The sequence below is a fragment of the Oncorhynchus tshawytscha genome, linkage group LG24, assembly GCF_018296145.1.
Source record: "Oncorhynchus tshawytscha isolate Ot180627B linkage group LG24, Otsh_v2.0, whole genome shotgun sequence".
Lineage (NCBI taxonomy): Eukaryota > Metazoa > Chordata > Actinopteri > Salmoniformes > Salmonidae > Oncorhynchus > Oncorhynchus tshawytscha.
Window position 1 is genome coordinate 3346886 of NC_056452.1, and position 144179 is coordinate 3491064.

The window sequence follows — 144179 nt, forward strand, 5'->3', positions numbered from 1 at the left end:
GGCCTGTCAGTGTCTCCCTCAGGGTAGCGCAGTGACATTTAACTCAATATCCTCGCTCGCTCTCTCTCTCTCTCACTCCCTACCTACCTCCCTCACTCTTGCTGATCTCTGTCTATTGGTGCAGTGTCAGTCAGTACCCTCTGTGCTGCCTGTGATAACTTGGGGTGGTGTAACCCAGGCACCCCGGGACACCCACAACACCCCTTCCTGCCACTCCAACAGCAGCATCAACGTGCCACACCGTCATGCCAGCCTGAAAGATCGCCATGTGCTGCCTTAACCCCCCACCCCCGGATCCTATATGCGTCCCGGTTCTGTGCGAGTGATAACTATCGCAGTGTTGCAGCTGTGTGGGTAGCTAACTTACGAAACATGAACGCAGCCTGTTCCTGCTGACTTGCACAGTTAAACTTCCAGTAACTCAAAATGTCAGAGCTATGGAGGCGCAAGTAACTCAGCTAACATATGGAATTGTTTTAAGATGGTCATACCATGTATCATTTAGCTATTTGATTTTGAATTTTAGAACCCCTTTAGGTATTAAAAAAAGTTGAATTATATAGAATTTGGCATTTACTACTATAGCCCTTAGAAACACATTGAATAACACATTCATAAGTGGCAAAAAAGAGAGTTAAAAAATGAATCATAAGGAATAAGGTTTTGAAGTGTCTGTCCTACATCTAGGAAATATATGAAAGCACAGAAAATTTAGCTTGGGGGGTCACACAACCCCTTATTTTTGTTGGCACAAAACTACCTCCATACTTCCATTAGTTTGTATGGGTTACCTTCAGAAGAGTCCCGTGACACTTGTGGGGGTCTTTGAGCAAAACTGAGAACACCATAGAGTGATCATAATAGTTTGGACGCTGCAGACATTTTCAGGATGTCTCACGGTCTGACAAACACCACTGTAGCTCAGCCACCTTCCACCGCAGATGCGGAAGGCCGACATAGGCGGATGCGGTAGAATGAGACGCAGCCAAAAACTGATATCTCTAGCTTAAACTGACGGGTGCGTCAATAGACTCTTAAGGATTTATAAACTAACACTGCCACCAACCACTAACGTCCGCATTGAAATGGGCATGAAATATTTGAATGCTAATTGGGGAACATTAACTTTGTAATTTGGCTGCACTATCCCTTAAACTTTGAGATAACATGTACATTTGGTCTTTCTTCATAAACTCAATTATTCACTGGGTGTTCATCAAAGGTAGCTGTCTGCTTCATGGATCCTGTTTGTGAGATACCACCCAGTTCCCTTGGCCCAGTCACTGATAAGTTCATACAGTGACATAACTCAATATGTATTGAAAACCAATAGGGACAAAAATCCTGTTTACAACATGTGCACAATTCCAAAATACTATCCACAGAGAAAGGAATGTACATAGCTTTAACTCTGGCCAAGTTCTGTAGTTAATTAGCTGTCGTACGAAGCAAATGCCTTCTGTGCAGGCCTTAAGACCGATTTGTTCTGCAAATTCAGTGTTAGCAATGAAATAACATCGATAAAAACATGAAGGTTGCTGTGTTGAGGTATTGACAGCGCTGCGTTAACTAGTAGTACACGGTCAAGGCTATAGATAAAGTAGCTATAGCGTTGGTATTAGCGGGGTTACTTGTTACAGCATTAGATACAGTAAGAATAGAAGTGGCAGCTGAGTCTCTATGTAGTCAGAATGACTCACTGGATATAAATAGCCCAGGTGACACCATGCAACTGGGCATAGCACCCAGTGTCATTTTATTTCGGGAATGCAGTTCCATAAGGTTTAGTTCCATAAGTCATACTTTTACGCATTAGTGGGGACCTTTAGATGTCGGGGGCCATTTTAGGACTTTTCCCTGCATCATGCTGGGGCCTTTACTTGTCGTAAAGGGCATTCAGCAGTACATGGTTGTTCACACCATTCCTTTCACTTAGGGATATCCCACGCACAAGACTCATGGGAGCCGACAGGAAAACGAGCCCTGTTGGATGGGAGCAAAAGAGGCCTCCTTGTTTCTGACATAGTGTCATTAGTTTTGCTAGCTTGTCAGATTTGAATAGGCATTAGCATTTGACTTTTCCATTCATAGGCAATAAGTGTGGCAGCAATTGAGGTAACTACATGACAAAAAGTATGTGGACAACTGCTTGTCGAACATATCATTCCAAAATCATGGGAAATAATATGGAGTTCGTCCCCCTTTTGCTGCTATAACAGCCTCCACTCTTCTAGGAAGGCTTTCCACTAGATGTTAGAACATTGCTGCCTGAACTTCAGCCACGAGAGCATTAGTGAGGTCAGGCGCTGATGTTGGGCGATTAGGCCTGGCTCGCAGTCTGCTTCCAAATCATCCCAAAGATGTTCGATGGGGTTGAGGTCAGGGCTCTGTGCAGGCCAGTCAAGTTCTTCCACACCGATCTCGACAAACCATTTCTGTATGGACCTCTGCTTTGTGCACGGGGGCATTGTCATGCTGAAACAGGAAAGGGCTTTCACCAAACTGTTCCCACAAAGTTTGAAGCACAGAATAGTCTAATTGGTAAAAGAGCAAGTCCATATTATGGCAAGAACAGCTCAAATAAGCAAAGAGAAACAACAGTCCACCATTACTTTAAGACATGAAGGTCAGTCAATCCAGAACATTTCAAGAACTTTGAAAGTGTCTTCAAGTGCAGTCGCAAAAACCATCAAGCGCTATGATGAAACTGGCTCTCATGAGTACCGCCACAGGAAAGGAAGACCCAGAATCGCCTCTGCTGAAGAGAATAAGTTCATTAGAGTTACCAGCCTCAGAAATTGCAGCCTAAATAAATGCAGACACTTCTCAACATCAAACTGTTTAGAGGAGACTGCGTGATGATGGTCGAATTGCTGCAAAGAAACCACTTATAAGGGACACCAATAAGAAAAAGACTTGCTTGGGCAAAGAAAAACGAGCAATGTAAATTAGATTGGTGGAAATCTGTCCTTTGGTCTGATGAATCAAAATGTGCGATTTTTGGTTCCAAACGCTGTCTTTGTGAGACGCAGAGTAGGTGAACTCTGCATGTGTGGTTCCCACCGTGAAGCATGAAGGAGGAGGTGTGATGGTGCTTTGCTGGTGACAGTCTGTGATTTACTAATTCTGCAGCAATACGCCATCCCATCTGGTTTGCGCTTAGTGGGACTATCATTTGTTTTTCAACAGGCCAATGACCAAACATACCTCCAGGCTGTGTAAGGGCTATTTGACTGAGGAGAGTGATGGAGTGCTGCATCAGATGGAAAAGAATTCCAGGTGAAGCTGGTTGAGAGAATGCTAAGAGTGTGCAAAGCTGTCATCAAGGCAGTGGGGTGGTAACTTTGAAGAATCTAAAATCTATTTAGATTTGTTTAACACTTTTTTGGTTGTGTCATTTCATCATGTTGATGTATTTACTATTATTCTACAATGTAGGAAATAGTAAAAATAAAGAAAAACCCTTGAATGAGTAGGTGTGTCCAAACATTTGACTGGTACTGTATGTGCATTCGTAACCTACTCTCTTGAACTTCTTTCTTCAAATGACTATCTGTAATTGCAAATGGCGCATGCTAGGGAATGACACTGCAGGAATTGATGTGGCCAAGAATAGAAAAGTACAGTACAGGGAAACTATCGGAAAAGGTTCGAGTAGACATCCCGTTTTTCACAGAGCAATGATCATAGACCATGGTCATATGATGCATTTTTAGGTCTAAACTTAACACTGCTATTTCCTTCACCCCTCACCTTATTGGGGTTGTGAAAGGAAGGCATATTGATGGACAGAGCGCCTTGAAGGACGAGTGTTGATGACAGCAAGACGAATGAAAACAGAGACTGGGAGATACAGGAGAGAAATGTGATATTTTTTTTTATATATAGATTGGAGTGCGAGAGTGATCCACATTTTTTTTGCACGAGTCCACCCAGCAACATGGGATCAATATTATTGAATTACTTAAATGACATTTGCACCTAGTCATTTCTTTGTGGCAGAAGCTTCATGCAGGGGTATAGCAAGCGAAAAGTCAAATTCTACAGCATCAAGTAATGCGTTCTGTTGTTCATTAATGAGTTAATAGTATTACTTGAGATTCTGCTGTAAGCCATTCACTGACAATAACCCTTACTGGGGTGCTTAACCAATGAGAAACGTTGACCATATGAAAGTCCAATGACCCCTCACATTCTACCTCAGCCCACTTCAGTGTGGCAACTCAGAGCGCCACCCTATGGACAGCAAATAGACAACACTTAGTTGGTTGATATGTGACTAAACTATTGGAAGGTATTTCATGGCGAAATGTGAACACGCAGCGCCATGCTTCTCTCATGAGGCGCAGAGAATTACAGACCCAAAGCTGACTATCATAAAAAGGTCCCTGAACGAAACATCACCACAATAAAAAAACATGTAGAGGTAGTGTGTGCAGGAGTTCTTTAAAAAATAAATATATATATATATATATATATATATATTAACTAAACTGGATTTCATAACAAAAGCACTAGTCCATGTCAGTTTCAAAATCAATTTAGGTTGGTATAGAATGAGGATTAAGAAATGGGATTTAAATTATGAAGCCCCCAGAAGGGGCTTGAAATATTAGAGCCAGAAAGCCACAGTACAAAAAAAAGAGGGGTATAAGGGTATCATTCCTTTTAATATGACAACAAACTGCAGTGGTTAGCAAAGATAAGACAAGCAATGAATGAAGAACTTCATTCAGATTCTTGCTTTATTGGTCAACTTGATGAGACTACAAAACGAATTCACAAAAAATCTCTTTCAAGTAATCAAATCTGTACAAACCTAAATTGTGTGGTTTTTACAGCTCTGGCTCGTATGAATCTGTGAAAAGGGTCATTGTATGTGTGTGCGAGTGGAGGGCATGCTTGCTTTCCTTTGAGACAATTGACACATTTAACCTCTCCTGCTCGAGGATATTCAAATGTCTTTCTTGAAGCGGGAGTAGTCACACGGCACATACACATCTGTTTGATATTTTACAGTACAGGGGACAGGGAAAAAAACAGACTAATCCCCCTTTGCACAAACACACCATCTGTTTGCACGAGTTTGCTGCTAAATTCATCAGGTCAGCTGTCTCCCGAACCCAGCTTTTTTCAGTCACAATTACTGTACAGAACGACACTGTGGTTCCATCCTTTCAATGGGGCAAAGTGGTAAGAGAAGGGGATAGTACAAATCTCTCAAATTTTCGCACATAATGCACACACACGCACACACTTAATGCTCGCTTGCAGACGGAAACACACGCATTCCATGTCTCGTTCTCTCAAACACCCACTCATAGACAATTCATAGCATTACATGTTTTTCTTACGATAAAAAAAGGAAAAAGCCCTGGGTACTGGTTTGATTTCTGGCTGTTTGGTGAAAGAGAGGAAAGAGAGGTAGAGAGGGCAAACATGGTGGGAGTGCAGGTGGAGGCTGAGGGAGGGGCGAGTCATTTCACTTCTTGGCTTTCCTGGGGGGGGTGACAGGACGTCCGGAGCCCATGCCCCCTCCACCCCCATAGAACAGCTTCTTGTCTGCAGGTTTCAGGATCTGGGAAGGTTTGAGAACAAACAAATAAGAGACTTGCATTCAAAATCAAGAAAACCCTATAATACATGCTAACTATATAATACTATAAGAAACATTAAGTGCAGTTTGAAAATAGTACTATATTGATCCCAAAAAGGGGAAAACTGTTTACACCAGCTAATACAGACAAGTACCATTACAGACAAAACAAATGACACGCAGACAACGTCCTCAACACAATACTAAAACTTAAAGATTAGAAAGTTAGTGATATCCCTTTACCTGGAAGGAGCACATGAGGGTCTCGTCCACACTCATCATGGCTCCGGCGTTGTCAAACTCGCCGCAGTAGTTGGGGGCCGAGAACAGTGTCACTAGCTGCCTCTTCGCAAAGAACTCGTAGCCATCCTCAACCACCTGAGGAACGAAGTAGGGCTGTGTTCAGTAGGCACGAAACGGTATGAAATGGAGTGAAATGAGGAGGTACAATCTGAAATTGACCAATAAATGCAAGTTTTTGTTATCCATTGCAAAACCAACCCCGGTTTGGAATGGGTTAACAGGGATTGTTGTGATTTTAAGGAACCAAGGTAGCTTTGTCCTTCCTCCTTTAGCTATGTAACACTGTGGACAAGTGTGCAAGGCATTCTAGGCTTATTCACTTTCAAACCACATAGAGCCTGTACTAGAGGGAAGTAATTTATTCATATCACAAACAAAACCACTAAACTGGTTTAAGGTCAGGCCGGGTAGTAAACCTACTGTTGTGTTAAAGGTGTAAGATACGATCCACACCTTCACCAAACATACTGGAGGTCGACCGATTAATTGGCATGGCCGATTAATTAGGGCCAATTTCAAGTTTTCACAACAAACGGTAATCGGCATTTTTGGATGCAGCTTATGGCCGATTACATTGCATTCCACGAGGAAACTGCTGACCACCTGTTACGCGAGCGCAGCAAGGATCCAAGGTAAGTTGCTAGCTAGCATTAAACTGATCTTATAAAAAACAATCAATCTTCACATAATCACTACTTAACCTAGTAATATCGTCAACTATGTGTAGTTAACTAGCTTGTCCTGCGTTGCATATAATCAATGAGGTGCCTGATAAATTAGTATCAAATCACAGCCTACTTCGCCAAACGGGTGATGATTTAACAAAGGCACATTCACGAAAAAAAGTACAATCGTTGCACAAATGTACCTAACCATAAACATCTTGACTTTCTTAAAATCAATACACAGAAGTATATATTTTAAACCTGCATATTTAGTTAAGAAATTCATGTTAGCAGGCAATATTAACTAGGGAAATTCTGTCACTTCTCTTGCATTCATTGCAAGCAGAGTCAGTGTATATGCCAGAATTTTACATAATTCTGACATAACATTGAAGGTTGTACAATGTAACAGCAATATTTAGACTTAGGGATGCCACCCGAAATACGGAACAGTTCCTTATTTCACTGAAAGAATAAACGTTTTGTTTTCGAAATGATAGTTTCCGGATTTGACCACAATGACCAAAGGCTCGTATTTTTGTGTTTATTATATTATAATTAAGTCTATGATTTGATATTTGATAGAGCAGTCTGAGCGGTGGTAGGCAGCAGCAGGCTCGTAAGCATTAATTCAAACTTTACTGCGTTTGCCAGCAGCTCTTAGCAATGCTTTATCATAGTGCTGTTATTGACTTCAAGCCTATCAACTCCTGAGATTAGGCTGGCAATACTGAAGTGCCTATTAGAACATAAATAGTCAAATGAAAAATAAAATACAAACGGTATAGAGAAAAATAGTCGACGCGTCATAATTTCTATAAGAACTGCAACCTAATATTTCTTTACTGGGAATATTGAACCACCAGCTTTCACATGTTCTGAGCAAGGAACTTAAACATTAGCTTTTTTTACATGGCACATATTGCACTTTTACTTTCTTCTCCAACACTGTTTTTGCATTATTTAAACCAAATTGAGCATGTTTCACTATTTATTTGAGACTAAATAGATTTTATGTATTATATTAAGTTAAAATAAAAGTGTTCATTGTTCATTCAGTAGTGTTGTAATTGTCATTTAAAAAAATAATAAATATATATATATATATATGTGTATATATATATATGTGTGTATATATATATATATATATACACACACACACACATATATATACATACACATATATATACACACACAAAAATATATATATATATATATATATATACATATAAAAAAAAAAAGTCAGATTAATCTGTATCGGCGTTTAAGGTCCTCCAATAATCGGTATCGGCGTTGAAAAATCATAATCGGTCGACCTCTAAAACATACAACCAAATACTTATCACTAGAGACAAAAGATTAAAAGGTGGAGCAAGTAGGATTTTCATCCACAAATGTACCTACCCACATTTCGTCACAAAACAGGCCAAGTAATCACAACACCACGGGGGTAATCGGGAAATTCTGAGTGGAGCACCCTAGCGCCCTGTTCGCTCTGAATGCTTGTGCCCGTTTTCTAACCGTTATGCAGATATGCTGCGCAAAAAAACTGTCACTGATATTCCCACTTCTACTCAATACAACACATATTGACTTCACACTGTTCACTTTATTAGTGCGTAGAATGTTTGATTTGCTCATATTTGCAAAGCCTACCTGTGATTTGGCTGGAAGAATGGGAGGAAGGAATATACTGTACATGCATAATGATCTTTATGCCTCATAAACAGACACATCACTCTCTCCCACAAACATATACACACACTGCACCCAACTTTAAAAACGTTAGGCACCAAACAGAATCTAAAGGAGAAGCAGAAATAGATTTTGTATACACAGTTAAAGTCGGAAGTTTACATACACTTGGAGTCATTAAAACTCGTTTTTCAACCACTCCACAAATTTCTTGTTGACAAACCATAGTTTTGGCAAGTTGGTTAGGACATCTACTTTGTGCATGACACAAGTCATTTTTCCAGACCTCCACAAGTCTGGTTCAATTTCCAAACGCCTGAAGGTAACACTTTCATCTGTACAAACAATAGTATAAACACCATAGGACCACGTAGCCATCATACCGCTCTGGAAGGATACTAGTTCTGTCTCCTAGAGAGGAACATACTTCAGTGCGAAAAGTGCAAATCAATCCCAGAACAACAGCAAAGGACATTGTGAAGATGCTGGAGGAAACAGGTACCAAAGTATCTATATCCACAGTAGAAACGAGTCCTATATCGGCATAACCTGAAAGGCTGCTCAGCAAGGAGAAAGCCACTGCTCCAAAACCACCATAAAAAAGCCAGACTACAGTTTGCAACTGCACATGGGGACAAAGATGGTACTTTTTGGAGAAATGTCCTCTGGTCTGATCAAACAAAAATTGTTTGGCCATTATGACCATCATTATGTTTGGAGGAAAAGGGGGAAGCTTGCAAGCCAAAGAACACCATCCCAACCATGAAGCACGGGGTGGCAGCATCATGTTGTGGGGGTGCTTTGCTGCAGGAGGGACTGAGGCTATTCACAAAATAGATGACATCATGAGGCAGGAAAATGGGGATATATTGAAGCAACATCTCAAGACATCAGTCAGGACGTTAAAGCTTGGTCACAAATGGGTCTTCCAAATGGACAATGACCCCACGCATACTTCCAAAGTTGTGGCAAAATGGCTTAAGGACAACAAAGTCAAGGTATTGGAGTGGCCATCACAAAGCCCTGACCTCAATCCAATAGAAAATGTGTGGGCAGAACTGAACAAGAGTGTGTGCGAGCAAGGAGGCCTAAAAACCTGACTTGGTTTCACCAGCTCTGTAGAGAGGAATGTGCCAAAATTCACCCAACTTATTGTGGGAAGCTTGTGGAAGGCTACCCGAAACGTTTCACCCAAGTTAAACAATTTAAAGGCAATGCTACCAAATACTAATTGAGTGTATGTAAACTTCTGACCCACCGGGAATGTGATGAAATAAATAAATAATTCTCTCTACTATTATTCTGACATTTCACATTCTTAAAATAAAGTGATGATCCTAACCTACCTAAGACAGGCAATTTTTACTAGGATTAAATGTCAGGAGTGGTGAAAAATTGAGTTTAAAATGTATTTGCGAAGGTGTATGTAAACTTCGGACTTCAACTGTAGTTTAGGCTTACATTAGGCCTATATGAATCCTAGCTTTGAATCTCATGAGTAGCAGACCCTTTCCCTTTCTTCCTGTGCCAATCAAATGTTAGAAGGTTGTTAGCAGGCTAGGTAACATGACTGAACAACATTTGTGAACAAACCTATAATTAGCAACACGAGATTAGTTTCAAACGGCCAGTGACATGGTTTGCGAAATGATATCAAATGCGTGCGAAATCGCGCTGGAAGAAAAAAGGTAACTTTGGTAATATGTATCATATTTTTTTTTTTTACTGTTTGAGCTAGAAACTCCTTAAACTGAAATTATAAATAAAATTGACTTTATAAACATTTTATAACAGGCGCCAGCTGGTTCTTTAGATCAGAGGGAGCAACAAATTTGGTAGTATTTTTTAGAAACAGCACTACGGTATTCTAAAATGTTAGTATCATAAGCATCATGACGTTTTGGTATTGTAATATTACCGTGGTACTGGTATACTGGTAATTATAAGTAAAGAGTTTATGATATGATCAGTGAATGCATAATGTAGTTATTTTGTAAGATATTTCTCCCTATTAGCTGAAATCGTATTTTTTCTAAGCTATTTTAGCTGTCACACTAATTGTTCGGTCCTAATCTAGCATAGAATCATGGGAATTTGTTGCGCTGAGGTTGCCTCCCTTTCAAGGCATGTGTTGCTAGGCAACCCCCCTGGACTTGCCTGGGCAGGCCTGCTCCCCCAGTGGCTAAAGCCAGGGTGAGAAACTAGCGCTATGAAACAAAATAAATACTTCACTCTGAACTACAAAACTTTGACTAGGATTCATGATAGTGTTAGACTTAGCAATGAAAATAAAAATTAAAACGTGATGTTTTATTGGGAATTGCAGCTGTTGGTAAGTAAAGAATACGGCAAGCTTCTAAAATGACTTGCATTCATCTTAATTTAAGGACGCATTTTTTCAAGTCTTTTTTAACTCTTATTTTACCAGGTAAGTTGACTGGGAACACATTCTCATTTACAGCAGCAACCTGGGAAATAGTTAGAGGAGAGGAGATGAATGAGCCAATTGTAAACTAGGGATGATTAGGTGACCGTGATGGTATGAGGGACAGATTTGACATTTTGCCAGGACACCGGGATTAACACCCCTACTCTTACGACAAGTGCCATGGGATCTTTAGTGACCACAGAGTCAGGACACCTGTTTAACGTCCCTTCCGAAAGATGACACCCTACACAGGGCAATGTCCCCAATCACTGCCCTGGGGCATTGGGATATATTGTTTTAGACCAGAGGAAAGGGTGCCTCCTACTGGCTCTCCATCACCACTTCCAGCAGCATCTGGTCTCCCATCCAGAGACCAACCAGGACCAACCCTGCTTAGCTTCAGAAACAAGCCAGCAGTGGGATGCAGGGTGGTATGCTGCTGGCATGCTGCTGGCATTCTAACAAGTCATCAAATAAAAAGCTGTTCTTAATTGACTTAACTGTATAAATAAAGGTTAAATAAAAACAGTATACCTGCCCGGGATCTTTCTGCTCCCTAAACCCCCTCGGTAGTCACTGACCTGGTGGGCCCTGCAGATGAGGTCCATGTCGTGCTTGTGGAGGAACTTGGTGACCACGTCGGCACCAAAGGTAAAGGAGACGCCACGGTCATTCTCGCCCCAGCCCAGCACATCCTTGTCCGGGTCTGCCCACAGCAGGTCGCATAGCAGGCCCTGGTCAGGCACGTCCGTGGGCCGCATCACCCGCCGCACCTGCTCCATAGACTGGAGATCAGGGGACAGGCCTGGGGGATGGGAGGATTGAAAAAATTTTTTATGAGGTATAGACTGTCGCACAAGAGATAGCTTGGGTGTAAAGCTTGTATAATATATATTTTTAATATGGCTTTTCAATTACAACCACCTAAAAGATCATTAAAAAGAATACCCTTTACGATAATGGAACTAATCTCGGTGATGTCCATTTCTCAGTCTGCCTAAAGCTCATCGGTCATGGTCTGAATGACAAAAACTACAGCCTACATCCCAGCCTGGCCCTATCCAAAATATGTAATTTTTTTCTCTCTCAGCTGAGTTTCCTTTCACTCTTTCTACGCAGTTCATATTCTACAGTTACAATGGGAGTTCACATGGCACATTATGACAAGGACACAAGGGTATTTCAAAATCAACCAGAAATGTGTGCAGAGGAGCCATTTGATAAATACTACAACTTCATACCTCCATGACAACAAAATATCTTCTCGTCGACGATGGCCGCCACAGGCAGGCAGTTGAAGCAGTCGGTGAAGGTCTTCCACAGCTTGATATTGTACCGCCTCTTACCTACAAGGGGCAATATCTAAATTAATCTAGGGCGTATTCAGTAAAATGAACAGTTCAGAATGTTGGGAATTGCAACGTAATGAATAGAGATGACGATGCCCAATTCTTCATGACATAAAATAATTTCTGTTATACAAAATGCATTTCTATCTGAATGTTTTGTAATGTGTTCCACCCGTCAAAACTGAACCCTGATCTTCAAAGCTAATTAACCTGGTCTTTGCTTTGTCACGAAAATCACTCACATAATTTATTGCATTCTTATTTTGCGCTTCGCATAATACATGCTCTGTAAGCAACCAATCAATTGGTTGTCGAACTTTTTAAAAAATGTCAAAGTTCCTCACAAAAACTCAAGAGTTCAGCTTGTTAGCGCAACTTTTATTTAATAATGTTTTATTTGACCAGTCATGTTGAATTAAAGTCATTATGGCATTGGGGGCATAAGAGTTCAGAATGTTAATACATTTATTCTATATACTGAAGATATGGGACGACTTGAGATCCGTGCGGCAACATCCGATGCCTAACCATGAAAATTCAAGTTAAGTGTATGGAGAATAGGGTTGGGCAGCATCCAGATTTTCGTATTGTCATACTGTTCTTCTCTCATCCCGGGATTTACGTTATTATCAGCTTAGTACACAAACAAAGATAAGCCCACGAAGTGCAAAGACAGGCCATCCAGCTCACAAAGTTATACACACATTAGGTAGGTGCTACCTAATGTCATTTTTGGTGAGTTTGGAACTTTACAAGCGAATGTGAACGAGAGACATTGTGCAAATGAACACATTTTTGACGCATGCTTGTCTGGAGGAAGAACAGTACAGTACTGGCTCTGGAGCAGCATGTGTACACACTGTGTCTGTGTGGAGTCGCTAGGGCAATGGGCCTGACTGCTCTACTTGGAGAAGATGGGGGAGGAGGCCACGGGCTGAGAAAAAACACAAGGAAAATCAAGAGAGCAGTGGCAGCTGCACAGATAACTCATCCAAAGGGCTTTGACTTCTCAAACACGGCCAAAAGCTAATACAATATGATGCCTTGTCATCTTATTAATTCAGCCACTTAGATAACTAGCAAGTTAAACTTAGGTGCAGCGTTAACACAGAATTCTTTGTTTTCCACATAGGAAAAAATATCAAATAAGAAATATTTTGCAGCTATTTGTAAACGCAGATCTAAAATTCTTCTTATTGTAATTTCTGCTCTGCATCAATTCTGTCCTTCAGTTGACCTTCTCTACTCGGATGAGTATTCACAAACGAGTGTTCTATCAGTAAATAGCGCTCTGACTGATGTGTAGCTACTTTTTTTTGGTGTAGCCAGCCTACTTTTCTCCAGTAAAATGCAAGATTAACTTTAAGCAAAAAATTTGGAAAGGTAGCTGGCTACATTCTTTCTATAATAAAACATTAGAATCCCCCCCCCCACCTTTATTTAACCAGGTAGGCTAGTTGAGAACAAGTTCTCATTTGCAACTGCGACCTGACCAAGATAAAGCAAAGCAGTTCGACACATACAACACAGAGTTACACATGGAATAAACAAACATACAATCAATAATACAGTAGAAAAAAAATCTATATACAGCATGTGCAAAAAAATACCTTGATTTTTCATTGTAAGCTCATTTACATGTGTAAAAAACACTTGACTTTCAATATAAAACGCAACCCCTGTCCATATGCAGTCAGTCAGTCGACCTCTCTCAACCTCTGAATGCTCGGCTATGAAAAGCCTGACCGGTTGCACCCTCTATAACCACTGTTTATATTATTTAACCCTGCTGGTTATTTATGAATGTTTGAACAGCTTGAAAAATGATCTGGCCTTTATGGCCATGTACTTTCATAATCTCCAACCAGTTCGGATTTAAGTATAACTTTTGTATGACTGACACCATTAGTGAGAGGTCTAATGCTTTATTATTTTATAATTCCTTCCCTCCGATTTCATATTCATTATATAAATAGGCCCATGTGCACCTTCATCAGATGATCTGCAACATGTCGGCTAAAGAGATTTAATTAATGAATGCATGTGAAAGTTTTGATCTGTTATCCAACGATGATTATCATCATCATCATCATCATCATCATCATTATTATTAACCCTGCATTATAATTATATAAAAGCGCCTTAGATAGATATTCTGTGTTTTTATTTACAGTAGGGATGGACAGCTGGAGGCATTTTGTTTTTCCACAAGTGTGGTTTTAGAGTAATAAACATCGAAAACATTGCAAGTTCGCCCATTTTGGCCTTTAGGCTACACTTTACAATAGGACAAATCATTGAATTTGATAAAATACCATTTAAAAATGTATATGTTTATTAAGTAGTCTTGCTTGTCTCAGAGCAGCACGAAACGCAGCTGAAATAGTTGACCACATGCTAAGCTATTGTTTCAAATCCTATTATAACAATTGGATGACTTTGGGTGTTCCAGTAAGCAACAATTTGTTGCCTTCACTAGCCTACTTTATTCCAATATTTTTGTCATTCAGTGATATTTATTCCAATAGTAATTTGTGATAGATCCATCCAGACAATGGATGGACAACAATGCATTTGGTGGACTCGGTAAGAGTCAATCGTCTTATCCCATCGCACGGCCTCGGGAGAGGCGAAGGTCGCGAGCCGTGCGTCCACGAAACACAACCCTGCCAAGCAGCACTGCTTCTTGACACAATGCACGCTTAACCCAGAAGCCAGTCACACCAATGTGTCAGAGGAAACACGTGCACCTGGTGAACATATCAGAGTGCACGCGTCTGGCGTGCCACAGGAGTCGCTACAGCGCGATGGGACATGGACATCCCAGCCGGCCAAACCCTCCCCTAACCCGGACAACACAGGGTCAATTGTGTGTCGTCTCATGGGTCTCCCGGTCACAGGCAGCACGGGTATCGAACCAGCATCTGTAGCAACACAGATTGCACTGCGATGCAGTGTCTTAGACTGCTGCGCCACACAGGAGGCCCCATCCACAAAATGTTGTGTTGATCAATTGCCTTGGACAAAGTATCAAAATATTAAAATACTACTTAAACAGGACTATTAAACAATTGAATTTAAAATGTTTATTTTATGGTCACAGAAAAATAAATTATGAAAAGCTAATTATATAAAGCAGCCCATGTAATCATATGCCAGAGAGTAGCCACAATCGGCCCAAGCACCAACTAACACATTTGGGCCAGATAACTCACAACGGAATCGGCCTGAGCTCAATCTCCGCATCCTAGCCGTAAGTAATACTGCCAGACTCGTATCACATGACTTCTGACTCTCAGCTGAGTGCCCGGACTCTCAGCCGGAATTGGCCCAGATCCAGTGTGCTAGCTGGGGATGGACTCACTGATGGTTGAAAATGATGAACGATTGGCAAAAGCATCACTCTAAATCAGTTAGAAGACAGTTGAAGAATCTTGAGTGGACATATGGAAAGGCTCTTTTGTAATAAAAAAAAAAAAGAGTTTTATATTTTTATTTATTTAACATTAACCATGTGTTTGTTCTCTTGTTTTGTACTGTTCTGTAGTTGACCCAATGATTCATTTGACAAAGAACTTTGCGTAGTGCCAGCCAGGGCATGGATCAAAGCTGGCGAGACATTCAATGACATCATTAATAGATATGCTGGACTCTGTCAGAGAGGTTTTTTTGGGACCACATTGTGTCTATTGTCGTGCTAATAGCCCATGTGAAAACATGTTTTCAAAAGGCCTCCATGGCCAACAGAAGTTGCTTACTTTTGCCCTCTTCCACCTGCCTCTTCCATTCATTCTCATAGTAATTTGTTTTGGTTTGCATTGCAAATGAGGGCATAAACTGGTTCAACATGCCAGCAGAGTAAGTAGACATTTATGTAGTAAAATTAAGGTTAAATAAAAAACCAACACTTAACTGCACATTACTCAACACTAGCTAGACTCATGTCATCTACGGTAGGCCTACAGTGAGGAAAAAAGTATTTAGTCAGCCACCAATTGTGCAAGTTCTCCCACTTAAAAAGATGAGAGAGGCCAGTAATTGTCATCATAGGTACACTTCAACTATGACGGACAAAATGAGAAAAAAAATCCAGAAAATCATATTGTAGGATTTTTAATGAATTTATTTGCAAGTTATAGTGGAAAATAAGTATTTGGTGACCTACAAACAAGCAAGATTTCTGGCTCTCACAGACCTGTAACTTCTTCTTTAAGAGGCTTCTCTGTCCTCCACTCGTTACCTGAGTTAATGGCACCTGTTTGAACTTGTTATCAGTATAAAAGACACCTGTCCACAACCTCAAACATTCACACTCCAAACTCCACTATGGCCAAGACCAAAGAGCTGTCAAAGGACACCAGAAACAAAATTGTAGACCTGCACCAGGCTGGGAAGACTGAATCTGCAATAGGTAAGCAGCTTGGTTTGAAGAAATCAACTGTGGGAGCAATTATTAGGAAATGTAAGACATACAAGGCCACTGATAATCTCCCTCGATCTGGGGCTCCACGCAAGATCTCACCCCGTGGGGTCAAAATGATCACAAGAATGGTGAGCAAAAATCCCAGAACCACACGGGGGGACCTAGTGAATGACCTGCAGAGAGCTGGGACCAAAGTAACAAAGCCTACCATCAGTAACACACTACGCCGCCAGGGACTCAAATCCTGCAGTGCCTCAAATCCTGCAGTGCCAGACGTGTCCCCCTGCTTAAGCCAGTACATGTCCAGGCCCGTCTGAAGTTTGCTAGAGAGCATTTGGATGATCCAGAAGAAGATTGGGAGAATGTCATATGGTCAGATGAAATCAAAAATTAACTTTTTGGTAAAAACTCAACTCGTCGTGTTTGGAGGACAAAGAATGCTGAGTTGCATCCAAAGAACACCATACTTACTGTGAAGCCCCCACATGGGGGTGGAAACATCATGCTTTGGGGCTGTTTTTCTGCAAAGGGACCAGGACGACTGATCTGTGTAAAGGAAAGAATGGATGGGGCCATGTAATCGTGAGATTTTGAGTGAAATCCTCCTTCCATCAGCAAGGGCATTGAAGATGAAACGTGGCTGGGTCTTTCAGCATGACAATGATCCCAAACACACCACCCGGGCAACGAAGGAGTGGCTTCGTAAGAAGCATTTCAAGGTCCTGGAGTGACCTAGCCAGTCTCCAGATCTCAACCCCATAGAAAAGCTTTGGAGTGAGTTGAAAGTCCGTGTTCCCCAGCAACAGCCCCAAAACATCACTGCTCTAGAGGAGATCTGCATGGAGGAATGGGCCAAAATACCAGCAACAGTGTGTGAAAACCTTGAAGACTTACAGAAAATGTTTGACCTCTGTCATTGCCAACAAAGGGTATATGACAAAGTATTGATATAAACTTTTGTTATTGACCAAATACTTATTTTCCACCATAATTTGCAAATAAATTCATAAAAAATCCTACAATGTGATTTTCTGGATTTTTCCCCCTCATTTTGTCTGTCATAGGTGAAATGTACCTATGATGAAAATTACAGGCCTCTCATCTTTTTAAGTGGGAGAACTTGCACAATTGGTGGCTGACTAAATACTTTTTTGCCCCACTGTATCTAAAAATGTTTTTTTCATCTCACATTGTAGATCTCCTGATTTAAACCCGATCGAACTTGTTGCAACTAAAATGTAGTTGAAATAAACATCTGCATGTTTGCCTGGCATGGATTGTGCCTCCATCTTGACGCTCTGCCAATGATGCGACTCTCCGCCAAAAGTTGCATTTAGAGGATTCTAAATTAATATACAAAGGGGAATTTTTCATTAGATATTCTCACAGACCAGATTTGCCATTAGGGGCTTTTATATAATTATAATGCAGGGTTAATAAAATTAATAGCTTTGTAAATAAGGATGCATTATGAAAGGAAAACGACATACACAAGAGACGGTGCTATACATTTAAATTTATTACAATTTTCTTTAACCAATTTTGGTCTTTAACCTCTCTAGGGTAGGGGGCAGCATTTGGAATTTTGGATGAAAAGCATGCCCAAATTAAACGGCCTGCTACTCGGGCCAAGAAGATATGATATGCATAGATTTAATTTGGATAGAAAACTAAAGTTTCCAAAAAACTGTTAAAATAGTGTCTGAGTATAACATAACTGAGTTAGCAGGTGAAAATCTGAGAAAAATCCTTCAGGAAGTAGTTTTTTTTGTGGTTTTGTAGTTTTCTATTCAATGCCATTACAGTATCCATTGACTTAGGACTCAATTTGCAGTTCCTATGCCTTCCACTAGATGTCAACAGTCTTTAGAAATCGTTTCAGGCTTGTATTCTTATAAATGAGGGAGTAAGACCAGTCTGAACGAGTGGATCCTAACGTGTCGCAGAGCTTTTTCAGGCGCATGTGCATTTCTTGTTTACCTTTTATATTGACGACGTTATTGTCCGGTCAAAATATTATAGATCATTTAGGCTAAAAAACAACCTGAGGATGGAATATAAACATTGTTTGACATGTTTCTATGAACTTTACAGAATTTCTTGAACATTGGGTGAGACATTCTTACTAATTTGTAAATAAAGCCAGTTTGTTATTTAGAATGATTGATTTCTGTTTTTAAGAGGGAGAGAAACCAAAAGAACACCGTGCCTATTTTCTGGAAAATCACCAGTCCACATATCAAGTGAAATTCCCCCAAGTTCTCTCTTAACTCCAGGACCACCTGATACAGGACTCTAGCGGCAGAGGAGAGACTCAGACTGAAAACGCCTCCATTAATTACCACAGTTTAGACTACCGATAGTTCAGCGTTCTAATTCCCCTTGTGATAGTGTGGTGCAATGACAGAATGCCACCATCTACCACAAACGGTCAAAGCATATACTTGCAACTTTTAAAGAAAGAACCACTGTATTTACAAACACGTGAATGGCTCAACTGTTCATAATGTAAGTTAATGTTACTGGTGAAATGACGAAAGCGATCTGCTTTATCCCCTAACGCATTGCAAAGTTGACTGCAGGTATTTCCTTAAAAAGGTAGCTACAAATATAAATATTTATGGAAAAACTTCAAATAAATAGCTTCAACGGTAAAAATAATAAGAAAAACACGCAGTGGCTATTTCCAAATACGGTATACCACCCAAGCCTGATGGAGAAGTCAGAATACCGCTCATGCTGTAGTGCTTACAATTATCCTTGTGTACTCACATTATTTTTTATATGCATTTACTGTGTGTGTGCCCATGACTGTTATGCTCATTTATGAAGCCTTATGTGGATGCAGGTGCTCTATCGTGTTTTTTTTCATGTCCGTCTGTGTTATGCATCTGTCCAAGCCCCAACAACTCACACTCATCGTAGAAGCCATATATTCTGTTGATGGAGGCACACTCGTGGTTCCCCCGCAGCAGAAAGAAGTTCTCTGGGTATTTGACCTTGTAGGCCAGCAGCAGGCAGATTGTCTCCAATGACTGCTTTCCTCGGTCCACATAGTCCCCCAAGAACAGGTAGTTGCTCTCCGGGGGGAAGCCTCCGTACTCAAATAGTCTCAGCAGGTCGTAGTACTGACCGTGGACGTCACCTGTGAGTGGGCAGAGTTGACCATGGTGTGTAAGGTCACAAGATAGTAACAGGAAAATGTTTGTGCAGGTTGTTACTGTATTGATGATTGTGTTCAAAACAGAGAGGGGACTAAAATAGGCTGTTGGGCACCGTCACCCACAACAAAATACTTCAGTTAAATTAGCTAGTAGGCCTAGTATAATTTTTTTCAGTGTTCATTGTAATGATTCCTTTCTGTCGAGTGTTGGTAAACAGATAGAGAATAGTTTTCCTAATTGCCATAGTCTACATATGGTGCTGGCAGTACTTCACTTTTCTACACTTTCTTCCCTTATTGCTAAGGAGCATGTCTTCTGTTCCTGAGCCATCTCCTGTCTTTACACTTTGTATAGCTGATGTTAATGGTGATGATGAGTAATCGATTTCCCTTCTTGGAACTAACAAAGTTCTACTACTTTGATGAACAACATTTGAGGCACCCGTTTCCCAACCCCAGAAATGACAACTTGGCCTCACCACAAATCTTGAGTGGCGCCTCGAGTTCGAGCAGTATTGGCTGGCTGAGGAAGATCTCCCGGGACTTGAGGCAGAGGCCACGAATCTCGTTCTCCGTCAGCTGCACATTTTTGCCAGGTCGGGAGCCCTTCACTGGACAGGAGACAAGGACAAAGTGAATACTTGTTCATACACAACACTGTGCCTCATGTGGAGCGAGATAACTGTGTAGCTGTTTTCAACTGACTTTTCAGCAGCCGTGAATATCAAAGCAACTCGACAAAATCTTGAGGGAATCCTATGAGTCGGAAAAGGATATTCATATGATAGGTAAGATATACAAAAACTTGCAGAGAGCCTATCCAACTGACAACTTCTTAGGAAAAAAAAGAAACTAGTGAACCCAATACTTAAAAATAACTGATATTGGCACAAGATGGGGGAATTTTGGAACATAACTAATAAAATTACAGTTAACAAAAATGTAGGCTTAATCCAGTTCAAATGTATAGAATTTATTATACAAGACACAAAATTCACAAATTATATAGCAAAACGACAGAGTCATGTCTTAAGTGTAAAACTAACAATGACTCAATAATCCATGCCTTCTGGGAATGCTATGAAGTCCAAAAGGTATGGGTGGACTTAGAAAGTTTGCTGTCAGAAGTATTACAATGTAAATGTACTTTTAATCTGTCTGTCTGCATATTTCAAGACATGTCATGAGGGTGCAGTAAGGTACCTGATGTGTTGGACGATACTCTTCTCGTCAGTTATATTGAAATAAATTATACTTAAACTGGAAATTAACCAATCCTCCATTGCTAAGACAATGGAAAAATCATAGGGTAGCCTAGTGGTTAGAGCGTTGGACTAGTAACCGGAAGGTCGCAAGTTCAAACCCCCCGAGCTGACAAGGTACAAATCTGTCGTTCTGCCCCTGAACAGGCAGTTAACCCACTGTTCCTAGGGCGTCATTGAAAATAAGAATTTGTTCTTAACTAACTTGCCTAGTTAAATAGAGGTAAAATAAAAAAATATGATTCATTATCTAATTATTGAAAGAGCGTGGGCGACGGAGAAGACCAAAATGGTGCAATTTGTGGAGAGTAGTGCAGGTACTGGGGATAGGGGTGAGGTCTGTAGGTTGTCCGTTTTGTGTTGTTTGAATTTTAAAAAATAATATTTAACAAAAAAAATGTACTTAATTTGCTATCCGGCATTCAAAACATATGGCCCTTATCTTTCATCAGTGAGAAGGAATCCTTCAAATAAAAGACACTTACTGTAGCAGTTTTCCCCAGATCCATACAGCTATAGGTGCCTCCATCCGACTGGACTAAACATCCCAAGTTAAGCTTACACAAAGGTATTCGGAGCAAGCTAGATAGCTATTTAGCACAGGTGGTCGTGTCTGTCTTCAGTCTGTTTTCCATAAACAAGCGCTTAACATGAAGATATGGCTGTGTGGGAACAATAACCCTAACCTAGAAAAAGGCATATATCAATTTAACCTTTTGTTTTCTGAAAATTATTGCTGATATGAAATAGAGGTTGACCGATTAATCGGAATGGCCGGTTAATTAGGGCCGATTTCAAGTTTTCATAACAATCGGAAATTGGTATATTTATATTTTACACCTTTATTTAACTAGGCAAGTCAGTTAAGAACACGTTCTTATTTTCAATGATAACCCACCCTTCCTAGGCTAACTGCCTTGTTCAGCGGCAGAATGACAGATTTTTACCTTGTCAGCTCGGGGATTCAATCTTGCAACCTTACAGTTAACTAGTCCAACCCTCTAACCACCTGCCACGCATTGCACTCCACGAGGAGCCTACCTGTTACGTGAATGCAGTAAGAAGCAACGGTAAGTTGCTAGCTAGCATTAAACTTATCTTATAAAAACAATCAATCATATTCACTAGTTAAACTAGTAATATCATCAACCATGTGTAGTTATCTAGCATGTCCTGCATTGCATATAATCGATGCGGTGCGCATTCACGGAAAAAGGACTGTCGTTGCTCCAACGTGTACCTAACCATAAACATCAATGCCTTTCTTAAAATCAATACACAGAAGTATATATTTTGAAACCTGCATATTTAGCTAAAAGAAATCCAAGTTAGCAGGCAATATTAACCAGGTGAAATTGTGTCACTTCTCTTGCGTTCATTGCACACAGAGTCAGGGTATATGCGATAATAATAAACGTTTTGTTTTCGAAATGATAGTTTCCGGATTCGACCATATTAATGGCCAAAGGCTCGTATTTCTGTGTGTTATTATGTTATAATTAAGTCTATGATTTGATATTTGTTGGGGCAGTCTGAGCGATGGTAGACAGCAGCAGGCTCGTATGCATTCATTCAAACAGCACTTTCATGCATTTTGCCAGCAGCTCTTCGTTGTGCTTCAAGCATTGCGCTGTTTATGACTTCAAGCCTATCAACTCCCGAGATTAGGCTGGTGTAATCGATGTGAAATGGCTAGATAGTTAGCGGGGTGCACGCTAATAGCGTTTCAAACATCACTCGCTTCGAGACTTGGAGTAGTTGTTCCACTTGCTCTGCATGGGTAACGCTGCTTCGAGGGTGGCTGTTGTTGATGTGTTCCTGGTTCGAGCCCAGGTAGGAGCGAGGAGAGGGACGGAAGCTATACTGTTACACTGGCAATACTAAAGTGCCTATAAGAACATCCAATAGTCAAAGGTTAATGAAATACAAATGGTATAGAGAGAAATAGTCCTATAAATACTATATTAACTACAACCTATAACCTCTTACCTTGGAATATTGAAGTCTCATGTTAAAAGGAACCACCAGCTTTCATATGTTCTCATGTTCTGAGCATGAAATGAAATGTTAGCTTTTTTTTTTTTTTTTACATGGCACATATTGCACTTGAACTTTCTTCTCCAACACTTTGTTTTTGCATTATTTAAACCAAATTTAACATGTTTCATTATTTATTTGAGGCTAAATTGATTTTTATTGATGTATTATATTAAGTTAAAATAAGTGTTCATTCATGATTGTTGTAATTGTCATTATTGCAAATAAATAAGCCGATTAATCGGCATAAGCTTTTTTTGGTCCTCCAATAAATCGCTATCGGCGTTGAAAAATCATAATCGGTCGACCTCTAATATGAAATATAAGGTCCTTATGCTTCCAAAACCATACCGCAAGAGATGCGTCTTAATGTTCAGAATGAGCGTTGGGACTCATAACAAAACCCCCCTGTAAAGAAGACACCTTCGTCCAATGAATTATACGTAATGTAACGTAACTGAGAGTTACGGGTTTGCTCTTAGCACAACACAATATATTAATTCAATGTTTTGTCAAAGGACAAAAGTACATGTGTTAACGTGTTTTTGAACATTTCAAGAACATTTGAACTTAAATAAAAATTAGACTGAGGAAAATGTTGACATTTAAAAAAAAAAATGTTTCTCACATAATAACATTTGTAAGTATGCATTAAGGTGTCTGGAACAGAATAAATATGGTAAAAACAAAGGTAGACATTAATAAAAGCATTACTATATCTTCCCAAATATTTTTTACAATGGTGGGGCGTGGTAACTTCAAAACAGCGCCCCGTCAGGCTTCTATTGTGTTGTAATGAAACAGGCAGGGAGCAGGCCTCGAACCCTCAACCTTCCTGCCCAAAGTCCAGCGCGCTATCGTCTGTGCCCCAAAAGCATGCTCAAGCGGCAGTCGATATCCGCGCTTATAAACCAAGGGTCGTTACAATATAAATCATTTGCTCGATCAGACGAAAAAGAAAAAAAATCGCTTACACCGAAAATAACAAAAACGTCACAAAATGTCGTCATAATATATGCGCGACCTGTTTCGACTGGGAAGCATACGGTGAGCTTTAGTCGTTGATGCTAGCTAGCCTGTGAAGTTGCTAGTTCACCACAAAAAAAAGTGGGGAAAAAGAGCTGTTCTTACCTTCCAGAAGTCGCTGTATGATGGAGTCGATGTTTAATTTATCGGCTTCTGCCATAATATTCCTGTGATAATTTTTCCGTTTAAAATAATATTTAAAAAAATGTAGCAGGCTTGTTAACTAGGTGTGCTAGTTTAATCAGCTAATGTTAGCCCGCTAACCTTGCGCCAGATTATGCCTCAATAGTTGAAGTTGGGGTGGAAACTTTAATGGATTTCCCCGAAGAATATTTGAACAAAACGCTTTAATTATCGACTTTTCATACCGGTTTAGATTTCACCGAGTTATATTTCAATTTGTTTCACCTTCAACTGGATAGCACCCAGCCCTCAACAAAAGGACCGCTGAGAAGCGAGCAAGAATAACGAAGTACTTCCGGGTTACGATTTTTTTTGGACGCTTCAGAATAGAGGTCCTGTCCTGAACACGTTGTAAATGAATAATTAGAGCGACATTTGTTGAAAATGTGCACAAATAGCGTTCTGTTATATACAAGTTATGATACAAAGAATTAGATCAACAGTGTTTTGTCTGTACACAATTTACTGCACATTGTTGCAGCAATGAGCACTTCTAGTTTCCAAATCCAGAGTTAACACCCCCAGATGCTGCTAATTTTGAAGCAATCAGGGCAATCAGTTTAAATAAATTCAGTTTTTCAAATTGTACAAACATATCGAACCATACACAATTTCCTGTACATTGTGTCGCAGTTAAACAAGCTTGGCACACCTGTATTAGGGGAGTTCATCCCATTCTCTGCAAATCCTCTAAAGCTCTGTCAAGTTGGATGGTGAGTGTTGCTGCACAGCTATTTTCAGGTCTCTCTGGCTGGGCCACTCAAGGACATTCAGAGACTTGTCCCGAAGCCCCTCCTGCATTGTCCTGGCTGTGTGCTTAGGGTACTTGTCCTGTTGGAAGGTGAACCTTCGCCACAGTCTAAGGTCCTGAGCGCTCTGGAGCAGGTTTTCATCAAGGATCTCTGTACTTTGCTCTGTTCATCTTTGCCTCGATCCTCACTAGTCTCACAGTCCTTGCCCCTGAAAAACTTCCCCACAGCATGATGCTGCCACCACCATGCTTCACCGTAGGGATGGTGCCAGGTTTCCTCCAGACGTGACTCTTGGCATTCAGGCCCAAGAGTTCAATCTTAGTTTCATCAGACCAGAGAATCTTGTTTCTCATGGTCTGAGTGTCTTGAGGTACCTTTTGGCAACTCCAAGCGGGCTGTCATGTGCCTTTTACTGAGGAATGGCTTCCGTCTGGCCACTCTACCATAAAGGCCTGATTGGTGGAATGCTGCAGAGATAGATGTCCTTCTGGAAGGTTCTCCCATCTCCACAGAGGAACTCTAGAGCTCTGTCAGAGTGACCATCAGGTTCTTTGTCACCTCCCTGACCAAGGTCCTTTTCCCCCGATTGCTCAAATTGGCCGGGCGGCCAGCTCTAGGAAGAGTCTTGGTAGTTCCAAACATCTTCCATTTAAGAATGATTGAGGCCACTGTGTTGTTGGGGACCTTCAATGCTGCAGAAATGTTTTGGTACCCTTCCCCAGATCTGTGCCTTGACACAATTCTGTCTTGGAGCTCAACAAACAAATCCTTCGACCTCATGGCTTGGTTTTTGCTCTGACGTGCACTGTCAACTGCGGGACCTTAAATAGACAGGTGTGTGCCTTTCCAAATCATGTCCAATCAAATGAATTTACCACGGGTGAACTCCAATCAAGTTGTAGAAACATCTCAATGATGATCAATGGAAACAGGATGCACGTAAGCTCAATTTCAAGTCTCATAGCAAAGGGTCTGAAAACATATATAAATAAGGTATTTCTGTTTTTAATATTTTATACATTAGGAAAAAAAGCTAAAAACCTGTTTTCGCTTTGTCATTGTGAGGTATTGTGTGTAGATTGATGATTAATATATATTTTTAAATATATTTTAGAATAAGGCTGCAACGTAACAAAATGTGGAAAAAGGGAAGGGGTCTTAATACTTTCCGAATGCACTGTATGTTTTCGAAGAAGTCATTATTATTTGGCCCATACCGGTTAATTAGCCAGATATGTTTTTGGTCCAATAGTATATTTAAAATGATCCATTTTCCTTGAGGATCGTTTAGCACAGTTTGCACAATCGTATCAAAATGGTTGTTAATTAATATAATCACCCCTTTTGAGTTTCTTTGCCTATGAAAAATATATATATTTTTCTCTTTTAGCCAGGTAAAAATGTATAGTTTTTTGTGATCTGTTAAGCCATAACAGTTGTAGCTGGCTATATTTATTTTCCCACCACAACCAATGTTTGTAAACTTATTTGACCTTTTCTGCTGCTTTTGAGACACTGTTCGATCCCTCCTTGGGGCACTTACTGTTAAGTAAATAAAACGCTAAACAATCACAAAACAGCAACTATTTGTCACTATGTATTATTATTCTAATATGTATAGAATTGTCAGTTATTGATGATGAACCTTTAAACTCCACTTTTCCTCCCCTCCCTTCCCATCTCTCTATTTTTCAGCTCCAGATGAGTGTGTGTGCATGTTGTATTTTCTTTTTCCTTGTCAGCCACCATCTCTCCTAACCATGACCTCTCCACCAACTGTAAGCACAACTGCACATGTTCGTTGTGGGAAATGGATAACACAATCTGTAGGCCTAAATATCTCCAATCCTAAAATAAAACGGAGCATACATATAAAAACAAGTAGTTCCAATATATTTACATACTCGTGTGTGTGAGAGAGTGTATATATTTTATTTTTTATTGTTAGCCACCCATCTCTGCTTTTCTGCTTCATAAAAAGCTGAGGTCTGGAACTCCTTCCAGGTCATCTCTCTCTCCATTCCTTGGCCTTGGTTGCCTGATGACTCACCCTGAATTTTAATCGCTACATACATTCATTGTGGAGAACAAAAGATGTGAATGGGTAGCCAGGGAATGGCTTTGGTACATAAAAAAAATCTAATAAATCAAACTGTTGCTTTAACTGTGAATGTACTTTATTGCACACAATCCTCAAATAAAATGGAACATACATAAAATAAACAAGTAATTACAATTTATTTACATTGGGGATAATGTGTGTTTTCTCTTAGTGAGGCCTCTTTTTCAACTCAGAAAAATGACACAATAGTCTTATACAATATTAACAGTCACACTTTTATTGGATAGATATTTAGAGTAATTATGTAGATATTGATAATGGATATGTGGTCGTAGATATCTCCAATCCTAATATAAAATGGAACATACATAAAATAAACAAGTAATTACAATTTATTTACATTGGGGATAATGTGTGTGTGACAGAGACGGAGAGTGTGTGTGCATGTTGTGTTTTATTTTTCCTTGTCAACCACCCATCTCTGCTTTGTCAGTCTTGCCAGGCCCAGTGTATGCACTTCTGTGTGAGGCTGTCGGGCAGTGGTGGAGTGCATGGCAGATCTGAAAGAGAGATGCACAAAGTGACAGTAAGTAATCAGCTCAACAACATGTCTGTGTGCACATCTGTTGGTGTGAGTGAGCATATGTAATATAATTCTGATTAACCTGTATCCATCTGGGAATCCTCAAAAGTTTCTCCATCCACGGCCAGTGTAGTGGGAACTGGTACAGCCGGTAAATTAAATACCACAGCAGAGGACTGCTGTCGCTTCTCGGCCTTTTGGCTCAGATCAAGTGTAGTTACTTTGACAGTGCTGCACTTGATCGGAGAAGTGATCGCAGGCCGGAGGGCGCCCGGGGAAAATTGTGCTTTTTATTTTTGTTGAAAATCATTATTATTGTTATTATTATTATTGTTGTTGTATTGTTTCACCATTGTTTTTCTTTGTCCTTGGTTAGGTGGTGGATCTGGTGGTGGACTACAGGTGCACCAGCACCTGTAGGGTGAGTTTAAAGGCCCTCTGATCTTTTTCTTTACTTATTTATTTTAATTTTGTTTTTCCCTTGTTTGTCCTGTTTTGCATCTCTCCCTCTCCCCCCCCTCCTACTGTTTTGAGTTTTGTGTTGTCTGCTAGCTGGAGTGGCTTTCTGGCTTGTTGGCCTGCTAGCTTTAGCTTGGCTTGGCCTGCTAGCCTCCTGGCCATTTAGGCGTGGCAGGCTTGGTTTGTTTGTTTGGTTGACTGTATTTCCTTTGTTCCCCTTGTCCCCATCCACCTTGTACCTTTAGTTTATCCCCCAAATTGCCTTTTGTCTCAGTTCCTTGTTGTTTTGCGTTGTCAACTGGGGGACTTTTGCTGGCCAGCCTGCTAGCTGGTTAGCCTAGCCTGGTCTGCTGGTGAGGCTTGCTAGCTTTCTCGGCCCCCACGTTTGGCAGGTGTTGTTGGTCAGTTTGTCCCCTTTTGTTATCCCCTTATTTCCCTCTTACCTCAATTATTTTGTTTGTTCGTCTTACCCCCTAGTTTGTCCCCCCTTTTTGGTTTGTGTGCTTTGTTTGTTTTTGTTGTGAGGCCTCTTGGCTTGTGGGCCTGCTGGTGTGGCCTGCTAGCTTCCTAGCCTTTGTTTAGTTTGTGTGGTTTCTTTTTTGTCTCTCCCTTTTGTGCCCTTCCCCTTTGTGGTAAAAAATATTTAAAAAATTCCCCTCCTTGTTACCCTTCCCTTTGTTAATAAGATTAGCTTGGTGCTGTGCTAGATAGTTTGTTGTGTGACCCGTGGTGCTGGTAGGCCCTGTTTAGCTAGCCTAGCTGAGCCTGCTAGCTCCCTTTTTTCACTGGTGTTGGGTTTAAAGGGAGGGGGCTTCCATCATGTCAGCAGCACAGGCTGGCATGAGGAGGCACCATGCAGTGCGCCTCCTCTTAAAGGAGAAGGGAGGAAAAAACAATAGAGTTATCCTGATTGGATTTCTCCAGAAAATTCCTCCAAAAAGAACTCGGTTTCCATCCCACGCTGGTAAACTGCATCTTAGCTCTCGCCTATGGGAAAGGCTTCGATGTCAGTTTTGCCAATGCCAGCCTCCTGGAGGAGTTCTGGGGGAAACTCCAGAACGCCCTGAACACCCAGGGGTCCCTCACAGCAATGTTTGAGATGACCAAGCTGACGGATAATAGCATTAAAACCGTTATTATCCGTATGTACAATGAAACCGGACAGCCGGAGGACGTTGCAGTATGGCTGGGCAGGTACTGCAACATGAAGGGACCCCTGGTCCAGGTGAAGGATCCCGATGGGACCTGGACAGGGACCTGGAGGGTCCCTGTCCAGCAAAGGGAGGACCCTGGGGCTATGGTGGGTTGAAAGCCATCCCATCCACCATAGTCCTCGGAGAGAACAGGGGCCATGTTCACTACCAGGACCAGCCCAAGCTGTGCCGTTAGTGTGGTGAACGTGGCCACCTTGCAGACGCCTGTCAAAAGGTTGTCTGCATGAAGTGGCAGGAGGTGGGCCACCGCTACGAGGAGTGCACGAACGGAAGGTCTGTGGCGAGTGGTCCCACCTCATCCTCGGCTTCCCTTCCTCCTGGGTCAATAAGGCCAGGGCTGGAAGGAGGGAGTGGGCGGCTGCGGACCGGGCTTTCGAGCGCCAGGTGGTTGGGACGGCAGTTGCCGAGGAGGTGGTTGTGGAGCCGGTGGTGGAGGAGGTAGTTATGGAGCCGGTGGTGGCTGTAGTGGAGGGTACAGTGGTGGAAGAAGTGGGAGGAGAGGACACCCCCCCAACCCCCCTGCCCCAGACTAATGTGACCTCTGAAGGAGAAAGGGCAGAGAAAGACGGCTCTGGAGAGATTTTTAGCGAGAGCTCCCCAAGTGGGTCAGACATTATAGGGAGACGGTGTCAGGAGATACGGGAGAAGGGGGGGAGATTCTGGAGGAACACCTCCCCCCACGAAAAAGAAATGCTAAGGAGCTCTCTGACCCCGAACAGGGTGATGAGAAAAAAGAAAAAGGTGGAATAGGAGAGCTCCCAGGGGGAGGAAGAACCTAGAACCTTCCCCTCCAACTCCCCCAATTAAGTCTCCTTTTTAAGTCCAGTTTTAACCTCCTCTCCCTTCCAACCCCCTTTACCCCAGAGGGGGAGAGATAAATTACCAGAAAAGTAACCCCCTTTTAACTGTTCAAATGCCTTTTCTTTTAGCACTGTTTTTACTCACCCTTTTTATGGCTTTTAAAATCACCACTATAAACGTGAGGAGCGTAAAATCAGCAATGAGAGCACAGTCAGTTGTATCCTTTTTAGAAAGTTTTAACTCAGATGTGTTGTTAATACAGGAGTGTGGTCTACCCTTTTTATCCTCTTACAGCAAATGGGAGGATAAGTGGCAGCACGGGCCCTCCATTTGGAGTGGTTCCAATTTTAACAAGAATGACGGTGTTGCCATTTTAATCAAGACCTCACAGGTGGTGGTGAGGGGGGGCACGGTGGTGGTAGGCGGGCGTGCTCTTCTAGCCAATTGCACTTTCATGGGGAGGGATTTTAATGTGCTAAATGTGTATGGTTTTAATGACAAACATGACCGGTGCGCACTTTTAGAAGACCTGCAGTCCCACATGCTAGAGAGGGTAAATCACCGGGGGAGGATGGCCTCCTTTTGGAGTTTTATCTGACCTTTTGGGATGTTTTAGCCGATGAACCTCTGACTGTTTTTACTGACTTTGAACATCTTTTCAGACTACCTGACAGTTTTAGAGTGGGGATCGTGACTCTTTTATATAAGAAAAACGACAGGATGGACCTGAAGAACTGGAGACCGATAACCCTTTTAAACCTTGGTAAACTCTTTACCAAGGTTTTAACACGCAGAATGTCTTCTGTTTTAGGGGAGGTGATCCACCCGGACCAAACCTGTGCCGTTCCCGGAAGGAAGATCACGGACAGCCTGATACTGATCCGAGATGCCATCTGTTATGCGAGAGACAGAAACATGCGGCTTGTAGTCCTAAATTTAGATTTTGAAAAAGCCTTTGATTGGGTCTCGCACCGGTACTGCAAAAATGGGTTTCCCAGACAGGTTCTTAGCTTGGGTGGGACTGCTGTACGGAGACATTACCAGCAAAATCCTTGTAAATGAGCATCTGTCAAAAGCAGTGGGAGTACACTGCGGCATCCGTCAGGGCTGTCCGTTATCTCCTCTTCTGTTCGTGGCCTGTATTGAACCACTGGCACAGGTCTTGAGAAGGGACCAACGGATCAGTGGGGTGGGTATCCCAGGGAGTGGGGGGGGATGACTGCCAAGTGCATTTTTTACATGGACGACGTCAACATGTACCAACCTTTTATCCGTCGACAGGACCCTGGACAGGACTGACTGGTACAGACGAGCCTCTGGGGCGAGACTGAACAGAGACAAGACAGAGGCCCAATTTTTCGGACCGTGGGCAGACCCAGACTTGACCAGACTACCACTGACGGTTAAACCGATGGACATAAGGGTATTGGGGGTAAAGTTTGACTGGGAGGGAGGAGGGAGCGGAAATTGGAGTGGGATCCTGGGGACAGTAAGACAGAGACTGGATTTTTGGGGACTACGACAGCTGACTTTTGAGGGCAAGGTTTTAATCATTAAAGCTGTGATTTTACCTGTGCTTTTACTAATCAGTTCTGTTTTTATCCCCCTCGAAGGAGTATTTTAGCCCTGGAGCGGATGCTTTTTTACTTCCTGTGGGGAAGCAAGTGGGAGAGGCTGAGGAGGGAGGTGGTCAAGAGGCCCAGGTCCAAGGGGGGTAAAGGCTTGCCTGACCTCTACTTGTTCCTGGGCAGCCGCTACACAGCGTTACATCTGACTCTTGCCACCTCCCCGGTCAACAACAAGACCCAGGCCCTCGCACGGTTCTGGCTGGGATCTTACCTCAGGACTCTTGAGGCTGATCCCAGTTGACCTGCAAGCCCCAGTCTCTTTCCTGCTCCCCACTCACTATGCCCAGCTCCAGAAATGTTTAAGACATTTTAAACTGGAAAAGGAAGCAGTCACAGTTTTAACTAAACACCGCTCTCTTCTCTCTCTTGTGCAGGATCGGGAACCAGTGTGTCCAGTACGCGCGCTTGCTATAGGCAAGCCCACAACGGTTTGGCGTAACGTGGCCCATACTGCTCTCCTGAATCGGCATCAGGACCTGTCCTGGATGGTCGCCCACGAGATCCTCCCGGTCAGGGCCGTTATGCACTCACGGGGCATGGCGAGGACATCCGCGTGCCCCCGACCAGGCTGCGGCCAAGAAGAGTCGGTGAGGCACCTGCCTTGTGAGTGCAGAGCTGCCAGGGACCTGTGGAAGGAAGCAGGCCCCCTGATCACCCCGTGTCTGCCAGCAGGGGAGGACCTAACACCTCAGCTCGTGCTCTATGGGGTGGGCTGAAGGCCTATTCCATCGAAGGCATTCACCAAGTTCTGGCCCACCCTCACGTGCCTGAAGGAAGCACTGTGGTCCTCCCGTAACCTGCTGGTAGCGAAACAAGTAGACACCACCCCCCAGGCAGTGGCCATGGTAGCCACGGAAGGAAGGGGGCCTCGACCCCAGGTGAAGGGTCCCCCACAACACCCTAGGTCCCGGCGGCCACGGCCTGACAGCGCTGCAGCACCTAGGGCGATGCGCCTAGGGGAGGGATCTCCTCTGGGCCCCGAAGGACGGGACAATGATTGATTCGGGAGAGCAGGAGGAGGCGAGCTTGATAAGGACTCACCCCACTCCTGAACAAAGGATCGAAGACAGCCTTTTAACAAAGTGACTTTTTAACATGTTTCTCATGTCTTAAAAAGGTTTTACCGTTGCTAAATCATTTGTACACATTTTAAATGGCTTTTACAGATTTGAGGTTTTTACAATGAAAAGTACTTTTACTCATGGTTGTTCTTATTGGTTTTAACAACATGTACTTTTTAACTAATTTAAATGTAACCTTCAAATGCAGTGTTTTATGCTTTGCCATTTTTATGTGCATGAAATGATGTAAAAAATGTATGAGCTGTTTTTAAAGGAAATGTGACAATAAAAGCATTAAAATTAAATAAAAAGCTTTCTGAAGTTCGCTTGATAAGTGTAATATCTTGCGTGGAAGTGTACTCTCTGGCTGTTTGCATCCTGGAACAGCTGGCCACATGGCCAGCCCTTCTTGATTGCTCCACTTGCTGTACACGGTTGATCTGTATCTTCGGCCAGTGGATTGTCGTGCTTGTGTACACTACAACTCCGTGTGCATTAATATATTGGTAGCTCTTGCTGCCACAAACTGTAATTTACCTTACACAACTTGCCGACTGGCTTGTTCTATGTCTGTTGTGAATTGCTTAAAAAACATGCTGCTCCCCGGCTGTACGTGCTGTTTCTTTCCCCTACAGAGTGTGAGTATCGTGGAAAACTACGTTGAGACATTAACTTTGGGGTTCCTTAATGGGTGTTACTCCATATGGTGCTGTTTTTATTGCTTGGATATTAAACTTATTGGTAATATTGCAGTTGGTGTAAAAACAAAAAACAAATCCATTACTTGGTTGCTGTTTTTTTTGTCTGCCTGTTTCTCCCACAGGGGTCTTCCCCTGTGTTTGCAGAGGTACTGGGTAAATTATCCCTCACCGGGTTCCTATTCCTCCAAGGGGGTCACGACATAAGCTCTCCCAGGGTGTCGGGACCCTGCTCCGTGGCATGGTTAGCTTGGTTGAGTTTATGGCTTCCCTTTGTGACAGGTGTGATGGTATCATCCGTCACCGCCTGGGAGACCCAGGTGCTTGGGGCGCCAGAGGAGAGGCGGGCCCCAGGCAGGACCCCTTACACACCCTTCCCCGGCCTCGGCGCTTCTCCAGGTCTCAAAGAGCAAAGTAGGAGGAGGGTGTGGAGTCCCCCTGGGTGTTTACAATGCTCGAGGGGTACCGACTTCAATTCCGGTGCCGGCCCCCTTCCTTCAGGGGCCTTCGTGCCACCACGGTGACCAACCCCCCCTGAAGAAAACCCTGCAGCTGGAGATCTCCTGGATCTGCAGGATCGAGACAACAGAACGACTAGCTAGGTTCTACTCCACTTATTTTGTGGTTCCAAAAAGAGAGGGTTTCGACCTGATTCTGGACCTCTGCAACCTCAATGGTTACTTGGAGCTAATGAGGTTCCACATGCTGTCCCCAGCCTCGTGTTGCAGGCATGTGTCCAGGGACCAGTGGTTGTGGCACTGGACCTGAGGGATGCGTGCTTCCATGTTCCTGTTCACCCAGCTCATTGGCAGTACCTCTGATTTACTTAGAAGAAACGGCTTACGAATTCATGGTTTTTCCCTTCGGCCTCGCCTTGGCACCCCGCACTTTCACAAAGTGCATGGATGCTGTCCTGGCACCTTTCACGTTCCGAGGATTGTTGAGCCTCAATTACCTGGACGATTGGCTTATTTGTGCCCCGACCAGGACCCAGGTCCTGTCAGACAGACATGCTCCTGACCCACATCGGCGGGCTGGTCATTACTGTAAATGACAAGAAAGAGTGATCTGACACCCACCCAGAAGGTGGCCTTCATTGGCATGGAACTGGACTCAGTCCTCATGAGAGCACGCCTGCCCACCAGAAGGGTTCAGGTGATCCATGTTGCCTCAACCACTTTCGGCAGAGGCGAGTGGTATCCACCCTGACCTGTCTATGCCTGTTGGGCTTGCTGACGGCGGCCTCGTTGCCTATTCCCCTGGACCTGCTCCATCTCCGGCCTCTTCAACGGTGGTTAAACTCCCACCGGCTGCACCCAAAGCGCCACCGTCATCACCAGCTGCGGGTGACTGCACAGTGCCTCAAGGCATTGTTGAGGTGGCGCTGTCACTCCTTTCTCTCAGGTGGGTTGGAGATGCTGAGGATGTGCCGCCAGGAGCTGGTCAGCACAGACGCCTCCAAGAGCAGGTCAGCGGCTGTTGGCTACCCCCTTGGAGCGGCAGGCACATCAATACACTAGAGCTGTACTGCTGGCCCTGGGGTCTTTCCTTCCACATCTGAAAGGAAGATATGTACTGGTGAGAATGGACAACTCCACAGTGGTGGCTTACATCAACCATCAGGGTGGACTGCGGTCCCACCGCCTCCATCTTATGGCACGGGAGCTCCTTCTCTGGGCTCAGGGCTGTCTAGCGTCTCTATGCACAGCGCACGTACCTGACATCCTGAGTGTGGCAGCGGATATGCTCTCGAGGGAGTGTCCGCCACTTTGGGACTAGAGCCTACATCCCCAGGTGGTGCAGCACCTGTGGGAAGGTTCGGGAGGGCGCAGGTGGACCTGTTTCCTCCCTGGACAATGCACACTGCCCCCTGTGGTACTCCATGTCGGAGTCTCCAGGGCCTCTGGGCTTGGATGCTCTGGCTCAGCATGTGGAACCTCAGTAGGGCTGGAGCTTTATGCATTCTCCCCTTTTCCTCTGATCCAGGCTGTGCTGGACAGGACCAGGATGGCAGAGCATTGTCTGCTTCTGGTGGCCCCTTTCTGACCCAGGCGACCTTGGTTCAGCCTTCTCCTATCCCTGTTGTCTGGGACATCTTGTCAACTTCCCCTGCGACCGAACTTGCTGTCTCAGGCCGGGGGAACTATGTGGTAACCAATACCACACTGTCTCAGTCGGTGGGCTTGGCCACTGAACGGCACCAATGATCCATGTTAGGACTACAGGAGGGTGACATGACCACCATGCAGAGCGCAAGGGCGCTGGCTACAACCGCGGCATACCAGTGCGCTGGCGGTTGTTCTGCTCTTGGTGAACTGGTATTGAGGTTGTGCCCGAGTCATGTGGAGGGCAGTATGTCCTCCAATAACTGCAGTCTCGCTTGGATGAGGGCTTGGCAGCCTCTACACTGAGTGGGTATTTGTCCGCTATATCTGCCTGCCATGTGGGGTGGATGGACAGGCCAGTGGGGCACCATCCCTTGGTCTCCAGGTTTATGAAGGGGATTCGTTGCCTGCGTCCAGCTAGGAGCGGACGTGGTCAGTGAAAACAGACCAGCTCTTTGTCTGCTATGGTGAACAAGTCCTACGGGCTGGGCTATCAAAGCAGAGGCTCTCTCACTGGATCGTGGACACGATTATGACAGCATACCGCCTGGCTGGCATAACAGTGCTGGGATCTGTGGTGCCACATTCAACACGAGGTGTGGTTGCATCCTGGGCTCTACTGAGAGGAGTGCCCCTCGCTGAGATCTGTGCTGCGGCCAGCTGGGCTTCCTCTTGCACCTTTGCTAGGTACTTTTGGGTAAATGTGGCACCTCCCTCTGCGTTTGGTTCAGCGGTCCTGGCCGTCGCCTCCCCTTCCTGGGACTGTGCCAGGACCCCCTTCCACATTGACGGCCCCTGCGTCTCGGTCCCGCGCTGGGACTTCACCGCAGGCTGGCCAGGTCCCTCTAGCACCAACTAATCTGGTACGTGTATACCAATATATTGGAGTGATCCAATATAATGAAACATAACGAAGGTTACGTATATAACCACGGTTATGTGATCTATATGGATCACTCCAATCCTCTATGGTGCTAGAGGCGCCTCAAAAATGATGTAGAGAACGTGTCACGGCCATATATAGGGGCGGACCACCAGCCGTGACACAGGTGTACACGGGAGTAAATCTGTAAATACTCACCTCGGATGTATCCCTCCGCCACGGAGTGATACCAATATATTGGAGTGATCCATATAAACTCAGCAAAAAAAGAAACGCCCCTTTTTCAGGTCCCTGTCTTTCAAAGATAATTAGTAAAAATCCAAAAGATATTCATTGCAAAGGGTTTAAACACTGTTTCCTATGCTTGTTCAATGACCCATAAACAATTAATGAACATGCACCTGTGAAACGGTCGTTAACACTAACAGCTTACAGACGGTAGGCAATTAAGGTCACACTTATGAAAACTTAGGACACTAGAGGCTTTTCTACTGACTCTGAAAAACACCAAAAGAAAGATGCCCAGGGTCCCTGCTCATCTGTGTGAACGTGCCTTAGGCATGCTGCAAGGAGGCATGAGGACTGCAGATGTGGCCAGGGCAATAAATTGCAATGTCCGTACTGTGAGACGCCTAAGACAGAGCTACAGGGAGACCGGATGGACAGCCGATCGTCCTCGCAGTGGCAGACCACGTGTAACAACACCTGCACAGGATCCGAACATCTGAACATCACACCTGCGGGACAGGTACAGGATGGCAACAACTGCCCGAGTTACACCAGGAACGCACAATCCCTTCATCAGTGCTCAGACTGTCCGCAATAGGCTGAGAGAGGCTGGGCTGAGAGAAGCTGGGCTGAGAGAAGCTGGGCTGAGAGAGGCTGGGCTGAGAGAGGCTGGGCTGAGAGAGGCTGGGCTGAGAGAGGCTGGGCTGAGAGAGGCTGGGCTGAGAGCTTGTAGGCCTTTTGTAAGGCAGGTCCTCGCCAGACATCACCGGCAACAACGTCGCCTATGGGCGACAAACCCACCATCGCTGGACCAGACAGGACTGGCAAAAAGTGCTCTTCACTGACGAGTCACGGCTTTGTCTCACCAGGGGTGATGGTCTTATTTGCGTTTATCATTGAAGGAATGAGCGTTACACCGAGGCCTGTACTCTGCAGCGGGATCGATTTGGAGGTGGAGGGTCCGTCATGGTCTGGGGCATGTGTCACAGCATCATTGGACTGAGCTTTTGTCATTGCCTGCAATCTCAACGCAGTTCATTACAGGGGAGACATCCTCCTCGCTCATGTGGTACCCTTCCTGCAGGCTCATCCTGACATGACCCTCCAGCATGAAAATGCCACCAGCCATACTGCTCGTTCTGTGCGTGATTCCCTGCAAGTTAGAAATGTCAGTGTTCTGCCATGGCCAGCGAAGAGCCCGGATCTCAATCCCATTGAGAACGTCTGGGACCTGTTGGATCGGAGGGTGAGGGCTAGGGCCATACCCCCAGAAATGTCTGGAAACTTGCAAGAGCCTTGGTGGAAGAGTGGGGTAACATCTCACAGCAAGAACTGGCAAATCTGGTACAGTCCATGAGGAGATGCACTGCAGTAGTTAATGCAGCTGGTGGCCACACCAGATACTGACTGTTACTTTTTACTGACTGCCCCCCCCTTTGTTCAGGGACACATTACTCAATTTCTGTTAGTCACATGTCTGTGGAACTTTTTTCAGTTTATGTCTGTTATGTTCATACAAATATTTACACGTTATGTTTTGCTGAAAATAAATGCAGTTGATAGTGAGAGAACGTTTCTTTTTTTGCTGAGTTTAGCTCACATAACTGTGGTTTCATATGTAACCTTCGTTAGCTAGCGCCGTTGGCATTAGCTAGCTAGCAGCGCCAGCATGTTAGCTATGAAAGTATCTATCCAGCAACAATGTCAAGGTCAAAAATGAAAAACTATGTTGAGCCATGCTGACATCGTAAGAAGTCAAATCGGACTGAAACAATTAAGACTGAACGTACATTTCTGTGACTAACTAGCTAACTTTAGCTCAGTGACTGATGACGCACTTATTCCTGTTTACAGAATGTGCATCCCTCCCCCTCTCATGTCCTGCATGGAGAAGCGCCACTGAGTCAACTTGTGGCCAGAATTTTATATTACATCCGGGTTGGTTTACAAACCCCGTTGACAATGCATGGGAAACTGTTTAGGGTCATTTAGCTAAAGACCGCCCACTTCACCTAGTTCCACTCTAAAGCAATTGTGTTTTTGTTTCAGTTTCACAACTTCCGGAAACACTAGCAAATTACCTCATAGCGGCGACTAGCTAATAATAAAAAACATGCATCGTTAACACAAAAACAAAACATGGCTTACGTTTGGGAACACACACATGGATCTTCGGAGGTCGGATGGTATCACCGTATCCCATCCGTCCATGATTAATACTTACTTGACATGATAAAATTGCATGAAGTTACATATGGGGACATTTTTTATTACTTTGTTTTCTCCTTGGGAGTGGATGGTTCCACTATGAAAAATTAGAAGAGTACAGAGGCATATCAGTAGGCTGGACACAACATTTTTAAGAACACTTTTTTCTGATAACTAGTTCATTGCATCCACCCCGCCGTGGAGCCCAATTTTATAATATTATTACCATCTGTCCCAACTGCTTGCCGTAGTTGAAAAAACAGCACTTATTTTAGGGCATTTTTCACCCTGCCAGCTCCTGTTAGTTCTATTGAGCACCGTGGCACCAACTCGCCTTCCGAACATTCTATTCCCAACCTATTGTTCTACGTCACAATGCCTGCTTCACAATTGTTGGCAAAGAGACATGCCCATATTAAACTCATACACGGAACCCAAACCGGTGGCGCGTGCGCCATCGTGCATAAATGCATTTTGTCCCCCCAAACCAAACGTGATCACGACATGCAGGTTAAAATATCAAAACAAACTCTGAACCAATTATATTATTTTGGGGACAGGTCAAAAAGCATTAAACATGTATGGCAATTTTGCTAGCTTGCACTTGCTAGCTAGTTTGTCCTATTTAGCTAGCTTGCTTTTGCTAACTAATTTGTCCTGGGATATAAACATTGAGTTGTTATTTTACCTGAAATGCACAAGGTCCTCTACTCCGCCAATTAATCCACACATAAAACAGTCAACCGAATTGTTTCTAGTCATCTCTCCTCCTTCCAGGCTTTTTCTTCTCTTGACTTTATATTGCAATTGTCAACTTTCATAAATTAGGTGCATTACTGCCACTGACCTCGTTCGTCTTTCAGTCACCCACGTGGGTATAACCAATGAGGAGATGGCACGTGGGTACCTGCTTCTATAAACCAATGAGGAGATGGAAGAGGTAGGACTTGCAACGCGATCTGGGTTAGAAATAGAACTGACTTCTATTTTAGCCCTTGGCAACGCAGACGCTCATTGGCGCGCACGTGCAGTGTGGGTGCAATAATTGAATAACATGTATGTCTAAATTTATTTTGCGACGCTTGCGCACACGAAGCGAGCGGTGTAGTCAGCCTGTTAGGCTTACGTCAAGTAATTAACTAGGTTACAGGTATTTGGTGAGTGCACTCACTGTTCACCTAGGTACACAATTGTGATCAACAGTATTAACGATGGCTGGCGCATAGCCGTTAAACATTTTCGGGACATGGTTAACTATATTTTCTTTCAGAAAAAGGTGTAAACCTAAACGAAACTTATGCCCTGTTCTCTTTTTCAAGATGTGGCAGATTTGGGGGATGGTAGGGGACGCCATGTGCGACTGACGTGTTTTCCGTTTGCTCCCGTGGTATTCTTAAAGTTTATGTGAATTCTGCAGCAGAACCGTATTTATTTTCAAATATTAATTTGGTGATCCCTTTCCGTAAAAAACAAGACTACTTTGCTTCCGAATGTCAGCATGTCGACCAAACATAAGGCCAAAAGCATGACTTTGAGAAAACCCGGCCTACAAGACCCGCTCTCATCACCGCCCTCTCCTGAGTCTGAGGGCCCGGGGATGCACACTTTAACCGGGGGCGCGGCTTGGCCTGGCGGCGCTGAAATGAACATTCTCGAGGCCATCAAACTACTACGCTCTGACATTGTTGAAATGAAAACACAGGTGGTTGCTACGATTGAGGCCAGAATACAGGAGGTTTCTGATACTTTAAAAGCAGATTTAACCATCCTGCGGAACGAGACTGTGCCAGCAATCACAATACTCAAAACAACAACTGCGTCACACACTACAACGATTGCGGCACTGGAGGCCTCCGCTACTAATGTCTCCGATTTAACTACATCCCTGGAGGCTGAAGTTAAACGCCTAGCTGCGGATTTGAAAAAGGTGAAGGAGAGCTGTGAGAGTCTAGAGGGATTCTCTCGCTGCAATAATCTGAGACTTGTATCGGTCCCAGAGTCCGCGGAAATGCATCGCCACGGATTTCGTTTCAGGGCTGCTGAAGGATGTTCTTGCCTTAGATGAAAAGCCCCTGATTGATCGAGCCCACCGGTCGCTGCGCCCAAAGCCCCGGAATGGGGAGAGGCCCCGTGACATAATTCTTCGAGTGCACTTTTTTCATGAGAAGATGGAGATCCTCCGACGAGCCCGCAATACCACTCTGAGCTTTCAAGGACAGAGCTTTTCCATCTACCAGGACTACTCCCCCACTGTTTCCAGGCAGCGCGCAGCTTTCGGACAGGCCAAACTTCGGGACCATCCAAGTGTGAAGTATGGACTGCGATTCCAGGGTAAAGACTACACATTTGAATCTCCGGATGAGGCTATGGCTCACATTCAACGTCACATCAAGAAGTCTTGAATATGCTCACAGTTCAGCAACTGTTGCTTGCGAACTGTGGATAGTAAGTAACCCACTTGTGGTACAATTATGCTTAGATATAACAGGCTAGTCTTGTATAGTTGGTGAAACTATTCAGGCTTATTTGAGGTGATCTAATGTTTTGATCATCTAGTGTGCGTGCCTTATCTCGCTCACCTATTTAGTTTGTTTACACATTGTCTCGGTGACTCAAAATATTTTTTGGTTATTTGTTTACTGCATCCGTTTGGATTGACCCAGTAAACAGTAAATGTCTCCCGAGGCTACACTGTTTTTGGGGCCTCACTTTAATTTTTAAAGTTTTGAGCGTCATTTATGCCCAGCAAACGTTCAACGTTGCGCACACGTAGTTTTTTGGTATTGGTTGTAAGCTGTCTCAGCTTCAACTAGACTACTATTATAATTACTATTATTTTTGATTGTCTTACTACAATTTCCTTACTTCAAATTAGATTTTTGGCTGAGAGCCTTTATACATTTTATTTATTTTCTCTCTCAATGCCTGTTATAAGACTGGGAATACAATTATATACATCTACAAGTGGTGCTTTTGTCATTCCGTTTGCACAAGGGATTCGCCCTTTTTTTTATTTGAAAAAATACATACAAATCTTTCTTTTTGCTGCTTGATCCACTAACAAAACGCAACTTTAAAGAGCGGGAGTGTGGGTTTAGGTTTAAGACCGCACTCTCACAGACATACTGTGCGAAGAGAACATGTTCTATTTAGGCTTGTACCTCGTTTGGGGAGGTATTGTCTGGGATGGGGGCGGGGCCGGTTGAATTGTTCAGTTCTAATGTTGTCATTCTGTCTTTTTATCTGTTTTTTTTCCTGTACTTTTTCTAAACATTTACCACCGTACATTATTACTCTGAGACAAGTTATTCTGGGAGTTTTGGGCGCTCATTGCTTTTCCATTCTATGCTCTAATGACAGGGTTGAATAACGGGAATGCCCAGAGGGGCCGAAATAATACGATCAAGTACATTTCTTGGAATACCAAAGGGGTTAACAACCCGGTGAAGCGTAAGAGGGTGTTGACACACTTAAAGGGTTTGAATGCAAATATTGCATTTTTACAAGAGACTCACTTGAGGACTGGTGAGCATTTTAGGATGCGTAAGGACTGGGTTGGTCAAGTGTTCCACTCAAACTTTCACAGTAAATCAAGAGGTGCTGCCATTCTGGTTGATAAAGCTACTCCCTTTGTAGCTTCTGAGGTTATTGCTGATCCTAAGGGACGATACGTCATAGTAACCGGTGAACTGTTTTCTACCCCTCTTGTTTTGGCTAGTGTTTATGCTCCCAATTGGGATGACACAAGTTTCATTTCTTCCTTTCTGTCTGCTATTCCCAATTTAGATTCTCATTTGTTGATTTTAGGGGGGGATTTCAACTGTAAAATGTCCCCAGTTCTTGACAAGTCCTCACAAACAAATACAGGCCCATCTAAATGTGCCCTACTTATTCAATCCTTTCTTCAGAAATATGCTATGTTTGAGGCCTGGCGTTTCCTACATCCTACAGATAGACAGTATTCCTTTTATTCTCATGTTCATCAAACATACTCCCGGATTGATTACTTCTTTTTGGACAAAAACTTCTGCCTAACCTTCGGCAGTGTACTTACGAGTATTGTTATCTCTGACCATTCACCATTAGTGCTTGAACTAGAGTTTCCCCAGCGACCTCCTATGTGTTATCAATGGCGTCTCAACCCCATTTTACTCTCAGATAAGGAGTTTGTCAATTTCATTTCTTCTGAAATCACCTTATTCCTAGAAACTAATTCAACACCAGGTATGTCCTGCTCTACCATATGGGAGTCTCTCAAAGCATACCTACGTGGCCAAATTATTTCTTATACAGCCAACCAAAACAGAGTTCACTCCCAGTGACTTCGGGACCTGAGCGAGTCCATAGCCACACTGGATGAGAAGTATGCTACAGATCCTTCCTCTGATCTGCATAAAGAGCGCCAACTACTCCAATCTGAATTTGATGAGCTTTCTACCAGGCAAGCTGAACAGTTACTCTTGCGAGCTCGATACAAAGTCTATGAACAAGGCGACAAGGCCAGTAAACTCCTTGCGCATCAGATCCGTAAATCTGAGGCCTCACGTTTAATCCCACAAATAAAGACCCCGTCTAGTGCCACCACAGTTATACATAAAGAGATCAATGATCAATTTAAACAATTTTACTCTGCGCTATACACCTCTGAATCCCCTCAAGACCCCTTGCTGATTGACTCCTTCTTTAATGGCTTGAATATGCCTTCAATTGATACAGACTCCCATGACTGTCTAGAAGAAGAATTTACGCTTGAGGAGATTGCAACAGCAGTGTCCGCAATGAAAAGTGGTAAATCACCGGGTCCGGACGGTTTTCCAACCGAATTTTACAGGACGTTTTCTGGTCTGCTTTGCCCATTCTTGTCTCGACTATTTGCAGAGTGCCTCAATACCTCAAAGCTACTGCCTAGTCTTTATCAGGCTTCAATTTCATTACTACTAAAGAAAAACAAAGACCCCCTGGAATGTGGATCCTATCGCCCAATCTCGCTTTTAAACTGTGATTACAAAATCCTAGCTAAGCTTTTAGCCATCCGTATGGAAGGCTTGCTGCACCAAGTAATACACTCTGACCAGACTGGCTTTGTGAGAAATAGGCATTTATTTTTCAATATTAGGCGCCTTATGAATATACTGTACTCCCCAGCGTCGGAGGACCCGGAGGTGGTGGTCTCACTTGATGCCGAAAAAGCGTTTGACCGCGTTGAGTGGGATTACCTAACAGCTGCCCTTTATAGATTTGGCTTTGGCCCCAAATTCATTGCGTGGATAAAGATTCTTTATTTTTCCCCCATGGCTTCGGTACGGACTAATAACTTGTCCTCTGACTATTTTCCCTTGCACCGCGGATCCAGACAGGGTTGCCCACTCTCCCCTTTGTTGTTTGCTTTGGCAATCGAGCCTCTCGCCATTGCACTACGCTCTAATGATGCCATTCAAGGCATAAAATAGGGCGGGCTGGGAGCAGAAAGTCTCGCTATATGCTGACGACCTCCTTTTGTTTATCTCCAACCCCGATACCTCATTGCCACGTGCCCTATCTGTTCTTAAAAAGTTTGGATCAATCTCAGGGTACAAGCTGAATCTAGGCAAGAGTGAGCTTTTTCCGGTAAACAAGGCTGCTTTAAAGTGCTCTTTTACAAGTTCTCAGTTTAGGATTGTCCGGGATCAATTCACTTACTTGGGAGTGACAAGGAAATATTCAAATTTGTTTCAGGAAAACTTTGTTGCTCTAGCAGACAGATTGAAACAATCTTTTACTTTTTGGAATTCGCTACCCCTTTCTCTTATCGGAAGGATTAATGTCATTAAAATGAATGTGTTGCCCAAATTTTTATATTTATTTCAATGTTTACCCATTTTTATTCCAAAATCTTTTTTTATTTCACTGGATCAAACATTCATGCATTTTATTTGGGATGGCAAGGTACCACGGATTGGTAGAAAACATTTACAGAAGCCTAGGTCATTGGGGGGTTTAGCTCTACCAAATTTTCAGACATACTACTGGGCTGCAAATTTCAGAGCCGTTCTGTACTGGCTGCAGACTGATCCTACTGGCCCTAGACCACTCTGGGTCCAGATGGAGTCTGAATCGTGTAAACCTGCAGCACTTTCCTCTGTGCTGTGCTCATCTCTCCCAGTGTCCATAGGCAAAAGGTGTGTCAACCCAATTGTAAAGCAGTCTCTTAAAATTTGGAATCAGTTCCGTTTAGCCTTTAGCCTCCGAGGCTTTTCTCTATCAGGCCCAATCAATCAGAACATTTTATTTCCTCCATCTTTGAGCTTTTGGCATTTGGCACTCACTGGGCCTCTCCTCGCTAGCCCAATTATTCTTTGATGATACATTTGCCTCTTTTTCTGAGCTGCAGGAAAAGTTCAATCTCCCCCAATCCCACTTTTTCCGCTATCTCCAGACTAGAAACTTTGTCAGGGCTAACACACCTGAATTTCCCAATAGGCCTGCGAATACAGCTATAGAGAGCATCTTGGAGCTGAACAAGCTTCCTAGGGGCACAATTTCAGATGTATATGCAATCATTCATGACTTACAGAACCCTTCTTTGGTGCCTTTAAAGACTCGATGGGAAAAGGATTTGGGGGAGGAACTTGGGGAAGACGCCTGGGAATCTGTGCTGCACAGGGTGCACTCGTCCTCTTTTAGCACTAGACACAGCCTTATTCAATTCAAGGTGGTTCACCGTATCCACTGGTCGGGGGCCAAACTTGGAAGAATATTCTCTGATTTTAATCCTACCTGTGTCAGATGTAAAGTGGAACCAGCCACACTGTTGCATATGTTTTGGGGCTGTCATAAACTGTCAGGTCTCTGGGAATTAATATTTAAATGTTTCTCTGATATATATGACACTGTTATAGATCCGTCTCCCCTTACAGCCCTTTTTGGAGTACTGCCCATGGGTACCCCCCTATCAAGAATCCAGTCGGACACTGTTGCTTATACAACTCTTTTAGCTAGACGGCTAATACTACAGAACTGGAAGATGGCAGCTCCCCCATCTTATAAATATTGGGTGAGGGATGTGTTGTGCTCTCTGAAACTAGAAAAAATCTAATTCAATTCACGTGGGAACCCCAAACTGTTTGATGAGGCTTGTGCTCCATTCCGGTCTTACTTTAAACAGTCCATCCTCTGATGGCATTCCAATTAATACTAAAATAAGTCTGTGACTTAAGGGTTGGAGGAGCCTCTCTCTGTGTTTCTGCTGGGGGGGGGCATTAAGGTCCATGTGCTTATTGATTGTGATCCGCAGATGCCTTGTTCATCTTGCTCGGGCAGAGACTGAAGTGTGAGCTTGTTTTTCCCAGTTATTTTTACATTTTGTTCACGCCTATATGAATAATCATTTTATTTTTTTATTTTAAAGCATTGTAAAAAAAAAAACCTGTCCAGTGGATGGTCGGTCTGTGGCCATGACTCTCTGTGAGTGGTTGCATTTCTCCACCCTTATCCCTTGACTGTTTACAGGAACAATGGTGAGGTGTTTGCTCTGTCCCTATACTATAGATTGCCCTTTAACCTCTGTAGCCTTCTGCCTGGTATGTTTAACTTGTCTAAAGTATGGTATCTTTAAAGCTATTTTTTGATTTGTATTTTTATTTGTATTTTTTTTCTAGTTGAGTATATTATTTATATTGCTTTGTCTTGTCTGTGTGTGTGTGTGTGTGTGTGTGTGTGTGTGTGTGTGTGTGTGTGTGTGTGTGTGTGTGTGTGTGTGTGTGTAAAACTGAATAAACAGAGTTAAAAAAAAAAAAAAAAAGATGTGGCCGATTTTTTTTTTTTTTTAAACAGCCAGAAGACATTTTTAAATTAAGAAATAACCTATTTTTTGGACAATTTGTTGTTTCTAACTGGCTGCTGGGTAATTTGATATGCGCCAATTGGTTTGTTAGTAGGCATTGGATGTAGCGAACGCTGCGCAGGTTCACAGAGTTGCAAACCAAATGGATAGGTCTAGCTCATTGATTTGTAGATCTGACGCAGTTGCCATCTCCGATTACGAGCCTAGCAAGTGTCACGGATTAGTTACCCATACTGGTTTTTGCCTTAAACCCTAACCCTAGTTATAACCTATTTTAGCCTTAACCCCAATGCTTGGGTAGGGTAGCCTAGAACACTTTAAACTATTTTTGTAATAATATTATGTTAGTAAATACCATTATAGTAAATCAAAACCTATGCAAGCATTTAGAAATTTTTGTTATAGTTATTTTATAATATATATTATTGCAAGGCAGAACACTTGATAAACAAGCCACATTTTATTTTTCAAATGTGGTTTGAACTGGGTGTGACCTAGTAACCTATATGTGAAATTCCAGCAATTGGCTGGGATAGGTGGGGCAGGTTTGAGACTGATCTCAGGAATTAATAAGAAAAATACACTTTCTCAGCTGCTTCACGATGTCTGTAAATTAATAACTTAAATGCTAAATATTTCCAATAGATGGCAGCATAAGACCACGAAGCATCAGTTATAGGCATTGTTTGACATAATATAGCATGCAACCAAAGACTATGTCCCATGATTTTCTAAAATGGTCACTCTCATTACTTTACAGGTAGCTATTTGTCTCATATTAGGCCTGTGTTGCTTTTGGGAGAGCAACAAAATTGTGACTATAACAGGTATTGAAACCCGGCCAAATAATCACTAGGCAGGTGCACTAACCTCCACCCTAGTAGATATACATATAAAAAAAAGCATTTTCAAATAGAAAAGAGTGCTCCTCCAAGTGGCCGCCTCTGAATGTGTGACCAGAAGGAAATTGGCAGACCTGCAACCCTTGGACTGTGTGTTGGTTTTGTCACCTGGAGCTGAAAAATAGAGAGATGGGGAGGGAGGGGTGGAAGAGTGCAGTTTAAAGGTTTATCATTAATAACGGACACAATTCTGTAATGAATACATATTAGAATAATAATACATAGTGACAAATAGTTACTGTATTGTTTAGTGTTTTATTTACTCAAGTAGTGCCCCAAGGAGGGATCGAACCATGTCTCAAAAGCAGCAGAAAAGGTCAAATAAAGTCACCAAAATGTCCGTTACGGGTATACACGACTGGCCGTACACAGTAGGCAGCTGATTGTTTGCGGACCTCCAAAATACCATAGAAGAAGAAACGGATGTAAGCTAAGCGGTTTGAGCTTCCTTGGCAACGTGAGGCTTTTTATAGCTACATTTTGTTAGCATGTCTTCAATAGTGTTGGATTTTCGTGCATAAATAAAGTCACCTGTGAGTAGTTTGTCTCGTTTCCTAGTTTATGCTAGCTATTGTTTTGCGGTGCTAGAAAACGTGATGCAGAAGTAGCTTTGCAACCTATTCAAGCCAAATCGTGTTGCTAGCTAACGTTAGCTATGTTTTTATCTAGCTAACGTTAGCCGGTAGAGTTCGCACCTGTTAGACAAAAATGTCCACATACCATTTGTATCGCGCAGTGCAGCTAGTTATTGTACTTTCTGCACGTGTGACCCATACGGCCACAGATGGAGGAGTCAACACAGAGTCTTCAATAACAACGAACAGTCCAAAAACCTATGAGCCTTTCAGTACCAATGACCCGATGTATACCGTTTCAACTGTTGCATTGGATACTTTTGCAACTGCTTCTGCTGAAACTGTCACTCAAGATGGTGTTTCCACGGTAACCAATGACCTGGCTCCAACATCTGAAGCCACCACCGAGCCAGTCATTGAAACTGTCCCACCTCCTGTTGAAACTACTGCCAAAACAAGTCTGATTCCAAAAGGTAGGTTGTCTATTGTCATTGAAAAAATACATTAGTGCACTACAATAGTTTTGAGATTAACCTTTGCTGTCTTGCAGTGTGTTTATGTGATTTGACCCCAGACTTCTGTGATATTGGCTGCTGCTGTGACATTGTGGACTGCGACATCCCTGACTTGAGCTCTGTCTTCAATGGATGTTTAGATGAAGTCATGTAAGTTTATACGCCTGTGCATTTGCCTTGGGGTCATGACTGTCCAGGTTCGATCCTCGCAAGGGACGCTGCATTCACTGCCACTGTTCGCAACATTGGTGTCAAGGTGGGATGTACAGTGCATTTGGAAAGTATTTAGACCCCTTCACCTTTTCTACTTTTTGTTACGTTACAGCCTTATTCTAAAATGGATTAAATTGTTTTTCCCCCTAACCAATCTACACACAATACCCACAATGACAAAGAAAAAACAGGTTTTTAGAAATGTTAATTTTTGAAAAATAAAAACGTAGATACCTCATTTCCATAAGTATTCTGACCCTTTACTCAGTACTTTGTTGAAGCACCTTTGGCAGTGATTACAGCATTGAGTCTTCTTGGATATGACAATAAGCTTGACACACCTGTATTTGGGGAGTTTCTCCCATTCTTCTCTGCAGATCCTCTCAAGCTCAGTTAGGTTGGATGTGGAGTGTCGCTGCACAACTATTTTCAGGCCTCTCCAGATGTTTAGATCAGGTTCAAGTCCGGGCTCTGGCTGGGCCACTCAAGGACATCCAGAGACTTGTCCCAAAGCCACTCCTGCGTTGTCTTGGCTGTGCTCTTAGGGTTGTTGTTCTGTTGGAAGGTGAACCTTTGCCCATTCTGAGGTCCTGAGTGCTCTGGAGCAGGTTTTTATCAAGGATCTCTACTTTGCTCCGTTCATCTTTGACTCGATCCTGACTAGTCTCCCAGTCCCTGCCACTGAAAAACATCCCCACAGCATTGGTCAGACCCTTAAGGAAAACATTAATGGCTCTCCATCCATCGGCCACATCTTGCTCTTCATCACCCACAGCTCTATAAACCTTTTCTTCAAGTACACCATGTTCATGGTTGTTCAAAACAAAGGTGAACAACTGTAACCCATCATAAGGATGTAGATTGTGGAGTACCTTATATCGCGTTAAATGGTCCCACGTCTTCATACCCACGCTTCGTGGATGCTTCAAAGTCTTAGACCATTCATCCAACTGTTTTGGAGATGCTGATTTGTGTGATTACTGTCACTGGAGGTTTGTCTTTACTCCCTAAGACCTCATTCGTCACCGCTGTCAAAATCTGTTGACTCAAAGCCAGGAAGTGCTGACCAGATGCTTTAAATCTGATCTGCCTTGCGCAACTCAGCATGAGGGTAGATTGAGGGAATAGAGAGCCAAGTCTGCCCTTTCCACCCTTGCCTCCTGTAATTGTTGAATTTCGGCTTTTAATGTCTCTGTTCACCAAGAGCCCTCAAATTCTCTCTCTCTGCAATGTCCTATCATGAGAATCACAAAGGAATTTATCATGTTTTCTTACTTTGGCTAATACAGTTAAAGACCATTGTGTCTTTGTCAATAAGTTAGACATTCTATTTCTCCCCAAGCTTTTTGTATATCAGAAAGATTCCATCTTTGTCAACTATGACATATTTCTTTTATCTCTTGCCTACACTAATTTGAAATGGTTTTTCATATCACTAGCCAGTGAATTTGATACTTTCCATGTTCACATCCAGAACAGCTGTCCTGCCCTTTTCCAGAGTGGTTCTCTCATTTAAAAAAAATACATTACATTAACTTCAAAACTATTTATAGTTTTACAACCACTTGAGGACTCTAACCTCCTATCTTATAGAACACATTGTTTCTACATGGCCTGGATACCCCTAAAACATGAGTTCACTTCAAAAGCTTGTACAAAGCTGCGCGCAACCCACTTATCTTTCCCCTGGATCAACAAACAGTTGATTTGTTTTTTTCTTGTTTGTCAAGACCAATTAATCCGGGTCACGGCACCATGTGTTAGCTGTTGATGTCATTCTTCAATAACACAGAGCCCAAAGCAAATCAGGGGGAGCAAAATCTATTTATTCAAAGAGAACAAATCAGTTATGCTGGAAAGTAGATGTTTATTCTTCCCTGTCCTCAATGGTTTCTCCACTGAAAAAAAGGAGACAGGATGTAGTTATACCCAAGCCTAGCCTGTGGTTGACCAATTAGAATTCATTGCAGAATTCATTGCAGTAAAATTGGGGCAATGGCCAAATACCAAGTATTCTGTTTGAGGCTCAATGTATAGACAATTCGGACCATTGAACTTGCCACATGTAGCTATGAGTCCGACTGAAATTCCTCCTGTGTCCCTGACTCATTAATCTTCAGTTCCCCATTACAAAGAAACAACTATTTCTATTGAGCATTAATTCCCTATTACAGAAGAGCAACTATTTCCATCGATGGTTAATTCCCTCTTGACCTTTAGTCCTCTGTGTTGTGTATTTATCGTTAAATATTCTTACAATAGCTAAGGGTCTGAATACTTAAGGTATCTGTTTTTTTACATTTTAATACATTTACAAAAAAATCTAAACCTGTTTTCACTTTGTCATTATGGGGTATTGTGTGTAGAGAAATGTTTTAATTTAATACATTTTAGAATAAGACTAACGTAACAAAATGTTGAAAAAGTAAAGGAGTCTGAATACTTTCCGAATGCACTGTAAAGTGATTTATTTAGTTATGTATTGCTAAAGCACATCAAGGAACATTGATTTGACCAATTGAATTGTTTGTTTTACAGATATGGTGAATGCATTGAGAGCTGGTTGATATTCAGAGTCAATGTGGATCCTTCATGCGTCACTGTCACAAACAAATTTGTCTGCTTTCGACCAGAAGAGGGTAAGCAAACACACACACACACACACAAAGAATCATTTTCCTGATGGTGATCCATCCATTCCTTGTCTACAGATAATACTACAGTTTCCCAGATCCTTCCAGCTCTTGCTAATACACCATTGGATTCCTCCTACCACTTCTCTTGGAAGGGATCCGCAACTTATAGTACCCACACCAAAGATTTCTACAGGGTATGTTGAGATGTGGTGTCTGTATAATAATCTTAACCAGCGATTTAATCATTCAGACAGGCCTAGTAATTTTTCTCTCTGATCGGTCTTGTTATTTTGTCGCAGGTTGATGACACAATCATGTCCCATTTCAACAGCTCCTCCATTCGTGGGGTCCTTCGACAGCCTTCACCAGGGGCCGCCACGTCTTCCTGTGTCGACCGTAACCCTGCCAGTAAGATGGCACCTGTTCAGTAGCCAAATGTTGTTGAACCTTGCAGATAGAATAGAGTTGACATGATTCCTTCAACAGACAGACATTTTTGTTCTAAATAGAAATATGCTATCTGACTGTTGGCCAAAGTTTTGTCCTTCAGAACCGTGTCCCTATACTCTGAATAAAGTATAAATCTTACGCACTGCTGCAGTAGGCTGAAGTGCTGGGTGGTGCTAATAGTCTTGAGAGACTGGGGTCTTGTTCATTTGGCACCAAATGGAAGAAAACTGACAGTCTACCAGGACCTGTCCAATAAGAATTGCTCATGTTTGTTTTGACCAGCACTCAAGTAATACCTTTTGTATTACGACGTTTTTGGTTTGTTCTATATTTCTATTTCTGGTCTCCCCTTGCAGGGTTCCTGAGGTCTATTTCTCTCTCTTGCACCCGCACACTGACTCCCCTATCCTGTGCCACAGACCCCAGTCTCAATGCACAGTCCTACTTCCATGACATCAGCCTGCTCAAGGTTAGTGTGTGTGCATGTGTGTGCTAAAGTTTTGGATGCATGCGTACAGTATCTCTATAATATAAATATCTTGGGCCTATTGCAACCACCGTTGGCTTCCGTATTAACACAAGATAATCTCTTGTTAAGTGATCAATACACAATACAATCACCCACAGAACTGATTTCAATTGCAACCATTATTGGCCACTTGATTACCACTCCCTAAAGCTGATGTCAGTGTTAAACTTTTAGTTCAAAATCTTTGAAGACATTTTCACCCTCTGGTGGGTATTATTGAACCTGCTTATTGAGCAGACCAAGGGTAGATGGAACTATTTGTCAATCATTCTGTACAAGGGTCGTTCCACCTCAAAGCACAAGAAATACTATTTCGAAACCAATCATCTCAGATTGTTCTGAAATATTTTCTGTGGTTAGTAACAGATACAATTAGCATTCCTGAAACATTATTTTGTTGAAATATAATTTGATCCCTAAGAAATTAAGCTAATTAATTGCGTGGTAAATAATGCAATCGACTTCAATTACACATGTCTTTGAACGGAGGGATTCACAGGGAATAAATTACATAATATGGAGAAGCAATACTCCAAGATGCAGCTTCATACTACAGTGGTTCTTCCTTTAAAAGTTGCGAGCTTACGGCGTGAGACTCATAGGTAATTTCTGGTAATTTCTGGTACCCTGCGTCACCACTTAAATCATTAGTAGGAAGAAGTTTGGCTGAATGGACACTTATTTTAACTTAATATAATAGATCAATAAAATCAATTTAGCCTCAAATAAATAATGCAAAAACAAAGTGTTGGAGAAGAAAGTTCCTTGCTCAGAACATGAAAGGTGGTGATTTCTTTTAACATGTCTTCAATATTCACAGGTAAGAAGTTTTAGGTTGTAGTTATTATAGGACTATTTCTCTATACCATTTGACTATTGTATGTTCTTATAGGCACTTTAGTATTGCCAGTGTAACAGTATAGCTTCCGTCCCTCTCCTCGCCCCTACCTGGCTTCGAACCAGGAACACATCGACAACAGCCACCCTCGAAACAGCATTACCCATCGCTCCACAAAAGCCGCGGCCCTTGCAGAGCAAGGGGAACAACCACTCCAAGTCTCAGAGCGAGTGACGTTTGAAACGCTATTAGCGCGCACCCCGCTAACTAGCTAGCCATTTCACATCGGTTACACCAGCCTAATCTCGGGAGTTGATAGGCTTGAAGTCATAAACAGCGCAATGCTTGACGCACAACGAAGAGCTGCTGGCAAAACACACGAAAGTGCTGTTTGAATGAATGCTTACAACCCTGCTGCTGCCTACCACCGCTCAGTCAGACTGCTCTATCAAATCATAGACTTAGTTATAACATAATAACACACAGAAATACGAGCCGTAGGTTATTAATATGGTCGAATCCGGAAACGATCATCTCAAAAACAAGACGTTTATTCTTTCAGTGAAATACGGAACCGTTCCTTATTTCATCTAACGGGTGACATCCATAAGTCTAAATATTCCTGTACATTGCACAACCTTCAATGTTATGTCATAATTACTTAACATTCTGGCAAATTAGGAGGCCCAAACTGTTGCATATACACTGACTCTGCGTGCAATGAACGCAAGAGAAGTGACACAATTTCACCTGGTTAATATTGCCTGCTATCCTGGATTTATTTTAGCTAAATATGCAGGTTTAAAAATATATACTTCTGTGTATTGATTTTAAGAAAGGCATTGATGTTCATGGTTAGGTACACATTGGAGCAACGATACGCACCGCATCGATTATATGCAACGCAGGACACGCTAGATAAACTAGTAATATCATCAACCATGTGTAGTTAACTAGTGATTATGATTGATTGATTGTTTTTTATAAGATAAGTTTAATGCTAGCTAGCAACTTAACTTGGCTTACTGCATTCGCGTAACAGGCAGTCTCCTCATGGAGTGCAATGAGAGGCAGGTGGTTAGAGTGTTGGACTAGACTGTAAGGTTGCAAGGATGAATACCCCGAGCTGACAAGGTGAAAATCTGTCGTTCTGCCCCTGAACAAGGCAGTTAACCCACCGTTCCTAGGCCATCATTTTCAGGGAAGTTAGGAACCAATATACACAGGCAGTTAGGAAAGCGAAGGCCAGCTTTTTCAAACAGAAATTTGCATCCTGTAGCACAAACTCCCAAAAGTTCTGGGACACTAAAGTCCATGGAGAATAAGAGCACCTCCTATCAGCTGCCCACTGCACTGAGGCTAGGAAACACTGTCACTCCTGATAAATCCACGATAATTCAGAATTTCAATAAGCATTTTTCTACGGCTGGCCATGCTTTCCACCTGGCTACCCCTACCCCGATCAACAGCCCTGCACACCCCACAGCAACTTTACCAAGCCTCCCCCTTTTCTCCTTCACCCAAATCCAGATAGCTGATTTTCTGAGAGTTGCAAAATATGGACCCCTACAAATCAGCTGGGCTAGACAATCTGGACCCTCTCTTTCTAAAATTATCCACCGCAATTGTTGCAACCTCTATTACTAGCCTGTTCATCCTCCCTTTCTTTCATATCGTCTGAGATCTCCAAAGATTGGAAAGCTGCCGCGGTCATCCCCCTCTTCAAAGGGGGAGACACTCTAGACCCAAACTGTTACAGACATATTTCTATCTTACCCTGCCTTTCTAAGGTCTTCGAAAGCCAAGTTAACAAACAGATTACTGACCATTTCGACTGCCTCGCCTGGTTCACCAACAACTTCTCAGACAGAGTTCAGTGTGTTAAATCGGAGGGCCTGTTAGACTGCCAGAGGTCCGGACATGTGGGTGCCACAGGGTTAAATTCTCGGGCCGACTCGTTTCTCTGTATACATCAATGATGTCGCTCTTGCTGCTGGTGATTCTCTGATCCACCTCTACGCAGACAACACCATTCTGTATACTTCTGGCCCTTCTTTGGACACTGTGCTAACTAACCTCCAGATGAGCTTCGATGGCATACAACTCTCCTTCCTTAGCATCCAACTGCTCTTAAATGCAAGTAAAACTAAATGCATGCTCTTCAACTGATCGCTGCCCGTCCAGCATCACTACTCTGGACGGTTCTGACTTAGAATATGTGGACAAATACAAATACAGAGGTGTCTGGTTAGACTGTAAACTCTCCTTCCAGACTCATATTAAGCATCTCCAATCCAAAATGAAGTCTAGAATCGGCTTCCTATTTCGCAACAAAGCATTCTTCACTCATGCTGCCAAACATACCCTCATAAAACTGACCATCCTACCGATCCTCGACTTCGGTGCTGGCATTTACAAAATAGCCTCCAACACTCTACTCAGCAAATTGGATGCAGTCTATCACAGTGCCATCTGTGTTGTCACCAAAGCCCCATATACTACCCACCACTGCGACCTGTTGGCTGGCCCTCGCTTCATATATTCGTCGCCAGTCTTTGCTAGGTAAATATATTCGCCTTACCTCAGCTCACTGGTCACCATAGCAGCACCCATCTGTAGCACGCACTCCAGCAGGTATATTTCATTGGTCACCCCCAAAGCCTATTCCTCCTTTGGCCGCCTTTCCTTACAGTTCTCTGCTGCCAATGACTGGAACAAATTCAAAAAATCACTGAGGCTGGAGACTCATATCTCCCTCACTAACTTTAAGCATCAGCTGTCAGAGCAGCTCACAGATCATTGCACCTGTACATAGCCCATCCAACTACTTCATACCCATATTTTTTTTGCTCCTTTGCACCCCAGTATCTCTACTTGCACATTCATCTTCTGCACATCTATCACTCCAGTGTTTAATTGCTAAATAGTAATTACTTCGCCACTATGGCCTATTTATTGCCTTACCTCCCAATCTTACCTCATTTGCACACACTGTATATAGATTTTTTTCTATTGTGTTATTGACTGTACGTTTGTTTATTCCATGTGTAACTCTGTTGTTGTTTGTGTCGCACTGCTTTGCTTTATCTTGGCCAGGTCGTAGTTGTAAATGAGAACTTGTTCTCAACTGGCCTACCTGGTTAAATAAAGGTAAAATAAAATAGTGTGTAATTTTATGGCTGGTTATGACACCTACATAAGTGTTCAAACACACATTTATTCATTGTTTTTTTCCTGCCAAGAAGTTGCCTTTCATTTGAAAGTTTGTTTAACTTGTTATGGCTGCAATCCCCCTATCGGGATAAGTGTCATCAACAACCGCTGAATAGCATAGCGCTACATTCGATAAATATTACTACAAATATTTATATTCATGAAATAACAAGTGCAATATAGAAAAACACAGCTTAGCCTTTTGTTAATCCACCTGTCGTGTCAGATTTTGAAATTATGCTTGACAGCGAAAGCAATCCAAGTGTTTGTGTAAGTTTATTGATCGCACGACAAAACATTAAGTACACTTAGCATCAGGAAGCTTGGTCACGAAAATCAGAATAGCAATCAAATTAATCGTTTACCTTTGATCTTCGGATGTTTTCACTCACGAGACTCCCAGTTACACAACAAATGTTCCTTTTGTTCCCTAAAGATTATTTTTATATATATCGTGTTATGTTCAGAAATCCACAGGAAAGAGCGGTCACGACAACGCAGACGAAAATTCCAAATAGTTTCCATAATGTCCACAGAAACATGTCAAACGTGTTTTTTTATAATCAATCCTCAGGTTTTTAAAATATATAATCGATAATATATCAACTGCAAATGTCTTTCACAGTAGGAGAGGGAAAAGCAATACCTATCCAAACTCTGTTGCGCGAGCAAAACTCAAGTGACCACTTGACGCGATGTTATCGTTTTGGCTCATTTTTCAAAATAAAAGCCTGAAACTATGTCTGAAGACTGACACCTTGAGGAAGCGATAGGAAAAGGAATATGGTTCATATCCCTTTAAATCCAGCAAAGGGAGGCTATGGAACATGGAGTTTTCAAAATAGAAGCCACTTCCTATTTTGATTTTCCTCAGGGTTTCGCCTACAATATCAGTTCTGTTATACTCACAGACAATATTTTGACAGTTTTAAACTTTAGAGTGTTTTCTATCCAATAATAATATGCATATATTAGCAACTGAGACTGAGGAGCTGGCCATTTACAATGGGCACCTTTTCATCCGAGCTACTCAATACTGCCCCTGCAGCCATGTTAAGGAGAGGTATATCAATATTTCCATGTCTAACAATTGTATTTATCAACATGTATAATGAGTATTTCTGTAAAATGATGTGGCTCTCTGCAATATCACTGGATGTTTTTGGAACTAGTGAATGTATACTGAGATTTTTATATATAAATATGAACTTTATCAAACAAAACATACATGTATTGTGTAACATGAAGTCCCATCTGATGATCATCAAAGGTTAGTGATTCATTTTCTCTTTATGCTTTTTGTGACTCCTCTCTGGCTGGAAAAATGGCTGAATTTGTGGTGACCTAACATAATCGTTTGTGGTGCTTTCGCTGTAAAGCCTATTTGAAATCAGACACTGTGGTGGGATTAACAACAAGATTACCTTTAAAACGGTATAAGATACATGTATCTTTGAGGAATTTTAATTATGAGATTTCTGTTTTGAATTTGGCGCCCTGCACTTTCACTGGCTGTTGTCATATCGATCCCGTTAACGGGATTGCAGCCCTAAGAAGTTTTAATATCTGAATCTTATAAATTAAAATTACCAATTTGGGTGCAATCAATTAGCTTAATTTCTCAGACAAAAATGTAAAATGGGGGGATATCCCTGCACTGTCCATATTTTAAAATGTGTAACTAAATCAAGCCAATCATAATTGAGTCATCTTTATCAAATTAAAATGTAGTCTAACGAAGTTATTTCAAATGGCACATTAAGCTATAATAATTTTCTATTTTACGATTAAATGTTTGAGTGAAATATAGGCCTACTACTTTTTTATAGTCTTGTACCTAAATAAGTATTTTACATTCATCAGCCTTTCGGTTTCCGATGCTCCTGTTATGTCGTTATTTAATTGGGGGCGGGAATAGGGAACCTAGATGCCAAAAGTTGCAGCTGTCTGGTATCAACGTGAGATGAGCTATTTCACTGGTTTATTCTTGTGGGTTTTGCTTTGCAATCAATCTTATTTTAGAACGCAGGTGTTAATATCATTTTAAGAAAGCCAGCAATAACACAGTACTATGTAAGAAGTTCAGCTTCTTGGTTGCAATTGGCCACATTGATATTGCCTTATCTTTCACTGTGAAAATTCCAGTAATGTTAACACATTCTGCCACAACTAATTGTCATTACAGATTCCAGTCCGTGAGAGTATTCAGATTTTACCAGATAATCTGGTAAGATTGACCACACATTAGAGGGTAAAAACATGTGACTTGTCTCAGGGTTGGATGGCACTCACTTTCTGCGGCCCCATTCTCTTTCCGAAGTGCACTCATTCACTTCCCCTCAGATTTCAAAGCATTGGATTGGTGTGAGTGTGGAGCTGGAGAGCAGCTCCACCTTTTCTTCTTACACAAAGTCCATGCTTTCAATATATGCAATGAACGAGTACATCCTTCGGGGAGAAAGGTGAATGAGTTGCTAGTGAAAATCTACACACACCTTGCAGCCTTCACATTTTGCTGCCCTAAAATTTAAATCTAAAAAGTGATTAATTAAAAGCATTTTCTATAATTTTTCATTCACTTTGAAAATCTGGAGTAGGTTGTGTAGATCGGTAGGAATAAAATTGAATGTCTTGATTTCATGTGTTTTCACACCCTAGTTAATTATTGGTGGAAGCATCTTTGGCAGCCATTGCAGCTGTGAATCATTTTTAATAAGACTCTACCAACGTTGCACAACTCTTAAGGCAACATACATTATATCCATTGTTTTTGTCAAAATTGCTCTAGCTCAGTAAAATTGTTTGGGAATCATTGATGGACCACAATATTCAAACCTTTTCTCCGTTTTTCAATCAGATTTTAGTCAAGACTAAAACTGGACCATTCAGGAACACTCAACACCTGTCAGAAAGCCATTCGGGTGTGTCTTTGGCATTACAATTAGTGTAATTGTCCCACTGAAAAATAACTTTATCCCAGGGTTAGGTTTTCAGAAGACTATGGCGAGTTTCTGTTAACTTTTTATATTCCTTTTGATCCTGACAAACTGCCAGGTCCCTGCCAGTGACAAGCATACCCATAACATGATGCTGCCACCACAGTAACTTGAAATTACAGAGGACCAACAACATTGCAGTAACTCCAAATTACTGGCCAGTATGAAAACGTTAAAATAAGGAAGCCTGTGTTAAAAGAAAATATGTTCCATGGGCCTCCTGAGTGCTTCAGGCGTCACTGCAAATCCGGGTTTGATCCCGGGCTGTGTCGCAGCCAGCCGCGACTGGGAGACCCATGAAGCGACACACAATTGTCCCAGCGCACAGGTTAGGGAAGGGTTTGGCCGATCGTAAGTTGTACGGTGTTTCCTCCGACACATTGGTTCGGCTGGCTTCCGGGTTAAGCAAACGGTGTGTCAAGAAGCAGTGCGGCATGGCAGGGTCGTGTTTCGAAGAACGCATGGCTCTCGACCTTCGCGTCTCCCGAGTCCGTACGGGAGTTGGTGCGATGGGACAATACTAACTACCACTTGGATTTCACAAAATTGTGAAAAAAAACAAAAAACAATCCATTCCAAATCATCCATTGGGTTTGCTATATGGCTGTTAAGTAATACAACACAGCAAAGAAGTGAAAAATGTTGGCCTAAATAAAAAATTACAGGTTTGGGTCAAATTCAATACAACACACTACAGTGAACCACTCTCTATTTTTAAGTATTGTGGCAGCAGCATCATGTTATGGTTATACTTTTCACCAGGACGGACTGGAAAGCCCAGGTAAAGGATTAGAGAAACACGTCCCGATCTTCTGAAAACCTAACCCTGGGATAGTTTATTTTTAAATTACACACATTTTAAAGCCAAAGACGCACCAGAATAGCTTTAAGAGGTTTTGAGTGGTCCAGGCTCAGTCCTGACTTAAATTTGCTTGAAAATCTGAGAAGGTTTGAATATTGCTGTCCATCGAAGATTTCCAACCAAATGTATTGAGCTTGAGAAATGTTGACAAAACAGCTGTAATGGCTGCCTAAGGTGCTTCCACCAAGTATATGCAATCAAGACATCTATTCATTTGGAATGTGGAGTAGGTTGTGAGATCAGTAGGAAAAAAATGTAAAGCAGCAACATTTGAAGACTGCAATTCTTTCACTAGGCATTGTACTTTGGGGAAGGGAGTGAAGTGCATTATTTGAGGCTAAGGGGAAAGATTTGGACCGCACACACTGACCTCTCATTCTCTTCCTCTGTTAGATCCCAGTCACTCCAGTAGTTGGCCATGGTTGGCCTAAACCGAGAGAACAAAATGGTTCCTGTCTCAATGTGGTGTCAAAGGTTAGAGATTAAACAATCAAGTTAAATAATAGTCCAAGAATATTGACAAAATGACTGAATATCCATTTAATCTTCCTAGCTCACATCTTCTCATTCTTTTCCACATGCAGGTGGACTACCTTATATGGTACACAATTATAGGGGAGATCGCTATGGCAACAGTAAACATGGTCTTGGTAGACACTGACTCGGATACGAATCTTTTGCAGAAGCACACTGTCCGTTTTCAGGTAGGCTTTCAATCGATGGTGTATAGAGCAATTTTTGGTTTACAAACATGTTCCAGCAATGTGCATGCATTCTTGCGTCAAATAGCCCTTTTGCAGAGTAGCTATAAGCTGATGTCGGGACTTTGACAAACTTAACGGGATACTTTGGGATTTTGGCAATGAGGCCCTTTATCTACTTTCCCAGAGGCAGATGCACTTGTGGATACCATTTTTTTTGTCTCTGCATGCAGTTTGAAGGAAGTTGCTAACTAGCTGGTGCAAGGACGGGAAGTCTATGGGTATATGCTAGCTTCTAGTTATTGCGCTAACCAATACCCATAGACTTCTAGTCATGCGCTAACGCTAGTTAGCATTGGCCCGCAAAACTACCTCTACCTTCATACTGGACACAGAGACAAAGACATGATTGTCAAAATCATTGCCAAAGTATCCCTTTAACAGTGAATGTGGGTGATGACCATGAAAACACATGACTGATGGTTATAGTTATGCATCCGGGAAATATCTGTCTCAGAGTTTGGGTCAATTCCATTTCAATTCAATCTTGGAATTTCTGTTCACTTCCTGCATTGACTAATTTGAAATGGAATTGACACCTACCCTGGTACAGTGCGTTTGGAAAGTATTCAGACCCCTTGACCCTTTCCACATTTTGTTACGTTACAGCCTTATTCTGAAGTTTGATTTAAATGTTTTTTTTCTTCCCCTCAGTCTACACACAACCCCATAATGATAAATTAAAACTGAAATATTACATACAGTACCAATCAAAAGTTTGGACATCAAAACTATGAAATAAGTCATATGGAATCATGTAGTTACCAAAAAAAAGTGTTAAACAAATGAAAATATATTTGAGATTCTTCAAAGGAGCTACCCTTTGCCTTTGACAGCTTTCCACACTCTTGGCATTCTCTCAACCAGCTTCACCAGGAATACTTTTCCAACAGTCTTTATCCCAAACCCAAACCATCTCAATTAGGTTGAGGTTGGGTGATTGTGGATGCCAGGTCATCTGATGCAGCACTCCATCACTCTCCTTGGTCAAATAGCCCTTACACAACCTGGAGGTGTGTTTTGGATCATTGTCTTGTTCAAAAAGAAATTATAGTCCCACTAAGTGCGAACCAGATGGGATGGCACCAGCAAATCACCATCACGGTAGTTGGAACCAAAAATCTCAAATTTTGACTCATCAAACCAAAGGACAGATTTCCACCGGTCTAATGTCCATTGCTTGTGTTTCTTGGCCTAAGCAAATCTTTTCTTCGTATTGGTGTTCTTTAGTAGATGTTTCTTTGCAGCAATTCGAACATGAAGGCCTGATTCACTCAGTCTCCTCCGAACAGTTGATGTTGAGATGTCTGTTACTTGAACTCTGAAGCATTTATTTGGGTTGCAATTTGAGGTGCAGTTAACTCTAATGAACTTGTCCTCTGCAGCAAAAGTAACTCTGGGTCTTACTTTCCTGTGGCGGTCCTTATGAGAGCCAGTTTCATCATGGCGCTTAATGTTTTTTTAGATTGCACTTGAAGAAACGTTCAAAGTTTGACATTTTCCAGATCGACTGACCTTCATGTCTTAAGTAATGGACTGTCGTTTCTCTTTGCTTATTTGAGCTGTTATTGCCGTAATATGGACTTAGCCCTATTTGGTAAAATACCATCTTCTAGGGGCGGCAGGGTAGCCTAGTGGTTAGAGTGTTGGACTAGTAACTGAAAGGTTGCAAGTTCAAATCCCCGAGCTGACAAGGTACAAATCTGTCGTTCTGCCCCTGAACAGGCAGTTAACCCACTGTTCCTAGGCCGTCATTGAAAATAAGAAATTGTTCTTAACTGACTTGCTTGGTTAAATAAAGGTTAAAAAATATATATATACAGTGCCTTGCGAAAGTATTCTGCCCCCTTGAACTTTGTGACCTTTTGCCACATTTCAGGCTTCAAACAAAGATATAAAACTGTATTTTTTTGTGAAGAATCAACAACAAGTGGGACACAATCATGAAGTGGAACGACATTTATTGGATATTTCAAACTTTTTTAACAAATCAAAAACTGAAAAATTGGGCGTGCAAAATTATTCAGCCCCCTTAAGTTAATACTTTGTAGCGCCACCTTTTGCTGCGATTACAGCTGTAAGTCGCTTGGGGTATGTCTCTATCAGTTTTGCACATCGAGAGACTGAAATTCCCCATTCCTCCTTGCAAAACAGCTCGAGCTCAGTGAGGTTGGATGGAGAGCATTTGTGAACAGCAGTTTTCAGTTCTTTCCACAGATTCTCGATTGGATTCAGGTCTGGACTTTGACTTGGCCATTCTACCACCTGGATATGTTTATTTTTGAACCATTCCATTGTAGATTTTGCTTTATGTTTTGGATCATTGTCTTGTTGGAAGACAAATCTCCGTCCCAGTCTCAGGTCTTTTGCAGACTCCATCAGGTTTTCTTCCAGAATGGTCCTGTATTTGGCTCCATCCATCTTCCCATCAATTTTAACCATCTTCCCTGTCCCTGCTGAAGGAAAGCAGGCCCAAACCATGATGCTGCCACCACCATGTTTGACAGTGGGGATGGTGTGTTCAGGGTGATGAGCTGTGTTGCTTTTACACCAAACATAACGTTTTGCATTGTTGCCAAAAAGTTATATTTTGGTTTCATCTGACCAGAGCACCTTCTTCCACATGTTTGCTGTGTCTCCCAGGTGGCTTGTGGCAAACTTTAAACGACACTTTTTATGGATATCTTTAAGAAATGGCTTTCTTCTTGCCACTCTTCCATAAAGGCCAGATTTGTGCAATATACGACTGATTGTTGTCCTATGGACAGAGTCTCCCACCTCAGCTGTAGATCTCTGCAGTTCATCCAGAGTGATCATGGGCCTCTTGGCTACATCTCTGATTAGTCTTCTCCTTGTATGAGCTGAAAGTTTAGAGGGACGGCCAAGTCTTGGTAGATTTGCAGTGGTCTGATACTCCTTCCATTTAAATATTATCGCTTGCACAGTGCTCCTTGGGATGTTTAAAGCTTGGGAAATCTTTTTGTATCCAAATCCGGCTTTAAACTTCTTTACAACAGTATCTCGGACCTGCCTGGTGTGTTCCTTGTTCTTCATGATGCTCTCTGCGCTTTTAACGGACCTCTGAGACTAGCACAGTGTAGGTGCATTTATACGGAGACTTGATTACACACAGGTGGATTGTATTTATCATCATTAGTCATTTAGGTCAACATTGGATCATTCAGAGATCCTCACTGAACTTCTGGACAGAGTTTGCTGCACTGAAAGTAAAGGGGCTGAATAATTTTGCACGCCCAATTTTTCAGTTTTTGATTTGTTAAAAAGTTTGAAATATCCAATAAATGTCGTTCCACTTCATGATTGTGTCCCACTTGTTGTTGATTCTTCACAAAAAATACAGTTTTATATCTTTATGTTTGAAGCCTGAAATGTGGCAAAAGGTCGCAAAGTTCAAGGGGGCCGAATACTTTCGCAAGGCACTGTATATATATATATATATATATATATATATATATATATATATATATATATATATATATATATATATATATATATATATATATATATATATATATATATATACCACCCCTACCATGTCACCACACAACTGATTGGAAAGTATTCCACAAATTAACTTTCAATATGGCACACCTGTTAATGAAATTAATTCCAAAAGGTGACTACCTCATGAAGCAGGTTGAGAGAATGCCAAGAGTGTGCAAAGGGTGTCTACTTTGAAGAATCTCATATAAAATATATTTTGATTTGGTTAATACATGATTCCATATGCTATTTCAAAGAAAAACCCTGGAATGAGTAGGTGTCAACTTTTGAATGGTGCTGTAAGTATTCAGCCTTTTACTCAGTACTTTGTTGAAGCACCTGAGACAGTGATTACAGCCTCAAGTCTTCTTGGGTATGACGCTACAAGCTTGGCACACCTGTATTTGGAGTTTCTCACATTTTTCTCTGCAGATCCTTTAATCTCTGTCAGGTTGGATGGGGAGAGTCGCTGCACAGCTATTTTCTGGTCTCTCCAGAGATGTTTGATCCGGTTCAAGTCTGGGCTCTGGTTGGGCCACTCAAGGACATTCAGAGACTTTTCCTGAAGCCACTCCTGTGTTGTCGTTGCTGTGTGCTTAGGGGCGTTGTCCTGTTGGAAGGTGAACCTTCGCCCAGTCTGAGTTCCTGAGCACTCTGGATCAGATTTTCATCAAGGATCTCTACTTTGCTCCGTTCATCTTTCCCTTGATGCTGACTAGTCTCCCAGTCCCTGCCGTTGAAAAACATCCCACCTGCATGATACTGCCACCACCGTGCTTCACTGTAGGGATGGTGCCAGATTTCCTCCAGATGTGAAGCTTGGCATTCACGCCAAAGAGTTCAAGCTTGGTTTCAACAGAGCAGAGAATCTTGTTTTGCATGGTCCGAGTCCTTTAGGTGCCTTTTTAATGACGAGTGGCTTCCATCTGGCCACTCTGCCATGAAGGCCTGATCTGGTGGAGTGCTGCAGAGGTGGTTGTCCCATCTCCAGAGGTTACTCTGACAGAGCTCCAGAGTTCCATTGGGTTGGTCCCTGACCAAGGCCCTACTCTAGTCTCATAGCAAAGGGTCTGAATACTTAAATAAGGTATTTGTTTTTATTTTTAAGACATTTGCAAACATTTCTAGAAACCTGTTTTCACTTTGTCATTATGGGCTATTGTGTATAAATTGTTTTCCTCATCAATGTGGGGAAGGGGTCTGAATACTTTCCAAATGCACTGTAATCAATGCTATGGTTCAATATTCAAATTTAATTGAAAGTCATCTATTTCTCAGTTATCCACACCTCCTCCTACTCCTGAACCAACCCCTGTGGTGGGACTAACAATGGGGACTCCTGTGATTGGTCAGTTTGGCGACGCGGTCCAACCTGTATCCTTTGGGAATAGCACACATCATGACATGCAGAACCAATGTTTTTTATTTTTTGGCATACTACTTGTTGATATACAGAGACATGTATGCGACTTTGATTTAATTTAAAAACTATTCAGAGAAGACACAGAAGATCAGTGAAATCAATGGGCCTACACTACAGTTGCTTTAAAGAATCACAACCGTGACACTATGTACTGAATGTTCTTATTAGGGGTGCTGGCAGCAAAGCTGCAAGAAAACATTTGATGGATTTTTTTCCCCTTCTGATTATTCTTTCACACTTGTTCAATATCGCAATGCACGATTGATAAAAACAATTATACTTTGGCAATATGGTCTATAGGTGGTGCTGTAATAAGCGTTCTAAGGCTCAGGCCCAGTTCCCTGTTTGACGTATAAACACGAAGCTTGGTATGTCAGTGTTTCTCGTCATAAGGAACAAATTTGAATCATGAGGTCCGCCATGTTGGATTTTTTACAATCCTGGATTTAAAATAAAATCTTAATGTTCTCATGAGCTGTAAATCTGACTCGGAACTCCAAATATACAGTATTTTCACCATGTCAGTCGCTAAAAAAATCAATGATAAACGTCAAATGGACAAAATTGAACCTTTCTAAAAAAAAAAATATTGTGTTCTGAATGAAACCCTAATAACTAAACTTGAAACTGATTTGAGGGTTTTGTGGACAGTAGTAGGAAGGTGTATGCTGAAGCAGGTGTTGATCTCAGACATGTAAACGGCATGCAATTCAGTTGTGAATCTCAAACTGTGAGCATTTATGCCAGTGATAAAGACGTCTAAGGGTCAGGTCCACCCATGCAACCACAACACTCAGTATGAGTTTCTCAATTTAAGGAACAAACATCTTCGACAATCATAATGAACCGTACATCCGATTGACAACTCAATCATGTCGGTCTCAAGTACGTTAGGAGTTAAAGGACAATTCTACACACTCTTTTGTTACTTGTTTCATTCGTCCTTTCTTGACATTCACAGTTTTGCTTGGCAGCACTCAAGTTTCAAAGATCTGTAACTATCAAAATGCGGAAATCATCCCCGTAAAGTAACTTTCTATTTTCCCAAAATATTTGCCTCAATAGGCTAGAATCCTAACTTCACCTCAACTTGCATAGAACTTGTTTTGATTTTTTAGAAGGGAGGACGTATAATGCTTCCATGCAACTCTTTAAGCCTGCTCATAGCCAGCACCACGTTTCATTGCTGCTTGCAGCTATATTTACTTTTCCATTCTTATACTACACTGCACTGGTTTAAACTGGGTGAGGCATAGTGCCAATATACTGAGATTTCCTGTTCTTTGACTCAGGGTCAGCTAACTCTTCTGGGTGTGTCACTGGGGGGAGAGTGCTCTATTAACCCCAGCAGCCGCATGCCCATCCTTTTCACTCACAACACCATCACAGGCTGTACCTTCAGGTGAGACTACACTACCCATCCATCATGCTCATCCCTTAGTGACAGTGCCCTTTCCACCTGGCTTTTCCATTTGTAGTTTTCTATGCAGTCCGGTCCAAAATTATTGGTGTCTTTTTTTTGTTTTTTGTTCATCTTTATCAAGGGTACCGGTAATTTTGGACCCGACTGACTGACTGTACATCAGTTACAATCGCATCTGTTGTTGTGGCAACTTGAAACACACGTATTTGTTAATCGTCTTGCTTTTCGAAAGCTCATAGTTGCATAGTCACACTACTCAAGTATGAGCTTCTTTCAAGGTACAGAAAGTTCATCTTTAAGCAAAATATCCCTTTAAAGAAAGTTCCTGAACCTCTTTGCCGCATTTAGTTAATTATTTTCGGTGTCTCTCATTCTTTTGTCAATTCTTAGTTCTCCCTCGAGTAACTGCTCTAAGCTGCGCTCCCAGCTCTATAGGGTCCTCCGGGGGGTTGCCACACCCAACCTGGTTGCCATGACTGTGGGGTCACAACCAGACTGGGCAAGAGTCATCACACAGGCATGCTCTGTGACACCACAGGTGAGTCTGTTAAAAGGATAGTAAACTATCCCTTTAATGCTTTACCTCAGGCAGACTCTTAATTTACTCATTTAAATATTACATTTAGCACATGGCAACGGCACAGCGTGAGTTGAGTAGGCAACGATGCTCTTCTTTAAAGGCACAGTTACTTCCAAAATCAACAGTTTGTCGGTGTAGACATTTTTGCAAAAAAAATAATTAAATGCCTTATTTACATGAGTATTCAGAACCTTTGCTATGAGACTCAAATTGAGATCAGGTGCAACCTGTTTCAATTGATCATCGTCCACCTGTGGTAAATTCAATTGATTGGACATGATTGAGAAAGAAACACCTGTCTATATAAGGTCCCACAGTTGACAGTGCAAGCCATGAGGTCGAAGGAATTGTCCGTAGAGTTCCTAGAAAGGATTTTGTACAGATTTAGAGAAGGGTACCAAAACATTTCTGCAGCATTGGAAGTCCCCAAGAACAGAGTGGCCTCCAGCATTCTTACATGGAAGAAGAACCACCAAGACTTCCTAGAATAGCTGGCCACCCAGCCAAACTGAGCAATCGGGGGAGAAGGGCCTTGGTCAGGGAGGTGACCAAGAAACTGATGGGCACTCTGAGGAGATGGTTGTCCTTCTGGTACATTCTCCCATCTCTGCAGCACTCCACCAATCAGGCCTTTATGGTAGAGTGGCCAGATGGAAGCCACTCCTCATTAAAAGGCACCTAAAGAGACTCAGACCATGAGAAACAAAATTCTCTGGTCTTATGAAACCAACATTGAACTCTTTGGCCTGAATGCCAAGCGTCATGTCTGGAGGAAACATGGCACCATTCCTACGGTGGTGGAAGTATCATGCTGTGAGGATGTTTTTCAGCGGCAGGGACTGGGAGACTAGGCAGGATCAAAGCACAGAGAGATCCTTGATGAAAACCTGCTCCAGAGTGCTCAGGACCTCAGAATGGGGCAAAGATTCACCTTCCAACAGGACAATGACCCTAAGCACACTGCCAAGACAACTACAGGAGTGGTCTCTGAATGTCCTTGAGTGGTTCAGCCAGAGCCCGGACTTGAACCCGATCGAACATCTCTGGAGAGACCTGAAAATAGCTGTGCAGTGACGCTCCCCATCGAACCTGACAGACCTTGAGGATCTGCAGAAAAGAATAGAGAAACTCCCCAAATACAGGTGTGCCAAGCTTGTAGTGTCATACCCAAGAAGACGAGGCTGTAATCACTGCCAAAGGGGCTTCAACAAAGTACTGAATACTTATGTAAATGTGATTTTTTTTTTTTTACTGTTTTTGCTTTGTCTTTTGGGGGTATTGTGTGTAGATTTAGGGGGGGGGGGGAATAATGTAAGCAATTTTAGAATAAGGCTGTAACCTAACAAAATGTGGAAGTCAGGGGGTCTGAATACTTTCCGAAGGCCCTGTATATAGGGAATACAACCATCCCAGCTCTGCAGATTTGGCTGCGAAGAGAATCATTTGGTACTGTCCATATGTAGCTTGTTTTTGGTCACAGGTTCAGGAATGGTTGAAGAATTGCAACATTTACCTGGAGTTAACTCAGCAAATAGAACTGCTGAGTGATCTGAAAAGTCATTGTCAGTTGCTCAATAATATAACTCTTAGCAGAAATGTTTAATTTACAATCTGTAGAAACTATGAAAATAAAACGATTCATAACTTTTGTGAAACATCACAGCAGAGTTAAATTATGGCAAATAGAAATCAAAACTGGATAGTGTTCAGAGATAGGGGAGCTGAAATGTGGGACAAAAAATAACATGTAAAATATACTGTGTCCATAAAATGTACACTACTGTTCAAAAGTTTGTCACTTAGAAATGTCCTTGTTTTTGAAATATATATTTTTTGTCCATTTAAAATGACATCAAATTGATCAGAAAATACAGTGTAGTCATTGTTAATGTTGTAAATGACTATTGTAGCTGGAAACGTCTTCATTTTTTAATGGAGAGGCCCATTATCAGCAACCATCACTCCTGTGTTCCAATTGCACGTTGTTAGCTAATCCAAGTTTATCATTTTAAAACCCTTTTGCAATTATGTTAGCACAGCTGAAAACGGTTGTTCTGATTTAAAGAGCATCCGAATAGGAGTGGGAGGCCCCGGTGCACAACTGAGCAAGTGGACAAGTACATTAGTGTCTAGTTTGAGAAACAGCCGCCTCAAGTCCTCAACTGGCAGCTTCATTAAATAGTACCCGCCAGTCTCGACGTCAACAGTGAAGAGACGACTCCGGGACGCTGGACTTGTAGGCAGACTTGCAAAGAAAAATCCATATCTCAGACTGGCCAATAAAGATTAAGATGGGCAAAATAACACACTGGACAGAGGAACTCTGCCTAGAAGCCAGCATCCCGGAGTCGCCTCTTCACTGTTGTTTTGCGGGAACTATTTAATAAAGCTGCCAGTTGAGGCCTTGTTTCGTCTTTCTCAAACTAGACACTCTCGAATGTACTTGTCCTCTTGCTCAGTCATGCACCGGGGCCCCCCACTCTTTCTATTCTGGTTAGAGCCAGTTTGCGCTGTACTATGAAAGGAGTAGTATACAGCGTTGTCTTCAGGTCTTCAGTTTCTTGGCAATTTCTCGCATGGAATAGCCTTCATTTCTCAGAACAAGAATAGACAGACAAGTTTCATAATAATGGTCTTTGTTTCTGGCCATTTCGAGCCTGTAATCGAACCCACAATTGCTGATGCTCAAGGTACTCAAGTCTAAATGGAGTGTAACTTCGTGCTGTGCTGTGCTTCTCCGAGCATGGCCTATGGATCATTTTGATTGATGGAAAATCAGAGATGAGGGGCGACATTGAGCACACATCGATATATAGCCTAATAAACAACTTATTTTGAAATGGAAATTACTAAAAATTACATGACCCTCCCCTGGACCAGATTTTTTTTTTTTTTTTTTTTTTTTACAACAAAAAACAACTAAACCCTCCCCCTTTTGAAGTAAAAATAAATAAAAATAATGACCCTCCTCCAGGTCTCCATTCTGTAAATTTCAAACCATCCCTAAATGGTTACTGCTCTCTGGGATCCTTGAATTGTCCCTAACCTTAACCCCTTGTCAATGGGGTAGGGATGTCCCAATGATCCCGGATAGCAAGGACCATCTCTAAAAGGAGCTGCTGACAGATGCTGACTTGGATCAGGTGAAATGCAGCAGATTAATTAAGTCTGTGAAACCACGAGAGGGAGCGCAAGGCCGTGTGCAACCGATGATTGTCCCTCAACAGGGGGATTTTCTACACATATAAATGTCTTCTCTCTTCCCTCAGTCTCCGGAGGAGTCGTGTGAGTCCGGGTGTCTCCTCCCCCACTCCCTGTCAGTCCAGGTGCTGTGGGCTCAGACAGGTCTCCTGGCCTTTCCCCAGAACTACATTCTAGGGGCCAAATACCTCTTCCACTGTCAGAAGGTCAAGGTAAGGGTCAAGCATGTCTCCTCTTGCAGTGGGTGAACAGTTTGATCTCTCTCCATATCTTCTAATCCCCTCAAATTCAAATCTGGACCTCAAATCCAGTTCCACTGCTTTTTTCCCTCCCCATAAGTCCCCAGGGACTTATTTTGACCTTGGGACGCCAGGTGGGTGCAATTTAATTATCAGGTAGAAACAGAAAAGCAGCAGTAGTCCGGTCCTCATAGGGTAAGACTTGAATACCCCTGCTCTAGTCCCGGTTAATTTAGTTTAAACTCGTGGGTGTCCTCTGACCTCCTTTGCTATTTTAAAGGGATAGTTCACCAATGAAACGTGTCATTTCGGTAAACTATCCCTATAACGTGTGCATAAACCTCAAGGGCTTATTATGCATGATCATTTCTGTAGCTGTGCTGAGCAGATTTTACAGCCAGAAGTGTTGAACTTCTCTGGAACCACATTAATATGATATAGCTGCAGTCTTCTGAGACATGTCACTGCAAAATAAATGACCTGGAATGCCATTGTTTCCCTCTCAACCACCTTCTTCCCCCTGCACACGGTCTTTCTCCTCTTCAGTGTCCCCTCGTCTCGCCTTTCGCTGTGACCACAGAAGTGATGTTTGTTGACACTACAGTCTACCCAGAACCCCCCAGGGGAACGCCACAGCCCAAGTGGAAATTTCCATTTGACTTCTTCTCCAGAGGGACAGGCGAGCTGGATGGACAGACTGTCACCACCAACAGTAGTGACCTCAAAAGGGTCACGTGGGATATAATGTTGGTTGCACTACTACTGTTGTGCTGGTTTCACTAAAATGTTTGTTACAGAACTAGAAATGTTCACTCGATAATCAATTTAGCTTGCATGTTGGATTTTTTTGTTACTGTTTGTGAGGCTGAATAGATCAAATTAGTGAAATTGGGCACAATTGCTTGGTTTGAAATCTCAGGTCATTTTAAATTAAACAGTGATGATTTCCTAAACTACCATAGTTAATTTTTGTACATTTTTCTTAGTCATTATTTCACTGAGATATCGGTATGTTGCTTGCACACAGCTGTCCCTTTTCCCCCTCTTTTTGGCTCGATCGGTTTCTGTGCTCTGTGTGTCTGTTCCTCTGCCCGGTCCTGAGGACATAGTTGAGAAGGTGGATGATCCCAGCAGGCGTCATGCCTGGTAGACGGGTAGCAGCGCCCAGCTAATTTACAAAGACAAGACAAGTGTCAAACTCAAAAACATCAATCATCTTACAAATAATGTATTATCATGACTATTTAAGCACAGGGCAGCCCAACGTTTGGTAGATAGAGCTTTGTTAGCTTTCATCAAGAACACTCCTTTGAAGCTATAGGCCCACATACAGTACCAGTCAAAAGTTTGGACACACCTACTCATTCCATGGTTTTTCTTTATTACTATTTTCTACATTGTAGAATAATAGTGAAGACAAACTGTGATATCATGTAGTAACCAAAAAAAAGTGTTATGTGTATATTTAGTTTTGTTTGAGATTCTTCAAAGTAGCCACCCTTTGCACACGCTTGGTATTCTTTCAACGAGCTTCATGAGGTATGCCTCGTTAAAATGATAATTTCATTAGAGTTAACTGTGCCTCAGATTGCAGCCCTAATAAATGCTTCAGAGTTGGCGCCGGAGGGTAGGGCTGCCATCTTATCGGCTCTTAACCAACGATGCTATTTTGTTTGTCTTTAAGCGTTGTTCGTAACTTGTTTTGTACATACTGTTGCTGCTTCTGGACATCAGAACTGGGATTACTCACCTCAAGTTGGACGAGGAGTTCAATGAATTGTATATACTACAGACGCCCGACCTGGCCCAGATCCCCATGAATCGCTGGAAAAGGAAACGTTGGTTTCGTGGAAAGAGATCGGGATGCCTTGTGAAGATCAGGTGACGAGTGGCTAATCTGCCCTTGCATACCGTTCTGCTAGCTAATGTTCAATTGCTGGAAAATAAATGGGACAACCTGAAAGCACGTATATCCTACCAACGGGACATTAAAAACATATCTTATGTTTCGCTGAACGACGACATTAAGAACATACAGCTGGCGGATTATACACTATCAGCAGCCTCTGGTAAGACATGGGGCAGGGGCCTATGCATTTATGTAAACGGCTGGTGCACGATATCTAAGGAAGTCTCAAGGTTTTGCTCACCTGAGGCAGAGTATCTCATGATAAGCTGTAGACCACACTATCTACCTAGAGTTTTATGCTGTATTTTTCGTAGCTGTCTACATACCACCACAGACCGATGCTAGCACTAAAACCACACTCGAGCTGTATTCTGCCATAAGCAAACCGGAAAACGCTCATCCAGAGAAGGCGCTCTTAGTGGCCGGGGACATAAATGCAGGGAAACTTAAATCAGTTTGACCTCATTTGTATAAACATGTTAACTGTGCAACCAGAGGGGGAAAAAATTCTAGACCACCTTTACTCCACACACAGACGTGTACAAATCTCTCCCTCGCCCTCCATTTGGCAAATCTGACCATGATTCTATCCTCCTGATTCCTGCTTACAAGCAAAAATGAAAGCAGGAAGCACCAGTGACTAGTCTATAAAAAAGTGGTTAGATGAAGCAGATGCTAAACTACAGGACTGTATTGCTAGCACAGACTGGAATATGTATCGTCTTTCTTCCGATGGCATTGGAGTACACCACATCAGTCACTGGCTTTATCAATAAGTGCATAGAGGACGTCATCCCCACAGTGACCGTACGTACATACCCCAACCAGAAGCCATGGATTACAGCTAAAGGGTAGCGCTGCTGCTTTCAAGGAGCGTGACTAACCTGGAAGCTTATAAGAAATCCTGCTATGCCCTCCGACAAATGATCAAACAGGTAAAGTGTCAATACAGGAATAAGATCAAATCGTGCTCCGACACTCGTTGGATGTAGCAGGTCTTGCAAACTATTACGACTACAAAGTGAAACACAGCCGAGAGCTGCCCAGTGACACGAGCCTACCAGACAAGCTAAATAACTTCTATGTTCGCTTCGAGTAAAGTAACACTGAAACTTACATGAGAGCAGCAGCTGTTCTAGACAACTGTGTAATCACGCTCTTCGCAGCCGATGTGAGTAAGACCTTTAAACAGGTCAACATTCACAAGGCCGCAGGGCCAGACGGATTACCAGGACGTGTACTCCGAGCATGCGCTGACCAACTGGCAAGTGTCTTCACTGACATTTTCAACATGTCCCTGATTAAGGCTGTAATACCAACATGTTTTAAGCAGACCACCATAGTCCCTGTGCCCAAGAACACTAAGGTAACCTGCCTAAATGACTACCGACCCGTAGCACTCACGTCTGTAGCCATGAAAGGCTGGTCATGGCACACATCAACACCATTATCCCAGAAACCCTAGACCTGCCCCAATTTGCATACTGCACCAACAGATCCACAGATGATGCCATCTGTATTGCACTCCACACTGCCCTTTCCCACCTGGACAAAAGGAACACCTATGTGAGAATGCTATTCATTGACTACAGCTCAGCGTTCAACACCATAGTGCCTTCAAAACTCATCACTAAGCTAAAGACCCTGGGACTAAACACCTCCCTCTGCAACTGGACCCTGGACTTCCTGACGGGCCGCCCCCAGGTGGTAAGGGTAGGTAACAACACATCTGCCACGCTGATCCTCAACACGGGGGTCCCTCAGGGCTGCGTGCTCAGTCCCCTCCCGTACTCCCTGTTCACTCATGACTGCACGGCCAGGCACAACTCCAACACCATCATTAAGTTTGCTGATGACAACGGTGGTAGGCCTGATCACCGACAACGATGAGTTCAGAGACCTCACCGTGTGGTGCCAGAATAACAACTGATCCCTCAACGTGATCAAGACAAATGAGATGATTGTGGACTACAGGAAAAGGAGGACCGAGCACACCCCCATTCTCATTGATGGGGCTGTAGTGGAGCAGGTTGAGAGCCTTGGCTCCTTGGCATCCACATCACCAACAAACTAACATGGTCCATGCACACCAAGACAGTCGTGAAGAGGGCACGACAAAACCTATTCCCCCTCAGGAGACTGAAAATATTTGTTATGGTTCCTCAGATCCTCAAAAGATTTTACAGCTGCACCATCGAGAGCATCCTGACATTGACTCTGTGCTGGTACCCCCTGTATATATAGTCTCACTATTGTTATTTACGGTTGCTCTTTCATTATTTGTTATTCTTATTACAATTTTTTTTTTGTTTGTGGTATTTTGTGGTATTTTTGTTGGTTAAGGGCTTGTAAGTAAGCATTTCACTGTAAGGTGAATACCTGTTGTATTCGGCGCATGTGACAAATAAAATTTGTAGTAACAGACATCTCAACATCAACTGTTCAGAGGAGACTTCGTGAATCAGGCCTTCATGGTCGAATTGCTGTGAAGAAACCACTACTAAAGGACACCAATAATAAGAAGAGACTTGCTTGGGCCAAGAAACACAAGCAATGGACATTAGACCAGTGGAAATGTGTCCTTTGGTCTGATGAATCCAAATTGGAAATTTTGGGTTCCAACCGCCGTGTTGTGAGACACAGAGTAGGAGAACGGATGATCTCCGCATGTGTGGTTCCCACTGTAAAGCATGGAGGAGGTAGGATGGTGTGTGGTTGCTTTGCTGGCGACACCGTCTGTGATTCATTTCGAATTTAAGGCACACTTAAACACCATGACTACCACAGCATTCTGCAGCGATACACCATCCCGTCTGGTTTGCACTTAGTGGGATGATCATTTGTTTTTCAACAGGACAATGCAACACACCTCCAGGCTATCTATGTAAGGGCTATTTGAACAAGTGAAGGAGTGCCACATCAGATGACCTGGCCTCCACAATCACCTGACCTCAACTTAATTGAGATAGTTTGGGATTAGTTCGACCGCAGAGTGAAGGAAAAGCAGCCAGCAAGTGCTCAGCATATGTGGGAACTATTTCAAGACTGTTAGGTGAAGCTGTTTGAGGGAATGCCAAGCGTGTGCAAAGCTGTAATCAAAGTAAACGGTAGCTACTTTGAAGAATCTAAAATATATTTTGATTTGTTTAACACTGTTTTTGGTTACTACATGATCCCATATGTGTTATTTCATAGTTTTGATGTCTTCACTATTATTCTACAAGGTAGAAAATTGTTTTAAAAAAATAAAAAAAATAAAAAAAGAAACCCTTGAATGAGTATGTGTGTCCAAACTTGACTGGCACTTTAGTCTTAAGAGTTTGGACACCTCATTTAGCAGATGAAGATTTGGATAACCACTGGGATTCTTATGAAGGGTGTTAGATCTATTTACTATACTGTGGTAGTGTATGTCATGTCATTCATTATATAAGGCCTCTCACACAACACCTAGGCTGTGTCCGGAATCGGTCTTGCTTACCACTTACTAAAACTACATACTATTTAGAATGCATTGTTTAGATAAAAATGTATGCTGTAAGCAACAAGTAACAACATACTAGGCTCACCCACACTGAGAATGTCTCATCGAATGCGCAATTGCTATTTTTCCAGTAATTTGATCATTTTGGTACAGCCCGTCACCTTATCTGATTATCAGCTGTTGTCAAACACATGGGTCACACTTTTTATTTTCGCATACCCAAACAACCTATTTAGGACACAAGTATGAGTGTCCGGACACGGGCGTACATTACACTCGGTCAGTTATGTTTTTTGTCATAAAAAAATTACTAGCGTAGCTAAGTTTCCATCCAATTGGCGACAGATTTTCATGAAAATATTCTAAAATCCCCATAAAGAAAATATGCCCATTTTCCCACCAAACGGACTTATTGCGGATAGAAATCTGTGTGCGATGACGTACTGCACATAAAATTTCATTTTCCGCTTAAATTTTAATGTACCGAATTTGTTTCCATCCCATTTTCAACTACTGATAATTTTGTCACAAACTGTTGTGTTAAATAGCAAATGTACCTCCTCTGGTCTTGGCACGTGTGCTCCAGCCAACAGCTGGCAGATACAGTGCAGGTAGGCTAGTCTACATGATCAGAATATTTGTCAAACAGCAGTTAAGCATTGATCATGTCATCAGAATAAGACCCTCGATATTTATTGGAAAGGAGCATCAAGCTCATCACAGTGCACTTTCAACACCCTACTCTTGTCTTATCTATGCATAGTCACATTACCCCTACCTACATGTGCACATTCCCTCAACTAACCCGTACCCCTGCACATTGACTCGGTACCGATTTGTATATAGTTTTGTTATTATTTTTTGTTACTATTTTTTCCTTTAGTTTAACTTTTTTCCCCTTTAAAAAAAAAACCTCTGCATTGTTGGTTAAGGGCTTGTAAATATGCATTTCACTGTTGTATTCAGCAGATGTAACAAATACAATTTTGTTTCCACCACCATTTCTAGCATAATTCATTTTACTGACAAAGAAAATATCCCAGTTTGTCAATCAAACACATTTATCTGTCGGTATTTATAACATTTTACCAAACTTCCCGTTTCATTCAGTTGTCGTAATTATATATTTTTTCAATATGACTTTACTCACATAAACTGTGGAAATGTGTTTTGTTGTAGTTTTACTCAGACTCACAGTGTTGGGCCTGACTCGGTCCAGTATCTCTCTGACCTCCTGAGAGAGGGACACTGGTAAGGAGAGGTAGTCCATGTCAGAGGGGAGAGACAGACTTTCCTCGCTCCGTATTCTCTCCATCTCTCGACTCTGCTTCTCGCAGTGGGGTCTGTACACAGCTGAAAGCCACAAAGCACAGGGTTCAGTACGTTTTAAGGTAACGTTTAACAGACTAAACTGAGTGCGTGTCTGAAATGACAGTCTATTCCCTATATTGTGCACTACCTTTGACCAGAGCCACAAAAGTAGTGCACTATGTAGGAAATCGACTGCCATTTCAGACGCAGACTGATTTGAGACTTAAAAAGAGCCTTTACCTTCAATCTTGAGTCGTTGTGAGTACTCAAAATATTGTGAAAGACACTCTGGGAAGGCGGAGGCCAACATTTCAAAGGACACATCTTTATATTGCAACAGATCCAAACCACTGAGAGAGAAAGATACATGGTATAGTAAAGTTAATGAGCAGACTATATACACCTCTGCTTGAGAAAATAGAACATCATTTTGAAAATGTAGCAAGACGTAACGCATTCACTTTCTCATAGGTTGCAGTGTTGTTAGTCTGTTTCAGAATGAGGAGTCACTATCTTTTTGACAACCTGTGTGTGTACACAAATACCAGATACGGATGTTTTAAGGATACTGTTCCCATACATAGAACAATAGAAAGTCAGGGCTATATTCAGTAGGCAAACCTTGTTGAATGTTGCAGAGACATTTCCTGAATAGAGCTGATATGATTTCTTATTCTACATGTCATACAGTGCATTTGGAAAGTATTCAGACCCCTTGATTTGTTACGTTACAACCTTATACTAAATAAAAAATCCTAAATCTACACACAATAGCCCATAATGACAAAGCAAAAACAGGTTTTTAGACATTTTTGCAGATTTATTGCAAATACCTTTTTTACATAAGTATTCACACCCTTTTCTATAAGACTCAAAATTGAGGTCAGGTGCATCCTGTTTCCATTGATCATCCTTGATGTTTCTACAACTTGGACTCCACCTGTGGTAAATTCAATAGATTGGACATGATTTGGAAAGGAACACACCTGTCTATATAAGGTCCCACAGTTGACAGTGCATGTTAGAGCAAAAACCAAGCCATGAGGTCAGAGGAATTGTCCATAGAGCTCCGAGACGGGATTGTGTCCAGGCACAGATCTGAGGAAGGGTACCAAAAAATGTCTACAGCATTGAAGGTCCCCAACAACACAGTGGCCTCCAGCATTCCGAAATGGAAGTGTGGAACCAACAAGACTCTTCCTAGAGCTGGCCGCCTGGCCAAACTGAGAAATCAGGGAAGAAGAGCCTTGGTCAGGGAGGTGAACCTCTGTGGAGATGGGAGAACCTTCCAGAAGGACAACCATCTCTGCAGCACTCCACCAATCAGGCCTTTATGGCAGAGCGGCCAGACTGAAGCCCCTCCTCAGTAAAAGGCACATGACAGCCCGCTTGGATTTTGCCAAAAGGCACCTAAAGGACTCTCAGACAATGAGAAACAAGATTCTCTGGTCTGATGAAACCAACATTGAACTCTTTGGCCTGGATGCCAAGTGTCACGTCTGGAGGAAACCTATGGTGAAGCATGGTGTGGGGATATTTTTCAGTGGCAGGGACTGGGAGACTAGTAAGGATTGAGGAAAAGATGAATGAAGAAAAGTAGAGAGATCCTTGATGAAAAACTGCTCCAGAGCTCTCAGGACTTTAGACTGAGGCAAAGGTTCACTTTCCAACAGAACAACGACCCTAAGCACACAGCCAAGACAATGCAGGAGTGGTTCCGGAACAAGTCTTTGAATATCCCTGAGTGGCCCAGCCAGAGCCTGAAAATATCTGTGCAGCGACGCTCCACATTCAACCTGACAGAGCTTGACAGGATCTGCAGAGGAGATTGGGAGAAACTCCCCAAATACAAGTGTGTCAAGCTTGTAGCATCATACCCAAGAAGACTCAATGCTGTACTCCCTGCCAAAGCTGCTTCAACATAGTACTGAGTAAAAGGTCTGAATACTTATGTAAATAGTACTTATTCCCTTATATTAATCCATTTTAGAATATGGCTGTAATGTAACAAAATGTGGAAAAAGTCAAGGGGTCTGAATACACTGTATATTTCTATTCTAAATGTCCAACATTGTTTTCTGCTGAGTGCATCCCAGTAAATGCATGCTGAACCACCCACCGCTGAACCACTTCCCACTCACTTTAAGGTGGTGCTCTTGTTCTCACTCAGGCTGATGTTGCCCAGCTTCTCTCTCCAGCGGGTGGAGGATAGCGCCACGGACTGCAGGGCCATCAGGGCTTCCTGGAGGCCGTCCCTCACACTTACCGCTTTCTTGTATCGCCGCAAAGTCACGCAGCCCACCTCCTCAAACCCTTGCAGACCGGGTCAAAGGTCGAAATATTATTCATCCACAAAGTCTGACATGTAATTTTTGGTGACTGCAGACGGACTATTATTTGTATCAGTAAGATTGCTCAGTCTGATCAGTCGAACATGGCCAGAGATGCAATATATCTTAGAATTCCTCCAGTTGGCTAATGACCGTAGTCATTTTCTAATCTTATAAACCTATGCGGCCAATGACAACGTGCACTTCGTTAACAATATTAAGCTCCAAGCTGCTGGATTTCCTGTCAGTGACTCATGCTTGACCTCATAACTGAACACAGCCAATAATACACTCTGTTCATGTATCACTACATTACCCGGGGCCCTATGTAAGCCAAAACAAGTGCACCCAGTAGTTGGGGTCTGTCAGACACACACATTATGATACCTCTGGGGGTGAGACGGAGGTCTGCGTTGTCGGGCCTGAGGTAGGTTCTGAACTCGGCGCGGCTGGTGAACATGCGGTAAGGTTCTGTCACCCCTCGGCCCACCAAGTCATCGATCAGCACCCCGATGTAGCTCTGAGTACGAGACAATGCCATGGGGGGCAGGGAGAGGGCCGTCCGACCTGCATTCACCCCCGCCCACAAGCCCTGGAGAGAAAGGGGTTTGTTGTAGCATATATTGTAGGGTCCTGTGGTGAGTCAGTTGGTAAAAAAGTGTGGCAAACGGCCGGTAGCATTGCCAAGGTTGAGAGTTTAAGTCCCACAGTGATCATACAAAAAATGTATACATTCACTGTACCGTTAGTCGCTTTGGATAAGCACGTCTGATAAATGACTAAAATGTTAAACATGTAAAATGGCTATTCTGCTACCAGCCTTCAGTCCAAGAGCGCTGCCCGTTTTCTTTTCTGATAGTAAGGTGAACAATTGTCACTGTTTGTTGGCCAGAGAGTCCACACACCTGAGTTGTGTTTACTAGGCACCAAATGGAAGAAAACAGACTAAAACAGGGAGGGACTACCTCTACTTGCCCAAAAAGAAATGCACATTTTAGTTTCAAAACATTTTCCCTTACGTGCCCTAACAACACGACCCAGGTGTCCCAGTTCCCAGATTAGAACAGATTCAACCCCTACTTGTGCGGCTGCTTCTTCGTAGCCCGTGGTGCCGTTGATTTGACCCGCGAGGAAGAGCCCCTGCGTGCTCTTCACCTGCAGAGACGGGGTCAGCTGGGTGGGGCACACAAAGTCATACTGCACCCCGTAACCTGGAATCCAGAGAGACAAGGAGGTTATAATCGGCATGTTTGAGGAAATCAATTTGAGCAAGGTGAGATGCAGAATCCCTAATCTTCATAACTTTAGTTATTTCACATAATAATGAGTAGTTGTTTGGGATGGAAGGTGATTTGTAGATCAGTGGTTAAGCGCAGTCCAACTATAGTGTAGTCTCTCCAAAACAACCGCAATGACGCACCTCAGAGTGCAAATGTAGCTGTAGGCAGCGTACTAAAACGTGTTTAGGTCAATCAAGCTTGATGGTAACTGTGTCTAACGTGATCTAATCTGATCGAAAGTTTAGAAGCTAGTTAACTTCTGGATTCCTCCTCAGACTTGAAAGAACTGGATGGGTGTAAGTAAAATGGCAAAAATCCTACTTAGCATACAAGAAGGCTAGCAAGGTGGAGCTATTACTATATAATTAACACCCATCCAATTCTTTCAGATCTAGAAAGGTGCATAAATGGTCAAGGGGTACGGGATAGGTTGACCTGAGATTCTGCATACCATTTTTCTGCCTGCACTCCTCCCTCTCATTCATTGGAAATGAACAAGTGCACACTTTGGGAGAAAGGACAGATTATTGGGACCCAGAGTGGGTGTCTGTATTTTGGGCTGCATACCAGGAGTGCGGATCTCGGCTCGGTGCAAGGCGGGGATCTCCCTAAGGAGGCGGAGCTGCAGTTCAGGGGGCATGGTCATGGACAAGCCCTGGGGGTACAACAGGTCAGAGGTCAAACCTTCCGGCTCCAGCCACACCTGGTGCCGTCGCCCCGGAAACCGCAGCACCCGCGACTCGATGGAGGGACAGTATCTAAGAGAGGAGGAAAGACAAAATGCAGTTTGTAAAGTAATGTGTACAGTTTACTGAGTGTGTGTCTCTGTCTGCGTGTGCATGTACCTGGGACCTTTGGCGTCCTGCTGTATGTGACAGTTGAGGTGGACACTCTCCCTGACCACTCTCTCCACTCCAGGCGTGGTGTGGGTCAGATAGCAGGGGAGCTGCTCTTCTGGCTACAGGGCATAGCATGTTAGAATCACAGCCAGTTTCTAGAGAATTTAAGGTGTATTATGCAACATTTTGTTTATAATTTTGTCTAGACCAGTGGTTTTTAAAGAATAAGATTTAGAAATACCTGAAATCGCTTTGTACTACTTCTTTACCTTCGAATTAACCCCAAAACAATCTTTGCCGGGTGTAATGTTTTATGTTGGCATATTGGCAGTTGTAGTCTTTCTTTGTAGTTTTTACCTTGCAGCGGGTGTGCGTGTTGAGAAAACTGAAGGGAGTGGGCTGTTTGTCCGGGGCTTGGAGCTGAGCCAAGGACAGATCCACGGACTCCTTCACTATTCGAGGGGGTGTGCCAGTCCTCAGCCGACCCACCCTCAACCCCAATGTCTCTTTCAGTGTGTAAGAAAGTCCGGCACATGATTGAGCATCCCCCATCCTCCCCCCGGGAGAGGTGGTTTGGCCCATGAAGAGGGAGCCGGACAGGAAAGTGCCAGTGGTAAGTACCACTGAGCTGGACAAGATGGGGTGGCTTCCATCGACTAAGAGGAGAGAATAGAGAGAACATGTCCTAAAGGAACATTTGAAACATAGCATCCTTAAGTATAAGCTGCTATAATATTCAGGGTTTGTGCTCTCTTGGTGTGAAAAGCCCAGACCCAGACTTTGTAAATGCTGTGTGTAGACATTATTATACTTCTTGAGACAGGGAGTCGAATAGATTTACAAACATCCTCTCCAAGCAATTACAGGGCGTTTACTGTATCTTCAGTGAAACATCCACATGTAAATTGTGGCTGAGATTCAGGAGGGATTATAATATGGTTTAAATAAGATCTTTCAAATTATATCACAGCAGGGAGAATATAAATAATACATTAAAAAAAGAAAAGAAAGTCAACTCAGATTGAGACATTGACATGTGTGCAATGTACACTGAGTGTATAAAACATTAGGAACTTTCCATGACAGTCTGACAAGGTAAATCCAGGTGAAAGCTGTGATCCCTTATAGATGTGACCTGTAAAATCCACTAAGTGTAGATGAAGGGGAGGAGACAGGTTAAAGAAGGATTTTTAAGTCTTGGGACATGGATTGTATATGTGTGCCATTCAGAGAGTGAATGGGCAAGACAAAATATTTAAGTCTTGCCCTTGTCTCAGGATGGTAAGTTGGTGGTTGAAGATATCCCTCTAGTGGTGTGGGGGCTGTGCTTTGGCAAAGTGGGTGGGGTTATATCCTTCCTGTTTGGCCCTGTCCGGGGGTGTCCTCGGGTGGGGCCACAGTGTCTCCTGACCCCTCCTGTCTCAGCCTCCAGTATTTATGCTGCAGTAGTTTGTGTCGGTGGGCTAGGGTCAGTTTGTTATATCTGGAGTACTTCTCCTGTCCTATTCGGTGTCCTGTGTGAATTTAAGCGTGCTCTCTCTTTTGGAGGACCTGAGCCCTAGGACCATGCCTCAGGACTATCTGACATGATGACTCCTTGCTGTCCCCAGTCCACCTGGCCGTGCTGCTGCTCCAGTTTCAACTGTTCTGCCTTATTATTATTCGACCATGCTGGTCATTTATGAACATCTTGGCCATGTTCTGTTATAATCTCCACCCGGCACAGCCAGAAGAGGACTGGCGACCCCACATAGCCTGGTTCCTCTCTAGGTTTCGGCCTTTCTAGGGAGTTTTTCCTAGCCACCGTGCTTCTACACCTGCATTGCTTGCGGTTTGGGGTTTTAGGCTGGGTTTCTGTACAGCACTGTACAGAGATATCAGCTGATGTACGAAGGGCTATATAAATACATTTGATTTGATTTAAGTGCCTTTGAACGGGGTATGGTGCCAGCGTGTCAAAAACTGCAACACTACTGGGTTTCATGTTAAACAGTTTCCTGTGTGCATAAAGAATGGTCCACCACCCAAAGGACATCCAGCCAACTTGGTCAACTGTGGGAAGCATTGGAGTCAACAAAGGCCAGCATCCCTGTGGAACGCTTTCGACACCTTGTAGAGTCCATGGCCCAACAAATTGAGGCTGTTCTGAGGGCAAAAGGGTGTGCAACTCAATATTAGGAAGGTGTTCCTAATGTTTTGTACACCCAGTGTATATGCCCCCATCTGACTCTTCATAATTTTATTTAAAAAAACTTTATTTATAGATTCAGATATAACAACAAAAGCAGTACAACCTCAACCCCTCATTCTCCCATCCATACCCATACATGTCCATGAGTATAAAAGAAGATCGTCTGCATATAAGGACAACTTGTGAGTTATGTTGCCCCTTAATCCTCTCCTCCGCCCGCAGGGCAATAGCAAGATGCTCAACAGCCATATCAAATAGGAAAGGGGATAAACAGCAACTCTGCCTGGCCCCCCTGTGGAGAGGGAAGTAGCTGGAGGTAACATTGTTGGTGCGAACAGAAGCCACTGGGGACGAGTACAAAATCTTAATCCAGGAAAGGAATGACGGGCCAAATACAAATCTCTCTTGTACTGTAAATAGATATTCCCACTCAACCCGGTCGAAAGCCTTTTCAGCATCAAGAAAGAAGACAACCTCTGAGTGGGTGTTAGAGGAAATAATGGTTGAAATGACTAATTATGTATACATTCCAATCAGAACTGACTAGTCCAAATGCTATAATGTACTGTACATATATGTATTTTCTCTCTTGCTCCCATTCCCAATTGTATATAAAGTAGTCAAGAGTTTAGTAACAATGAAGGTCTGTTCCTTAGTTCATTCATTTGTACAATCTCCAGGTGGCAGGAACGGACTATCTCCAGACTGTCTAGAATGCTGATTTATACTGACTGACCTTGACTTCAGGCGTGGCGCGAAAGCTCGAGAAACTATAGGGCCTCTCTACCCTTGAAAGAGATAGAACATTTAGAAAACGCTGACGTCATTTTCAGTTTATAACCTGTGGAAGAATGTGTATGTGGCAGTACTCTCTTGAAATAAACGCTGTTACCTGGCTTTTAAGACTGGTCTCGATCTACTTCATGCATAATTAATGAACTTACAACTCATTAATGAATTAGAAAGAGTGCGAATTTGGTTTTGGCTACAAAACATATAGGAATTTAGAATTCCACTAACAGTGGGCAGAATAAAGAACATTAAATATTATTACAGAAAGATTACCTACCTGAGATAAATCTGGTTTGGTCAGTTAGTTATTAGGCATCACTGTCTCTAAATGGCACAAGAGGACCTAAGTTAGAATTTTATAATTGCAGCACAAAAGGATTATAGGGCCGTATGAGCCACAGTCTAGGGGATTCGTCTTTTTTAAGCAAAACCAAAATAGTCGCCTGGGTAAGTGTCTGTGGCAGTTGTGTGGTGCCAGCTCCTATTAGCTCTATTGAGCACTGTGGCACCAACTCACCTTCCGAACGTTCTTTTCCCAGCTTATTGTTCAACGTCACAATGCCTGCTTCGCTATTGTTGGCAATGAGACCTGCTCACATTGTTTTATAGTTAAAATGTAAACAAAAATAATATTGGAACTCTGTGGTCTTCCCATTGTTTATTATGGTCTTCCCATTGTTTACTCCACAAAAGCCGTGGCTTTTGCAGAGCAAGGGGAACAACTACTTCAAGGTCTCAGAGAGTGACATCACCGATTGAAACGCTATTACCGCGCACCCCGCTAACTAGCCAGCCATTTCTCACCAGGTCCACATAGGCTTCATTAATGCCATTCAGACTTGAAGCTGATACAACAACTATGATAGCTGAGGTTCATAGATAGGTTCTGAACTACTATTCATACAAAATGTTTTAGGGTCCATACACAGATCGGCTAGATACTGTAGCTAGCTACACATCCATAGGCATACAGTTATTTTTATCTTCCACTACACAATATGCAAGGAAACATTTGCTATGTTACTTCAGCTGCATTGCAAGGCAAGCTTACACAATTGTACATTCAATTTGCAGTAAATGCTTTTGCTAGCTAGATTCATTACATCCACTGTTGCACAAGACGACAGCCTGGTTTGCTGGTTCTCAGGAGTCCCTAAAACAAACACCACAAATCACAAACTCATTCTCCCAACACTAGCTAGCTGGCTAATGTTAGCTAGTCAGATAATTTACGAAAATCGCTATTTAGCAAGTTAATTTTGTGACAAAAAATATGCACAAATGTTTGTCTCTTCATTAGCTGACATTCCCCTCAATTGTACATTTTGTCAGCCATCTTCACCTAGGGACAGGTGGCTTGCGTCAAAATTTGTCATTGGAACCACTCGATATGATTGGGCATATAAAAACCTTGGGACCCAAATGCATAATGAGTGCTCTAACTCCCCCTTGTGGTGGTCTGAGGCAATGAAGGCGTGACGCTGGGTACCTCTAAGTCCCGCGGTGCAAGCTCGCACCTTTTAAAGGAGGAACCAATGTATCCTTTGGCCTTGGTTGGGTCTTTGAATGTCTTCTACTCGCCGGAGGGAGTAGTGATCTTCAGTACGACTGGGTAAAGAATGCCAAATTTGGTGTCCATGACTGCAGATTAGTAAATTGGGTTTGATTCCAAATTAAATGTTACAAAATTAACACGCTGGGGGAGGTGTTGGTTAAGTATTAATAGTAAATTGTTCGCCCTGGATCGGAGCACCGAGAAAACGCATCTTCACTGGACTCTCCATATTTTAACAATATGATTTTTTTTCAGACTCTCTATTCTGATATAATTCATTACTGGTCAGTTGGCAAAGTTCTGTTAAGGGAAATCTTTACTGCTGCTCTTTCACTGTATATGTCCATTAATATGTTATTGACATGTGTCATGAAAATCAAGAATTTCCTCACTACACGCAAATATAAGCGTTTTTGTATCTCACCGGTAGAAAAAGGCCATCTACATCTCCTGGTTGTAACTAAACCACAATATCCAGAATTCATTGCGATTTCAGGATGTAGTACGTCCCTGTCCGAGGTGCATGCAGTTGAGAATGAGGGTCAACAGATAGCTAACGTTACTCACCGTACCAGCCACTCTTTCATAGAACATCAGCTTGCGAATAAATATTTTATTTTTGTGTCGACAACATCTGTAAAGTTTAGTCATGCTCAGTACCTGGATGTACAAACTACAAGAATGCACAAGCTGCTGGGTTGCCTGGAAGCATTGAATTCTACTTGGGCAGAAATGTTTGAATCAGGAAAGTTTCCTATCATGACCTTTACAAGCCAGAATTATGAATACAATTATATTTTAATGCACTTTCCTAGAGTGTCAGCTAAAGACTTACAGAAATCTCTGGAACATGCTAACATCTCTGTTGACAAGTCTACGATACATAAAACAATAATGGTGATCATGGGAGGACACACGACGGAAGAAGCCACTGCTGTCCAAAAGAAACATTGCTGCACGTCTGAAGTTTGCAAAAGTGCACCTAGATGTTCCACAGTGCTACTGGCAAAATATTCTGTGGACAGATGAAACTACAGTTGAGTTGTTTGGAAGGAACACACAACACTGTGTGGCACAGCACACCAACATCAAAACCTCATCCAAACTGTAAAGTATGGTGGAGGGAGCATTGCTGCTCAGGGCCTGGACAGCTTGCTATCAGACTGAAAAATGAATTCCCAAGTTGATCAAGACATTTTGCAGGAGAATGTAAGGCTAACTGTCCTCCAATTGAAGCTCAACAGAAGTTTGGTATTGCAACAGGACAACGACCCAAAACATAGAAGTAAATCAAAAACAGAATGGCTTCAACAGAAGAAAATATGCCTTCTGGAGTGGCCCAGTTAACAAACTATAGTTTTGGCAAGTCGGTTAGGACATCTACTTTGTGCATGACACAAGTAATTTTTCCAACAATTGTTAATCTCTGTTATTTCACTTAATCACTATATCACAATTCCAGTGGGTCAGAAGTTTACATACACTAAGTTGCCTGTGCCTTTAAACAGCTTGGATAATTACATAAAATTATGTCATGGCTTTAGAAGCTTCTGATAGGCTAATTGACATAATTTGTGTAAATTGGAGGTGTACCTGTGGATGTATTTCAAGGCCTACCTTCAAACTCAGTGCCTCTTTGCTTGAAATCATGGGAAAATCAAAAGAAATCAGCCAAGACCTCAGACAAAAAAAATTGTAGACCTCCACAAATTTGGTTCATCCTTGGGAGCAATTTCCAAACGCCTGAAGGTACCACGTTCATCTGTACAAACAATAGTATGCAAGTATAAACACCATGGGACAACGCAGCTGTCATACCGCTCAAGAAGAAGACGTGTCTCCTAGAGATGAACGTACTTTGGTGCGAAAAGTGCAAATCAATCTCGGAACAGCAGCAAAGGACCTTGGGAAGATGCTAGAGGAAACCGGTACAAAAGTATCTATATCCACAGTAAAACATCAACATAACATGAAAGGCCGCTCAGCAAGGAAGAAGCCACTGCTCCAAAACTACCATAAAAAAGCCAGACTACGTTTTGCAACTGCACATAGGGACAAAGATTGTACTTTTGGAGAAATGTTCTCTGGTCTGATGAAACAAAAATAGAACTGTTTGGCCATAATTACCATTGTTATGTTTGGAGGAAAAAGGGGGATGCTTGCAAGCCGAAGAACACCATCCCAACCGTGAAGCACGGCGGTGGCAGCATCATGTTGTGGGGTCCTTTGCTGCAGGAGGGACTGGTGCAATTCACAAAATAGATTGCATCATGAGGCAGGAAAAATATGTGGATATATTTAAGCAACATCTCAAGACATCAGTCAGGAGGTTAAAGCTTGGTCGCAAATGGGTCTTCCAAATAGACAATGTCCCCAAGCATACTTCAAAAGCTGTGGCAAAATGGCTTAAGGGCAACAAAGTCAAGGTATTGGAGTGGCCATCACAAAGCCCTGACCTCAATCCTATAGCAAATTTGTGGGCAGAACTGAAAAAGCATGTGCGAGCAAGGAGGCCTACAAACCTGACTCAGTTACACCAGCTCTGTCAGGAGGAATGGGCCAAAATTCACCCAACTTATTGTGGGAAGTTTGTGGAAGGTTACCTGAAACGTTTAATCCAAGTTAAACAATTTAAAGGCAATGCTACCAAATACTAATTTAGTGTATGTAAACTTCTGACCCACTGGGAATGTGATGAAAGAAATAAAAGCTGAAATAAAATCACTCTCTACTATTATTCTGACATTTCACATTCTTAAAATAAAGTGGTGATCCTAACTGACCTCAGACAGGGAATTTTTACTAGGATTAAAAGTCAGGAATTGTGAAAAACAGAGTTGAAATATATTTGGCTAAGGTGTATGTAAACTTCAGACTTCAAATGTATATAAACACTACCAATGTTGGAACCATGTCTGTGTCTTATGCAGCTGTATGACCCAGCGGGTGAATAAACTTGGTTTGAGCTTTACTAATTGTCAGTGAGTTTTAATAGGTTCATTAGAACCTAACAGTAAATACAAACTATATTTATCTATTTATTTTCACATTTGTACTTGCACACTATTTGCACATTGTTACAACACTATACATAGCCAGTAATATAACATTTGAAATATCTCTATTCTTTTGAAACTTTTGTGAGTGTAATCTTCTCATGTTCATTTCAGATTGTTTATTTCACTTTTGTTTATTATGTATTCCACTTGCTTCCCATGCCAATAAAGCCCTTTGAATTGAATTCAAATAGAGAGAGAGCGAGAGAGGTTTGTTAGAGAGAGAGGAGTGTGTGTGCAAGAGTGTGTGTGAGAGAGCGAGAGAGGAATTTTTGTGTGTGTGTGTGTGTGTGTGTGTGTGTGTGTGTGTGTGAGTGGGAGGGAGGGAGGGGATGCATACTACTACGGTTCAAATACTTGTACAACATATAAACCTACAATCATCCTACATAAATGACACTGTAGGGGAATGGTCAAAGATTCAACAGGAAAACACAAGTACCAGATACTAAGAGAGACATTGTGTAGAGTGTAGTGTGTGAATGTGTAGTGTGTGTTTGTGTGAGAGAGTCAGTCTATCAGTCTGTCAGTCTTTCTTACCCAGTCTTATCCCAGTGACTCTGTGGTGTCCAGGCTCCTCTGGGTTGGGTTGTGACACCAGCAACTCATCCACTGAGCCCTCCAACACTGTCAGCCTGGGAGTGGACAGCAATTCTGACTGCAGAGGAGTCAGGAGAGGATTAAAGCACTAATCATTTTTTAGATACAGATTTTCTTGAGATAAATGGTAAATTAAAAAGAGTATCACTGCAACATGGATTTGGAGCCAATATGTGCTCTTTTATCTCCCACATGGTAGACAATTTTATCTAAAGGGACTTACAGTGAGTGTATACCTGTATTTCTATGTGATACATGCAGGAATTAATCCCACAAACTTGGCATTGCTAGCGCCACACTCTTACCAACGAAGCCGACACAGGACTTTATGTAAACAACTTGTCTGATTCCTGTTTAAACAATTCAATTAAATGAACTTGAACAGATCCTGGCTGTGCTGAGTGGTAGGTACCTGGATGAATTGGCGGTAGCGTTCCCGGTCCAGCTGTGCCCGGGGTCCCCACACAGCGGGCCCTTTGCTGCGGTTTAGGATGGAGAAGTGGACCCCGGCCGAGTCGCCTGCTCGCCCACACAGACCGTCCAGAGCATCCACCTCCCTCACCAGCTGGCCTTTCCCCACGCCCCCCAGAGATGGGTTACAGGAGAGGGCCCCTGAGGTACAACGAGAGGAGAAGGGTGCGAGAGGGAGTGAGTGGCTCAGAGAGATACTGCTCTATTCCTACTGATCCCACAAGTAAATAACAGGCGGCTCTTCCTCTCTCTCACCGATAGTCATGATCTTCTGGGTAATGAGGAGAGTCTCTGCTCCCAATCTGGCTGCTGCGGCCGCCGCCTCAGTCCCAGCATGTCCTCCCCCCACCACAATGACATCATACTGGCGCCTGGTGAGGTCACTGCCAGTCCGAGAGGATACAAATGACAGGACGTTGTGTCGGAGCAGGTGCAGTTTCTGTGCCAACATGTCAAAGTTTCATGACAACTATCAAAGTAAGAGAAGAAGAGTTAGGTTGTGCAGATAATCAACATTTGAAATGATTTTACTTGTTGAAAATAGATCAGTAAATATGAAAATGAAACATGTTAGAATGACAATGTGGCACTACCTCCAAGACTATCCTAACAAAATTTACCTCGTACCCATGCACATCGACTTGGTACTGGTACCCCGTGTATATAGCCAAGTTATCTTCACTCGTGTTATTATTTCTAAACAAAAAAATCTACATTGTTGGGAAGGTTCCCGGCTCGCAAGTAAGCATTTCACTGTTAATCTAAGCCTGTTGTTTACTAAGCATTTGACACAAAAAAAACTCAGATGCCTGCATTTTCGAAAAAACAAGAGCATTTGAATAAGATGTAACGTTATTGATCTCAACGTAGACTTGCTCTATCTCATCCGGGCTTCATCTCTTATCTCAACTGTTCCTAAGGCCGTCATTGAAAATAAGAATTTGTTCTTAACTGACTTGCCTAGTAAAATAAAATAAAAATCTGACCTCAACTACAAAACTCTATTCTGGTTCTGAATAGCTAACGTTAGCCATGTCCACTTACCAACTGCCCTCATATCAGAATTAACAATGTGATCCGTTTTACTGGTCACGAAACAGTTTTATAATCATACAGGGGTGTTCAATATTGCAGAAGTATCAGAACAATAGGTAATTTGCTGTGAAGAGAGGTATTACAAAACATTAATCTAATCGTCCCCACCGGGGGCCGCCATTGTTTTGCCGTCAGTGCCCGTAACCGTAATATAGTGTGTATATGCGCACTAAAAATGTGGCACAGTTATGTTTAATGATGATGATGATGATGATGATGTCGGTACTGTAGGCCTAGTTTAGCTCTCGAAAACCCTTCTGCGATTAACCACAACTAGCCATGTGAACTATACTTCTGGTGCTGGTTTTAACGTTTGGAAACGTAAATAAGCATCACTTGCCAAATGGTTTTCAGAACATATGGCCCTTATCTTTCATATCAACGAATAATAATCTTTAAAATAAAAAAATATACAATTACTGTTGCAGATTTGCACAGATCGATACGTTGTGTATGCCTCCAGTTGACGAACTACACTTTCTCCCCAGTTACAGTACGCTTATGTGGTGGTGTTCGGAGCAATCTAACGCTAGATAGCTATTCATTACGCCAATTCTGTTGGAAAACGTTTCTTAAACTGAAACAAACGTAACGAAACGGGGAACGACCTACCTGTCCAGTATAATATCTTGTTTATCACCGAAAACTAGTGTGTCTATTGGACATGAAAGAGAGCCACCCGGCTCTAACAGGCTGACTACGCCACGCGAGCGTTGCAAAATAAATGTAGAAATCTATGTTATTCCATGACTGCACCCACACTGCTCACCCGCCAACGAGCGTCTGCGATGCCAAGAGCCCACACCAAACGCGATCACAACACACAGGTTAAAATATCAAAACAAACTCTGAACCTATCTGTCCTATTTAGCTAGCTTGCTATTGCTAGTGTTATGTAAATATTCATACACATAGCTCATATATTATACAGCGCTAAGCTAAACCGCCTGACTCAAGTCATCTTACGTACCCTTGCTAAAACAGGAACTAGCTCACACAGCCAGCAATAAAACTACCCCCCTAATACTATCCCCTCAGCTTGGTTGTCTCCCGACCCCAGGAAACAAAGACATTCCATCGCAAGAACACATACACCCAGCCATAAAACTGACTCCCTCTGCTCTCCTGTGTCAGATTTCCTGACACACACAAATGTCACCTTGTATAAACACACATCTCACCCCCTCTACTGGTCGGGTGCTCAGAACAAGACCCTGCTGTGCACCAATGGGGCCCGCTCTGGCTAGAGCAAGGCCCGCCTCCAACCCTTTGTGACCAGTCAGAAGACCAAAACGACAAGACTCCACCTACTTTATTCTATGTATAAAAATGAATGTAACCTTTGTATAAGGCCTCTTTTTCACCTGACTCCTTGCCGAGTTATATGAACTAGATCCGTGCACGTAAAACTGCGGGACAAGATATCCTTGACTCATTAAAACTGTCTTTTGTTACAACTGAAATCCACTCTGTCCAGCGTCCGTGATTTGGTCTCAACTCTCCAATATATAAACACTAACACTAGCTAATTTGTCCTGGGATATAAACATTGAGTTGTTATTTTACCTGAAATGCACAAGGTCCTCTACTCCGACAATTAATCCACACATAAAACGGTCAACCGAATAGTTTCTAGACATCTCTCCTCCCAGGCTTTTTCATCTTTGAACTTATATGGTGATTGCATCTAAACTTTCATAGTATTACCACGACTGGCAAAACATTTTGTCTTTCAATCACCCACGTGGGTATAACCAATGAGGAGATGGCACATGGGTATCTGCTTCTATAAACCAATGAGGAGATGGGAGAGGCAGGACTTTCAGCGTGATCTGCGTCAGAAATAGAAAGGAGTTCTATTTTCGCCCTTGGCATCGCAGACGCTCGTTAGCGCGCGCGAGCAGTGTGGGTGCAATAATTGAATAACATGGATTTCTACATTTATTTTACGACGCTCGCGCACACAACGCCAGCGGTGTGGTCAGCCTATAAAATAGAAATCAGTTCTATTTCTGACGCAGATCGCGCTGCAAGTCCTGCCTCTCCCATGTCCTCATTGGTTTATAGAAGCAGGTCCAAGTCGTGCATTATAAGAGCAAGTCAAGTCCAGTCACAAGTCAAGTAATAAAAATCTTTACATGCAACGATTTGATCAACTAAAAATCTTACAACCAGACAGCCATTTTCATTATTTTGTCTACAACACATTTTGATTATGTAATTGTAGAATAGTGATCTTGTAGCAGTCTTAAGGGCATAAAATCAGCAGAAGGCAAGTGTCACGAATACCACAGAAGGTGGCTCCCCTTCCTGTTCGGGTGGAGCTCGGCGGTCGTCCTCGCAGGTCTACTAGCTGCCACCGATCCTTTTTTCCTTTTAGTTTGTTTTTGTCTGATTGTTTTCACCTGTTCCTTGTTGGGGTTTTGGGATGGGTGTTATTTAAGTTCGTTTAGTTTGTGCAGGCTTGTTGTATTTGTTACGTTAGTGGTGTATCGTTGTCTTTTGGATTTTCGCTGTCCGGGTTTTTGTAACAGTGGTTTTGGGTTTGTTTGCACATGTGTTTAGGGCTTCACCCAGGTTTGGACCTGTTACTTTGAAAGAGGACATTAAAGTGTTTTTTCCCATTCACTTTCTGCTCTCTGCGTCTGACTCCACACCCATCACTCACTCAGCGTTACAGAATCCCGCACCACCATATGGAGTCAGCAGGAGCCGCAACCACCCCTCTCCTCACGATGGAGGAGAGAGTTCTTCATCATACGTCTATCCTCCATCGCATCGGATCAGCGTTGATCAAATGATGGAGAGGATGGACCGTTGGGAGAAGAGTGGTTTCCTTACTACCCCACCTACCCTCCCACCAGCAACTCTACCATCTCCTCCAACGGGATCCGGTGCCAGCACTCTGCGTATCATGCCTCCGAGGGAGTACGATGGAGCGGCGGTGGGGTGCCAGGGATTCCTGTTACAACTAGAGCTCTACCTGGCCCGGCTCCCTCGGACGAGGAGAGCGTGAGTGTCCTCGTCTCCTGCCTGACGGGTAGAGCCCTGGAGTGGCCCAATGCCGTCTGGAACGGGCCCGACTCAGCGAAGGGCCACTACCCGAAGTTCACCCGCCGTTTCCGGAGTGCCGAGCGGCGGGTGAGAGGTTGTTCCATCTCCGGTAGGGGACGAGGAGCGCGCAGGACTTCGCGCTGGATTTCCGGACCTTGGCTGCTGGAGCGGAGTGGAACGACAGAGCCCTGATAGAGCATTACAGGTGTAGCCTAAGAAGGACGTCCGCAGGGAGCTGGCGTGTCGGGACACTACACTCAGCTTGGATGAGCTGATCGACATGTCAATCAGGCTAGACCATCTGCTGGCTGCTCGCGGACGTTCTGAAAGGGTCATGTCAGTTCCACCTCCTGCCCCCCCCGCTCCCATCCCGATGGAGCTAGGAGGGGCTGCATCTAGGGAGACCCATTGTGGCCGGAGAGGGCACATTTCCGGTCGGTGCTGGAGGAGTCCATCTGGGAGTCGAGAGGGCAGGCAGAACACTCCTCGGTCACCCCAGGTGAGTCAGCACCACACTCGCCCAGAGCTTCCTGTTGGTGACATGTTTTTGTTCATTTGTTTCCTGAAGTTTTTCCCATCTCTCCAGCATAAGGCGCTAGTCGATTCAGGCGCAGCAGGGAATTTTATAGATCGCGGACTCGCCCAGAGGTTGAGGATTCCGTTAGTTAAGGTAGACTCTCCCTTCCCTGTGCACTCCTTAGATAGTCGACCGTTAGGGTCAAGGCTCGTCAGGGGGGCCACGATTTCTCTGGAGATGATTACGCGGGGGAATCATGAGAAGCGGATTAGTCTGTTCGATTCACCTGCATTTCCGGTGGTGCTGGGGATTCCCTGGCTGGCTATTCACAATCCTCGGATTTCGTGGAGACAGGGAGCTCTCCAGGGGTGGTCTGATTGAGTATTCAGGCAGGTGTTTAGGAGTTTCCATCGGTGCGACAACAGTGGAGAGTCCAGACCAGGTTTCCACCGTGCGCATTCCTGCTGAGTATGCCGATTTGGCTATCGCCTTCAGTAAGAAGAAGGCGACCCTATTACCACCCCATCGACAGGGGGATTGCGTGATAAACCTCCAGGTAAACGCTGCACTACCCAGGAGTCACGTGTATCCTTTGTCCCAGGAGGAGACATTGGCTATGGAGACATATGTCACGGAAGCCCTGGGACAGGGGTACATTCTGCCCTCCATGTCACCCGTCTACTCGAGTTTCTTTTTCGTGAAGAAAAAGGAGGGTGGTTTGCGTCCGTGTATTGATTATTGAGGTCTAAATTCCATCACTGTGGGTTTTAGTTACCCACTACCTCTCATCGCTACAGTCATTGCGTCAGGCGAGTGGACGGCAGAAGAGGAGCGCTGACCGTCACCTCAGTGAGGCCCCCGTGTTTATACCGGGGGACAGGGTCTGGCTCTCGACCCGAAACCTGCCCCTCCGCCTGCCCTGCCGGAAGCTGGGCCCGCAGTGTGTAGGGCCATTTAAAATCCTGAGGAGAATAAACAAGGTTTGTTATCGATTGTTACTCGCTTCGTATTATCGTATTAACCCCTCGTTTCATGTGTCTCTCCTCAGGCCGGTGGTAGCTGGTCCCATGCAGGAAAGTGAGGTTCCGGAGGTCCCTCCGCTCCCTCTGGACATCGAGGGGTCCCCGGCATACACGATACGGGCCATTCTGGACTCGAGACGCCGGGTGAGGGGCCTGCAGTACCTTGTGGACTGGGAGGGGTACGGGCCAGAGGAGAGGTGCTGGGTCCCAGCGGGGGATATATTGGATCCCACTATGCTAAGGGAGTTCCATCGCCTCCATCCGGATCGGCCTGCGCCTCGCCCCCGGGTCGTCCTCGAGGCCGGTACTGTCACGAATACCACCGAAGGTGGCTCCCTTCCTGTTCGGGTGGCGCTCAGCGGTCGTCGTCGCCGGTCTACTAGCTGCCACCGATACTTTTTTTCTTTCCTTTCCTTTTCATTTGTTTTTGTCTACTTGTTTTCACCTGTTCCTTGTTGGGATTTTAGGATGGGTGTTATTTAAGTTTGTTTAGCCCGCTGGTGTTTGTGCGGGCTTGTTGTATTTGTTACGTTAGTGGTGTATTGTTGTCTTTTGGGTTTTCGCTGTCTGTGTTTTTGTAACAGTGGTTTTGCGTTTGTTTGCACCTGTGTTTACGGCTTCACCCAAGTTACTTTGAAAGAGGACATTTGTCCCGGGATTCTTCTGTTGAAGGAGAGGCGGACCAAAATGCAGCATGGTTATTGTGATGCATCTTTAATGAAGATGATAAATGAACAATATACAAAACAAGAAATGTGAAAAACCGAAAACAGCCCTATCTGGTGTAACAAACACAGAGACAGGAACAATCACCCACAAAACCCAACACAAAACAGGCTACCTAAATATGGCTCCCAATCAGAGACAATGACTAACACCTGCCTCTGATTGAGAACCATATCAGGCCCAAACACAGAAACAGACAAACAAGACATCCAACATAGAATGCCCACTCACTGTGCAGCCGTATTCATTGATCTGGCCAAGGCTTTCGACTCTGTCAATCACCACATCCTCATCGGCAGACTCGACAGCCTTGGTTTCTCAAATGATTGCCTCGCCTGGTTCACCAACTACTTCTCTGATAGAGTTCAGTGTGTCAAATCAGAGGGTCTGCTGTCCGGACCTCTGGCAGTCTCTATGGGGGTGCCACAGGGTTCAATTCTTGGACCGACTCTCTTCTCTGTATACATCAATGAGGTCACTCTTGCTGCTGGTGAGTCTCTGATCCACCTCTACGCAGACGACACCATTCTGTATACTTCTGGCCCTTCTTTGGACACTGTGTTAACAACCCTCCAGGCAAGCTTCAATGCCATACAACTCTCCTTCCGTGGCCTCCAATTGCTCTTAAATACAAGTAAAACTAAATGCATGCTCTTCAACCGATCGCTACCTGCACCTACCGGCCTGTCCAACATCACTACTCTGGACGGCTCTGACTTAGAATACGTGGACAACTACAAATACTTAGGTGTCTGGTTAGACTGTAAACTCTCCTTCCAGACCCATATCAAACATCTCCAATCCAAAGTTAAATCTAGAATTGGCTTCCTATTTCGCAACAAAGCATCCTTCACTCATGCTGCCAAACATACCCTTGTAAAACTGACCATCCTACCAATCCACGACTTTGGCGATGTCATTTACAAAATAGCCTCCAATACCCTACTCAACAAATTGGATGCAGTCTATCACAGTGCAATCCGTTTTGTCACCAAAGCCCCGTATACTACCCACCATTGCGCTGTCGTTGGCTGGCCCTCGCTTCATACTCATCGCCAAACCCACTGGCTCCATGTCATCTACAAGACCCTGCTAGGTAAAGTCCCCCCTTATCTCAGCTCGCTGGTCACCATAGCATCTCCCACCTGTAGCACACGCTCCAGCAGGTATATCTCTCTAGGCACCCCCAAAACCAATTCTTTCTTTGGCCGCCTCTCCTTCCAGTTCTCTGCTGCCAATGACTGGAACGAACTACAAAGATCTCTGAAACTGGAAACACTTATCTCCCTCACTAGCTTTAAGCACCAACTGTCAGAGCAGCTCAGAGATTATTGCAACCTGTACATAGCCCACCTATAATTTAGCCCAAACAACTACCTCTTTCCCAACTGTATTTAATTAATTTATTTATTTTGCTCCTTTGCACCCCATTATTTTTATTTCTACTTTGCACATTCTTCCATTGCAAAACTACCATTCCAGTGTTTTACTTGCTATATTGTATTTACTTTGCCACCATGGCCTTTTTTGCCTTTACCTCCCTTCTCACCTCATTTGCTCACATTGTATATAGACTTGTTTATACTGTATTATTGACTGTATGTTTGTTTTACTCCATGTGTAACTCTGTGTCGTTGTATCTGTCAAACTGCTTTGCTTTATCTTGGCCAGGTCGCAATTGTAAATGAGAACTTGTTCTCAACTTGCCTACCTGGTTAAATAAAGGTGAAATAAAAAATACAAATAAATAAATAAACACCCTGACCAAACAAAACATAGAACATACAAAGCAAACTATGGTCAGGGTGTGACAACATTAAAGCGTTTTTTCCCGTTCACTTTCTGCTCTCTGCGTCTGACTCCACACCCATCACTCACCCAGCGTTACAGCAAGGCAGGTTGACGTGCTTAGAGTGCAGGTTTATTTTGCAGATCTTGGTGATCCAATGGTGAAAGCACAATATCATATAAGGCTTAAAGACATGCTTCGGTACATTGGCGACAAGTACGTTTAAAAAAAATGCTTTGGGCTGGATGTGTCAATGTGTAATTGATACATGTATAATATATGAGCAGAATTACTGTCTCAACTCAATTAGCCACGAAATCCCTAGTTTGAAAGTATCTGTTTTCTGGATGCTGTGAATCACCATTTTCCCTACATTTCCCCCCTATTTGGCTGGCCCACTAGCAATTTCGAGTTCCAGCCAATGTACTTCAGCCCCTTATCATTTGAGTAACAGTTAGCAAGATTCACACAGTGTAGAGCGAGAGAGCAATGACTGCTGCACATATCTGCACATACAATATGTGATGTAGTACACGATTTGAAGGGACCACTTGGTTCGTGGGTGCTAATTTCAGAACTACTGACTTAAAAGTAGGCTATACAAAAGTACTGAATAATCCCTCGAACCTGCAAGACTGCACAGCCTCCCCTTGAGAAACCAAATCGAATCTGTCTAACAGGAGCTCAAACAGGTACATGCAACCCCTCAGTGCCATGCAATTACAGCCAATAAACTGGTACTACAATGTAAAAGTCCATTTCCACAACCATTATTACATTGGTACATCTGTCTAAATTAGAATTAATTTTATTTCCTCACCATTCATAAATGGATCAAACAAACATTTTCTCTCATTGAATGTACTCCAAAGCATGGTGCGCAGAAACAGAAATGTCTAAGTGTTGCAATAAATGATACAGCGATGGAATGATGAAATGCTAATGTTAGCAATTATTGTAGGATTAGATGGAATATAGATTTACCACATATGCATTGAAACGTGTGAAAGCAACAGCAAACATTTCAACAACAGAACAAGCACTCTCCACTGGCGGGAGTTTGGAGTCTGTCACATCTACTCCTGCTTGATGTTGCCGGTTTACTATCCACTTGTCCTAGCAATCATCATTACGCACACCTAGTACCATCGTTATGCATACCTGAGCCTCATTATGAGGCACACCTGGACTCCATCACTACACTGATTACCTCCCCGAGATCTGTCACTCCCTTAGTTCCATTCCCCAGGCAGTATTGGTTATGAGTTTCATGTCCAGATGGTACTTCTGTTTTGTATAGGTATATGTTTCTTGTATTACTAAACTCACCACCTGCTTCTCGACTCCCAGCTTCTCCGTTACAGAATACTGCCTCGACAAATGGAAGTAGCAGGGAATCAGGACATCTCCCAGACAGTTGACGAACAGGGATACCTACTTCGTCAACACCACGACCAGCTGGCGCAACTGGGGACGGCAATAGATGAGGTCCTTTGCGTTCAACAACATCTCGAAAATACTCGAGAGGCATTGCCTTCAACTAGCGGACGATACTCTACTGCCAGTCGACCCAGTGAGCCAGCTTCTCGTTCATTCAGCAGTCTGCCCAGGTCAGCGATGCCTGTTTGTCCCTCCCGGATAAATATGACGGAACCTCCCTCTATTACTCCAGTGCTCCCTCTATTCAGAAGAGGACTGCGCGAGGAGGTCCAGAAGGAACTGGCATGCAGATACGACAACCTCTCCTTGGACGCACTCATCACGATGGCCATACATCTGGATAACCTACTTCGGGAGCATCGGTACCCTCATCGCTTCTCTCCCTCCGTGACCATTCTGTATCAGAGCCTGAACTCATGTAGATAGGGGTCACGCACCTCTCTACGGCTGAGCGACGCAGATGGAAACAGCTGGGGCTCTGTCCCTATTGTGGTCAAGGGGGGAACCAGCTTCAGCAGTGTCCGTTACTCAGGATCACGTGATCTTCCACCTCCTGGGGTAGGTGTGAATATCACTTTCCACCAAACCCTTTTTCGTGTCACTCTCACTAGCTGACTGTCCCTCATGTACTGTTTCTACAGTGCTAGTAGATTCCGGTGCCACGGGGTACTTTATTGACCTGGCCTCCTCTCTGGACATCACCTCATACCCACTCTCCTCTCCGTTTCCAGTTCAAGCCCTTGATCCGCCACTAGGATCCGGAACCATTACACACATCACCATACCACTCACCTTCACCGTGGAGTCCAGCCATCAGGAAAACATTCCCTTCATCATTAGTGCACCAGCTCACAAGATCATCATCGGCCTCCCATGGCCCCAACGCCATAACCCCACCATCTCAAGGTCGAGGATGAGAGTCACGAACTGGGAAACCGGATGCCGGGGGACCTGATTTCCCATTCCCTGTGGTTCCACTTCGATTGAGAGTCATGTGTTTGCCCTTCAGCCCAACATCTCTGAGGTATACCAGGACCTGCGGGAGGTTTTTTCCAAAACCCTCACCACTTGTCTCCCTCCTCATCGCCCCTGGGACTGTGCCATCAACCTGCTTGCATGCTCTGCGCCACCGCGCAGACGCATCTACCCTCTGTTGGTGGCAGAAACCAAGGCCATGGTACATCCATGAAGCGGTCCAACAAGGTTTCATCTGCATGTCCACCTCTCCTGCATCTGCAGGCTTCTTCTTCGTGGCGAAGAAGGATGGAGGATTACGTCCATGTATTCCAGCATTATGGCCTTCCAGAGGAAGGATTACAGCTCCCCACTGACTACCTTATCTCACCTTCCTTTCCTGTCTCCCTCCTCAGGCTGGTGGTTCCTGGTCCTTTGGCTGATGCTGTCCCCCACGACACCCCTACGCCTACCCTGGATGCCAAGGGAGGTCCTGCCTATGCCGTCAGATCCCTACTGGACAAGCCGACATTGTGGGTGTCTGTTCCAGTACCTGGTGGATTGGGAGGGGTATGTTCCAAAGGAGCGGTGTTGGGTTCCGGTGGAGGACATTCTGGATCCCAACATCATCCGTGATTTCCACACCTGGAAAGCCTCAATGCTTCAGGAAGCTAATTTCCTCATCACTACTAAACAATTAACATTGTAGATCACCAAAACATTTTGGCAATTCTCTCTCTCTACAATTTTGAAGTTTGCACTGCACCAGAGCCACCCGACCTGTGTTGATTAACAGTTTTCTGGTCCAATCAGAGGGCCGGGTGTGCATTTCGCTTGCCAATCTGTTGCAAGGATTTTTTTGGAAGGGCGATGATGCGGCTACTGTCTCTGGCTGCGTGGAGAGTAAGTACAGAGAATATGTGCCACAAAATTAGTGACAAACGTTACAAAACCTGGCCAGATCACTTCAAGTCAAATTTGAGTCCCAAGTCTTGAGCCTCCAAGTCGAGTCTCAATTCATGAAATGTCAGACGCAAGTCCAAGTCATGTGACTCGAGTACACAACTCTGCCTGCCATTTTATATTTATATTTAGCTTTAAGCACCAGTTGTCAGAGCAGCTCACAGATCACTGCACCTGTACATAGCCCATCTGTAAATTGCCCATCCAACTACCTCATCCCCATACAGTATTTATTTATTTACCTTGCTCCTTTGCACCCCAGTATCTCTACTTGCACATTCATGTTCTGCACATCTACCATTCCAGTGTTTAATTGCTATATTGTAATTACTTCGCCACCATGGCCTATTTATTGCCTTACCTCCCTCATCCTACCTCATTTGCACATACTGTATATATACTTTTTCTACTGTATTATTGACTGTATGTTTGTTTATTCCATGTGTAACTAAATATAGATGAAATAAAATTTAAAAAGTACAGTTGCATCAAAGCTGGGACCGAGAGACTGAAAAATAGCTTCTATCTCAAGGCCATCAGACTGTTAAACAGCCATCACTAACACAGAGAGGCTGCTGCCAACATATAGACTCAAATCTCTGGCCACTTAAATAAAAGGACTTAATAAAGGTATCACTAGTCACTTTAAACAACGCCACTTTAATAATGTGTACATATCCTACATTACTCATCTCATGTACAGTGGGGCATAAAAGTATTTAGTCAGCCACCAATTGTGCAAGTTCTCCCACTTAAAAAGATGAGAGAGGCCTGTAATTTTCATCATAGGTACACTTCAACTATGACAGACAAAGTGAGAGAAAAAAATCAAATTAATTAATTAAAAAACAATTAGCAAATAAATTCATTAAAAATCCTACAATGTGATTTTCTGGATTTTTGTTCTCATTTTGTCTGTCATAGTTGAAGTGTACCTATGATGAAAATCACAGGCCTCTCTCATCTTTTTAAGTGGGAGAACTTGCACAATTGGTGGCTGACTAAATACTTTTTTGCCCCACTGTATATATGTATATACTGTATTCTATTCTATACCATCTACTACATCTGGCCTATGCCGCACAGCCATCGCTCATCCATATATTTAAATGTACATATTCTTATTCATCCCTTTACATTTGTATATATAAGGTAGTTGTTGTGAATTTGTTAGATTAATTGTTAAATATTACTGCATTGTTGGAACTAGAAGCACAAGCATTTTGCTACACTCACATTAACATCTGCTAACCATGTGTATGTGACCAATAAAAATTTATTTTATTTGTATTATAACATCATCTTGCAATTTTGCTCTCACACCACCTAGCTAGAACTCATACAAGCATATCATACATTTAGCAAATTTGTAACATATTGTACGTTTTACAAATTTGTAACATATTCTACGTTTAGAAAATTCGTAACATATAATACATATTGTAATTCGTAACATATCATATGAAATGGTTGATGGACACATATTAATACATATTAATGGGGTGTCTCGGATTTATGTACAGAATCATATGTAATTCATAACAGCCACCCGTAAATATAAGCAGCATATTTACAAAATGAGAAATTCCCGGCCGGAATGTCAGTCTAGAGCCCGCTGGGCCCAAGGCAGGTCCGGCCACCCTGTGTGGCCACCACATCAGAGGCAGGCAATCAGCAGGCAGGGCTCAGAGTGCTGAGGGTGTCCATAAAGATGGCACGTCAGAGTAGGGCCAGTCCACTATAACAATCACGTGGCGGGGGGAGGCTCCCCCACAGAAACGAGCCAGGTCCCCAGGTGGGCCGAGCCAGGCCCCCAGACGGGCCAAGACAGCCTCTGTGACCAGAGCCGGGGAGGAGAGCATGCCCAGCGGCGGCGGCTCCCCAACTGAGGCAGACCATACCACAGCAGAGAAGAGCAGATGTGCCCCCTTGGCAGGGGCAGCAGAGGAGAGCAGGCACGGAACCAGAGGTGGGCCCAGATCAGGAGGTAATGGTAGTAAGTCCAGTGCAGATGACAGATCAGGCTGAACCCCAAGAGCAAGAACCAGTAGTGTCCCTGGAATGGCGTTTGCCCCCGATGAGGTCTGGTGTGTCCCCCACAGTCACGTCAGCAGGACCAGGACTGGAGCTGGGTCAGGTGTTGCACGCTGGGCAGGGGCAGCCTGGACACCTGGAATGGGACCCAGGGCTGTGGCTGGGTCAGGTGAAGTTGTACTGTCAGAAGCTGGTTACAGTGGTGTGTCTGGGTCCCAGACACACCACTTTACATTGGAAGTAGCGTTCTGCCGGAAAAACACCCTAATGATGCAAATATGAATGGTATGACACTATATCCTATTAGTATCTGAAGATTTGAAATCACCCCCCTTTATTAGAGTCAACTTCTACAAAATTAACAGAATAGAAATGCATGCTTTCAACCGTTCGCTGCCCGCACCCACCCGCCCGACTAGCATCACCACCCTGGACGGTTCCGACCTAGAATATGTGGACAACTATAAATATCTACTTGTCTGGTTAGACTGTAAACTCTCCTTCCAGACTCATATTAAACATCTCCAATCCAAAATCAAATCTAGAATCGGCTTTCTGTTTCGCAACAAAGCCTCCTTCACTCACGCCGCCAAACTTACCCTAACTTACCCAAACTTACTGACTATCCTACCGATCCTCGACTTCGGCGATGTCATCTACAAAATAGCTTCCAATACTCTACTCAGTAAACTGGATGCAGTCTATCACAGTGCCATCTGTTTTGTTACCAAATCACCTTATACCACCCACCACTGCAACCTGTATGCTCTAGTCAGCTGGCCCTCGCTACATATTCGTCTCCAGACCCACTGGCTCCAGGTCATCTATAAGTCTATGCTAGGTAAAGCTCCACCTTATCTCAGTTCACTGGTCACGATAACAACACCCACCCGTAGCACACGTTCCAGCAGGTATATCTCACTGATCATCCCCAAAGCCAACACCTCATTTGGCCACCTTTCCTTCCAGTTCTCTGCTGCCAGGGACTGGAATGAATTGCAAAAATCTCTGAAGCTGGAGAGTTTTATTTCCCTCACTAACTTTAAACATCAGCTATCTGAGCAGCTAACTGATCGCTGCTGCTGTACATAGTCCATCTGTAAATAGCCCCCCCAATCTACCTACCTACCCCATCCCCATACTATTTTTATTTATTTTCTGCTCTTTTGCACACCAGTATCTCTACTTGCACATCATCATTTGCTCATTTATCACTCCAGTGTTAATCTGCTAAATTGTAGTTATTCGCTCCTATGTCATATTTATTGCCTACCTCCTCATACCTTTTGCACACACTGTATATAGACTTTCTTTTTTTTCTACTGTGTCATTGACTTGTTTATTGTGTTATTGCCTTTTTTGTTGTTTATTCCATTCGTAACTCTGTGTTGTTGTCTGTGTCACACTGCTTTGCTTTATCTTGACCAGGTCGCAGTTGTAAATGAGAAGTTGTTCTCAACTAGCCTACCTGGTGAAATAAAGGTGAAATAAAAATAAATAAGTAGCAAATATATGTATGGTGCTACAATGAAAAAGCGGTTTTGGTAACAGTTGACAGTGGGTTTTCCTCCAAATACCTATTGCATGACTTAAATCTTCATGATATCATACCAGGTCCTATTAGCAGAGTGTCTGAGGATTCCAAATCACCCCCCTTTATTAGACAACTTGTATAGTTACAACAGTACAGTAACAAATAGCTGTATAGTGCGGTAAAAGAGGTCTGTATTGAAAATGGCGATTTTCGTCAGCGGTGCCAATAGTTTTATCCCCCCAAAAATACTAATGACGCAAACCTTAGATACATTTTCTACATAATGAACAGTACAGTAGAAAATAGCTGTATAGTGCCACAATGAAAAAACGGTTTTGGTAACAGTCGACAATGGGTTTTCCTCCAAAAAACGATTGAATGACACAAGTCTTCATGATATCACACCAGGTCTTATTAGCAGAGTGTCTGAGGATTCCAAATCATCCCCCTTTATTCGAGACAACTTCTATAGAGTTAACAGTACAGTAACAAATAGGTGTATAGCACTGCCACAGATCTTCATTGAAAGTCACAATTCTCTGTCAGCGGTGGCCATGGTTTTCTACCGAAACAAAAGATCATAATGACGCAAACCATGATCTTTTAACACTGGATCCTATTAGTACAGTCTTTTAGGATTCCAAATCACCCCCTTTAGTAGAGATAACTTCTACAGAATTACCAGTACTGTAGCAAATAGCTGTAGTAGTAACAGTACCGTAGAAAATAGTTGTATAGTACTGTAAAACAGGTCTGTATTGAAAATGACGATTTTTGTCAGTGGTGGCTGTAGTTTTCTGCCGTAAAAATACCCTAAAGATGCAAATCTGAATTGTATAACACTGGATCCTATAAGCAGAGTCTCTGAGGATTCCAAATCACCCCATTTAGTAGAGACAACTTCTATAGAATTACCAGTACAGTAGCAAATAGCTGTAAAGTGTCAAACAAAGATTCCCTCTCCAGGGAAGAGGTAGGGAAGAACAATGGCGGACTGAAGACAGCAGAGCAGAATGCCCTGCTTAATTTTCAGTATCTGTAAATCTGACTAAATATCAGCACTTCACTCCACATACTTGTATACTCATGGGCAACAACCTTCAATCTGGATAACAACACAAAACAAATTATAAGGCTTGAGAAATGTATCGACCAATATTACCAACACAGTCAACACCAAAACATGTCGGAGAGTAAGCATGGAGAACCAAATCCCAAAAGAAAACAAAACTCCTCAACTGACACAGACGATTTATGCTTTTCACCACCTGGAACGGTAAGTGTAGAAATCGACTTGCTAAAGTCGATAAATTATAAATTGGGCATACTTGAACTATCAGTAAAGATATGAAGGAGTTGAAGGTGAGCCTTGAGATGAGTGACAATGGAAAAAGAAACAAACAAGCTAAAAGGTACAGTCAATACTATTGAAATGTACGTTAATAAAGCACTTAAAAAAGAGAACATGTTTCTGAGACAAAGCCTTATTTGAAAGAGATTAGATCTATGCAAGAAATGATGGTACTGTTTTTGCTTTGTCATTATCGGGTATAAATGAGGAACATTTTAAAATTAAATCAATTTTAGAATAAGGCTTTCATTTAACAAAATGTGGAAAAAGTTTAGGATTCTGAGTACTTTCCAAATGCACTGTATAGTCCTTTTTCCACACATCTTCATTAAAATTGTTGAATGAGTTGTAAATGATAGATATTATATTTCTTCACTTTTAGCCAGGTACATACTGATCGCTTTTTCTTATGATCTGCTAAGCTATTACAATTATAACTAGCTATACTTATTTCACCATTTACCATAATGAGCGTCAATTCTATTTACCATTATACATGTTTGTAAACTTACCATTAATACTTTTTTGGTTACTACATGATTCCATATGTGTTTTTTCATAGTTTTGATGTATTCACTATTATTCTACAATGTTTGTTTTTTTATAAAGAAAAACTCTTGAATGAGTAGGTGTCCAAACTTTTGACTGGTACTGTAAGTATTCAGACCCTTGGCTATGAGACTCGAAATGTAGCATCCTGTTCCCATTGATCATCCTTGAGATGTTTCTACAACTTGAATAGAGTACACCTGTGGTAAATTCAATTGATTAGACATCATTTGGAAAAGGCACACCTGTCTATATAAAGTTCCACAGTTGACAGTGCATGTCAGAGCAAAACCAAGCCACGAGGTCGAAGGAATTGTCCGTAGAGCTCCGAGACAGGATTGTGTCGGAGCACAAATCTGGGGAAGGGTATTAAAAAAATGTCTGCATCGTTGAAGGTCCCCAAGAACACAGTGGCCTCCATCATTCTTCAATGGAAGAAGTTTGGGATCACCAAGACTCTTCCTAGAGCTGGCCGCCCGGCCAAACTGAGCAATTGGGGGAGAAGGGCCTTGATCTTGGAGGTGATCAAGAACCTGATGGTCACTCTGATAGAGCTCCAGAGTTCCACTGTGGAGATGGGAGAACATTTCAGAAGGACAACCATATCTGCAGCACTCCACCAATCAGGCCTTTACGGTAGAGTGGCCAGACAGAAGCCACTCCTCAGTATAAGGCACATGACAGCCCGCTTGGAGTTTGCCAAAAGGCATCTAAAGGACTCTCAGACCATGAGAAACAAGATAATCTGGTCTGATGAAACCAAAGTTGAACTCTTTGGCCTGAATGCCAATCATCACATCTGGAGGAAACCTGGAACCATCCCTACGGTGAAGCATGGTGGTGGCAGCATCATGCTGTGGGGATGTTTTTCAGCGGTAAGGACTGGAAGAATTGTCAGGATCGAGGAAAAGATTAACAGAGCAAAGTAGAGAGAGATCCTTGATGAACACCTGTTCCAGACCTCAGACTGCGGCAAAGGTTCACCTTACAACAGGGCAATGACCCTAAGCAAACAGGCAAGACAATGCATGAGTGGCTTCAGGACTCTGAATGTCCTTGAGTGGCCCAGCCAGAGCCCAGACTTGAACCCTGTGCAGCAACGCTCCCCATCCAACCTGAATAGCTTGAGAGGATCTGCAGAGAAGAATGGGAGAAACTCCCAAAATACAGGTGTCAAGCTTGAAGCATCATACCTCAGAAGACTCAATGCTGTAATCGCTGCCAAAAGTGCTTCAACAAAGTACTGAGTAAAGGGTCTGAATACTTATGGAAATGTGATATTTCTGTATTTTGTTTTTTATAAATTTGCAAAAATTTCTACAAACCTGTTTTTGCTTTGTCATTATGGGTTATTGTGTGTAGACTGATAAGGAGGAAAAACAATTTAATACATTTTAGAAAAAGGCTGTAATGTAACAAAATATGGAAAAAGTCAAGGGGTCTGAATACTTTCCGAATGCACTGTACACCTGTCAGCAATGGGTGTTACTGAAATAGCCAAATCCACTCATTTGAAGGGGTGTTCACATACTTTAGTACATATAGTGTATAAGGCCCAACTATTCATGTTTTAGGGGAGATCTATGCACAGCAAGTTATTTGTCAATTAGACTATTCTTATAATATTTTTTACGTTGTCGCAATTACATGGCTACTGTTTAATAGAGGGAAATCCCAGCTTTCCAGGGGTGCAGATTTATTTAGGTTCTACAGTGCCGGTGGAAGGCAACAACGAAATGAAGGCTTAGTTAGCTATAGTTAACTAGAGAGATAATTGCTACAAGTTCTGTTTTGAATTGGTGATCTAGTTAGTATGTCTGTTGTTCAGCTGCTGAAATGTCGCACTCGCTCTCCTTAGGCAATGGTGCACTCACACTGGCACACAAGCAGCATCACAGACATGCACTGAAGGGTCATTCCAATAATAGTTGTTTTTTTATTGATTGGTCATATTTAAAAGTGTATTTTCATAAATTACATTAACAACAATTATGAAACACATTTCCGTGCTTTGAATGACCTTACAAACCTTGACAATTTGGAACAGCGCATCATACCATTCAGGCCAGCACATTTTATTTTTGCACAATCTCGACAGCCTACTGCCACGCACAGATTCACAGACTAGCAGCAAATGAATTTGAACATAGGAATCAGAAAAGTATTGCTATTCATTGAAGATCCCGCCTTCGATGTGTGAATCTGGGCCAGCAATAGGATACTTTTCATAGAGGTGCTGGAACACAATTCCCCAAGTGCCGGTATGGCGTCCCAGACAGCCCAGGCCCAAATCAACACGGATTTTGACCTGCAGTCACCCTATGCGCATTATTTACTCCAGGCTCTCCGAATCCATCCAATCACCGCTCTTATGCTGTTGACTAAATACGTAGATTTTGTAGGCTGGAATACGCCCCTAGCTGAAAAGTGTGGTGGCTTTGGTTAACCCTACTTGGGGGGGGGGGCGCTAGCAATAATAAATCCGTGACCTCGGCGATTTCCCTACAGAGTAAGAGTCCCGCAAAAATGGTCGAAATTAGTCATATTTTATGAGGAAATGTGAGCAGACTTATAGCATTGACATTATTGTTACCAGCATTAAAAGTAATTAGATAGTTACTTATTATGGTAGCTAAATAGTTATTATGGTAACAACGGTAATACAAATAACAATTAAGATATTATTAATAATTCCCTTCAAAGTAAGAGTCCCGCAAAAATGGTCGAAATTCGTCATATTTTATGAGGAAATGTGAGCACTTTTTTTTTTGTATTTTTTTTTTTACAGTATGAAGAAATAAACAAAAGTTAATCGCCGTTATAGGAAAAATTATATTATAGCATTGACATTATTGTTACCAGCATTAAAAGTAATTAGATAGTTACTTATTATGGTAGCTAAATAGTTATTATGGTAACAACGGTAATACAAATAACAATATTGATATTATTAATAATATTATAATAATTATAACAATCAACTTATTCATATTGCACAATGTTTAGTGCGTTTTTCATATTGAACATACTCAGCGGTGACCCGTCATTCAGGGCAGGTTTTGAGCCCATCCTGTTTAGCTAAAATAAAAATAATAATAATACATACATATATATTGTTTCCTTGTTTTGCATGTGATTTTGGCATTCATTTGTGTCATATCAGTTTACAAACAATGTAAAAACACATTTATTGAGCAAATAAAGCCACATACAAACAATCTCTTCTTTGCCGACTTGAGTAAGGCAGCTCCACAATACATGTGTTTCAGCCTAGCCCAGTGCTTTCTGTGGTGGAGCGGGAGCCAGCGGAAAATACAGAGCATAGGCGTTGGTAATCTTCTCTAGTTGCGCCGTGATTGGCTCAGTGTTCTGTCACTCATAGGGACACTACATCACCTCATAATGTACAGGGAGAGATAGGCAATTCAAGCCCCCTTTGGTGCTGCCATAGATTTACATTAGAAGTGCCCATCCCTCATTGGCCATAAATAAAATGACTTAAAATCACGTTTTATCTACTGTAGCTTTGATTGGACTGATCATGTCAACATCATACTTTCAAAATCTTACCTAGCAAGCAGTCATCATGATGAATCACCTCGACAATCTACTGGCAAATCCTTTTCAATCCTTGTTATATGAAGAAAAATTATAGATAAAACGTATCGGTGCTCATCAGCCATTGGACATAAACATTACACAACAAGTCTGAAAAAGCAAATTCTACAATGAGTGGTTTGGAAGGAATCAATTGCTAACTGCAAGAGTTGCAAGCAATCACTATTTTGCTTCCCTTGCCTGCTATTCGGTGGAGAGGATGTGTGGTCAAAGTCTGGGTTTAAGGATTTAAAATATCTGTCTGAAAGGGTTCAACCTTTTCCAGGCTTAAAAGTATCAACATTCACAAGCAACCACATGGGCTAGAAAAGGTTGAATACATTGGTCATGCTGTCAATCCAGAATGACTTCTGCCGCATTCAAAACAACTGGAAAATCGGAACTGGGAAATCTCAGACTTCAATGAGTTCAAGACAACTGGGAACATACGTTTTTTGAACCATCATCCAACTCGGAATTCCAAGTTGGTAACTCAGGCCTCTTTCTAGAGCTCCGAAATGAAGATCACTGACGTCATGATTCAAACTTTTTTTTCTTCCAGACTTCCCAGTTGTCTTGAAAGCACCAAAAATCCAGAGAATGCCAGACTTTAATGCCAAAGTTTCATGAGAAAATTTGCCCACAAGAAGGACCATCGTGCCACCTTCCTCTTCAAGTGATCACAAAATGTATTGTATGCTGCTGCATAAATGATATGATATGCCAGGAAGATATGTATACGGTAGCTAAGAAAGTAATACTAAGTGTATGTTGTGTACTAAGCTATTAGTAGCCCATGTGCCTTACCCTAATAATTTGGTCCCTTTCCCCCTCAGAACTTAGCCTAGTGTTCAGACTTGGTAGTGCACATGTAGCCTATAGCCTGTTTTAGAGAAATGCCATAATTGAATATGTAAGAGCTCTCTTTGTCTGCTTATATGCCTCCTTCATTTATTATATGGTTCTGTCTTGGTGTACAGGGAGAATACTGTAAGAATGGCCCATGTTCTGAATTATGCTGCTGTATGTTTAAAAAGTATTGAACAAATAGCTATATTGACTAAGTCCATCTTAGCTCGCTCATGAATGTCTTTATCGAAATTACAGATTGCCTCTTATTTGCTCATTGTTCCCTTATGGCATAGTTTGTACATCTCAATTGTTATAGGCCTATTGCTTATATAGGTCTATCTAATTAGTATCTTATTCATAATTTTAGGCAATGTTGGAATGACTGAATTGTTTTGGTTACTTTGTGCATTATAATTAGCTCACGTGCTTTTCTTAACGAGGAGGAGATACTAAATAATGTTGTTGGGTCTGTAACCATGTTTCCCAGTTACAGTCTCTTCCCATTCAAATGTTTGTTTTTAACTAGAAGTTCAGTAACAGACCCATGTAATTCCAGTTGATATTGTGAGGGTTGTTTTGCTATGGTTTTTAAAGGCAGTAAATGAGGCTGAATGAACTGTTTCGCTGCCAGACAAGGCTCCACTGATAGCCAGGTGTGGCAGTGGTAAGGATTCACTTCATGGTGCTGAAAGGAAAGTTCTATTGTTGGGACAGCTTTATGTAGGCTATAACAGTTTTTGGGCACCATGTCACCGTTATAGTGCAATTAATGTATTGTCCAGTATTGTGTAGTGGCTTTGCTGCATGCAACCCCCCGAAAATGTTGAGTTTGCCTCACGAAGATTTACATGCTAAAATTGCCCCTAGACATACTACAGTGCCTTCAGAAAGTACTTTTTGCACATTTTGTTGTGTTACAGACTGAATTTAAAATGGATTATATTGAGATTGTGTGTCACTGGCCAACAAACAATACCCCATAATGTCAAAGTGGAATTATGGTTTTAGACATTTTTTAAAATGAATTAAAAATGAAAAGCTGAAATATCTTGAGTCAATAAGTGTTCAACCCATTTGTCATGGCAAGTCTAAATAAGTTGTATGGACTGTTTAACATGATTATTTTTATGACTACCTCATCTCTGTACCCCACACATCTGTAAGGTCCCTCAGTCGAACAGTGAATTTCAAACACTGATTCAACCACAAAGACCACGTTTTTGGTACTTTGTGTCTCAGTAAAAACGGAGTCCATTCTACTCAGGAGCACTTCTAGTTACCATGTCCACAGTTTACACCCAAAGGAATATCGCTGCTCATTTTGCAGCTCCTCTTGATGTAAACTCTGGATTTGGAAACTAGAAGTCCTCCTGAGTAGAATGGACTAAACTTTTCTGCGACACAACATAAAATTGTGTACGGTGCAATATACAGTGGGGAGAACAAGTATTTGATACACTACCGATTTTGCAGGTTTTCCTACTTACAAAGCATGTAGAGGTCTGTAATTTGTATCATAGGTACATTTCAACTGTGAGAGACGGTATCAAAAATCCAGAAAATCACATTGTATGATTTTTAAGTAATTATTTTGCATTTTATTGCATGACATAAGTATGTGATACATCAGAAAAGCAGAACTTTCGTTTCCTGTAGTTCTTGACCAGGTTTGCACACACTGCAGCAGGGATTTTGTCCTACTCCTTCATACTGACCTTCTCCAGATCCTTCAGGTTTTGGGGCTGTCGCTGGGCAATACGGACTTTCAGCTCCCTCCAAAGATTTTCTATTGGGTTCAGGTCTGGAGACTAGCTGGGCCACTCCAGGACCTTGAGATGCTTCTTACGGAACCACTCCTTTGTTGCCCTGGCTGTGTGTTTCGGGTTGTTGTCATGCTGGAAGACCCAGCCACGACCCATCTTCAATGCTCTTATTGAGGGAAGGAGGTTGTTGGCCAAGATCTCGCAATACATGGCCCCATCCATCCTCCCCTCAATACGGTGCAGTCGTCCTGTCTCTTTGCAGAAAAGCATCCCCAAAGAATGATGTTTCCACCTCCATGCTTCACGGTTGGGATGGTGTTCTTGGGGTTGTACTCGTCCTTCTTCCTCCAAACACGGCGAGTGGAGTTTAGACCAAAAAGCTCTATTTTTGTCTCATCAGACCACATGACCTTCTCCCATTCCTCCTCTGGATCATCCAGATGGTCATTGGCAAACTTCAGACGGGCCTGGACATGCGCTGGCTTGAGCCGGGGGACCTTGCGTGCACTGCAGGATTTGAATCCATGATGGCGTAGTGTGTTACTAATGGTTTTCTTTGAGACTGTGGTCCCAGCTCTCTTCAGGTCATTGACGAGGTCCTGCCGTGTAGTTCTGGGCTGATCCCTCACCTTCCTCATGATCATTGATGCCCCACGAGATGAGATCTTGCATGAAGCCCCAGACCGAGGGTGATTGACCGTCATCTTGAACTTCTTCCATTTTCTAATAATTGCGCCAACAGTTGTTGCCTTCTCACCAAGCTGCTTGCCTATTATCCTGTAGCCCATCCCAGCCTTGTGCAGGTCTACAATTGTATCCCTGATGTCCTTACACAACCCCCTGGTCATGACTATTGTGGAGAGGTTGGAGTCTGTTTGATTGAGTGTGTGGACAGGTGTCTTTTATACAGGTAACAAGTTCAAACAGGTGCAGTTAATACAGGTAATGAGTGGAGAACAGGAGGGCTTCTTAAAGAAAAACTAACAGGTCTGTGAGAGCTGGAATTCTTACTGGTTGGTAGGTGATCAAATATTTATGTCATGCACTAAAATGCAAATTAATTACTTAAAAATCATACAATGTGATTTTCTGGATTTTTGTTTTAGATTCCGTCTCTCACAGTTGAAGTGTACCTATGATAAAAATGACAGACCTCTACATGCTTTGTAAGTAGGAAAACCTGCAAAATCGGCAGTGTATCAAATACTTGTTCTCCCCACTGTATATGCCTAACATGAGAAAACGATTGGATTTAGGCTGATAGGTCACTCTTTAAAATGAGCAGCCACGCTCCTCTGGATATTAACTCTGTGGATTTAGAAGCTAGAAGTGCTCCTGAGTATGATGGACACCCCTTTCACTGCAACACAAGATACAGAAAAGTGTGTAAGTGCAATAAACGATAGTACACACACAAAACACATTGTTGACCATTTTGGCTTGAACAAAGAAAAAACGTACCTTATAGAAATACTTTTACTCGATAACTAGTAGAAAATACATCGATAATTGTGCATCATTTTCAACCCAATTATTACACACGATGGGACTCTTATTCTGAAGGATTCCCAAAAATCCCTGACCCGGAACAATTGATTTATTATTGGCTTGTGACGACCACTCAACAGCGCTCTGATCGAGTGAAGCTTACATCGAGAGGTGGCGAGCGACTGCGGGTTTTCATCCCGAAACCTGAAGAAAATACAATTTAAAACGCTCATGACCAGTATACTAGCATCACAACTGAGATTCTATTTTTTAACCTTCAAGAAGAATACGTCAAGTTGACCTAAAGAAGCAAGTAATCCAGACAGGGAAGCTACCAAGCGAATGTCCAAGAGACTGCCAGCTAGCTAATGTAGCTAGCTTGGATCAGAAGAATCCTAAACCACGATCTGGTGTGAAAACATTGCTATTTTGTATCGATTTATTCTCTGTGTAGCAACAAAGTAGCCAGCCAGGGAATACAATCAGAAATCAAGGTATATTTTAATGTCGGGCCGCCTTACTGTAGCTTTCCAGTTTGCGATGCCAATTACTATTAGCGTTAGTTAGCATGTCAGTTCTCAGTCATTGAGATTAATACAGGCTAAACGAATTATTTGGGACTCCCTAAAAACACTCAACTAAGATACAGCTACGACCGGAAGTGACCATCGGTAGCAGGTTAGGACTGCATTTTCGCTAACCCTACCCCTTTTCCTAACATTAACATTAACCTAGCTAGTTAATTATGCTAACCTTCAACGTTAATTCTCTAAACATGCTGCTTGAGTTCTCCAAACCTGCTACGAAAAAGTAACTTCCCGTTGTAGGTGTATCAAATTGTCTCCAATTATTTGCTCGAATAATATTTAGTTTTGTAACTTGATTTTGTGAAAGCTTGCTGCTGGGCCATGTTGAAACAACAGCCCAGCTCATGTGGGCGAAAAACATCCAACTGGACTCCGGGCCCTGCCAGTATGTCTTCCACGGCCAGTGGAATCAACAACAGAGCACAGGTTGGGAGGTGAGTGAAATTAGGATGTCCAGATAGGAAAGGCTGGTGATTTTTATCATGGCTTCAAGGCCTACCGGTCAAAGCATGTGTAGCTTGTTGTGGTGGGAAATGGGGTTATGTTGATGGGCCTGTGAAAATATATTGTGCGTGATTGACAAGTTCTTATGGAAGCTATTTCAAGGCACCAAGAAGAGATGTCATCTATCAGTTGACAAGAGGTTACTACATGCCACGCCCACTATGCCACACCCACTGTGCTGCTAGCACTGTCTCTGGTCCACACTCCAGCGCAGTAGGTGGCGGTAATGTACCAATAACGTTGGATGCCACCCTCCGAAAACCCCTCCGAAGGAGGCTGCTAGCTAGGGGACACCGGTGCACTATGGGAGAATCTCAATTGCCTACTCCTCGCGTCCTCTGTCCTTTCTCCTTGCTTCTTTCTCAAAACCCATTGGATGAGGAAGCCAGAGGTCCCTCCTCCCTGACCACCTTCAATGGGTTTTGAGAAGGTGAGGAGAGACACAAGGAGTGTGAAATTGAGATTCCCCCGGTGTATTTTGCCCCCGCATCCCAAAAACTGTTTTCTGTTAACATTACTTAGAGGGAAGTAGCTAGCGAGCAGCCTCAATGGCAGTGGGCGCTGGATGTCGTGACAAGTAGTGGGCACGCCATGTAGTAACCGCGGTCCGCAGATGGAGTTGTGACAGTACGTCGTTTTTGTGAGACAGTAAGTTGTTATTGTGAGATACGTTTAGGCGATATGTATCACATGAATTCAATGTGCACTTTGCATCAGGCCCGCCTCAACTTCCAAGGATAATCTTATGTATAGCCTATAGTCAATCACAGTGTGTACGCGAGGGAGTTATTGTTTCAGTTTTGTTGATGTGAGTTGGTGCATGTTTAATGACTTCTGGTTGACATCAGATTTAATTTATTAATTCAATTAAACCCATTAAAGGAGCAATCTAGTGTTGGTACATCACATTTTAATACAGAATAGCTATTGTTTCTTGAAGTATGGAAGCCTGTCTGACTTACTGTGAGATAGTACTGTAACTCATAGGGTTTAGCATTTTTGAACACCTGTAACTGCCATTTCCTGCAATCTACAGCAAAACATATATACTGTGTTAGGGTGTGGTGCCTGGCCTTAAATGGTGACAAAAACAATTTGTTAATGTTTTTACATAGTGGCGCAGCTAGTCCACAGGGTGGTGCAATGCCCCTCCTACAGTCTTTGGGGAGAACCCTGCAATATCTGTATATTAAAGGTCCTGAACAGTGGAAATAATGTTTTCTGTCAAATTGGATGATACTTGGATAAAGCCAGTTAAAATTAGGGTTACCTAAGCATGAACAATGACTGTAGCTGGTATTTTGATTAAGTTACTGGTCCCCTCCCTCATGTCAAACACTTGGAATCAGGAGGCAGGCATCGATTTTAAATGTACACCAATGGTAGCGTGTTATCATCTTTACTAATGAGTATGTACCGCCTTGAAGGAAAATTCCACCAAAAACCACTCATTCCTATAATTTAGTTTTACATGACAAAAAATATTGTTCTTTACATATTAGTGTTAACAAATGTTTCCTGTTGTCATAATAAAGTTGGAAGCAACGTGAAAATCATTGTGGAAATCTGTTAAACCCTCTTTTAAATGACACATTTCTCGAGGTAGGAATACCACAAAAATATGATCAATGGCTTATTCAAGAGAAGACAACCTCCTGCGTTATGACATCGGGAAGTATTGAAATCTGACATGTATGATAGACGTTTTCGCAATCTAAAAGTCGTATTCCTATTAACTTTCAGCACAGTGAGAGCGGCTTTATCGCAATGCGATGTCATACTGGCCAAATTTATGCCTGCTTGAACGGCAATAGCTCAAATACACATGGCAACATGAAATGACCCAGGGAATCGAAAGAACATCAGAGATGCACAAAAACAATATAACATTCAAAATAGGTGAATCTTTTATTTTTAAACCGTCATCACGTGTGCCAACACCTTGCTTTGGCTTTGTTTACAAAGATACTGGTAACCTTTACTCTGTGGTGTGACTGTTGGCTAGCAAGCTACTTACCAGCATGCCGGCAAAAGCACACACTGTGCTGTGACTGGATGCCAGAGAGTAAATTTAACGTTACACTATTTTGTGAAGAAATCCAACAGCAGTCTGCTTTTAATTTCGGGTGGGCAGGCTGCACCGAAAATTACAGTTGTGTGTGCAGTGTACATTAGAGCAAAGTTGCTTCATCAATTCGGTAGAACGTTTGATGGGTCTTACCAGGAAGCTAATACGGATGCTGTTATTATTTCACTTTCCAGCTCCTCTTCTCTTTTCACTATCTTAAAGCAGACATTTTAGAAAATTCAACATCTACTCTGTCTGCACAGCTTCCCAGACAACATCTGCAGCAGGATTACAAAATGACTGCAGCAGTCATACAAAATCAGATTTCCCAAAGCAAGTAGGAGTCCATAGCTGGATTTGTCTCCTACTTCAATACACACCTGCTTCAAGATTGATCTACTATTATCGACTACAGCTCGGCCTTCTATACCACAGTGCCCGATAAGCTCATTAGAAAGCTCATGGCCCTGGGTCTGAATTCCTCCCTATGCAACTGGATCCTGGGCTTCCTGAAGGGCCCCCCCCCCATGGTGGTGAAGGTAGGCAACATTACCTCCTTGACACTGGTTCTCAACATGGGGGCCCAACAAGGGTGCGTCCTCAGTCCTCTCCTGTATTCCCTGTATACCCACAACTGCGTAGACTCGCACAGTTACAACTCCATCGTCAAGTTCGCTGATAAAACAACAGTAGTAGGCTTGATTGCCAAAAATGACGAGACAGCCTACAGGAAGGAGGTGGGCACTCTAATGGTGTGGTGCCAGGTAAACACCCTATCCCTTAACGATAGCAAAATTAAGGAGCTGATTGTGGACTTCAGGATGAACCAGGCTGGACATGCCCCCATTTTCATCAATGGGGCTGCTGTGGAGATGGTAAATAACTCTACCTCCACGGATCGCAAGGCTCTTCACAGGGTGACAGTTGAAGACGGAAGTTTACATACACCTTAGCCAAAAACATTGAAACTCAGTTTTTCACAATTCCTGACATTTAATCCAAGTAAAAATTCCCTGTCTTAGGTCAGTTAGGATCACCACTTTATTTTAAGACTGTGACATTTCTGAATAAAAGTAGTGATTTATTTCATTGTAATTTTATTGGAGCTTTTATTTATTTCATCACATTGCCAGTTGGTCAGAAGTTTACAAACTCAATTAGTATTTGGTAGCATTGCCTTTCAATTGTTTAACTTGGGTCAACTGTTTCAGGTAGCCTTCCACAAGCTTCCCACAATAAGTGGGGTGAATTTTGGCCCATTCCTCCTGACAGAGCTGGTGTAACAGTCAGGTTTGTAGGTCTCCTTGCTCGCACACGCTTTTTCAGTTCTGCCCACACATTTTCTATAGGATTGAGGTCAGGACTTTGTGATGGCCACTCCAATACCGTGACTTTGTTGTCCTTAAGCCATTTTGCCACAACTTTGGAAGTATGCTTGGGGTCATTGTCCATTTGGAAGATCCATTTGCGACCAAGCTTCTGTCTCTCTGTCTCTCTCTCGGGAGTTGACTTAACAACCGGATCGTAAATACCTGGCAGAAACTCTGACTTTGGCTCCGCAGTATTGAGAATGGAATGTCTGAGTACAACAGATAGACTTTGCCAAAACTTCAAACAATAAACATTGGGACAATATATTTCAATGTTGGGAATTATGACAGATGGAATATGGAAAATTAGTCTATTTTGTCATGTCATTAAACTTATCAGAAATAAGTTATAATGGAAACCTTGTAACTGAGAGCTTTCACAATGTCTATATCAGATTTACATCTAAATGTTGTAGAACTTATATGAGTAAATATAGCAATGTGATTTTATCCTTCTAAATGAGAATTGTTTTTCTTGTAAAACTTGTGCCAATCAGTAGCTATGCCCAAGTGAGCTCAGAGTTCGTGTCAACATGATGGAACTGCCTTTCTGGCCAGAGTGTTTAAAAGGATTTGTAACAAAATGTACATTAGACCAAGCAGGTGGACGGTGTAAGCCGGATGTCATGAAATGGTTAAAACGACAAGACCAGAAAATGGTAAGACCTTCAAACGCGCGAGGAGTGAAGAAGTTGAAGACTAGACCAAAACATTCCCAGTCTGCAGCTGGTATGTGATGTGGTCTAGGTCAATTGACCAAGACGAGAGGGAAGGACAAATCTCTCTCTCACCAGCATAGATACCTCTGAGGTATCTACTCTAACGGACAGGGGGAAGTGCAGATCCCACTGTACACCTTTTGACGTATCCATTCTAACGAACACTCCCAAGACAGGGGCCTACAACTAAGGAAATTTTTTATTTATTTATTTATTTTACCTTTATTTAACCAGGTAGGCAAGTTGAGAACAAGTTCTCATTTACAATTGCGACCTGGCCAAGATAAAGCAAAGCAGTTCGACAGATACAACGACACAGAGTTACACATGGAGTAAAACAAACATACAGTCAATAATACAGTATAAACAAGTCTATATACAATGTGAGCAAATGAGGTGAGAAGGGAGGTAAAGGCAAAAAAGGCCATGGTGGCAAAGTAAATACAATATAGCAAGTAAAACACTGGAATGGTAGTTTTGCAATGGAAGAATGTGCAAAGTAGAAATAAAAATAATGGGGTGCAAAGGAGCAAAATAAATAAATAAATAAAAATTAAATACAGTTGGGAAAGAGGTAGTTGTTTGGGCTAAATTATAGGTGGGCTATGTACAGGTGCAGTAATCTGTGAGCTGCTCTGACAGTTGGTGCTTAAAGCTAGTGAGGGAGATAAGTGTTTCCAGTTTCAGAGATTTTTGTAGTTCGTTCCAGTCATTGGCAGCAGAGAACTGGAAGGAGAGGCGGCCAAAGAAAGAATTGGTTTTGGGGGTGACTAGAGAGATATACCTGCTGGAGCGTGTGCTACAGGTGGGAGATGCTATGGTGACCAGCGAGCTGAGATAAGGGGGACTTTACCTAGCAGGGTCTTGTAGATGACATGGAGCCAGTGGGTTTGGCGACGAGTATGAAGCGAGGGCCAGCCAACGAGAGCGTACAGGTCGCAATGGTGGGTAGTATATGGGGCTTTGGTGATAAAACGGATTGCACTGTGATAGACTGCATCCAATTTGTTGAGTAGGGTATTGGAGGCTATTTTGTAAATGACATCGCCAAAGTCGAGGACTGGTAGGATGGTCAGTTTTACAAGGGTATGTTTGGCAGCATGAGTGAAGGATGCTTTGTTGCGAAATAGGAAGCCAATTCTAGATTTAACTTTGGATTGGAGATGTTTGATATGGGTCTGGAAGGAGAGTTTACAGTCTAACCAGACACCTAAGTATTTGTAGTTGTCCACGTATTCTAAGTCAGAGCCGTCCAGAGTAGTGATGTTGCTTGCCTGGAGGGTTGTTAACACAGTGTCCAAAGAAGGGCCGGAAGTATACAGAATGGTGTCGTCTGCGTAGAGGTGGATCAGGGATTCACCAGCAGCAAGAGCGACCTCATTGATGTATACAGAGAAGAGAGTCGGTCATTGACATTGACCTCTGGTGGACATCCCGAGACTTGCATCAAACTACTCGCCATAAACGGATAGTGATTTCAACAGAGAGACGACAGAGAAAGACATTTACGCGTAAATATATGTTGCACTCCTAATCCGAATGAGTGGTTGTTAGGATGCTAAATATTTATATTTATGGTGAGTGTAGTTTCCAAGTGTATGTAGGACAAGTCCACTCTCTCCTGCTCTTTATCCCCCCTTCCATTGTGTAACAAGCCGTCATATTGGGTTAGTCCACTAGAGACTTATCGATTACTAACATACAATGAAAACCTATACCGTGTGTCTTTATGTATTTCTGTGTGATTATTTAGTTAGGCTTAATTATTTACTAACTTTCTGAATTGCTGATTCATCACTCAGGCTAGGTTTCTTGCGGATTAAGATATTTGTGACGTCCAGAATGAGACTGAGGTAATATTTTTTTTACATGTTTTATTTTACCTTTATAGGCAAGTCAGTTAAGAACAAATTCTTATTTTCAATGATGGCCTAGGAACAGTGGGTTAACTGCCTGTTCAGGGGCAGAACGACAGATTTGTACCTTGTCAGCTCGGGGGTTTGAACTTGCAACCTGCCGCCCCAAATTGACTGTATTGATGTAAGAGATCTATGTATCTTTAGAGTTTAAGTCGGGAGATGGGGCACCACGGGAAAAGTTGTTTTAAGTGTGACTATGTTCCTAATGACTTAATTGTGACATGATTAATTTAATTGAGTAATAATTAAATGGTGAAGGTAATTATTTGATAAATAGCAGTCATCACATTAATGGTAGTCACGACACTATTAAACACTCAGAATCTAAATCCTGCTTGATTGAAGCGGGTACATGGGTCCCCCTCCCCATCAACCTCTGTAGTTTTGTTGCGCTTCCTAAAGCATAAGTAATTCACTTTTACTTGGTTTGATATTTAGTTACTTTGTATTTTTTTTTAAGCATTTGGATGAGCGATGAGTGTTATGAATCAATGGTACCTGCACACTTTAAAGGCCGGGTCCCAATATTAGGCTCATGGCAAAAACATTTTATGTCAAATGATGTCAAACCATTATTTCTCATTATTTCTCAGTGTTTGTGTTGATCAATATTTCCTGCTATTCTGACCTATTGTAAATGATCAAATAAATATCTGATATATATATATATAATTCTGAACATATTGTAATTATGCTAATGTAGAGGCACCAATAAATTGTCCAGTACACTTATTGTATGCTGTTTTCATGTACATTCCCTTATGTCTAATCTTCTAAGTTGACCCAGGCTTTTACTAATTCTTGTGAAGAAGCTTATCAGTGAACTGTATTCTGTAATTGCTTACAAATCAATGTAAATGCAATTGTGTATTGCTGCTGATATCATTGTCTGATATCCAACAGTCCATGATTAGCTCTGTTGACCATGTGAGCATTTTGCAGAGAAGATGGGTTGAGGCATACTATTTAGGCTTGTAATGACATGTGGCCCATTGTTTACCTTGTTACCTGGCAATGAACACAAGGGTGTATCAAAGAGCAGTTAGTCAATGTGAGCTCATGAATATAAGATCCCTGCCCACTCAGCCTGTTCTTTCAGGCTTCCTGATTGTTAAAGATGAGAGAGGGTACAATTTCTTAAATTCAGAGCATTTTAATAGTGTAAAAAAAGGGTATGTCTTACCCCATCAGAACCCAAAGCAAGTTTTGTTTTAATCCATTACTTACTCCATCCATGAGATCAAAATAATACAAATGTTAAGCTATACAGTGTTTGTTTACAATTGCATGGTCTACAAACATTGCATAGCTTAACTTTTTTTTAAATTATTTTGATCTCATGGCTGGTCAGTCATTGCCTCCATATGTGAGAGTCCTTGCTTCTATGTATTTGAGACTGGTTACGTTTCTTCTGCCCCATTTCTCAGCCATTTACCAAATAAAGTGGCGAGGAGTACGCTTTGTTTTTGTTTGAATCCCAGATTGACCCTTTTATAAGTGGTCGACGTGCAGGACTATTCAGTCAATCAAATGTAGTTATAGAGCCCTTTTTACAACAGCAGTTGCAGTCACAAAGTGCTAATACAGAAACCTAGCCTAAAACCTCAGAGCGCAAGCGGCTAGGGAGAAACCTAGACGGATGAACCAGGCTCTGAGGGGTGGCAAGTCCTCTTCTGACTGGGCCGGTTGGAGATTCTAAGAGTACATGGCCATTAAGGACAGATCGTTCTTCAAGATGTTTAACCATTCATAGAAGACCAGCAGGGTCAAATAATAATCACAGTGGTTGTAAATGGCGCAAGAGGTCAGCACCTCAAGTTACTGGCAGTTGGCTTTTCATAGCTGAGCATTTAGAGGTCGAGACAGCATGTCCAGGGGGGGTCAGGCTTCCATAGCCGCATGTAGAACAGCAGAAACTGGATCAGCAGAACAAACAGGTGGGCTAGGGACGTGGACAGTCCGGAGTCGTCAGGCAAGGTAGTCCTGAGGCATGGTCTTAGGGCTCAGGTCCTCCAGGAGGGGACAGAGAGATGGGAGATTTAGAGGGAGCATATCTAAGATCACACAGGACACCAGATAAGACGAGAATTACACCAGATATGACTGACCCTAGCCCCCCGGCACATAGACTATTGCAGCATAGATACAGGAGACTGAGACAGGGTGGGGGTCAGGGACACTGGCCCCTTCCAAAGTCACCCCCAGACAGGGATGACCAGGCAGGATATGACCCCACCCACTTTGGCAAAGCACAGCCCCCACACCACCAAAGGGAAATCAATGGGCCACTAAATTATTACCCAGAGACCAGGCTGAATATCGCCCACAAAGATCTCCCCACCGAGTCCAACGACAGGAAGGATGGAAGAGCGCGAGCAAGCCAGTGACTCAGCCCAGGTAATATGGTCAGAGGCAGAGAATCCCAGTGAAGATAGGAAAGCCGGCCAGGCAGAGACAACGGGTGGTTTGTCACTCCAATGCCTTGCCGTTCGCCTTCGCACCCCTGGGCCAGACTACACTCAATCATAGGACCTACTGAAGAGATCAGTCTTCAGTAAAGACTTAAAGGTCGAGACTAAGTCTCCAGATCTCACATGGATCGGCAGACCATTCAATAAAAATGTAGCTCTATAGGAGAAAGCCCTGCCTCCAGCTGTTTGCTTAGATAATTCTGCATCTTGGAATAGGATCCAGTAGACAACTGGAAGGTTTAGAGGCAATTACTTTTAAAATATTTTTTTTGCGGTGCAACTACATCTAGGGTATTACACAAGGTTTTGGTCCTCGGTTAGGCGGTTAACTTATTTTTGTACTCCCATGTCCTTGGGTAGGTGGAGGGAGTCTGGAAAGGAATTGAGAAATCTTTGGGTTGTTCGAGAATTTATAATGCAGCTTTTGATAATCATAGGTTGGGGTCTAAGCACATTTTTTTGTGATTGCAAACATAACGTGGTCTGACGATCCAGAATTATGAGGAAAAACATTTAGATCGACAATATCTATTCCATGGGACAACTAGATCCATGGTTTGATAGTGGCAATATTTTTTTTATTTAACCAGGTAGGCCAGTTGAGAACAAGTTCTCATTTACAACTGTGACCTGGCCAAGATAAAGCAAAGCAGTGCGACACCGACAACACAGAGTTACACATGGAATAAACAAACGTACAGTCAATAACACAATAGAAAAAAGTCTATATACAGTGTGTGCAAATGGCGTAAGGAGGTAAGCCAATAAATAGGCCACAGTAGCGAAGTAATTACAATTTAGCAAATCAACACGAGTGATAGATGTGCAGATGATGATGTGCAAGTAGAAATACTGGTGTGCAAAAAAGTAAATAAAACAATATGGGATTGAGGTAGGTAGATTGGATGGGCTATTTACAGATGGGCTGTGTACAGCTGCAGCGATCGGTAAGCTGCTCAGATAGCTGATGCTGAAAGTTAGTGAGGGAAATAAGTCTCCAACTTCAGCAATTTTTGCAATTCGTTCCAGTCATTTGGCAGCAGAGAACTGGAAAGAAAGACTGCAATGGCAGAGGTGTTGGCTTTGGGGAAGACCAGTGAGATATACCTGCTGGAGTGCGTGCTAAGGGTGGGTGTTGTTATGGTGACCAGTGAGCTGAGATAAGGCGGAGCTTTACCTAGCAAAGACTTATAGATGACCTGGAGCCAGTGGGTCTGGCGACTAATATGTAGCGAGGGTCAGCCGGCAAGAGCATACAGGTCGCAGTGGTGGGTGGTATATGGGGCTTTGGTGACAAAACGGATGACACTGTGATAGACTGCATCCAGTTTGCTGAGTAGAGTGTTGGAGGCTATTTTGTAAATGACATCGCCGAAGTCGAGGATCGGTAGGATAGTCAGTTTTACAAGGGCATGTTTGGCAGCGTGAGTGAAGGATGCTTTGTTGCGAAACAGGAAGCCGATTCTAGATTTAATTTTGGATTGGAGATGTTTATGAGTATGGAAGGAGAGTTTACAGTCTAGCCAGACACCTAGGTATTTATAGTTGTCCACATATTTTAAATCAACTGTCCAGAGTAGTGATGCTAGTCGGGCGGGCGGGTGCGGGCAGCTATCAGTTGAAAAGCATGCATTTAGTTTTACTAGCGTTTAAGAGCAGTTGGAGGCCACGGAAGGAGTGTTGTATGGCATTGAAGCTTGTTTGGAGGTTTGTTAACACAGTGTCCAAAAAGGGCCAGATGTATATAGATTGGTGTCGTCTGCGTAGAGGTGGATCAGGGAATCACCCGCAGCAAGAGTGACATCGTTGATATATACAGAGAAAAGAGTCGGCCCGAGAATTGAACCCTCTGTTACCCCCAGAGGGTTCGGGGCGGCAGCGTAGCCTAGTGGTTAGAGCATTGGACTAGCAACCGGAAGGTTGCAAGTTCAAACCCCCGAGCTGACAAGGTACAAATCTGTCGTTCTGCCCCTGAACAGGCAGTTAACCCACTGTTCCTAGGCCGTCATTGAAAATAAGAATGTGTTCTTAACTGACTTGCCTGGTTAAATAAAGGTAAAATTAAATAGAGACTGCCAGAGGTCTGGACAACAGGCCCTCCGATTTGACACGCTGAACTCTGAGAAGTAGTTGGTGAACCAGGCGAGGCAGTCATTTCAGAAACCAAGGCTATTGAGTTTACCAATAAGGATACGGTGATTGACAGAGTCAAGCCTTGGCCAGGTCGATGAAGACTGCTGCACAGTACTGTCTTTTATCGATGGTTATCGTTTAGTACCTTGAGCGTGGCTGAGGTGCACCTGTGACCAGCTCGAAAACCGGATGGCACCGCGGAGAAGGAATGATGGGATTCGAAATGGTCAGTGATCTGTTTGTTAACTTGGCTTTTGAAGACTTTAGAAAGGCAGGGCAGGATGGATATAGGTCTGTAACAGTTTGGGTCCAGAGTGTCACCTCCTTTGAAGAGGGGGTTGACCGCGGCAGCTTTCCATACTTTGGGGATCTTGGACGATTAAAAATGAGGTTGAACAGACTGGTAATAGGGGTGGCAACAATGGCGGCTGATAATTTCAGAAAAAGAGCGTCCAGATTGTCTAGCCCAGCTGATTTGTACGAGTCTAGGTTTTGCAGCTCTTTCAGAACATCTGCTTTCTGGATTTGGGTGAAGAAGCTGGGGAGGCTTGGGCAAGTATCTGCGGGGGGTGCGGAGCTGTTGGGGTAGCCAGGAATAAAGCATGGCCAGCCGTAGAGAAATGCTTATTAAAATTCTTGATTATCGTGGATTTATTGTGGTGACAGTGTTTCCTAGCCTCAGTGCAGTGGGCATCTGGGAGGAGGTGCTCTTATTCTACATGGACTTTACAGTGTCCCAAAACTTTTTGGAGTTAGGATGCAAATTTCTGTTTTGAAAAAGCGAGCCTTTGCTTTCCTAGCTAACTGCGTGTATTGGTACCTGACTTTCCTGAAAAGTTGCATATCGTGAGGACTATTCGATGCTAGTGCAGCCCGCCACAGGATGTTTTTGTGGTGGTTGAGGGCAGTCAGGTCTGGAGTGAACCAAGGGCTATATCTGTTCTTAGTTCTACATTTTTTGAAAGGGGCATGCTTATTTAAGATGGTGAGGAAATTACTTTTAAAGAACGACCAGGCTTCCTCGACTGACGGGATGAGGTCAATATCCTTCCAGGATACCCGGGCCAGGTCGATTAGAAAGGCCTGCTCGCAGAAGTATTTTAGGGAGCGTTTGACAGTGATGATGGGTGGTCGTTTGACCGTGGACCCATAGCGGATACAGGCAGTGATCGCTGAGATCCTGATTTGAAAACAGCAGAGGTGTATTTGGAGGGCAAGTTGGTCAGGATAATATCTATGAGGGTGCCCATGTTTACGGATTTAGGGTTGTACCTGGTGGGTTCCTTGATACTTTGTGTGAGATTGAGGGCATCTAGCTTAGATTGTAGGACTGCTGGTGTGTTAATCATATCCCAGTTTAGGCCATCAAACAGAACAAACTCGGAAGATAAATGGGGGGCAATAAATTCACATATGGTGTCCAGGGCTCAGCTGGGAGCTGAGGGGGGTCTATAACAGGCAGCAACAGTGAGGGCCTTATTTCTGGAGAGATTACTTTTTAAAACTGTTTGGGCAGACCTGGAAAGAATGACAGAACTGTGCAGGCTATCTCTGCAGTAGATTACATCTCCTTCCCCTTTGGCAGTTATATCTTGATGGAAAATGTTGTAGTTGGGGATGGAAATCTCAGAATTTTTGTTGGCCTTCCTAAACCAGGATTTAGACACGACAAGGACATCAGGGTTGGCGGATTGTGCTAAAGCAGTGAGTAAAACAAACTTAGGGAGGAGGCCTCTGATTTTAACATGCATGAAACTAAGGCTTTTACGGTTACAGAAGTCAACAAATGAGAGTGCCTGGGGACACGCAGGGCCTGGGTTAACCTCCACATCACAGGAACAGAGGAGGAGTAGGATAAGGGTACGGCTAAAGGCTATCAAAACTGGTTGTGTTGGGGACAGAGAATAATAGGAGCAGATTTCTGGGTATCGTAGGATAGATTCAGGGCATAATGTACAGATGGGTGCGGGTACAGTGGAGGTAAACCTAGGCATTGAGTGACGATAAGAGAGGTTGTGGACGCACTAGTTATGCTGGGTGAGGTCACCGCATGTGTGGGAGGAGGGACAAAAGAGGTATCTGAGGCATGTTGAGTGGGACTAGGGGCTCCGCAGTGAACTAAAACAATGATAACTATCCTAAACAACAAAAAAATAAATCACATGTGTTGATTGGGAGAGCGGAGTCGATGATGGTTCCGAAAGCCTTTTGGAGTGGGTCTGTGGACTTCTCCGTGAATATTGAAGTCACCAAAAAAATTGAATTATCTGCCATGACTAAAAGATCCGATAGAATTCATTGAACTTAGTGAGGAACACTGTAAAGGGCCCAGGAGGCCTGTAAACAGTAGCTATAAAAAGTGATTGGGTAGGCTGCATAGATTTCACGACTAAAGACAAATTTTCTGTCACAAATGGTAGCAACACCTCCACTTTTGAGGGATGCGCGGGGGATATGGTCACAAGTGTAACCAGGTGGAGAGGCCTCATTTTAACTCATCAGGCTTAAGCCATGTTTCAGACAGGCCAATCACATTAAGTTTATGATTAGTTCACTGACTATGACTGCCTTGGAAATGAGGGATCTAACATTTAAGTAGTCCTATTTTGAGTTAAGGTATTATCAGTCTCTTAAAACAATTACAGGGATTGAGGAGGACTTTATTCCAGTGAGATTGCTAAAGCGAACACCACGTGTTTAGATTTTCCCTACCTAGATGGAGGCACAGACACTGTCTCAATGGGGAACACTAAGCTGACTGTGCTAGTGGCAGACTCCACTCTTGCTGGCTGGCTAACAGCCTGCTGCCTGGCCTGCACCCTCTCAATGTGGAGCTAGAGAAGTTAGAGCCCTGTCTGTTGACCGGTAACATGAGAGCACCCCTCCAGCTAGGATGGAGTCCGTCATTTCTCAAAAGGCCAGGCTTGGTCCTGTTTATGGGTGAGTCCCAGAAAGAGGATCAATTATCTACAAATGTATTATTTTGGGAGGGCAGGAAACAGTTTTCAACCAGCGATTGAGTTGTGCAAGTCAGCTGTAGAGCTCATCACTCCCCCTAACTGGGAGGGGGTCAGAGACAGCTACTCGATGCCGACACATCTTTCTGGCTAATTTACACGCAGCAGTTATTGCGCTTGGTGACCTCTGACTGTTTCATCCTAACGTTGCTTGTGCTGACGTGGATAACAATATCCATATTCTCTTTACACTCGCTAGTTTGAACATCAGCCAGCACCGTTTTCAGATTAGCCTTTACATCGGTAGCCCTGCCCCGTGGTAAACAATGTATAATCGCTGGATGACTCTATTTAAGTCTAATATTGCAGGTAATGGAGTCCCCAATGACTTGGGTTTTTGAATTTGTCAGAGCTAATGGTGGGGAGGCTTCGGCGGCTCAGACCCAGTAATGGGTGGAGGTGAGACCTTAGAACGCTTGGACTCGTTGTTTAGTGGGGGAAAAACGGTTGAAAGTTTCTGTTGGCTGAATGAGCGAAACTGAGAATGCCAACAGCATTTATATTCAAAAGCCTAGTGAAAATTGTCTGGCTGTGGGGACTATGGGGGTTGATTAATGCAACTACTGTAATTAAATAAAATGTTATTTGTCACATGCAATGAATACCGTGAAACGCTTACATGCAAGCCCTTAACCAACAATGCTGTTAAGAAATATTTACTAAATAAACTAAAGTGAAAAAGAAACGTATCACAAAAGTAATCTGGATGGCCATTTGTTTAATTTAGCAGCAGTCTTATGGCTTGGGGGTAGAAGCTGTTAATTAAGGAGTCTTTTGGACCTAGACTTGGCATTCCGGTACCGCTTGCCGTGCGGTAGCAGAGAGAAGAGTCTATGACTTGGGTGATTGGAGTCTGACAATTTTTGGGGTTTTCCTCTGACACCGCCTAGTATATAGGTCTTGGATGGCAGGAAGCTTGATGTACTGAGCCGTACACACTACCCTCTGTAGTGCCTTATTTTCGGATGCCGAGCAGTTGACACATCAGGCAGTGATGCAACTGGTCAGGCTGCTCTCGATGGTGTAGCTGTAGAACTTTTTGAGGAGCTGGGGACCCATGCCAAATCTTTGAGGGAGAAAAGGTGTTGCCGTGCCCTCTTCACAACTTTTCATGGTGTGTTTGGACCATGATAGATTGTTGATGTGGACACCAAGGAACTTGACTCTCTACCTGTTCCACTACAGCCCTGTCGATGTGAATGTGGGAGTGTTCGGCCCTCCTTTTCCTGTAGTCCACAATCATCTCCCTTTGTCTTGCTCATGTTGAGGGAGAGGTTGTTATCCTGGCACCACACGGCCAGGTCTCTGACCTCCTCCCTATAGGCTGTCTCATCGTTGTCGGTGATCAGGTCTTCCACCGTTGTCGTCAGCAAACTTAATGATGGTGTTGGAGCCGTGCTTGGCCACACAGTTGTCGGTGAACAGGGAGTACAAGAGGGGACTAAGTATACACCCCTGAGGGGCCCCCGTGTTGAGGATCAGCATGGCACATGTGTTGTTGCCTACCCATACCATCTGGGGGTGTCCCTTCAGGAAGTCCAGCATCCAGTTGCAGAGGGAGGTGTTCAGTCCCAGGGTCCTTAGCTTAGTGATGAGCATTATGGTGTTGAACACTGAGCTGTTGTCAATGAACAGCATTCAAACATGTGCGTTCCTTTTGTCCAGGTGGGAAAGGGCAGTGTGGAGTGCAATGAGATTGGGTCATCTGTGGATTTGTTGGGGCAGTATGCAAATTGGGGTGCATGAAAGGCATTTAGCTCGTCTGGTGTCAGTGGGCAGCTCGTGGCTGGGTTTCCCTTCGTAGTCCGTAATAGTTTGCAAGCACTGCCACATCCGACAAGGTGCGTAATCGCTGATCTGATAACCAGAAGCTATTTTCGGTTAAAAGAGACGGTTGCATCAACACTATGTACAAAATACTTTTGATTATTTACTTACTCAAATACGCTGGCTGTTGCAAGCTACTCACCGTCAAACCACCATGCCCACTCTCTCACATCGGGACTTCCGAGCTATATGATGTTCAATGAGCAGCGCGTAGAGCGCCCTCTTCAGACAATCATTGACATTTTTTTTTAAATCACCACAAATGAGCAGATGTATGCATTTGTTCAATCTATGTTTATAATATCTGCGCTTTATGTGTAGAATAAAGACTGATTTTATAAATATTTCTGTGAAAAACTACTATCAGCCAAAATTTGTAGTTTTAAAATTTTTAGCAAATAGACGATAATGTGAGGCGAGTAAAAAGTTTGAAAGCTTCGATGAGCAAATAAGGCGGGACAATATGGGATATTGATCGTTCTGTCAACCGCTCACTGTGTTTCAGAGGAGGACGTTGACTCTAAGCGGGGTTTGTTTTTGGCGCGAAATAAAGAATTTTTAGCTAATGACCTTCTGCTAACAAAGCAAGAGATTAGTCATAAATTCATTCACAGAGATTGTCAGATGAAAATGTATACAAAGTTATCTTGCTATTTTCCAATGATGTCATGCTAGGTTTGTAAGGAAATTAGTTCTCATGTTAGCTGATTAGTTTAGTCACCAAACCTCTGCTTTGTATTGTTCTACATCCACAGTTTTGTCTAGTGCATATTACAGCTATCTACACTTTGTAGGAGTCCATTTAGAAATGTGACTTTCTTAATTTTGTGCTTTGCTATGACATTAGCACACCTAATGCAATCTGTTTAGTAGGACCAGCCTTTTATATAGTGAAAGGACTATTGCATTTTTGTTCAATGTCAAATCTGTTCTAACCCCATTGTACTCTCTTCTCCCCTCCCCCTCGCCCCAGGAGTCGAACCTCTGTGAAGCCACCTTTCCTGTCCTCTCCTGTAAGTATGACTCAAAGGTTGTAGAACAACAAAACCAAAACGCCATAGAACTACGTAATTATTACCCCCTGGGTTTGTTTTGAACTACATCCCTGTTCAGTACATTTTGTTGTTTTCAGTTTTTGTCTTCAGCTGTAGTATTATATCAGTTAAGAAATAGGCACGCAACTAACATCTGTTCTCCGTTTGAAAGCAGTGTGTATTTTTTGTCGATATTTGAAGATTACATATATTGTCATCGATTTCTGAATCATTGGCCATACTGCACAAAGCTGCAGTCGAATGAATGGAGTTTCTTTCAAGGTGAATGTTCTGGTCCCTTTCCTAGGTGTTTGAGGGCGTCTACAACAATGCCAGAATGATACATTTCCTCACAGCTGTGGTGGTGAGTCATTTTTGTTGTTTTAGTCCTGAGACATGGCTGTAGAATTCAATGTAGTCTACAGCCATTTCTCAGGGCTATGTCTGCACAGACATTTAGCATCTTGTTATATCGAACCATAATGTTGTTGACATGGCTCATCAGAGTGTGTTAGATAGTATTTTCTTCAATCTTCTGCTCCTTCTCTCATTCTCCTGCCTACATACCTCCCTCCATGCCCCTCTATTTTTTGCCTCCTTTACAGGGCTCCACCTGTGACGTAAGAGTGAAGAACGGCAACGTGTACGAGGGCATCTTCAAGACCCTCGGCTCACGGGTAAGTACATGAAAGTCTCTAAGATCCAAACCACACTGTGTAGTTCTTGACCAGGTACCACGGTTTGTGTTCGAGGCTCTGATTTCTCTACTAGTCCTTACGGCCTAAAGAAGGTTGTCTTCCATCTAGGGCTGACCCCATTTAGTCGACTGGTCAATTGTTTGGTAGGTAGGCTGTTGGTCGACCAAGATTATTTTAGTTGAGCAATCGCAAATAGATTTACAGATATTTTTTTTTTCATGACAAACGAGACACCTTTCCGATTCAGGCCTGTCAGTGGGCTAATCCATTGCGAGGCCACAATGCACGGCTCTCTTCCGCCACTTTGTGCGCATTCGTTGTTCAATAACTTCACTGTGTAAATGGTTTGCCCTTTGATTGTTAGTGTCTATCAATTCCCCATTACATATACAGTATCACCAGTAGTAGCCTACATTTACCATTAATTCTCATAATTTCTAAACCACAATGTTTGTTTTGTTACAGTAATTTCTGTTAATGCATTTAATATATACAGTGGGGCAAAAAAGTATTTAGTCAGCCACCAATTGTGCAAGTTCTCCCACTTAAAAAGATGTGAGAAGCCTGTAATTTTCATCATAGGTACACTTCAACTATGACAGACAAAATGAGAAAAACAAATCCAGAAAATCACATTGTAGGATTTTTTATGAATTTATTTGCAAATTATGGTTTGGGAAAATAAGTATTTGGTCACCTAGAAACAAGATTTCTGGCTCTCACAGACCTGTAACTTCTTTAAGAGGCTCCTCTGTCCTCCACTCATTACCTGGATTAATGGCACCTGTTTGAACTTGTTATCAGTATAAATGACACCTGTCCACAACCTCAAACAGTCACACTCCAAACTCCACTATGGCCAGAACCAAAGAGCTGTCAAAGGACACCAGAAACAAAATTGTAGACCTGCACCAGGCTGGGCAGACTGAATCTGCAATAGGTAAGCAGCTTGGTTTAAAGAAATCAACTGTGGGAGCAATTATTAGGAAATGTAAGACATACAAGACCACTGATAATCTCCCTCGATCTGGGGCTCCACGCAAGATCTCACCCTGTGGGGTCAAAATGATCACAAGAACGGTGAGCAAAAATCCCAGAACCACACGGGGGGACCTAGTGAATGACCTGCAGAGAGCTGGGACCAAAGTAACAAAGCCTACCATCAGTAACACACTACGCCGCCAGGGACTCAAATCCTGCAGTGCCAGACGTGTCCCCCTACTTAAGCCAGTACATGTCCAGGCCCGTCTGAAGTTTGCTAGAGAGCATTTGGATGATCCAGAAGAAGAATGGGAGAATGTCAGATGAAACCAAAATATTACTTTTTGGTAAAAACTCAACTCGTCGTGTTTGGAGGACAAAGAATGCTGAGTTGCATCCAAAGAACACCATACCTACTGTGAAGCATGGGGGTGGAAACATCATGCTTTGGGGCTGTTTTTCTGCAAAGGGACCAGGACTACTGATCCGTGTACTTCCGGCGCCGACAGAGATGGCCGCCTCGCTTCGCGTTCCTAGGAAACTATGCAGTTCTTTGTTTTTGTACGTGTTATTTCTTACATTGGTACCCCAGGTCATCTTAGGTTTCATTACATACAGTCGGGAAGAACTACTGAATTTAAGAGCAACGTCAACTCACCATCAGTATGACCAGGAATATGACTTTCCCGAAGCGGATCCTGTGTTCTGCCTTTCACCCAGGACAACGGAATGGATCCCAGCCTGCGACCCAAAACAAAGACGTCGTAAAAGAAGAAAAGAAGCGGTCTTCTGGTCAGGCTCCGGAGACGGGCACATCGCGCACCACTCCCTAGCATACTTCTCGCCAATGTCCAGTCTCTTGACAACAAGGTTGATGAAATCCGAGCAAGGGTAGCATTCCAGAGGGACATCAGAGACTGTAACGTTCTTTGCTTCATGGAAACATGGCTCACTCGAGAGACGCTAACGGAATCGGTGCAGTCTGCTGGTTTCTTCACGCATCGCGCCGACAGAAACATACATCTTTCTGGTAAGAAGAGGGGCGGGGGCGTATGCCTTATGATTAACGAGATGTGGTGTGGTCACAACAACATACAGGAACTCAAGTTCTTCTGTTCACCTGATTTAGAATTCCTCACAATCAAATGTCGACCGCATTATCTACCAAGGGAATTCTCTTTGATTAAAATCACAGCCGTATATATCCCCCCCCCAAGCAGACACGACACATCGATGGCTCTGAACAAACTTTATTTGACTCTTTGCAAACTGGAAACCACATATCCTGAGGCTGCATTCATTGTAGCTGGGGATTTTAACAAGGCTAATCTGAAAACAAAACTCCCTAAATTGTATCAGCATATTGATTGCACAACCAGGGCTGGTAAAACCTTGGATCATTGCTATTCTAACTTCCGCAACGCATATAAGGCCCTCCCCCGCCCTCCTTTCGGAAAAGCTGACCACGACTCCATTTTGTTGCTCCCTGCCTACAGACAGAAGCTAAAACAAGAAGCTCCCGCGCTGAGGTCTGTTCAACGCTGGTCCGACCAATCTGATTCCACGCTCCAAGACTGCTTCCATCACGTGGACTGGGATATGTTCTGCACTGCGTCCAACAACAACATTGACGAATACGCTGATTCGGTGAGCGAGTTCATTAGAACGTGCATTGAAGATGTCGTTCCCATAACAACGATTTACCAGAAACTGTGGATTGATGGCAGCATTCGCGTGAAACTGAAAGCGCGAACCACTGCTTTTAACCAGGGCAAGGTGACCGGAAACATGACCGAATACAAACAGTGTAGCTATTCCCTCCGTAAGGCAATCAAACAAGCTCAGCGTCAGTATAGAGACAAAGTAGAGTCGCAATTCAACGGCTCAGACACGAGGTATGTGGCAGGGTCTACAGTCAATCATGGATTACAAAAAGAAGACCAGCCCCGTCACGGACCAGGATGTCTTGCTCCCAGGCAGACTAAATAACTTTTTTGCCCGCTTTGAGGACAAAACAGTGCCACTGACACGGCCCGCAACCAAAACATGCGGACTCTCCTTCACTGCAGCCGACGTGAGTAAAACATTTAAACGTGTTAACCCTCGCAAGGCTGCAGTCCCAGACGGCATCCCCAGCCGCGCCCTCAGAGCATGCGCAGACCAGCTGGCTGGTGTGTTTACGGACATATTCAATCAATCCTTATCCCAGTCTGCTGTTCCCACATGCTTCAAGAGGGCCATCATTGTTCTTGTTCCCAAGAAAGCTAAGGTAACTGAGCTAAACGACTACCGCCCCGTAGCACTCACTTCCGCCATTGTGAAGTGCTTTGAGAGACTAGTCAAGGACCATATCACCTCCACCCTACCTGACACCCTAGACCCACTCCAATTTGCTTACTGCCCTAATAGGTCCACAGATGATGCAATCTCAACCACACTGCCCTAACCCATCTGGACAAGAGGAATACCTATGTGAGAATGCTGTTCATCGACTACAGCTCAGCATTTAACACCATAGTACCCTCCAAACTCGTCATCAAGCTCGAGACCCTGGGTCTTGACCCCGCCCTGTGCAACTGGGTACTGGACTTCCTGAGTGGAGAGGGTAGTAAGTTTTAGTGGAGTGCAGAGAGTAGTAAGTTTTAAGTTCCTCGGCGTACACATCACAGACAAACTGAATTGGTCCACCCACACAGACAGCATCGTGAAGAAGGAGCAGCAGCGCCTCTTCAACCTCAGGAGGCTGAAGAAATTCGGCTTGTCACCAAAAGCACTCACAAACTTCTACAGATGCACAATCGAGAGCATCCAGTCGGGCTGTATCACCGCCTGGTACGGCAACTGCTCCGCCAGGCTCTCCAGAGGGTAGTGAGGTCTGCACAACGCATCACCGGGGGCAAACTACCTGCTCTCCAGGACACCTATACCACCCAATGTCACAGGAAGGCCATAAAGATCATCAAGGACAACAACCACCCGAGCCACTGCCTGTTCACCCCGCTATCATCCAGAAGGCGAGGTCAGTACAGGTGCATCAAAGCAGGGACCGAGAGACTGAAAAACAGCTTCTATCTCAAGGCCATCAGACTGTTAAACAGCCACCACTAACATTGAGTGGCTGCTGCCAACACACTGACTCAACTCCAGCCACTTTAATAATGGGAATTGATGGAAATTGATGTAAAATATATCACTAGCCACCTTAAACAATGCTACTTAAATAATGTTTACAAACATTATATTATCTCATATGTATATACTGTACTCTATATCATCTACTGCATCTTTATGTAATACATGTATCACTAGCCACTTTAAACTATGCCACTTTGTTTACATACCCTACATTACTACTCATCTCATATGTATATACTGTACTCGATACCATCTACTGCATCTTGCCTATGCCGTTCTGTACCATCACTCATTCATATCTTTATGTACATATTCTTTATCCCTTTACACTTGTGTGTGTATAAGGTAGTAGTTTTGGAATTGTTAGGTTAGATTACTCGTTGGTTATTACTGCATTGTCGGAACTAGAAGCACAAGCATTTCGCTACACTCGCATTAACATCTGCTAACCATGTGTATGTGACAAATACATTTGATTTGTAAAGGAAAGAATGAATGGGGCCATGTATCTTGAGATTTTGAGTGAAAACCTCCTTCCATCAGCAAGGGCATTGAAGATGAAACGTGGCTGGGTCTTTCAGCATGACAATGATCCCAAACACACCGCCCGGGCAACGAATTTCAAGGTCCTGGAGTGACCTAGCCAGTCTCCAGATCTCAACCCCATAGAAAATCTTTGGAGGGAGTTGAAAGTCCGTGTTGCCCAGCAACAGCCCAAAAACATCACTACTCTAGAGGAGATCTGCATGGAGGAATGGGCCAAAATACCAGCAACAGTGTGTGAAAACCTTGTGAAGACTTACAGAAAACGTTTGACCTCTGTCATTGCCAACAAAGGGTATATAATGAAGTATTGAGATAAACTTTTGTTATTGACCAAATACTTATTTTCCACCATAATTTGCAAATAAATTAATTAAAAATCCTACAATGTGATTTTCTGGATTTCTTTTCTCATTTTGTCTGTCATAGTTGAAGTGTACTTGCACAATTCGTGCCTGACTAAATACTTTTTTGCCCCACTGTATGTAAACTTCCGACTTCAACTGTACTCATTCCAGGGTTTTTCTTATCTTTACTATTTTCTACATTTGTAGTATAATAGTGAATACATCAACACTATGAATTAACACATGGAATCATGTAGTATTTAAATAAAGTGTTAAACATATCAAAGCAGCCACCCTTTGTGTTGATGACAGCTTTGCACACTCTTGGCATTCTCTCAACCAGCTTCATCTGGAATACTTTTCCAACAGTCTTGAAGGAGTTCCCAGATATGCTGTGCACTCGTTGGCTGTTTTTCCTTTACTCTGTGGTCCCAACTCATCCCAAACAATCTCAATTGGGTTGAGGTCGGGTGATTGTGGAGGCCAGGTCATCTGATACAGCTCTCCATCACTCTCCTTCTTGGTCAAATAGCCCTTAAACAGCCTTGTGGTGTCATTGTCCTGTTGAAAAACAAATGATAGTCCCTTGAAGCGCAAACCAGATGGCATGGCGTATTGCTGCAGAATGCTGTGGTAGACATGCTGGTTAAGTGTACCTTGAATTCTAAGTAAATCCCAGACAGAGTCACCAGCAAAATACCATCACACCACCACCATGTTTAACCATGGGAACCACACATGCGGAGATCATCCGTTCACCTACTCCGTCTCACAAAGACACAGCAGTTGGAACCAAATATCTCAAATCTGGACTCATCAGACCGAAGGACAGATTCCCACCGGTCTTTGTGCTCATGTTTCTTGGCCCAGGCAAGTCTCTTCTTCTTATTGGTGTCCTTTAGTAGTGGTGTCTCTGCAGCAATTCGACCATGAAGGTCTGATTCACGCAGTCTCCTCTGAACAGTTGATGTCTCTGTTTCTTGAACTCTGGGAAGCAATTATTTGGCAATTTATGTGGCTGGAAACTCTAATTAACTTATCCTCTGCAGCAGAGGTACTGTAACTCTGGGTCTTCCTTTCCTGTGGCGGTCCTCATGAGAGACAGTTTCATCATAGCGCTTGATGGTTTTTGCGACTGCACTTGAAGAAACTTTGAAAGTTCTTAACATTTTCCGTATTGATTGACCTTCATGTCTTAAAGTAATGATGGACTGTCGTTTCTCTTTGCTTGTTTGAGTTGTTCTTGTCGTAATATGGACTTGGTCTTTTATCAAATAAGGCTTCTGTATACCACCCCTACATTGTCACAACACAACTGATTGGCTCAAACAAATGAACTTTTAACAAGGCACACCTGTTAATTGAAATGCATTACTGGATGACTACCTCATGAAGCTGGTTGATAGAATGCCAAGAGTGTGCAAAGCTGTCAAGACAAAGGGTGGCTACTTTGAAAAATCTCAAATATAAAATACATTTTGATTTGTTTAACACTGTTTTGGTTACATGATTCCATGTGTGTTATTTCATAGTTTTGATGTCTTCACTATTATTCTACAATGTAGAAAATAGTAAATATAAAGAAAAACCCTCGAATGAGTAAGTGTGTCCAAACATATGTGGGAACTCCTTTAAGACTGTTGGAAAAGTTTCCAGGTGAAGCTGGTTGAGAGAATGCCAAGAGTGTGCAAAGTTGTCATTATGGCAAAGGGTGGCAACTTTGAAGAACATGATTCCATGTGTGTTATTTCTAAGTTTTGATGTCTTCATTATTATTATTTATGGTGTAGAAAATACTAAAAATAAAGATAAACCCTGGAATGAGTAGGTGTCCAAACTTTTGATTGGTGCTGTATATATATTTTGTGTGTAGTTGATTTAATTTAACACACAGGGTGTGTCTACATATGGAAAAATACACTTTTTAAAATGCAAACCAATCGATTTGTCGAAAGAACAGATGACCTTTGGTCGATTTAAGGTATTTTTTGTTTGGGTCAGCCCTACTTCCCTTTGACTTAAATGTTCTTCTGTCTGCAGTGTGAGCTGGCAGTGGACGCAGTCCACAAGCGAGGCGAAGACGAGAGGCCCGCCCTGCCCCGGAGGGAGGAGATCACCGACACCATGGTCTTCAGCTCTTACGATGTGGTCACCATGACCTGCCGAGACGTGGACCTAAACTACGCCACCAGAGGTACAGATGAGTGCTTTTTCTCAATTGTATAAAATCTGTCACCCCCTCACCTCTCTTTCATCTTCACTAATCTATAAGAACATAGGTGAAAAGCCAGGTGAAAGCCAACCTAATGATGATCTTCCATCATATTGTTTTCACTTTGCAAGTGCAGAGGAAGAAGGATGAACTTTGAAGCAATTGAGACAGCTAGGGAGAAGTGGGATCGGGAGGGAGGGAGGGATGTGTCACAGGTTCGTGTTTGATCAACGTGTAGATTGTCTGCATTGTCCGGTAAGGGACGAGTGGTTTAATGGATTTGTAGGTCATTGTTGATGGTTACATTAACCAGGTTTCCATCCAACTATTTCATATAAAAAGTCACGACAGGCCTGATGGAACAAGGACATTTGTCAGTAAAATGCCCTGATGTCGATGAAACAAAATACGCTCGACAAGATTGGATACTTTTTTGTCGGTGAAGTAGATTATGCGACGATTGCGGTGGACACGCTTTTATATGCAAATATTGATATAAAAACAATCATGTCGCACTAAACTTGGAGTCACACAATGATATGTTACGTTACACTACTTCTACCACCACCTCCACCATGATGTGGAACAGCATAGTTATGTAGAATAAGATAGGATGAACCTCATAACTTGTTTCATAACATCATCACAAAGGACGGTTAAGTGCACGGTGATGAGCGCCATGGAAATAAATATTGAGGGTCGGTTATTGTTTGAATGATGCTGGTGACATGATGATTGGTGCTTGGCTGCCAATTATCAACTAAAAATTATCTTGCGTTTATCCATATCATCATCATAAACTTGCCCCTCCACTTTATCAGCAGAGCATGCGCCAAAACCAAATTGGGCAAGTATGCTATTTATCGCAACAGTTTGTGACCAAACCATCAGTAGAAAATGCAGTGGAATCACATTGAACTTCTGTTTCTTATTCAGATTTTAGAATATTCACATAAACCTGTCACCAATTGGATGGAAAATGTTTTACATGTCAGCAATCAAGATTCCATCCAATTGGTGACAGGTTTATGTGAATATTCTAAAATCTGAATATTCTAAAATCTAAAATATATAGGACTTTCAGAAAGCTAATTGTAATTTGTCACATCATGATGATGCAAAACGCATCATCATCATCATGATGCGGCAAGTTGCAATTTGCTTTTTGAATGTCCTATATCTTGAAAACATGATTGCTGTAATGCAAAACCTTTTGGGACTGTATCAACAATGGACTAATAAAACAAATAAAGGGGATTTTGAGTGAATTATTCCTTTAAGGCAAAATTCCAAGTTGACATCTGAGTGCTAAACTAATAAGAAGTTAGGGTAATTTGCATGGGGTCATAGTTACATTGTGTAAGAATGTAATGTGTTGTCTGCTTACGATAAACACACGTTGTGGGGACAGTTCATGGGTCCGATTAAGAGATTATACCTCTTCTCTGTCTCACACATGACTTTTTGGATAATGGTTGTTTCTCTACCCTGTATGTGCAGACACGTTCATAGACACGTCCATCAGCTCGACCCGTGTCAACGGGGAAGACAAAGAGAAGGTGCTGCAGAGGTGGGAGGGAGGAGATGGCAACGGAGAGGCCTTCGATTTGGAGAACGATGCTGTGAGTCGAACACGCTTATATGTATGCACACATACAACCGCTTATACTCGCTCACTCACTCTGACAATCACACACACCATCACTCTTTTTGACACACAAACACCAGTGGCGGTCTGTGCCTTTTTAAGATGAGGGAGGTTGATTACATTTTATTATGGGCCTTATTTCTATTTCAGCATATTGGATGACTAGCATTCATATTCCATTCACCCAGCTCAATGTAACATTGATAGGTTTAGGCTACTATATGATACTCAAATTTTCCCGATACCCATCATGAGGTTGCTTCAACCTAGCCTTTCTCTCTCTCTCTCTCTCTCTCTCTCTCTCTCTCGCTCTCTCTCGAGTAAGCAAGGTGACAGTGACACATTCAATACTGCCTTGTAGAGGTCTGCATGGGAGTGTTATCTTCATCCCGCTCCCGCCAACACCCGCAGCTTTTCATACCACACCCCACCCGCACCTGCTGCCTTTCAGTCCGACTTCCACCCGCTATCACAAGAACTGGTCCCAAACAGCGATATTATATTAGGCCTATGTGACGCAGCTCACTTGCCCGCCATGGTCCCAGCAATTTTGCGCCCCATAGGCAATATCAAATGCACAAAAATAACTTAAGAAATAGGTTAACTTACTAGAGATTTTCACGTGGCCCATTTATATTAGGCTATCTGTATTACTGGACTATATCAGCCAATACGCTAAATGTAGTTTAAGAGAGCATAGTTGGAGAGATTTGACCTTTCTCTTGAGCTTTTTCTATAGCCTACCTTTTTGTAGTGGGAAGATTTTTAGACAGAGAAATATGGGTGATTAATATTTATTTCTAGGCAATGTAGTAAACTATAGCCTAATCATATCATATGTAGGAAGTACAGTTGAAGTCAGAAGTTTACATACACCTTAGCCAAATTCATTTAAACTCAGTTTTTCACAATTCCAGACATTTAAT

The 144179-nt window shown here is 42.8% G+C and overlaps 4 protein-coding genes and 1 long non-coding RNA gene across 7 annotated transcripts in view; 2 read left to right on the plus strand and 3 right to left on the minus strand.

Moving 5' to 3' along the window:
* Nucleotides 1-4727: 4727 nt before the first annotated feature.
* On the minus strand, nucleotides 4728-24423 carry ppp1cab (protein phosphatase 1, catalytic subunit, alpha isozyme b). Its single transcript, XM_024387138.2, has 7 exons — nucleotides 24053-24423; nucleotides 20102-20233; nucleotides 19374-19604; nucleotides 11929-12033; nucleotides 11269-11492; nucleotides 5840-5974; nucleotides 4728-5578 (listed from the first exon to the last, which is right to left on the minus strand). Exons 1-7 carry the CDS (start codon nucleotides 24105-24107, stop codon nucleotides 5483-5485), a joined length of 978 nt encoding a protein of 325 aa, XP_024242906.1. The 5' UTR covers nucleotides 24108-24423; the 3' UTR covers nucleotides 4728-5482.
* A 2984-nt stretch (nucleotides 24424-27407) lies between these two features.
* LOC112223855 lies at nucleotides 27408-48390 on the minus strand. The gene is made up of 3 exons (XR_002949368.2): nucleotides 48257-48390; nucleotides 47505-47650; nucleotides 27408-27504 (listed from the first exon to the last, which is right to left on the minus strand). It is a non-coding gene; the product is annotated as an uncharacterized LOC112223855 (long non-coding RNA).
* Nucleotides 47738-72450, plus strand: LOC112223854 (tectonic-3). Its single transcript, XM_024387137.2, has 14 exons — nucleotides 47738-48584; nucleotides 48662-48776; nucleotides 51378-51478; nucleotides 51551-51669; nucleotides 51775-51883; nucleotides 52282-52394; nucleotides 58691-58732; nucleotides 60757-60837; nucleotides 60948-61067; nucleotides 65907-66002; nucleotides 67350-67453; nucleotides 67865-68012; nucleotides 71324-71467; nucleotides 72041-72450. Exons 1-14 carry the CDS (start codon nucleotides 48245-48247, stop codon nucleotides 72275-72277), a joined length of 1869 nt encoding a protein of 622 aa, XP_024242905.1. The 5' UTR covers nucleotides 47738-48244; the 3' UTR covers nucleotides 72278-72450.
* Nucleotides 72330-93524, minus strand: mto1 (mitochondrial tRNA translation optimization 1). 3 transcript variants are annotated; one of them, XM_024387136.2, is made up of 13 exons: nucleotides 93378-93524; nucleotides 91568-91781; nucleotides 91254-91453; nucleotides 90782-90899; nucleotides 83005-83303; nucleotides 82654-82766; nucleotides 82376-82566; nucleotides 81609-81739; nucleotides 80916-81120; nucleotides 80340-80511; nucleotides 78439-78548; nucleotides 78083-78240; nucleotides 72330-72662 (listed from the first exon to the last, which is right to left on the minus strand). In XM_024387136.2, exons 2-13 carry the CDS (start codon nucleotides 91761-91763, stop codon nucleotides 72489-72491), a joined length of 2067 nt encoding a protein of 688 aa, XP_024242904.1. In that variant the 5' UTR covers nucleotides 91764-91781; nucleotides 93378-93524; the 3' UTR covers nucleotides 72330-72488. The 3 variants fall into 3 exon arrangements, with proteins under 3 accessions (XP_024242904.1, XP_042161115.1, XP_024242903.1); XM_042305181.1 differs by lacking the exon at nucleotides 93378-93524 and adding an exon at nucleotides 93020-93153; XM_024387135.2 differs by lacking the exon at nucleotides 93378-93524 and adding an exon at nucleotides 92357-92561.
* A 22648-nt stretch (nucleotides 93525-116172) lies between these two features.
* LOC112223852 (ataxin-2-like protein) overlaps nucleotides 116173-144179 on the plus strand; it is a 55603-nt gene continuing 27596 nt past the window's right edge. Inside the window, 7 exon segments of the mRNA XM_024387131.2 lie at nucleotides 116173-116450; nucleotides 116935-117061; nucleotides 133629-133668; nucleotides 133997-134053; nucleotides 134295-134366; nucleotides 141434-141587; nucleotides 143106-143227. Of these exon segments, the coding sequence (XP_024242899.2) occupies nucleotides 116949-117061; nucleotides 133629-133668; nucleotides 133997-134053; nucleotides 134295-134366; nucleotides 141434-141587; nucleotides 143106-143227 (558 nt within the window). The 5' untranslated portion in view covers nucleotides 116173-116450; nucleotides 116935-116948.

What these genes read in the sequence shown, in the direction of transcription:
- ppp1cab (XM_024387138.2), bottom strand. Translation starts at nt 24,107, where the DNA reads ATGGCAGAAGCCGATAAATTAAACATCGACTCCATCATACAGCGACTT. An exon ending in ATATGGCTTCTACGATGAGT is followed by an intron (nt 12,034 to 19,373) that starts GTGAGTTGTTGG and finishes TGCCCCTTGTAG; the next exon opens with GTAAGAGGCGGTACAATATC. An exon ending in GATATTTTGTTGTCATGGAG is followed by an intron (nt 11,493 to 11,928) that starts GTATGAAGTTGT and finishes CCCATCCCCCAG; the next exon opens with GCCTGTCCCCTGATCTCCAG.
- LOC112223854 (XM_024387137.2), top strand. Translation starts at nt 48,245, where the DNA reads ATGTCCACATACCATTTGTATCGCGCAGTGCAGCTAGTTATTGTACTT. An exon ending in CTGCTTTCGACCAGAAGAGG is followed by an intron (nt 51,479 to 51,550) that starts GTAAGCAAACAC and finishes CCTTGTCTACAG; the next exon opens with ATAATACTACAGTTTCCCAG. An exon ending in AGCACACTGTCCGTTTTCAG is followed by an intron (nt 61,068 to 65,906) that starts GTAGGCTTTCAA and finishes TCTATTTCTCAG; the next exon opens with TTATCCACACCTCCTCCTAC.
- mto1 (XM_024387136.2), bottom strand. Translation starts at nt 91,763, where the DNA reads ATGTTGGCACAGAAACTGCACCTGCTCCGACACAACGTCCTGTCATTT. An exon ending in AGCCGAGATCCGCACTCCTG is followed by an intron (nt 81,740 to 82,375) that starts GTATGCAGCCCA and finishes TCTGGATTCCAG; the next exon opens with GTTACGGGGTGCAGTATGAC. An exon ending in ACAACGACTCAAGATTGAAG is followed by an intron (nt 78,241 to 78,438) that starts GTAAAGGCTCTT and finishes TGTGGCTTTCAG; the next exon opens with CTGTGTACAGACCCCACTGC.